The following is a 144179-nucleotide window of genomic DNA, read 5'->3' on the forward strand; positions in this document are numbered from 1 at the left end:
GAGAAGGCTGAGCCAGAGATGACAGAAGGAGAGCAAATATATTGGCACAGGGGCTTTGCAGTGGGTGCATTATCCTCCTGTGACAGCAGATTGCCCTCTCAAGGTATTTGTTCAAAGACATTACTGAAGATAAGTCTTGCTGAAACATGAAGTTTTAGATAATGTTGGTTAAATGTGATTTTTATCTGTGTGCAATGAAATAAGTTATGATTAGGTCATTTAGATTTTTTTTTTTAATGAAAACATCCTTGGGATCTTACATATGCAATCTATAGGACATGTTATTTATCTGTAAATAAATTGAAGATAGACAAAACTATGTGGAAACCATGGGGGACAGAGGTACTTTTCTTGTACAGGTGCTTGGGTGACTGCTACAGTTAATGTAGTAGCCATTATAATTACTTGTTCTTATGACCTTTTCATCATGAAGCCCTAAGTTCTGATCAGAAGACGGACAGTACCATGATCCTTGTGGAACATTCATGGGAAAAGATGGGCAGAAATGTGTGACTCTGTGATTCAGAGTGTTGAGGCTGTTCGTGGCTATAGGAATTGGGTCTTGATTTTTCAGAAGGATATCATGTTCCCCATGCAGAGCAGCTGCTGTTACTGATGACTCCTACTGTTTGAACACATGGAACAGAGCAGCAGTGGCTACACATGATTATATGTGTATGTATATAAGGGAAAGAGTAGGTCGGAAATAAGTTTGGAAATTCCTTTGCCTTCTGAACAAGGATACATTAGCTTCAGAAATAATCCACTCTTTAACAAGTTGGAAAAATGATTCAGTTACAGCTGGTGGGAGGCTGAAGAGTAGTGAGAATCAGTTGCAGAGACATATTGTATGCCTGCTAACTCACATTCCTGTTTTCGGTCTTTTTTATTCCTAAGTCTACAACTATTTTATTTTAGTATAGTAGGTTTGGGGAAAAAAAAAAATCATTGAACATAATACTTTGCTTGCTAAGCTAATCTTTGAATAATTTCTGTCCAGAGATAATTTATTTTTGTTATTCAAATTTACTCCAATGGCTTGTTTGAGGGGGTCTTAACACTCTTCTGCAGCATATGTGAGCTGATCTTAATAAACGGGCTATTGTAGAGTTTATATCTCAACATGAAATTGAGTTTTTACTTGTAATTTATTTATATTAAAACTTTCCTGGATTGTCAAAAAACACCAGTATTTTTGCATGAATTCCTGCTGACCTGAGAAATTGTTTATGCCCTTGCTTAAGTCCATCCTGTTTGTCTTAAAAGTGAAAGAAGTCTTGGCTGATTCAGGGCAGTAGCTTTTTTGAAGAGTGTGTAGTACATTTTCATTGCCTTTTAGCCTAGATGCAGCTACCACAGGATGCAAATGCTCTCCATGAAATTCCCTAGGTACGTGGTGAGTTAACCTGCTCTGAGTTCCTGTTGTGTTTCTCTCAGTACTCCAGCTAGTAGCAGCCATTGCTGTTGCAGACATGCACAGCAGACCAGAATTCGTTTCCTTTAGCCATGTTCCGCTTGGTGGCAAGATGCTGTTTCTAGCAGTCCAAGTGGCATTCACTTCCTTTCAAGAGAGGTCCTTTTGGCAGCACTCTCACCAGGTCACAAGCAAGTTTCAATGGAATTTCTTGTTGCACAGGTTGTTCAATGTGCCTCCCATACTCCCCAGACAATGGCTATATTTTGCTGGTTTTTAACCAAGTAAGTTTCCTGTTAAACAAGATCATGGCTTAATTAAGATGCAAAGAATTTGATCCAGTATTCACTTTGTTAATGTATTCTTTGTTTCATTTTCCTCCCAATTTTCCTATGCTATCAACCTCTATTTGGAAAAAAATAGTTTGGGAGTGTAAACAAAGCAAAGGATTTAGATGAGTTTGTGCCCTAGTAACCAACTAAAACCTCCTATTTTCATTGAGATTAAAACTGTGCTTGAACTCTCCACTAATGGTAAATCCATGGTTATCAAACTGTTCCACAATACCGTGGGAGTGAATAAGGCAACTATTTTTTGGAGACATTGCTTGTGATTGCTGGAAAAGAGAGGCATATTAGTAAAACATTCAGAAGATTTATAGCTTGTTTGCTGCTGCATAGGAGAGTAAGTGCAGATTACTGAGGGTTCTCAGTTATGAGGGCTATGAATTAAAGTTGTTATCCATAATTTATTATTCTCCATGTGCTTCCAGTCTACATTTAGTTAGAGAGAAAACATACACAGGCAGAGTAGGGAGGAGTGACCTTGAAAGAGTAAGACTTGCTTCATATAATTACCATCTTCCTAGTGTCCCTGAAAACAAATACAGAATCTTACAGTTATTTAAATACTTGATTTCTATCTTGCTTTAAGAATTGGAGATACATTCATCAAAACAGAAAAACTGCAGCAGCCCTCTTGCACAACTTCTGTGCCTTAACCATGGGCTTCTGTGGAAACTTTGGAAGACTAGAAAAAGCAACAATGAGCCCTGGAAAAACTACCAGCATAGTAGAATCAACTTCTTCTATTCTTGCAAGTATTTATATACATTTTTCATAACTGGTGCTCCTTGGATCTAGTGCACAGGTCAGACCCAGTACACTTCAATGTGTTTTTCTGAAGTTGGATAAGAAGAAAAACCAGGAGTTTGATAGATGTACTTTTGTTTGTTACATCCTAGGACATTTTTCACACTGATGTAGATGTATGTATTTAGAGAGAGAAAGTTGTACAACATTGCTTAAAAGAGGAAAAAGAAAATGCCTATAATTTCTTTTAAACTCAGTTAAGGTGAACTTTATTATTAAAATACATTGTTTAATGGTCTACCCTTTAGGCTGTATAAAAGAAGCATATCCGCTTCTCTTCAGTATTTCATTATTTTCGTTCCCCAAAATTTTAAATATTTAATAATTTAAAGGAATTGTTTCCTGTGCATCTTCTTTTTTTCAGTGTCTTCAAATTAGCCTCTCAACTCCTGCCCGTGTAACGCATGGTGCAAATTCTGCAAAAAATGAGTAACTTCATCCACATATAGATGTGTAAGGTGGCTGACTTTGTAGGTAATCATGATGTAATTAGGTAACTGAATTATGTTAGAGTCTGCCTAGGCAGATTGAACTTCACCATTTTTTAAATTGTCATTAATGTTCATAAAATGAGGATATAACATTTTATTACTTGGAAATAATTTACATTTATTTCCTAGTTATTAATTTTTAAATTTATAGCACAAAAGTAACAGGAAGAGATCTGTCTGAACATTCTAGATTCTTCTGACACATATCTGAGAATGGAATAAATTCCCACCAAAAGCAACATCCTTGTCAAATGCAAGAAAATCATTGGGTAGATCAAAAAATAAACCAAAATGCTTTTTTTTAATTTGAAGAAGATTCCCAATGCTGCTATAGCAACAGTTCTAATAATTTGAACCTTGTGATGCACAAAGGAAAGGGGTGGATTTCAGCAGTATTGAGGAACTCATTGAAAAGTGAACCTTAGAGCCATTGCTAATGTATTGCCAGAGGACAGAGTTCATCTCCTGAACTCCAGACAAACTGAAGAACTCAGATTCAGTTCTCATGGATGGATTAAGACTCCTCCAGAGCAATTTACCTTGTATATTTTTTTAACACAGTGCAGTCACAGAAGTGTTGACATTGCTCCTTGATTTAGTTGAGATTTAGAAATGAAGTTTCTCACCACCACAGTAGTGAGATTTGTTTGGCAACTTGTTAACACATTAAAAAAGAAAATAACTGGGTTTATCATAAAAATGTACTCCTGAGCATCACATACATACCCTTTGCCCCTGTATTTGTTGCCTTCCTTTTTTTTTCTTGCACTCCCTTTCTTTAGCTAATAGTCTGAAAACATTTATGCATGTGCTCCTTGTAGGTTTGAAAGTATTCCAGATGTGGCTGCTCAAATGCTTAAGTTCCTGTGTTTGCTGAACCTTTAAGGACTCCAGTTGTGGTGACGGTAGTGTTTTCTTACAGTGTTTTAAGGCCGAATATCTGAAGCTGTCTAGATATTTGGCTTCCCCCAAATCTAATAGAAATCAGTTTCCTTAAATACCTTTGAAAATCTGCACTCTCAATCATTTGGGGCAGGAACATTCTTTTCCCTTTTTAAAAACAGAACAGTATGCCAACTTTTGGTTGTGTTTTAGCAGCAATAATAATACTAAATGCAATCACTGCTGCTTTTTTCATATGTGTATGTATCTTTTTGCTTTTACATTATTACTGGAGGACTTGTTCCATCTGGAGAAGAGAGGGTCTGGGAAAACATAATAGCAGCTTTATATGGAGAGGTGAGGAGGTGATCAAGAAGCTGGAGACAGGTTCCAAATGGTGGAGCATGGTGGGAGGGCAAGAGGTAGTGGACAGGAGTTCAAGAGAGGTTCAAACTGGATACAAGAAAAAAACTTTTTCCCCAAGAGGACAGTAAGGCAGTGGAACAGGTTGCTCAACAAGGCTGTTCTGTCTCTGTCTTTGAAGGATTTCAAGACCTGGTTGGACTAATTTGTGAGCAACCTGATCTGCCCTCAATAGAGATCCTGTGTTTGACTTCCTGAGGTCACTTAAAACTGAACATTGTTATAATCCTATGAGCATACTATTTTAATTACAGTGGTTTTAAAATAACACTACTGGAACAGATAAAAATGGCTACTGCACTCAGATTGTGAATGAATTAGTCTAATCAAGCAGTTCTGTGTGAACTGCAGGGTCAAACTCTTCCTTGATACTGTAAGTATGTTTCTCTATAGCTTCTGAATCATTGTAGTGGTGCCACATCTAACGAGATGCAGGTGCTTGGATATATTTACTGGAAAGACAGGTTGATTTTGTTTTTGATGTCTAGCTGTTGAGATAAAGAGGTTGGCAATACCTTCATAGACCGTAAGAGAGGCAAGCTCAGTATTGCTAGGATTTTAGCTGTTAATAAATTCTTCAGTTTCTGACAACCAGCAAATTTTTTTTGAAAAGCAGAACTTAGTCAATGTCATTTTCAAATGAGACTTCTAACACCTAAGACGTATTGTACTATAACATTTTTTTCTACATAAGATTTTCTTTAAATCATCTCTCGTGGTTAAAGACAGATGTACCTTTATTCCATACTCTAAAGCAGTGTGTTTTTATATTATACCATGAAAAAAATCTGCTTCCATCTTTCAATTCAGAAAGCCCCATCAAGATGTGCTTGTTTTTGCCTCAGATAAAAATAAAGAAAGAGAGGGAGAGGGAGAGAAGCTACAGTTTTTAAGTTCCTTTTTTAGAGATTCTGATTTCAACAGCTGTGGAGAGTAATTACTATAAAGACTGTAGTCCCAATTGTTTTGAGTTGATGTTGTAGCCCTACCATAGCAGACACTCCGCAGATGCAGACTGAAGCACACAACTTGAAACATATGGCAAGATAAAATCTGAAAGCTATACTAGCTAGCTACCATAAAGATTTTGTGAGGGAAAAGAACTTTAAATCAACATAGACTTTTAAGGGAGGACAGCAAAAACATTTTAGGACAGAAATGAGGATACCTCTCTAACACTTCTGCATCTGTAGCTGAAATCTCTGGAAGAAGAAGTAATTATATTTTATTCTAATTGAGAGAAGTTAACAGTTTTTTTGAGACTTCAATATAACACTTATAATCTCAAAGTTCAATTATTGCACATTCTATTATTCCAAAGTCTTTGGTACTGTATCGGTATTCCAAAGAAGGCAGAATAAAATTCCAGATATTACCAATAAGAAAACAGATTTTAACTCAAATTAGTATTATTAGCGAGTAAGTCACTGAGACAATTTCTGTCATTTGGAAATCATTTAGCTGATTTCCACTGGAGGCATGATAGAAATAATGTAGCACCTGCCTTTTCCCCTGATAGGCAAGTTTAGTTTTAATTTCTCTGGTAGAATGCATTACTGAAGTGCAATTGCCATTCATTTAATTTTAAGCATTCCAGGGTAGAAACAATTATATGCATCTTAGAAGGCTCATAGAAGGCTTATAAATGTGAATATCTACATCTATATTTATACAAATAAAGAATATATATATTGGCATTGATGCTTACGATGCCTAAAATCTGAGATTATTCCTTTCACCTGTAGATATATACCTCCACCACACATGGACATTAAATACATGAACAGAAAGTAAGAGTTTGTTATCTGTGCTGGTCTTCCTACTGTCTTGGTTTTCCATTGTCAGCTGCTTCATACTCTGCCCTGCTAGCCATCATTATCACCCTGATTTTCCATCTTTCACCCTTCTACCACTCGTCTTATGTAAAAAACTTCCCTGAGGTGCCTAGTCATGTTGAAGTAGGTCTGACAAGCAGCAGCAGGCATCCCAGAAATACCTTAACATGTGGATGACACTTAACTGTAAACTATACATTTCTGTTTTCTTCCATATATTTTGATATATGTATTTCTTGTTTTTATAAAACATTTACATGTATAACATCCTGGGAAAACAGATCCTCCTGAATACAGTACAATATTTTTTTTCTGTTTCAATACTGTTTGTGTATCACACTGATGCTTCTAGAACTGTCTGGGTGTCTAGTGTGTGGTTTACAGCAACATCTTCCTTTTGCATCTAAGCCTTTAATATCTTATGCTTCTGGTTAATGTTAATGGCACATGAGTGGGAAAGGTCTCGTAATGCAATGTACTGTTCCTATCTGTGTATATTAAGTGCCTGAATGCATCTTGTCTTTACTAGAACAGTTTTTTTCTTGTGAGAAAAAAAAAAAAATTGCTATTCATTGACCTGTTATCCATTGCACTTTTCAGAAACTTGCCCTTAAGAGATAGCAGGGTATGGGGCTGTGTACATCTGAAACACACGTTCACATCTTCAGAGATAAGAAATGGCATGCATCATGACCAGCAGATATTTCATATTGGCAAAGAATGATTTTAAGTCAGATTGGAAGCTGCTAGATGCGATGAATGACAACGACGACTCCAGATATCCCTGGGAAAAAAAAAGAAAAAAGGAAATACATACACATCATGTCAGAAACTCTTACAGCATTCTGAGTATGCCTGTAAATTCATGTGGAATGCATCTCACACCTGGTGTTTGGTTGAAAGATGTACCACCGGATAACTGTGGAAGAACAGAATAGTGTGTGGAAAGTCTTTACTTAAAATGCCATGGTCCATTACTGTTTCCTCGGTAGACCCTAGAAGCATTACATAGTCTTTGACTTAGGTGAAATACCTGGCTTTTTAGGAATCTATAGTCAAGGATTTGAATGAATCCCTCGGACATTCTACTAAAACTTTTTTTTAACCTGAGCAGGAAAAAAACAATGTTTCCAAAAACTCTGTGATGAAGTACAGTGAAATGGTCTTTGCAAATATATGTAGGAAAAGAGGTGAAGACTCTGCTCTGTGCTTGACTGAGTCCAGAGATGCCAGTTGGTTAAATAAATGTATATGCATTGTCATTATTATTAATATTATTGTAACTATTAGCACATTAATTATAATAATTTTTAAGGTTCCTAGTAGATATATTACTCTACTATTTTTACCAAGACATCCTGTTTGTTAAGAATTTAACTACTGTACAATTTTATGGAGGGAATAAATCTTGTAAAACAGATGAAAAAGGAGCTGGGGAAAAGAAAAATTAATATGGATTTTTTCCTTCATAGTTTGACCTAGATGACATCATCCACGTAATTTACAGAGTCTGCAGATATCCTGACTGAGAGCTCAGTTCAAACTGCTGCAGAAGGCTGGAGCAAGCCTTTCATGAAAACACAGTCCTGTGTGTTGTGCTTGCTGTGGTTGGGAGTTTACTACATGGTGTTCCAGGGCAGAAAGCTGAATGCAGCACTTCCTATTTTTCATTGCTTGTAATTTGCATCTGCCTTTGAATTTGAGAAGTGAGTCCATGTGTTTCTGGATTGTGCTTTTCTGTGCTCTCTTGCAATTCTACTTTTGATGTAGCTGCAGTATGAAAGAAAGGGCTTTGGAGTAAGGATTAGTGCCCTATCCTGCACAATTAATGTAATGCACATATCTGGACCTGGTTCTTGTTCTGTGGAAGTGGGCACGTAGAGTCCTGGTCACTCAGGCTTAGGGAAGTAATGGTAACTGTGTTTGCAGGATTGAAAGGAATGTGCCACACTCAGTGAACTCCTGTTTGTTAACATATGCACACAGAAGGTGTACAAGAGCAGTGTTCCCTTTCCCCTTCCTGAAAGTCTTGCTTTCCTGGTATCTTAGAGGGAAAAACAAAGGATTTAAAAATTAATGTCTTTTTGGAGAAGTAATTTTAAGCAACACACGGATTTTACACGTATTTTTAAGTGAGCAAGTTTTTTTTCATTGACATAAATAGGTAATAGCTGTGTTATTTGTGTCCTTGTTTTCGCTCATGGTGAGGACAATAGATCCTTGTAGCTCAGACCTCATTTTCAGAAAGAAGTTCAGGCATAGTCACACCCAATCTAGTCATGTAATCAGCATGCTCTGCAATATTGCTAGTTTAGGGGCAGTGAAGTTTATAAATCAGCAAAACAGTAGTATAAAGCAATGTATTTTTAAAAGGAAAGCACTGTTTAGACAAATAATGATTAGGTGAGATGAAAATGATGTTACTCTTAACAAAACAATTTACTGGAACATTTTGAAGATGGAATTACCAGCAGGCAATTTATTTTGCTTTAAAATAAGCTTCAAAATTGCCTTCTGCCTCCGTGATGGCAGGATGAGGGAGGCATGTATACAAAACCAGGAATATATGCAGATAAATATATGTACATGCACTTACACATCAACACATATCCCCATGCATGCATACATTTGTGCATAGAGATAATGCTTTCCTTTATAACATTTATGTTCAGCTCTTTAAACCTGATACCTGTTGTAGTAACAACTCTGTCTTGGAATCTCACGGCAATTGCATATGGGAAGCAAGTCTCTTCTAACAAAAATAATAAAAAGTTCTAAAACATTTTATTAAGACAGGTTGAATCTAACTGAAGTCAGATTGACAGAGCCTTTTCCAATCTCTATTTCTACATATGGAGCATTTCATGTATATGGAAAAAGAAACAAACCCTTTTGGTTTGCAAGTTGTACTGTAGGGGCTATTCCACACTGTAGTCAATAAATTTGGTAAATTCATTGTTGAGGTGAGAAGAGTAAAGATGTAGAACGGACAGTAGAGGACATGGAGCACAAAATTGTGAAAATTTCAGAGGAAAATTGCTAAGAGTCAGGTTTTCCAGCTTAGAGCTTAGGCTCTTATATGTTCACCATTGCATGCTATTCCCCTTCTTATTTTAGAGACATGCACTTCTTGCACAATGTTAGTACTGAAAACTGAAATCCTTTAATATCAGTTTATCCAGTTTCCTATGTTATGTCCATGGTCTTCACACATGCTGAATTTGGCACAGACCTGGGACTTAAAAGAAGTTTTGAATATTTTAGAAAGAAACTATAACACATATGAAAGTGCACATATATGCAAAATCCCATGAAAAGGTTCCCTGAGTGTACTGAGGATGGGTGGGGAGGCCCCTGACAGAGGAAACGGGGCAATGGGATTGGTTGAGGATGGCAGGGGCATTTGGCAACTTTTTTCTCTAGCTGTTGTTGAAACCATTATTCCTGCTTTTCCTCCCAAAGCTGATATTTAGGTGCTCTCTGAGCATCTCTCACTGATTTTTGAGTTTGTGTGAGGGATCGCGGGGTTTTGTTCATGACCATCTGATCTAACATGTCAAAGGGCTTATCCCCACATGTGGATATCTGAAAATACTGTTTCAGAAGCACACAAGCTAGGTGGAATCAGGCTGGCCAAATGTACATTATAGGGAAGAAGAAACACTGTTGTCTTGCATGTATGCATCATCCCGAGCACAGAATGTTGCTCCAGAAAGGCTACACTGCCTCAGGTATTCAGGAGAGTCATTGCAGTTTAAGTGATGTTATTCAAATCCCCTAAAATCTGCATCTTTTTCTTATTGCTTGAGATACAGTAGTACATTAGTGAGGTAAAGGCAGAGGTGGTGGTCCAAGTGCAGGGTTGTTTGAATGAGACATACCAAAGTAGTGGGACCAGTACAAAGAGGAAGATGAGAGCCTATCTAGAAAAATATCTGTCTTGGCTTATGATCTACCAGATATAGAAGTACCCAAAATATTTCCACCATGTTTCCTCCTCCAACACTCAGTTATACAAGATAAGCTACACCTTGTTAAGAAAAACTACATTAAGATGAGGTAATAGATCACCTTGCAGAATATCTCTGATTATCATGCTGCCTTTATGGCATATAAGCAACTTACCAAAAATACTTGATTTCAGTGTCAATCTTTACATCTTCAAAGAACTGGAAAAACATGAAATCTCCTAACCCAACTGGGAGCAGGAAGGATATATATTATTCTTATAATATTTTGCTTTTATGAGTGAAAACATTAAAGCAAGTTGCAACCCTTCTATATTTGCAGAAAAGGACTTCTGTGTCATGAATCCAGGTGGTCTAACCTGGTACTGCTAATTGTCTCACCAAGGGCAAAAAGGGAATCAATGTCAGAACCAAAATGGGAATGCAGACATTCCAGGTGACAGTTGCAGAAGTATTGACGTGGTAGGTTTATTTAGCACTTCCAAAAGTTTTATGTAAGTCAATTCACAGAGAGATATGCAGATATCTTGGGGTGCATATCAACCTATGCACCTTGCCTGTTCCTGTCTGAGCTCCTCACCTTTATACCCTACTCCATTTAATACTAAGTGTTTGTATTTGTGGTTCAAATGCTGCCTACAGAGCCTGTAAGACCTGTCAGCACTGGCAGTTCTGTTGCTGTGCTGTGCCACTGCCATATTTCATCCTTTGTCAGCAGCAACTCTAAGGGTCAGTCCTCCCTATTTCCAGCAGTTAGTGCCATCAAAGATTAGAAGATTAGGTACAAAATCAGGACACCAGGAAAGGATCCCTCTGACACTAACTCCTCTGGAGTTTTCCTACATGACACACGCGCTCATGCTGGTTGCTTGGATTTACCGACACCTTCAGCAGCTTAAGCACTCTTCTGGGCTAGAAGATTCCAGAGCCACATTGTGGGGAAGTGGCTGCTTATGGCATAATTCCCCTGAAATTAGGACATAAATTTTGGTTAGGATGCCCAGGATTCTCCCTGATACGTCTGCACAAAGCATCTGTGCAAGCTGAGGGTTCTGCCTGCAGCATTTTAGTGATAGGAACAAATGTAGCTCACCAAGAAATGACCCTTGGGACAACAGGAATTTGTCAGAACCTCCTAACACAGCTGTTTCTGGTGTGGACATCACATTTAGCCTCAGAAAGTGAAGTTCTTTATCAGTTCTTAGGCAGCCTACAGCAGCTTTATGAACTTAGGGGAAAAATCAGAGAGTTCTTCGAAGACATGAGAAATACTGATACTGCACTCAAGGCAATAATTGAGCTCTGTACCAACTTTCTCTTTTATATTGTTTTGGAACAATGAAACACCCTATATGCTAGACTTTGGAGATATTTCTTGATTTATTTTTCTCCTATTGTTTTATCAATACTTTTAGCATGGCTTTTTGTCAAAGTATAGAAAAGACCCTCATCTTTCAATTCTTTCTGTAGGTCTCTGACTTAAAGTAGAAATAATGCTGGGCTGAGGGACATTTTTTGGTAAATCCTATTGCTTTTAAAATACCCAAGTTATCTGTTGCCAGCACAGAACAGATACTAAGAAGAGGTGGAGTGGATTTGTAGCAAACCAGTAAAAGAAGTCTTTCTTATAACATCCAATTAGAAGTCTTTGTTGTAACATAAGATTATGTTTACATTGTAATTAAGCTTACATATCGTCCTGATAAAAGGGGCTTAATGTAAATATTTTTTGTCAGAGAGGGAACAGCTTCACTGCATAGTATACAAAGCACACAGAAATCTGAGCTACTTTTAAACACTCTTGACTGGGTAGATGCCTGTACTACTGCGGTTGGATTGCTTCTATACTGATTCACATATCTCTACAGTATAGAGAATTATTCTATAATGCCCCTGAGTTATAGACTGCATGCATGGACACCCCATACCAGATGTACTACATACAGATGTACTGTAATAGTTTTCCCATCTGGTCACAAAGGTTATTGTGCAGATTTTGATTTTTTCCCCAAAATAATGACCAAAATTGTAGTGTGACTCAGGAAATTAATACCAGGCGAGTTTCATCAAAATACTTGGGAGTTTTTGCCATCAGCGTCAGTAGAGCTGGAATTCCATCCACTGTGCTTTTTAGCAAAGATACCCTTGGATAAACTGCATGGGCATGTCCAGTGGGAATGCTGAGCAAATCATGCTGCTAAGAAATAAGAGAATAAATCTTCTTAGTCCCCTCAGAAGCACACATCTCGCTCCATTCTAGGAGGCTAGTGGAAAGATCTTTGCCCCAAGTTACAAACAGATCCTAAAAACCTGGGAAGCCCCCTGGGAAGTCTTACACTGGGCCAGCCACAGAGATTGTCCTCATTATTAAATTGCCTCCCTTGAAGTAATTTTGAGGATTAATAGAAAAAGTTTAATATTTTTCATAGATAAAATGATGTCAAGTATCAAACCACTGTCAATGTTGAATGCTTTATTCAACATTGCAGCTACTGCAGGTACATGTTTGAGTATCAGCTTTCATTCTAAATAGAAGTTTGCATTTTGCGTCGTTTTCATGTTTTTCTTTGCAAATATCATCTGATGCCCTTTTTAAACGGTAAGGCCAAAGCATGAAATGTTTCTCTTGTAGTGAAGCCCTTGTAGGGCTCTTAAGGCTTACAGAGCCCTTTTAGGTGGTGTTTCAGCAGCTCTGCACATTTTCTGGTGCTTAACTCACTTTTTGAAATCTGAAGAGATAACAATGAATAACATAAAAGGAGAAAGAGAAACAGGCTGGAGAAATTCTTCAAAGCACAACTCTAAACAAAAGAAATATGGGGCCCTTGTCCTGTCTGCTTCACATTCCTGTTGTAACGATTTCAGTTCCTTCTGGTTTCCTTATCTCAGGAAAGAGATAGCATTGCTTGCTTACCACACACAAGGGCTGCGGGAAGTAATTGATTTAGACATACAGGCTGCTTTTGAAAGCCTGGAACATTATTAATATGAACCACTGCCTGCCAAAGACATGACCATCTAACCACTGCACCCTCTGTGATTGAGCTTTATGGAATCACTGCAATTACTCCCAACCTGCGAGGATTAAGGAGGCCAAGCAGAGCTTTCTATTCAGCAAATTCATTTTCTGCTTTATCCCCAAACTATATCCCTCTTCTTGGTTTTGCTCATCAGCATTCAGCTTCTAGCCAAGGAGCCTGTGGGATCTGCCTGGCTGGCCCGGAGTGAGACTTTAAGGGGCTTCCCAGGTTTTTAATATCAGTTTGTAACTAACTTGGGGCCAAGGAGCTGTCTGCTAGCCGTGGTGTCAGAGCAGGAATTCACACTGCTATTTTTAATGTCCTTAGAGCAGTTGCATGTCCCTGGGGCTCCTGCAGACATTTATCCATCTTAGGCTTCCTTCCACAAACCACTGTTGGAGCAGCACTTTCGAAATGGCAGCTGGCTGTGGCAGGCGCCGATTCACTGTGCTTTAGTCATGACTGTTGCTTCATGCTTGTAAGTAGCACTGAGGGGTTGTTCTTTCCTAATTGCTTCCAGCTCACCCCTGCACCACAAGAAAATATTTCTCTGCCTTGTTGATCCTCTAGATTGTGCAGATATTGTGCCATTGGCTTTAGTACCATATTTTCTGTGCTTTCAAGGTATTTTAGTATTTTTCGCTCCTCTCTTTCCTTCTGCTTCAAAGCTCTGCTGTTATGCTGTGCTGGACAAGTCACATTCCAGAAAGAGTTAGAGTAATAAATAAGTTGCTGGCAAAGATGCTTCCTTTTATAAAAAATAAGTATAGCAAGCCAGCATGTTCCTTTAGCTTTCAAATGTACATTTACTGTTAGCAGTAGTTAAAACAGTTTGAGATGGACTATTTCAAATACTTATGTGAATGAATAAAAATATTTTGCAGGAAAAAACATTTTAATCAATGTTCAGATGAAAAACACATTTTGTGCTTTTTCTTTGGAAATATTTTTGCTGTATTTTCTCTTAATGTTAACATTTTGATTCTGCATTGTTTTATTCACACTTCTATATTATGTTGTGTGCGTGTGTTTAATAAAGATTTGAATAAATTAAGTGTTTTGGTAAGCTTGTGCTACAGTTCCATTAATGTATTATTCATCTTTTACAATTTTTTTTGGTTGGGGAAAAAAGCCCAAATTGTTATTCTTCAGTCTGAAGGTACGACAAAATAAGGAACCATGGTGCAGTTTCTCATGGACTAGAAGTGCACCAGCACATCCTGACACACAGCTCTTGGAGAGTATTTTAGATTTACCTCATTCCATTGAAGTTTCCATAAAATTCCTGCCCTTTTCTCCACTTGCCAACACTTTACAATTGCAAACCAGCACTATGTTGTAAAAAGGTATAACAATATAAAAACGTGACAATATTTTATCTAATAGTAAAGTGACTTGGGAATTGACTGATGTAACTTGGCCATCTCTAGTCTAGTGCTTTCATACTCTGTGATGTTTAAGCTCTGATAATTTATATTTTTTCCCATAGTCCAAACAGGAGGTGTTTTAGGGATTCAGTCATACTCTGTTGTAGTCCACAGTTTTGTATTTTTACCTGAAGCTCTTTATTTTCACCCAGTAAAGGCTGGAAAATGGACTTTGAAATTATGAAACACAGTCCGAGCTTTTCTGGGGAAAATATTTCCATCTATTTTTTATTCTTGAATATATAATATTAAAACTCACACAAAAATCTGAAGGAATAGGAATCAGGCAACAATCTTCCAGCAAAATTCTTGCTTTCCTGATTGCCAGCACATTTTTTGGTATGTGAGCGAATGTGAAATGTGATGAACTTCAGTTTTGCTTTATCCCCCAAAAGCCTATCTTAGGCTAGCCCCTTATACGAATCTGGATGAGTTTAATCAGAGCTGAATTTTGCAAGGTGTTAACTCAACAGGCACACTTCTATTCTGTCACTCTAAACATGAACTGCCTTAATTTAAATTTTCATGCATAAAAATCAATTATCTTCAATTTTGTCTGCAATTCCCCATAACAATTCAATCCCTTTCAGAAGAATTTTAGGGATTTTATTCAAAATCAAATTATCTGGGTAGATTTTTTAATAGGAACGAAAGGATGGAAGTGTGAGTTTTTGACTCTCCACAGAGCCATAGGAAGAACTCAAACATTTTGCAATCAAGATATTATGTTGAAATATTGCAGAGTCTTACACTATTTGGCAAGACCTTTATTAAAATGTGCAGTGGCTTTTAAACTCTACTTAGATATTTGACTATATTTCAACGTATCAATTCACTTGGAGCTTTTAATAAAATGTTAGAAAAGTTATTTTACTATTTTCTATATGTTTCGGAATTTTAAATTAAATATTTCTTCAAATTACTTCTTTGACATTGTTAACAGCTCTTGTTCTGTCAATAATAATAATAGTAGATAAGTAAAAGGTAGTATTAGTATACTGATAGTAAATGCTTTGTAGGTTTTTATTTCAATCCTTGATGTCTAGGAAGAACATCTAGTTAAGTCTGACACACACATATAGTAAATTTTTTGGGGTGTTATATTGAAATGTTATATTGAAATACTGCATGTAGCCATTGAATTCTTTTGAAAATGAAGATGCAATTTTTAGGCATTTTGCCTAGGAGTTCAGGATCTGGTAATTGTTTGTAACTGTTATTGTTTGCATATTTTGTAATAAGAAATTAAATATAGCAGCTTTCACTTGGGAATTTAGAAATGATTCAGGAATTCTTAGTTCTATTCACATTGTTTGCTGAAAGTTAATATTATCTCTTTTTCAGCAGAGGGACTCCAAACAGCAGAACACAATGCAGTGGTAGATGCTGCTTCCACACGTTTTTTTTTCAGGTGCTGTCGTCCCTAAATATTCCTTCTCCCCCTACAGTTTTCACTTCAGACAACAAAAGCGTTTGGCACGTGGCTCTGGTGATTGCGACCGTGCCCACTTGTGAAGGCAGCAGGAGCCACTTGAGTGGCTGATTTCATTGCTGCTGCTGCACTCGCTGTGGCTCACATTGGGGCACTGAGGGCCAGGGGCCAGGCTCTGTGCCCAAGGTGTTGGAGGCTCAGCTGGCCATTGTGCATGAGAGCTTGTGGGGCTCAGCCTGTAAATTGCAGGCATCTCTGTCTGCACTTTTCTTCCCCTCCTGGATCTGTGGGCTGGACAGAGGTCAGGTGTTCTTAAACTGATAAAGGGGCTCTTGAGAGAGAAATGACTTGACCATCCGTATGATGAATGGCTGAAGAGAAATCAAGAAAAGCTAAGCTTCAGCTTGGCATCCAGTACAAACACAAATGTACATTTTGTGCCAGACATCTCTGTTTGATCCAAGAAAAGCCCTAGGAAAGAGGCTCTGGCCTTTGTCCACCTGTAAGTTCAGAAAAAGGCATGAGAGCTCAGTTTGCTTTTCCTTAGTGTGTACTGTGTTATGTCCTAGGATACTGGAAGCTCTTAAAAGTGGAACAGTGTATTTCCATTCAGACCCTGAGCTTTAGTGATCACCAGGTGCACCGTGTGGTTTCCAAAACGCTATCCCAAAGTGTGCTCTGGCCAGTATTTCCTGCCTTCTGGCTGGACATACAGAAGGGATGCCCTCATGGCAATGCACTTCAGAACATTTACATATGCAATTACAGTGTTCTCAAGCAATGTGCAATGCTCTCAGTATATCCAATTAAGGAATTCTATAATTCCTTTAAAAATATACAGTCTTTTGATGCGACAGGTTGTGTTCCATGTTCATTGGAATACAGGTATTTGCTTCCAATCCCTTTGTCCTTTGTTCTTCTCTTCAGAATGAACATCACTTTCTTCTCCTTGTATGAAGGACTCTGGGTTCGTTGCTTTGTTTGTTTGCTTGCTTGTTTTACATTTAAAAAATCCAGATCTTGCCTATTCTGAAGGACATTCTGATTGCATGAGAACACAATGAAACATCACAGGTTTGAAGCATACTTGAGTTTGTTTTTGCCAGCCTCTTATAAAGAAACAGAAGAAAAATTGCCTTTGATACAGCATTCCTTTCTTAAATTATCTCTTGTAGGAATTCCCAGTTCACATCTCTTTATCATCCAAATGATTGTTCTACTAGAAAGGTTTCAAGCTCATCTTTTTGCCTTTGTTAAATCTCATTTTATTTCCCATTGATATGAACGGAACCTTGAGACCTGGCTCATGTTTTGGCAGTCTGAGATGTTACAATGCTTCAGGACAAATCATGAAAATACTCTAAAAATTATTTATTTAACCGTTTTTAGAACATCTGCAACAGTTTGCTTAATCTTGAACACACAGAACCTAAAGTAAAAACATGCTTACATTAATCAGGTTGCTAGGAGAGCAGCAAGATTATGATCAAACAATAACTGCCCTCAGGAAAGAAAAGAAACAACCTGGTATATGAAAAAAATGGTGGGATGAAGGCAGGAGGAAACAAAGCAGATGATATCCCTAGGTTTTGGTGGATTGGGGTTTTGTTTGGTTTTGTTTTGGTTTGGTGTTGATGATGATGTTTTCTTTGGTTAGTTGGTTGGTTGTTTTGTTGGTTTTTATATGGCACCTCAGTAGTTTCTGCTTAGCTCTACCAAAAATGATAAATTTGAATAGTGAGGTTTCCCCAGATTCTGGCTGGGCTCTTGAAGTCCCCCAAAGGACTTCCAAATCAGGTTCTGGCTGATGAGAAGACAGCTTAGCAACAGAAACAAAGCTGTAGCTGAGTGAGCCTTATTTTCCAGTTTTAATGTATCCTGTGTAAAACCACCAAGCTATTTCCCCAAACATTCTTAATAAAGCAAAAAGTGGAATTTTTCAGAAATCATTACACCAGCCCAGATCCTGCTGAGTATATGTGTTTGGTTTGTCACATAAGAAATCAATAGCAATACTGCAGTCATGGGACTGCACAACCTATAAATGTGTGCATTTGTTTTCCGAAATGAAATCTTAAAAATAGGAGATGGAGAGTGAGATGAAACATGCTAGTGAGTAATGGGGCTGCACTAGAGTTTCATAAAATTGTAACATGCTTTGATGGACATGTCCAGTGTTAATTTGGAGGGAAGTTAGATGTGCGAGTTCAAGTGAGTTTCTAATATTGAAGAAAACTCATGCACTGTACTCAGCGTGGAATTACACATCTGCCACCAGGAAGCTGCTGCAGTATGAGTCTTTGGTATGGAAGTACAAACTTCGATGGAGAATTCTGAAGGCCAGCCCAGGATAGCCGTAACCATGCTCGTGGATGGTTTTTGGCTTCTGTATGTCTCCATGTAAAGCAGTGTCCAAGATTTCAGTCTCCTCCGAGTAAGAGTGTAATACTTCTCTACTATATCCATTAATGAATGAAAAGCAGTGCAAAACAAGCGGATGCAACTTCAGAGTGTTTTATTTGAATGAAAGCTGACATTTCTTAGAAAAAAATAAGGTTTTATCTTAAACAAAATTATTATTAGAAATAGTAATGTCAGAAAAATTACCTTTGCCTGCATAGGGGCAAGTCTATATATTTTAATAATAAGTTGAAATTTTGTCAGAAAGCATATTTTTGTAATGGTTTTTAGGGGGTTACATGACAGTAGTTATCTCATTATTCATCTTCAATATTAACAATTTATTAAACTGTAATAAAAGTATTCAGCTTCATCCATTGAAGACTGGAAGTTAGGTCTGTGAAATTTTATCCTTAACACCTATTAAAAGTGCAGAGTTAGAAGAATGTAAAAAAGAAAAGAAACTTAGGATGATATTTCTGACAATCTAATAATGACAACAGAAGACTATTCATTTGACAATATTTAGTTTTATCTTCCTTCTGATTCATTAAAGGTGTCTAACTGGTCTTTATATTAGGCTTGATTTTGTGGTAAAATGAATAAATATGTGTATATGGGAGAGTAATTGGTCTTTCCATGATCTTGCTAGAACAAAAATGTTGACTCCATTTTTTTTAATGTGGGTAATAGGGCCTAACTTCTCTGTAGCAATTTGGAGGGGGCAATTTGGGGTGGTAATTTCGTTCCTTCACAAGGGAATTTTTTAGCTTTACCTGAATTTTGCAGCTGGTGACCACAGGATGCAGAAGGAAAGTGATACACCTGTAGAATGACACTAGAATGGGGAAAATAGGGTAAAAATCACCTGGGTCCCAGCCCATTGCACTGTCCTTTAGACCAGAAAAGAGACATGACTTGAGGGTCAGTCTTTTGTCAAAAACACTGTGCACCGAAAAAATTGAATTATTTGTCATGCTGAAAATCTCCACAGCTGGCTTTTTTGAACGAAAGCTAAAAATCTGCCATGTTATAAAGTCCCTTTTGTAGCAAGTAGCCAAAATTTAGTGGTTGCTTTTGCTTGTTTTTATTTTATGAGATTGTGCAACAATGAGGAATTCAAAAAGTGAAATTAATTAATATCTATTCCTGGAATTAGTATTACAATTACCTCACAAGGGCATAGACCAGGGCAGGGATAAGCCAGGAAGGCTAACAGTGCTCAATATCAAAACTTAGTTGTGCTTGTGCCCAGGATGTTGCCATGACCTATGGTACATCTGCTCTTCAGTAGGAAAAGGGAGGAAAAACACCTCTGTCATTTCTGAAAGTCCTGTGGCTAGGAAAATTAGACATGTTTCATTTCCATCTCCATTAAACTATGTTGACAAACCAGACTATTAGCCATATTTGAAGAGGATTAGTAATTAACTAGGTGGCCTAATTATCAGAACTCCTTTGTCCTCCCAGAAGAAAACAATTAGAAATCTATTTCCACATATTATTTAAAATAAAAATACTTCACAACGACAGATTTTATTGCTTGGCCAATGGTTTGCAAATGAATCATAGAATACAACGCATTGCTTTTTGAAGCTGCATTTGGTGGCTTTTAATAAAAATCACACTATTTATGCATCAGATGGAACATAATCTGCTTATTTACTTTTTCCTGTGCAAAGCATCACTTTAATGCCAGTCTGCTGAGACTGGCAGAGACTGACAGAGACACAGTTGCATCATTAGAGTAAAGGTGCCAAAAGGGATATTTGGCTCTTTCAGATCTCCAGCTCTTCAATTCCTTTTATGCCAGCAGGGAATATTTATTAAATACTCTGAAAACCAATTCAGACCATTTAAATAACACTGGCAGCATAAACTTGCATGTGATTAGCAGAGAGAGCTGCTGGTCTGGGCACAGGATAAGTTACAGGAGTCCTTAAAGCTGATTCCCCAGCTGACTGTAGCTCAGTGCATTTCTTTAGCCATGCCTGCATGAATGGGCACAGGCAGATGAGAGCTTGTGTTCCTTTGCATTGTCCAGATCAAAGCCAGCTCTGGTCAGGACCTTGTGGAGATTTCTTGCCAGGCTGTATGAGGCTGAAGGGCAGAGCTGCTCACTTTATTGTGGGGGTGCTCCAGGGTAGCTGTGGGGGGTGTGGGGTTCTCCTGTAAGTCTCTGTTCAGGTGCTGGATAGCACCTTTATTTACCATGGTGCAGAGATTATGTTCCTGTCCCTCCTGTGGTGGTGCTGATGGGGCTTTGTACCTCCTGGAATTCTGGCTGCCACTCGGTGCTTTTGTACTGATGGGAAGAATCATGCTGGAAATACTTCTCAAGGGCTCTGAAGAGAAATGGCTCTCTGTGTTCTTCATGTCCTTTAAAACTGTTGCCTTTCACTTTTAAGGATGAAAATGCAGCTTGGTGCTGCTCTTGAGGGCATCATTAATCAGGTCTGACTGAATGCTCATCAGTTTAGTAGATTTATGTGTATTTATTGTCATTGTAACATTTCATGTGCAGTTAGATCCATTACATGGAGACTGTGCAAACATAGGCAGATGCAGATTCAAGGCTTGTCAGGTGTATTTTTTCTTTGCAGAATCAGGGGCACATTTTACACAGCCAAGTCAGAGAGTTTGGGCTAGTTTTATAAATTCAGATATATTTAATATTGATAGTGTTTGGAATAACAGGTGAGAGCGCAAACTGAGCTTAGAATCTGTTTCTGCTCAGCATTGTGTGACTGCATAGTAGGAGGAGTTTTACAGTCTAAGCAGGTATCTAAAGGTGAAGATTTGTTTGGGAAAATGTTTAGAATTACAAAGTGATATGTGCAAGATAGCACAGCAGATTGGATGCAGATCTTGGCTTGAAACCATAGCTCCTGCTTTCTGGGACTTGTTTCTCTCCAGCTCTCCCTGCCAATATAGAGATATTATCCATACATGGACACACAAATGCCACAGTGGACTGCAAAGCCAGATCTTCAGCTCATTAAAAAATCAATGCTTTTTCATTATGCCAATAGGGCTATGCTGATTTACCATATATGAAGATTTGACGCCATGTTTCTGTTAAAGTTTTCAAGTATTTTTAAGATTCAGAACTCAAGACTTCCAAAATTTCCTTCCTAATTTAGGCATTAAATCTATATGTAGGCTGAGAAGTGTATGACCTGATTTTTGATGAGTGATTCCAGTATAAGCAGTGGTTGCCTGAATCCTTCATATCTCAAATCACTCACATCACTGCCTACATATGAATGCGGGTGCTTAACTTCAGGCCACCTAATTTGAAAAACTTGTCTCAAGTATTGCCTTTGGCTGCTGGAGATTTTAGTGCAGACAAACATTCCCATTGCCTTTGTTCAGTTCAGCCATCTATCCTTCTGAGTCTTCTTTGTTATGGTGTGTGTAGCTCTTGCGTTAGTTTGGTCTTGTGTAAATAGATAACCTTTGCAAAATTCTGCTTTATCTTTCCATAGGTTCAGAATAGGAATGGATGAGGTTCTATATGTGGGTACTGTTGCTAACTTAAATAGTACAGGACAAATGTAAAAGTAAATTGGCAAAAATGCCCTCACTGGATGAAACGTAATGTCCTCAGGTTGGTTCTTCTCAAGTGCGCTTGGTTCTAAAATGGGTGCAGTTCTGAGGGTGCTTGCTTTCAGCTTGGCTACCAACATTCTTTAATTTTCAGCAGTACTTTGAAATGACCTCACAAGGTTATATAAGAACCCTTTACAAGGCGATCTGGAGACTGGATGAACAGGTCGGGCTGGTATTTCACTTACATCCAGGTGTACTGTGTGACATATTAACACTGCAGACAAATCTGCTATTCCTAAGGGGCTGGGGAAGCGTCAGTCTCAGGCAGATGCAATACGAGGGCTTGACAGAGCAGACAAAGAATCACTGCAAGTTACTGTAGCAGGTGAGAGATGGATGCAGGGGAATTGAGCAGGGCTTAGTGTGATGCTGCGTGATGTGCAAAGTAACATAAAGCATGTGGCTGTGTTTCGTGACTTAGAAAGAAGGCATAGATGGTGATTCACTAACATATATTCTGAATGTAAAGGAGTGACTGTTTATGGCTTAACTTCTGTCACTCTCCCAATAGCTTGAAGTCTGGTTCACAGTGACTGTACCTCCATAAGTACTTCCATAATTCTGAGCTTAATCTCACCCACGAGACCAAAAAGGTAATTAAAAAGATGAGCAGTGCCTAGACAAGTCATCGTTTTATCTAGAAGTTCTGAAACATTAAATCCACATAATCTGTAACATCCTGTGGGGTTTTCCATTTGCTTAATTTTAAAACTCCTAAACAGTTGTTTGTTGGGGAAGATGAAACAGGAAAGCCTTATAAATATGATTGCCTGACAAAAGATTTTGGGAATATGAAAACTGTAAGCGACATCGAAATGAAAGCCACCTTTTGAGATACCAAGTCTTAGTTACTGAACAACTAGAAAACAATGGTATGGCCGACTGAAGGTGATCCCCTCTTGATTGAACAATACCCTCTGCTTGCAGGCAGGTCCAAGGGTCAGAGCAGACCCTACTAGCTCAGCAGAAGGGGTCCAAAGAGTAGTTTTTAGAAGTTAAGATGTAACACTCTATGGTAATATAAGAACTCTTATAGGCTGTATGTAAATGCTGTAGGATTTGTATCTTGTATTAGATTGGTTAGTGACAATTAGAATATTCAGTACAGAAGATGATTTATTGTATTGTAACCAGGACTTCTACACTCTTACTCTCTCTTCGCACTCTTACTCACACTCTTACTACACTCTCTTATTCCTCTCTCTCTCTCTCTCTTTACTTACCCGCTTACTCTCTTGCTCTCCTGGGCCTGCTCCGAGCTGAGTCTGGCAGCTCTAAGCAGTGCCCCTATACCCACGCCCTTTGCAATAAACCGCATGTTCCAAGATCTGACTATAGAGATCTCTCGTCTCCGTCCGTCCCGACTGTCCAACCACCAAGGCTCCCGCAGTTGTTACATGCAGCTGACAGATATGGCAAGGTTTTGAACTCTGTAAACAACTTTGGATGCCCATCTTTTATAGTCATGCAAGTATTTAGTGTCACCTGCATTATTTTCTAAATAGGGAACTTGCTTCTCCTTTTTGAAAACCTCTTTAGGGTTTTCAGTTCAGTTTGAAATGTAAGCTATCTGAGGTGTAGACTAATCTTTCTGTCCTCTGCCTGTGTCATGGCTTCAGGTACTCTTAATAAGCATTACAAAAAGAACCTTTACTCCCTTGTTCTCCTCTTTCTTGGTTTTTATGTAAAACTCTTATTTTGTACCCTATGATTGCAATTTGATTTGACTATTTACTTACTTTATGCCAATCATTATCTTCCTACTGTGTTCTGTCTTCATTTTTATTTTGCTTCAAAGCTGCCTAGAGTTGAATTAAAAAAATAAGACCAGTTAAGAACCGCAAGGTAGTTCATTATCACATACAGCAAATTAAGTTGTTCATTCCAGTGGTTTTGGTGGCCACCAGTTTGGCATTTCTGTATTTGGAAACCTTTTCTCACTAACATGTGAATGCTGGAGTGTCTGTAGGTATAGGCAAAAAGACTTGCCTGAAATAGCAGATTGCTCTGCGCAGTCCTGTGGTGATGACCTCCTGATAGCTTTGCCTGTGCCAGAGCACTGCAAAATCAGGCCAGCTGCAGATTTAAATGAAGCTGAAGGTGGGTGGTTGATAGGCTGGGGCAGCACCTGTTGTTGGAGGTGAGCACAAGGCTTCTTCTCCCTGTTCCCTGGATACCAAAAAGAGCACCAGAAGCAAATCTGCAGAGCTGTAGCACCGGGTCTCTGACCTAGTTCTGTCTTCATCTCTTTTCCTTCCAACAGCTTGGGAATTATGGCTTTGTCTTGACCCAGACACTCATTCTTTTGACGAGGCTTTCCTTATACTGCATAGAAGTCCCAAATTATAGGAGAAAACTTTTTAAAGCTCCTCAAAACTCAAGAATATAAAAATTGCAGCTATTTGCAGTATAATGAGGCTGTAAATCTTTCGGTCTTTTTAAATCCCTCTAATATTTAAGTTCAGTTGAACTACAGTAGCACAGCTTTGTGGGTTTGACAGTTTGCTTTTAAAGCTCACCCCTCCTTGAAAATTTTCTTACAGGAGCAGTCCAAAACATGACTGTGTCAGCAGGGCTTCATGGGAGGAAGCACTTTCTTTGGGTGCCGTCACATCTGTTATGACTTACTATACCAGAAATCCCTTCTCATGTTGGTATTCTCCAGGGGTATCAATCTTTCTTCAGAGGTGAAAGCCTCAATGGCTTCATTCTTACTAGTGGTCCAGGGCCTGTTTTCTGTCTCCTAGTCCACCTGACATAGCACATGAAATAACTCTATCTCTCTGGATGCAATAAATTAGGCAATATTTTCAGGGCTGCAGCTGTGCTGCTTCTGCATGTACCTTATCTGCACTTAATTATGGATTAATTTTTGATATGTGCCAATCTGGCACTGGCAAAATATGGGTGGTTTCTGAGTTATGCAAAGTACAAAAATTTTGGTAGCAAAGGAGAGAAAACAAGGAATTGGGGCTGGTTTTAAGATCAGCAGGGTAACATTTAATTTCCTAAATTATATTGATTCAGCTTCCTGAAAATAAGTCAAGAAAGGGATAATTTTCACATTTCATTTAAATTATAGGAGGACCTTGTAAGTTAATTTATTGGTAGGCAGGTAAAGTTGAATTACACTAAGAAAAGAGAAGGTGGCATCTTTCTCAGTACAGCTCCTCTGTGGGTAACTTTCAGAAAGAGGTTCAGAACATCATTAAATTACAGACTCTAGAGACTGAATTGGCTCTGTCACCATTTATAATCCAATTAAGAGGAAATAAATAAACAAACAAATCCCAAGACCCATCCAAATTGTCAACACAGACAAAAAATGCATTAAAGTTTAACTCCCATAAAGTTTTCTTTAATGAAAAGGGTGCACTAAAGTAAATGCCACAAAAATGCTGCTTTTAGCAAACTGTAGGTATTAGCATATTTAGGATTTGTAATTTTTTTCTGAAGCCCCTGATAGTCCCCAATATCTTTCCAATCAACTTCCTGTTATTGTTCTCCTGATTTTTTGCAGTACACAAACAAGAAAATAAAAAGTATTGAAAAATTTCATCATCTGCAGCAAGATTTAAAGCTGCTTTGGAGAAATTGTGCCTCATTATCTGGAAATACAGCTACCCAGACTGAAAACAGCCCATGATGACAGAATGCAGCAACTTGTCTACTTAGAAACACAGGCAAATCTATTTCCCTAGTGCTCTGTTCTCCATTGGTTCCCCACTGAATACAGAATGAACTTAAAATTTCTGCCTTATGCTCAAAAGCCTACAGAGGATTTGCCTTTTTTTCCTTTCCTTAGCTGTAATAGGGACTCACTCTATTAGGTAGTTTGCAAAGTCGTGTGTGAACAGTCCCAACCCTGGCACCACTGAGGAAACAAAACAAGAGGACTAGATTGAGCGATAATTTTTGGGCAAATTCACAAAAGAGCTGGGAATGGAGCCAAATCCGTGACATTCACACTAGTTTCATAGCAGCCAAAGCACACTGGCTGCCAAAGCTACTCAAGTAAGCACATCTTTCTTTACAAGCATCATCTTTTATAAGAATTTCTGTCATAATAGTGAAGTTTCTAATCTCAGGACGTATAATGGGATACTCTTTTATGTCATGTGCAAAACTTACTTTAGCAAGCAATTAGAATATCAGCCCAGGGAGATCTGTCAGACACATTTGTTCCTTTGATTTAGCTTTCCAACATCGTCACGTCTTTCCGAATCTCAAAACCAAGAAGCAGAAGAAAGAAGAAAAGATGTAGGGGAAATCTTTATTTCCTTAAAAGTCATCCAGCATCTGAACAGTGCAGGGCTGAAGGTAATAAGCACAACTCGGTTAATAGAAGGGAGCAGGCTGGACAAAATTTTGTTAAATATTAGTTTTTGTTCCTACAATGTCTCATTTGGTCATCTTGAAACTCTTTCACATTCCATCTTCTCCAGATTGAAACTTCAACCTGAAAAGATTCCTGTTCACCTCTTGGTTTTGTGTTTATACTTGCTGGGCACATCCACATCTGCACCTGAATGCCCACGTAGGCTGAAGGCTGCTCAGAGGCCTCCTTTTGCACAAAGATTCCCAGCTAAATGGGTATGTACTCAAACTTGTTTTGCTTCAAGGAGACCTGGGAGATCAGCCTCTTAGCTGCCATAAACTTGGACATCAAATCTTTACTGAACAGGCACTGAGTATACTTCCCATGTGCCCTGGACAGCACACAGAACCCGAATCTTGAGATGCAGCCTTCACCATTGTTGTAGGGGCTGCCTCTATCTTAGTGAGTGCAGAAAAGCATAAATATTTGTCTTCCATAAACTACATTAGGGAGGTAAAAGCTTACCTTAATTATGAATGAAGTGCAGCATTTGCACAACTAGGCAGAGTTACTTTTAATGGGGTATATATTTAAACGTGTCTTTCTTTGAAACTTCAAGCTCATTGCTACTTATCTTTTTTTATTAAGCAGCAACCTGTGTTGGCTAGGTGTATTGATGAGCTTGTACTTCAAAAGAACTGTGATTATAATCCATGTTGTTATGAATAAAACCCACAAAGCTTGGATCACATGAATATGTAACTGTATTTTAACAGATCTGCAAAGAGGTTTGCAGGATTGTAGACAGAAGATGAAGCAATTAATTAAGGAATTACACCCACAAGGTGAAAAGTCCCTAAAGATAAGTATGCCAAGAGCTATTTTAGGGAAAAGATCTAGGGTTTCTACACCTGAATAATTTTATGCAAATCTTCAAAGGCAGTGCTTGTGTGTGTATGTGTGTGTGGCTGTATTTTCTCTCTTACACGAGTGCTCTCAGCTCTGGAGTCTCAAACTCTTTGTAGCCTCATACACATCAACAGTAGGCCAGAAGTCAGTGTGCCTAAAGGTTACAGGAGAGGACCTTCCAGGTGGGGAAGGTCATGGTGACTGTTTGATCAGGAAAAGAAGCATTGAAGGGGATAAGAGAGTGTAGGACATGGAGCTGGCTAATGCTGAGGAAGCTCATCTCTTCCCTGAGCTCTGCTTAAAGACCCTTTTAACTCACTAAAGCAGTTGACATAAAATATCTAACCCAAGGTCACAGAGAGTACCAGACTGTGGCTTTCTGGACCTGTGAAATAACCAGTTACCATATCATAATGTCAATTTGACACAGGTGGCTCCCATTCTGTGTATGCTTTCCATTCTTCAGTTGTGAGGAAAAAGAGATTCAAAAACATTTCTTCAGTATGTAGGTGTCCTCTCTTCCTAGATGTTATTTTGAAACATGCTGTTTGTACTTTTCGTATGATTAAATGCTTGGCTTAAGATACCTGAAATATCCTGTAATCTGCACACACACACAGATTGTAATCTCATGTAATACTTATAGAAGTGTTCTTATTATTGTTTCTATTTTTAATCTCTTCCATTGTGTTACTAGGAAAGTTCCAGATTTTTACTAACACTTGTGTGCTTAGTGTATTTATTTTTTAAATGTGTGGATTTGCTTATTTATTTTGATTTTTAGATGAAAAATAGATTTCTTTTAGTTTGATGATCTCCTTATTATATTCAGTATGTGTCTTTCCACTCTTTTTTCACAGTAGATAATACATTTTAGCCACCAAATTAGAATAATTCTACATACTCCTCTATTTTAAATGACCTTAATAGTGGCTGTGGTTTGTTTTAGATAATAAGCAGGTTGACAAGATGATTTTTAGAGGATTTTTTTCAACTTGTAAAGCACAAAAGTAAATAAATAAATAAATAAATATAAACAGGAGCAATTTCCTGTTTTCCTTTCAGTAATTTCTGGCAAGCTGAAATATTTTATGCTTTTTTGTGTATTTCAGTGAGGGTTTCTGCTCGTTTAGGAAATAGGTTTCTCCTGATTCTTAGGTGGAAGAAGTAAGCTAAGAGGGGCAGTGTATATTGCTTAAATGAAAGAACAAACAGTAGTAACCAAGCATTCCAATACTAGAAAGCAGAAAAAATACATTTGAAGTTCTTAAAATTATATCTTTTGAAGACCGGGGACATTAAAAAATTTATGTGTCTTAAGCACTGCTTGTATCAGATGTGTTTTGAGCACTGCTGCTGTTGAAATTTTTTTATGTTTAGAAGTTTGCAGCACATCCAGGTCTGAACTAGGAAGCACTGCTGGGTAATGTGTCCCACACCATCAGGGAAACTCCTCCGTGGTGTGTCCTCAGTGATCCCATACCTGTGACCAAACCCAAGCAAAATGGTGCTATTACCAGAAAATTACTATTGATTATAATCTTTATTTTCACACATTTTTAATGGAAGTTCCTGACATCATCGAGGGTACTTTTTTCACCTGAAATAGTAAAAACCCACTCTTGGGCTTATGGCCAGGAGTGGGCTGTGAATGTGTCATCTCCCTGTATCCAAACCTGCCATGCTCCCTGCATCCTGAACTGCCAAGTTCCCTGCAGACCTTCGCTCCAACTGTACCTAATTCCCTCATAAGTTCTGGCACTTTTCCCACTCACAAGGGTGAATCAAACCACTCTTAAATCTCATCTATGCAGCTTGGACAGCAAAAGGTGAATATTCAAATTGACAGCCACAGTCTGGAATTTTAAGCTGTGTTCTACAAACAAAATGCATAGGTACAAAAATACTCAGGCAGGCCTTTTTCAACAATCCAAGTAGCCACCATTGTATAACAAGGGCATGAATTTCTGCAGACAGTGGCCCAGGTGTGTTTTATACAGCAGAGTGTCCTACCTAAACTGTGTCAGCTTGGTACACAAAACTGAGCTCTGCTACCTCCTAACACTAATTGTAAATGGAGCTATTACAGAGCCAGGGAAGTCATTATGATGGCTCTTTGTCTAAGTCATCTGGCAGCCTGTAAAACATGGTGTTTGTGCTGGTATTAGATGGCTCTGAGAGCTGTATATCACGCCTGTCGCTCTGGAGAGGCACCTGCTGACTGTTCATATGCCAGCTTGTAAAAAAAGGTATGCAGACAACTTGGCTACAAAATCTTCCTTTTATGTTTAATGAAAGCAATTTGAACTTTGGTCTGTGACCCTGAAAAGAATGGTTAAAGAATTCTTTTAAGGATGTATGCAAGGAAAAGAAAACCTTTGCTCAATGCGTAATTGGTCCAAGGACAGAAATTTTTAGTCGAATATTCTTGATAAGGTCATTCTGTATTTATAGGTAAACTGCCTTTTGGTGCTTTGACCCCAAAAAACCCTGCTGAACAGAAACACTCCTCCAAGTGTCTGTCTAGTGAGAACAGGCCATGCAGAAAGCCAAAGATATGCATTCCTTGGCATATCAGCATTGGTAGCTGTTCCCAGCCCCCTGCACAACATTCTTGCCTTTCATCTCTGAGGTAAATTAGTGCATGGGCCACAGCCTGGCTGCTCTGTACCTCCCACCCCTTGCCTGCAATTGTCTGGCACAAAGAAAGGGTTGCTTCACCTTTGCTCTGTGCAAGTGTGCTGCTGGTCTTTTCCGTGTTCTTGCCCACTTGGCTTCTGGGGTCATGGCAGGATTCAGATCCAAGAGAGCCAACACTTTCCATGTGCAGAAGTGCTTTTCCATGCTACAGAAGTCTTTCAGGAAGTGTAATAATTGTCCTTGTTCCTGCATTTCATGCAGAGGTGCTTGAGGACACATATAAATATCTGCAAGGAGTGTTTATGGGATGCATAAAGCTCTGTCCCTGGCTTTCATGCTCACTCATCCTTAACCCCTCTAGAATTAAGAGATATACATAATAAACGATTCATTATGAGCGATTATCTCTGGAGATTTTTTTAATCTAATCAAAGCACAGACTATGTCAATCATATGCAAAGTCTCAAATGGAATTATTTCTTGTAATCAACCACTCTTAAGTTTGTATGTAATTTTTACTGTGTCATTTTAAAAGGAGATCTGATTGTCTGTGCCTCTTTTGCAAATTGAAATAAAGAAATAATGTATTTTAAAATCCATATTCAGGACTCAGAGCCATCAGCCGAACATCCTCTGGAGTCTCAGGATTTCCAGTAAATTTGCATCAACAGAAAATCAATCACTTCAGGGAAAGATATGTATCCCAGTGGTTGCATGCAAACAGAAGAGTGGTAACATGTGTTAAATTAGATGCCTTATCAAGTGGCACAGTAAGAATGGTGCTAATTTACAGAAACCATTGCAACAATAGCCTCTGACACAGCAAAGCGGGCTTTTAACTGTAAAAAATAATATTTCTGAATGTACAACATATTACCAGATCTCCTTTGAGAAAAAGTAAGTAAAAAGAAAAAAAGTCAAACTTTTTAGTCTAATAATGGAAAAGACATCCCATAATTATCAAGGTTCATAGAATGTGAATGGAAAGTTTTAATTGTGAATTTCTAATATGTATGTGGGGACCCTATGGTTGAAAACGTAATGAAAGGTAGACAAAAAGGATTTTCTAAAACAACATGAGGGAGTAAGTATGCAGCCTGAATCTGTGGAGCATTGATTAAAAGTAAAGGGTATTTCACTGTGTATTTCTGGCATTGAAAATTTGCCCCTGATAGGCTCATTTGATCTCACCGAAAGAGATTTCAAACTTTAGACAGGAAGTACTAAATACTATGCTGTACAAGAACAACAAGGCACAGACATAATTTTGTTCTTCTGCTCAATGTGTAAGGCTAACGGGAAGCACAGCCCCGCAGCTGCTCTCCTCTGGACTGCAAGCTGCCTCCTTGCTGATCCACATGGCCATGATTTCTTGCCTTCCCACCACATAATGACACATAACTGCGGCCCAGGAAACATTCTGGGAGCTTTAGCTAAAGGTAAGAAGGGAAGAGGCAGAGTAAGTGACCCAGGTGGCTGGGGCTGGGTGTCGGACAGTTGCAGAACCAGGTCAGTCCTGCTCTAGGCAACACGGGGGCTGCTGGCTCTGGAAGAAACTGGGAAAGACCCTGGTGAGAATTTGTAAAGGAGCAACCTTGTATGGTGTAAAAGCACCCTGGGGCCTTGGTAGGATGCTGAGGAGGTCTGTGAGACTGCATGCTGCAGTGAGTCACCAGTTGGACACTTATCCCCATTCAAGCCAGCAACTTCTAAACCTTCCTTTTCATGAAACAAGAAGTGTAGAAAGCAGGTACATTAGAAGCTAAAACAAGGGTTCCCCGTCTCTTCTGGTGATCCAGCTGGAGTTTTCTTTTCCCACTGTGTAGGTGTGTCAAATGGTAGCACAAGAGATGCGTTCAAGGCCAACACTGCATTTTGGAGGCATGGAGCAGATCCAGAGGTTCTGTGGAAGGAGAAATTGTATGGAGGGGCAGCTCCCTGTGGTCCCTGAAGAATGGAAACCTTTTTCTTTGGCAAAACTCAGATATCCTTATGATTTAATATATATTTCTGTCTAACCTAAACCCTTTATCATGATTGAAAAGACTGTTACTGATTTGGCAGGATTTTGAACCAAATGTGTTGAAGATGTTACTCCTATGTAACACTTTATTTATTCTATGTGTGTTCATATACAGCCAGGTCCCGCATACATCAAAATGTATGTTTTCATTCACAAAAACACACAATGAAGACACTTGCAATTTTTCTACCTTTATGTCTTCCTGGTGCCAGAACTCATAAAATGGAACACTTTTTTTTGATAAGCCATGGGAGTTAATTTGCTCCTTATGCCCACTCTCTCTGTAATAAAGCAATGCTGAAATACTCCTGTTCATGTTGCCAAAAACCAAAACGAGCGTGTGAAAGGGCACCAAATCTGAAAAAAGCCCAGTTCAAAACTTGTTTCCTTGGAAATTTATGAACGCATGAAAACAAGGTGTCAGAATGACAATGTGTGTGGGCTATTAAGTTTCAGTATAATAATGGCGCTCTAGCTAGAATTATATGTCACTTTTCAATAGTTCATTTAAACTTTGGCACTTTAAATAGTTAAATCACCAAATGAAGAAACTGAGGCAGGTGTGATTTTGACCTATATTTTTAAAAAATATTTCTTTTACACTGCATGAGCACATCAGTGAGCAACGAGCTAAGCACAGCTCAGCCTGTTCTCAGTGCAGACTCAGTTCATGCATGCAATGAGAGCAACACCAAGATCTGTGTCTTTTCAGCAGATATGGCCTGGAGCCAAGATCCTGAACAATGCAGGTGCGACTGGAGTATCCAGTAATGATTTGGCCCCACGTATGCAAACTGCCAGAACCTAATATTGGCAAGAGGAGAGGAAAGGTCCCATCTGCATTTTGTGTGTGACAGGTGTGGCTCAGTCTGTTGACTCACAGTAGCAAGAGTAGTGTCATTATAAACCCTGCCATGATCTTTGTTAAGTCTTCGTGCTCTGCTGCAGGGGTGCAATGCACAGGCTGCTGCCATTTGCCTTTGTACTAAACACCTTCGATTCTATTCCAGCAAAGACAGAATGCAAAGGTGAAAGTATGCAGCAAGGCCTTAAATCCCAAAGTCCTGCATGTGGATACGTGTTCTGAAGTCACAGAATGACCAACTTCCATTTCCAGGCATGTAAGACGATTTCCAGGGGTCACAGCCTGGACATTTTAGGAATTAGATTCAAGGGATTTTAGGATTCCTTTGAAAGGACAGTGTATAACTAACTGCAGGTGTTAGATGATAGGTGGAGCATGAATGAAATGGAATGATATTAAAAAGACACTGTCTTGATAACTGTTGTTCATTAAAGGTCAGACTGTGTGGAGAAGCCTCTAATTTATGGATTATATCGAGGTAATTCACAAGAGTGAAGTGAGACAGGTCCTTACAAATCCTTCTTCTTATATGATAGAGAACAGGCATCCCAGAGCCTGGTCACTTTTCCACTTTTTCCAGAAGCACTGGCAGGGTATGGAGAAAGAGAAAGACTCATTTCAAAGAAAATAATGTACTTCCCAGAGCCTGGTAAGCTGCACATCATTCTCCATAGAGACCATTGCCTCAGACAGGTATGTTAACTTGCTGTGTTCTGTTTATGTTATTATTATTATTAATCTTGAAACTTTGGTTTCATCTCTGGTAGATGATTATGTTTTGACCTGTGATTCATCTATTGACTTCTAGTTTTCTGTGTGATTAGGATGTTGAGCAGTTGCCAAATTTCCTACCAGAGATGTCTGAACAGTAGTGGTAGATTAAATAATCTCTACAAACCACATTTCTATACAGGCTCTTAAAGCACATTAGGATTTTTTGGCATGAAAAGCAATTGTAAACTGCAGTTATGATTGTCATCCAGCACTTAGGTGTTATTGTAACAGAATGAAGAAAGAAAGGTTATATAATGATTACTGACATGATTATGTGATGTGTTGACCTTTGCTAACTAGCACAGTTTCTTTTTCAAGTATGAAGGTACAGAAATAATATCTGACTCAAGATTTAGAAGATTTCATTTTCATCCTCTAGAGGTACTAGCTTGTATTACTTATTTACATTTATCATTAATAAGGACCCAGAAGCATAGCAAGTGAGAAAGTAGTATCCCACAAGATATTCTGGAATTGCAAAGAGTGCTTTTTTCCTCAATTACAATGAAAATCTCAGTTAGACTAGAAATGCTAATCTAATTTATTTTGGAATGCTAAACAATTTTATTTTAATAATACTGAAGCAGAATATTATATTGAATCAAATGTCTGAAGAACATTATGTAAAGAACATGAAACCTTGTAAATTAAAGATAATAATAACAAAATTGATAAATTAAAAAAATTATATTGAATGCTTCCAACTTTTCAAAACATAAGGTTTTAATATGACAGAATCAAAGCAAAAGGTGAAACAAGAATCAATTTTATACTTTTCTCTCAAGGGGATGAAAACTGGCCCCATCTTATTTTAATGCAGCATTTCTGAATGTGAAACAGCTTTTGACCACGTATTAATTCTTAAGAAAACAGGTACATCAGAATCAGTCTTTGCTTGGTTCCTTCAGTCTAAGTAACAGTGAATGACTGTCTGCAAAGCATTTCTGTTGGCCGGTCTTAATTGCAGTAGAAGAGACACCTCTCCATCAAATTCCTGCAGGCTGTGTGCCAGGGACAGAAGCTCTGCTTGGCTTAGATGCAGGTCTAAAGGGATGTAGCAATTAAGCTGTTTTCTTATCCTTAGGTCTTCACTTATACAGAGTTACTGCTATGCAAAACCGGAGTGTGAAATTACAATTGGTGTGGTGCTGCACAGAACTCTACACTAAGGAAGAAAAAGGAGATGTTTGTGTGGCCTTGTCTGGTCCTGTGTTTTGGAAACATGAGCACCACAGAGAGTGCTATTAGTAGAATGAGAGTATGGAATAATGAGTAAGAGTGCAGATACATTTCCTTGTCAGTAAACCCAGCCTTCAGCTGGGTACTCCAAACTACCTCCTTGTGTAGACATTTTTATGAGCAATCAGAAAGGTAGCTTACTTAGAAATGTGCTTTCTAAGCTGTTTGGCTCTCAAAGCTATTTTGAAAGCTTAATGTCTTTGAAGATAGGTTGAAGTGCTTCAGTCATATTTGTGGCATTAATAAACTTCTCACAGAGAGTGATTGTAGAATGGCATGTGTACAAACCCATAATAACTTCCTAACTTGTGCAGCCCTCTTCTTAGACCTAATTCCCTCAGCTCAGGGTTGACACAGGGCCACTGGCAATGTTATCGTTTGGTTTAACATGCCATCCCTCTGCCAATCTCAAGAAAGACTAGCATCAAGCAGCTGCCACCAGCAGCTGTGGACATTCAGCACCTCTGAAAATTAGCTGCAGGGTATCTTAAGTCTGGTATTCCAAAAGCAGTGAATCATAAATTAGAAGCTGCAGTTGCAAACACAACTGTGGTTCTTGAATTTTTCATAAGAACTACTAGAATTAAAGCCTTACAGAGGATAAAAATAAGTGAGAAAAATCAAAAGACTTGCTGTACCTACTTGAAAAGGAGCATCTATATGAATGATACTCACTCTAATTGTTTCAAGCAACATCTTAAAAGCAATGTTGATAATTTTGAAATAATAAAAAAGATTAGTAAATTATCCATTAAAGTGAAGGCACACTGCAAGGTTGACAGCTAGTGTGGTACCACACTAAACAACAAAATGAACAAATTTGTTGGTTAAAACAATGAACAGTTGGTTGATAAACCTGCTGGGGACTTGGCAAGAAAAGCTGAACATCAGTAGAAGTTAAATTGGGATGGAAATACCTGAAGAAAAAAAAAAGAATGCAGGAAACTAAGATTTGAAATGCCTCATTTACTATATTTCATTTTACAATTTCTTACCTGATATCCTACATGCTTATCACATTTTACAGCAAAGATATCTGATTCTACTCAATAACACAAAACACTTCAGTTTAAACAAAGAATGAAACATAGCCCCATTTCTGAATTTATATTGGTTCTATAATGTGGTGTCAGATATCACAAAGAGTATTGCTAGAGTCATATCACCTATCACAAACTATGCCATACAAGTTGTAAAACAACATATCCAGGTCTAGGAAACCCTCTTGCCTCTAATCAAGCTTGATAAATAGGAAGTCCTTAAGCTGCTGGTGTCAGTGAGATAATACCCAGATCAGTTCATGTCACAGAGCTGTCTGAAAGATCCCTGACTCTTCTGCTAAAGATTTCATGGATGGAACCACATTTCTGGTTTACTTTGGACTGGTTTTGGATTTAATCTCCTCATTCCCTACACCCAGCAAACTTTTACGTCATGAACGAGTCTGAGAGTATTCAAAGGGGATTTCTTTTGGAGGAAACTAAACCATTACACATGCTCCAGTCATGCTTCAGATGCGATGGGCTCAGTGCATGAGGCCAGACCAGAAGTAATTTGAAGCTCTCTGAAGTGCAGTTCATGCAGATACCAGTTCCTAAGCACCAGCTGTTTGTGTCTAAAAATCTTCTTTTTCTGGCCTGCATTACTTGGTAAAGCAGACATAGCTTGTCTGTGCATCTGCATTGCTGCCTGGACACTGCCCCTGGGCCAGGCTGCCTACAATTCCTGTACTCTGGAGGTAACATCAAGACCCTTCTAAGACTTGTTTGCTTCTATGGGCTTTGCAGAGGATAAAGTGAGTTTATAACAGCCTTCCCCTGAGCAAGGAAATCTGGGGTCCAAAAAGGCAGTAGACTTGAGACTGAGAGTCTTTATCTGGCTTCACGTGGTCTTGCAGTGAGTTTTTAGGACCCACATGTCCACTGGAGTTGTAGCAAGAGAGTAACAGTGATTGCTGTTTGGCTGGTGCATAGTCCAAAAGAGGTAAAAACATAATATGATGTTAATCGCGTGTGCCTTTTACAGGATGCGCAACAACATGGACTTTGGGGTGGGAGGACTTTTTGGAGTGAATTATTTGGGTTAAAATGGACCTTCCCAGAATTATTCTCTCAGCTTCTTCCTTTTCTGTCTTTTTCTCAGAAAAAGAGTTCTCCATTGACTCGTGGAGCTCTGTTGTCCCAAAAAGGCTAGAGAACTCTATTTTCTTTTAATGTATTTGTCAAACCTCACCAGTGCTAATAAATATCCATATGGGGTTTTAAAAAAATCCATATGGTATTCCTATAACAGAATCAGCATGTGTAATCCACAGAAAGCATCCACCCAGTGGCTTAAAAAGGCAGCCAGTTCTCAAAAAAGATAATATAATTGGCTCTATGGTCCTATGGAGGGAAATACTGGTGATTTCTCCTCTCTGGGTTCTGTCTGAAGGCACTTCTCATGCCTGACACAAGGAAGAAGGAGCTTCACACTTCCCACTCCGGTGTTAGCGGTGTGCAAAGCCTCTACAGGTGCCTGGCCAGTGGAAATGATGATTGTGGCAATTGTGTGCAGAGTCACTGCATCTGCTGAACTGCCTTGAATGTGCTCTGTTCATTTTGTGATTCCTGCTAGCAAAGAGACTTCTCTAGAGGTTTTTCTTATATGCTGTTATTGCATCTTTCTGGGATCTACTCTACCTACGAACCATTGCTGACCAGTGCAGAAGTTGTGAGGGCTGGATGAGAAAAGTGCCTTTTAAGAATTGACTGTTGCACTATTTGTGTTCCTACAGCCCATACATCAGTAGTGCATATTTAAAACATGGTGATGGTCTCTTCCTGGTGCCTGTGAATTCTGAGGAATGTGAATTACTGATCTATTTTGGTTATTTTATTTCTTTTAGAACATTAGGTCTTGTTTTCCTTGTTTTTTTCTTGGTTGCGTTAACAGATTACACCTCCTCCTTAGCAGCCCATTAATATCGATATTTTCATGTTTATTCTCATATCTCACTTACTGTCAAAAAATAGTAGTTAGCAGTACACTTCATTTAGTGCAATGTATGAAACTAATACTATCTCAGAATAAATAAATTATGCCGCTCATGCATGATATAAAATTTAGAAAGGAATCAGATGCTAGAAAGAAATGAAAGAAAGGAAAGAAAGGAAAGGGAAAAAAAAGAAAAAAGAGAAGAAAGAATTGCCATGGACACCCAGAAGCCAGATTGATGCAAATTGTTGTAAGCTTCATTGGAACAAAAGGGGAAAAAAATCAGTTCTCATAAATAATACTCCTTCTCCTTGCATGTTGATATTGTTTAGATGAGTGTTTATATTACTATTTGACTGGATGCTGGCGTCTTTCATTGCTTTAGAAAGAGAAGTTTGTACACACGCTGAAGAAGAACAGAAGACAAAAAAAATATATATTCCTTATAGGAATATGAGGGCCTCTGCTAGTACTCTCTCTGCCCAAGGAAAATGTAACCAAATGTGTGAGAAAAAATGTCCAGTGTTTGCAGGCCTTTTTTCTCCATTTCCCACAGAATTAGAGAACAGTGGGTTAGGAAGGAACTAAAAAGGTCAGACTGTAAAATTTGCAGGCAAAAATATTTGTTGGACCCTTCAAAAGGGAACTAAAAATAAGGGAATAGCTTAAAAACAAAACTACTCATGAATGATTTGGAAAAAAATTAAATATTCCTCCAGTTGTAAGTGTTCTCTGTGCTTTGCACTGGTAACTCAGGGCAGGATGCACCAAAGCCCTGACCACTGCAAATCAGTCCTACACCAGTGCTTGTCCCTTTCTTTTTTTTGCAGAGGAGGGTAGCTCAGTAAAGCAAGAAATATGTGTGGACAACATATTTCATTGTGTTTAACTAATTCAGTTATTTCCAAGACAGTACAGTGCAGTACTTACTGATACATGACAGGCAGAAATTCCTTTCACTTTCAGCCATCACAAAACTAAATATTCTTTTTTCGCTTTTTGGCATCATAACAGAAAATGACACGATACTAATATTATTCTCCTAATTTTGCATTGAGTATGCATGAACAGGTAGAGTGAGCTGTAAATCCTCTTCAACCTAAAAAGATCTTTTTCAAATTTCTTATTGGGAACTTCTACTTGTAACATTTTTTTGCTCATAAAAAATGGTAGCAAAACCATCACATCATACATATATGTTTGATATTGTTTTATTTTGGAATTCACAATAAGTGGGACTCTCAAAAGCAATCTGTGATGATCTCATTCATGTCTTACTGGCATTGCGTGTCTGCAAGGACATGCCACTTTGGAAAAAATCCACCACAGAATCACTTAAGCTGTATTTCTACACGACAGTAAATCTAATTTTAAGGAGCACTGTAGAGAAACAAAACACCACAGCCACATGAAATAAAGCACTGAAGCTGTACAATATCTCCCTGTCAGTTCAAGTTGTTAAAAAATACTAAAGGAGAACCTTTGTTTTAGCAGGATTTAGGTCAGAAAGGCATCATTTGTTTGTTTATAGCTGGGATAAAGATGAAATGCAGCTCAAGATATAAGTGTTGGTGGTTCTGTATGGCAATAGGAACATGTCAGAGTCCTTGGATTTAGTCCTATGAGAATATGGGCTCATAGCTGGATGTGTATGTGCGGTAGGGGTCTGTAGGAGCAATGGAGAGCTTTACCTCTCTGCAGCAAGAACAAAGACATCCCTGTATTCAAAGGAGTGTATCAGGTTCACCTATTATTTCACCTGTCAAAAAGAGGGAACTCTCAGTAGGTTTATGGTAGCGTGACATGGGTGAAGGAGTGCCTTTTTTCTGATTTAATTTTGGGTCAAAACAGAAGAATCACACTGTGACTCCAGTGCTGTGTTACTGTCGATGCTCAGGGCATCTTTATAATTTAATCTACTTTACTGGCTGCAAAAAGATCACCTAATGCAGTAGAATCATGCCAGCTATCAAAAAATAACCTGAGTAGTCAGTGAGCTGGAGTATGATCTGCTCCGTTTGTCAAATTTGTGGAGTTAGGGCACTTGCTTGCATTCCCTCTGCCTAGATCCATTGTCATAAATTTGGATTGCGTGTCAATTACTGCAATTTATGACTACCCATCTCTCCATTCTGAATATGTATGTGATTTTAATTTAAGGCTTCCTTACTGTACAATATTTATTATCAGTTCTCTATTTTAGCCAGCATGGAGATAACTGCTATTTTACACTCTTCTAATGTCTTCTCTTTTCAAGGTCATCAGTTTTGCGACATCGCTGAAAATGAACTAAGACGTATGGTTCAGTTTAATCAAATTTCATGCTCTGTTGCCTCCTTCTTATGGCCTCTGTGCTAATTGATCAAGTTTTCAATTAAAGTCCTCCATCTTTGTTTTAATTCTTTGTTAAGGTTTTTATTCCATTACATGGTTTCATGAGATCTAACTTGTTACAAGTGCAAACTGTCTCTGCTTTTCCAACTGTCTAGTTACAATAATTCAGCCATATAGTTACAATTTAGCTATATAGTTCATCTCATTTCCCCTTTCTTATTATTAAAACCCTCAGTGGACTAGCTTAATCTGTTGGATTTAGACTTAAAATCCAAAAATTTGATTCACTTGTCAAGGCGAGATTAGTTTACCTCATGAATTCTCATGGCTAAAAATCGCTCTGTATCTCAGCAGTTTCAAGCCATCTTTCTTAGCCACAATTAAGAAAATTGCTGTTCCTAAAGAAATATTGAAATGACTCTCACTAATAAATGGGGGCATGTCAGGCATGTGCAGAAAACACTCCCTTATAGAGAGGTTTTCTAAACAAGCAGTGATTCTGGTTTCATTCCTTTATTGTTTTTGTATGGATCAAGAAAATGTTGATACTGTAAATGTATATTGCTACACGAGGTTGTTTACTCATTCTTTAGTTCATAACTCTTTGTTTCAGCCCCTGAGTACTACTACATCAGATGTTTTTTGAAATCCACTAACAGGTTCATTTTTAAAAATCAAATAATCTTTTGAATCAAATGTTTTTTGAAAGGCCAAAGAAAATGTGCTTGCAGAATCCATATAAGTACAACCTTTTTTCAGGGAAACTTTGTTCAATTAGGGACAGTTCAATTTAAGTTATGGACTTCTAACTTAAGTTCTGATGCTTTCAATTCTGATGAAAATATAGACCAGATCATTCTCTGAAAAGACTATGATAACTGTCAGCAGTCTTAAAAGGTTTATGGTTTATGCTCTTTGTGGTATGAAAAAATCTCACTTTACAATAATCTTCAAATAAAGTGTGAAAGTCTATAAAACATTTTACATGCTTCTGTTTAAGATGCAAAATCAGGTTTGCTTTCAACCTCAGCTATCTGAATGTTAAAACAGAGCTAATGTGTTGATAAGACTGAGTGTAGCAGACCAATTCCAGAGTCACTGTGCTCGTACATTTTTGTATGCTGTTTTAGTATAAAGTCCTGTAGTTCTTGAACACTTCCTCTCATGTTATTTTGAAGAGATGTGTTGTGGTTTAACCCATCCAACAACCAAGTACCACACCACCCCTCACTCACTCCCCTACTCACAGGGTCAGGAGAGAACTGGAAGAGTAAAAGTGGAAAAACCCATGGGTTGGGATAAAGACAGCTTCATAGGGAAAGCAAAAGCTGTTCACAAGCAAAGCAAGGCAAGGAATTCATTCACCACTTCCCATGGGCAGGCAGGTGTGCAGCCATCCCCAGGGAAGCTGGGCTCCATCAGTGTAACGGTGAGCAAACGCTATGGCTCCAAACGTCTCCCTTCCTATCTTCCCCCAGCTTTCTATGTTGATCATGATGCCATTTGGTGTGGGATATCCCTTGGGTCAGCTGGGATCTGCTGTCCTGGCTGTGTGCCTCTTGTGCAGCCCCAGCCCACTCACTGGTGAGGTGGTGTGAGCAGCAGAAGAGGCCTTCACTCTGTGCAAGCAGCAGTAACAACAACATCTGCATTACCAACAGTGTTTTCGGCACAAATCCAAAACACAGCCCCATACCAGTTATTGTGAAGCAAATTAACCCTACCCCAGCCAAAACCAGCACAGCATGCTGCAAAGTTCTGTGGTTTGGAAATCTTCTTGTCCTTTCATGTTGACTATTCAGGCAGTCACCAAGAGAAAACCTGATGTGTCGGGAGTACTTGAGTCTTGGGAGTCAGGTAGAATTAGGTAAAACCCTGCTTCTACTGCAGGGGGTGCCAACATTTCTGCTGATTCAACATAGTCAGTATAGTCTTTCCACCCAAGAGGAAATAATTCATAGATGTTGGTATCATCTGTGGCATCAAATTCTCCTTGGGATCCACTGGGTTTCTTTGGGCAAGCCCACTGACCACAATGAATAACAGAAGTATCAATATCAGCAGAAATACTTCTGTTTGTAGAGGTTCTCCTCAGCCCTCTTCAGAGGCATTTTTTTAAAGGATGGTAAGATTCTTCTAGTGTGTAGCTGGTTTTCAACAGTAGTCAACTATTGAATGCTTGAGGAAGACAAGGCAAGTATGCAGTGATGCCTCCCTGGCATATTGTCCTTGCTTCCAGCAATCTGTAGTTTAACAAATTCCTTGGTTATAAACATAACTTTTGGGTTTACCATCCCTGGTGGAATAATTTCCATGAATTGGCCCTGTTGCTTTTTGAACTGGTAATAATAAACATTATTTAGAACAATCTTGGGCAAGAAATTTCTCAGTTTAATTGTGCTGCTTGAAAAAGTGTCTTGTTTTGTTTGTTTTCAGCCTGTCACCTGATAATGTTATTTTTTGCCCCTATTTCTTGCACTGTGAAAAATCAAATAATCTCCTAATGATCTTCTCAATGTTATTGACATTTCTATTAATTTGTGTCACATCTACCCTTGGTTCTCTGTTTTCTCTTCAAAAGAGTCTTAATCTAGTTATTTCTACTTTGTACATTATTCTTGTCTATGTGATACCTTCATCTGAATGTTTTCTCACCCTCATATAGCCTTTCCGACCAGAAAGTCAGAACTGCAGGTAGTGTTGAGCTATGGGCACACCATGGGTTTGTAAAAAGAAATAATTACATTTGCAGCCTGATTCTCTATTTCTTTCCAAGCATCCCCAGTGTTTTTCTTGGGCCAACTGAGGTTTTTATGGAATCAGCTGCTGTAACTGGGAGTTCTCATTCTGGACACAGGGCAGACAGTTTAGAGCCTGTCCTTGAACACATCAGGTGAAATTGTGTCTCCTGGTGCATCACTGCATATTTACTGACACTGCATTTTGGCTTCCATGTTATTCTCCACTATTGTGCTTTATTTCTGTGTGTTTTTACAGCATCCTTTCCTTTCCACTCTTCTGAATAATTGAGCATTAAAAAATTTGTCCTCTCACTCTTCCCTCCTTTTCTTTTTTCAGCATTTTTGTAAATATTTTTTAAAAGCCCTTTAAGAGGAAGCTTGTCGAAAGCTTTTTGAAAGTCCTTTCACTATGTGGTGAAAAGCCTTTGAAAAGGCTTTGTACTGTCCATGCACAATTCCTACAAGTGGAATTACCTCAAATGGGCAAATGCTTTTGCCTGAATGTCTCTGCCCTTCACTTCTCCTCCTCAGAACAACAGGTCAATAATGCCCCTCTTTTGCAAGTTATTTTAGGGGTTTGGGGAGTAAAGATCATACAAGTGTTAGCCATTAGTATTTTCTAATCTAGCTATTTCAGTAATGACTTACATGCTGAATGCTTGAAGGGAGCCATAGGAAGAACACAAGCTGTTCTTTAATTGCATCTGGCAGCCATAATAACTAATAATTGTAAAGCAAACGTTGTCTACATTTGAAGTATGCAACTACTACAGCGAAAGAAGATTATAACGTCTCTTTGCTTTTAAAAATCCCTCAAAGCCGTTATGTTCTTTAATAAGCATGTTCTGGAGTGTATTTTCTTATGCAAGTGGGCAATTCAAGAACTGCAGAGATGAATACACAGAATTATACATTTAAATCAAGATTAAAATAAATTCAAAGAAAATTGAAATTATTACTAAACTTAATAAAGCAAATTCCTGTATCCTTCCCATGGTTATTCAACACTGCTTAGCTTGCAAGAAGAAGAGTAAAAAAATCCATTCCCCATCCTAACAAATAAAGATGGCAGCAATAAACCTCTTTAATTGAATGTTTGATTATTTTAAGAAAACCTGCTTGTTTTTTAAAATGTATGCTCTGCTCTCTCTTGACATGGTGAGCCACAACACGTAATAAATTTTAAACCACTCTTGTCTGCGAATGCACAGAATCAATTTAAATAGCATTTGCTTGCATTGGATTGTTTTAAGAGGACAGTAGCTCAGCAAGTAGGAAACTTTCTGAGCCTCCACTTGCTCTCTGCTGAATGCTAGGCCAAACTGAGCTGAAACTGATCTGGTTTTCTCATCCCAACCCAAGTAAAATAGGAAGTTCAGGTATTTCAGCAGGAGATTTGGAACCAGCCTGACATGTGAGTTGTAACCTGGAGGGTGCTCCCCAGCACCCCTTATCTACCAGACAGAGTAGAGACAGTGTGGGTTGTTTTCAGACCCACCTTATTTCTTCACCCAGTCACATGTAAGCTGGAAAGTGCTCTATGAGAGCCATCCACCCTACAAATCATAAACAAGTCTCTCTTTGAGTCTTCTTTGGCAACCATTAGCATCAATATCACTTCTTCTGCAGACAGAGCTTGGACAAACTCCTATTTCCTTCTTAGTTTCACCTTTAACTCTGCTATCACTCTGCATTCTGTGTATTCTAGAACAGTAGGCACTGTTCTCTGATCATGGTAAACCCAACATGCACAGATGAATTGACCTTTTGCTAGAAAACTGGAATTTATTTATTCCTTCCCCTTTTCATTGTGCGTGCTTCTCTTACCCCCCGAGATTCCTACCTTCCTTGCAAAAGAATAACAGAGAGATAATGATTAACCTTTCAGTGCCCTGGTGGTCTTTAAGAGTTTGATTGACCATGGCCAGAGTGCAGTGCCTGCAAGTCTTAGATGACACAGAATGCAGAGTTGTAACAGCAAGTACCTTTCACACTAGTGACTTTGTATGTGGACAGGAAATCACATTGGGTTTAGGGTTAATACTCTTATTTAACCTAATAAACACATTTGCCACAGGCTACCCTATGTTATCTATTTATGGTGACTCTTTTAAGCCAATTTGTCACTAGTAAACTAGCAGAAGAAACCATGATTCTTCTCAACAGCTGAAGAATGCACTTGTCATCTCTATTTCAGAAGCTGCTGTGGGAAACAGCCTCATAGCTGTTTCTTCTTCAATCCAGCTGGCTTCTGCTAAGCTGATGGTTGCTGTATTAAAAGACAAAAAATGCTATTCTTAAATTTAGGTTTTATTGAATTTAATCATTCTATTTTTAAAGCTGCACTTCAGTTAATGGTCCAAACAGATCAATATTTATAACCGGAGTTGTGCAAATGAAATATATTAATAAGTAAAACATATACACTTGTACTTTCACATAAAACTTAATTAATCTGATGTGATTTGTAGACATTTTAATTGGAATTATTAGCTAAGGAAAATAAAGTGTTTTCCTCTCCCTGAAAACAAGGAGAAATTCTGGTTATTTCCAAAGAACAGATACCAGATTCTGATTTAGTAGTGTTTTTTCATAAATTAATTAAGCTCAATTTCTTCAGGCAGTGCCTTCAATTTAAAGAAATGAAAGACCAGTGGCATACCTTTAGGACACAGTAGCAGTGAAGCTGGTCCTTCTGCTAAGGGTTGCAGAGAGTCAGCTGAAGGTACAGTAACTCACTTTCAAAAGCAACATCTTGTGCTGTGCCTGAGAAAATAAGCCTAACCACTCAATAGACAGAATTAGCTGACACTTGGCTCTGGAGTTAGCTGAGTCAACACCAGCTCTGCATCCTTTGCATGGTGCTCTTCCAAGATGTGTGAAAACTAATCTAGAGCAAAATTTCCCTTGATGTGTTTGTGTAGTTACCCTCTCCATTATGTCAAGGTCTTCCATAGACTTGATAAAACTGTCAGTAGACTTTGCAGTCTAAAATAAATGCATATGTCATAGGCATTTCCTTTTTCACGTGTAAGTGAAGACTGTTCTTACTCTTTTGGTTAGGCAGACAAGAGTAGATTTCTGTCACCTTTCTATTCCTTCTTTATTTTGACTCCTGGAACAAATCTGTCTGATCTGTGGGCTGCTTTATTTAGAACAGTGATATCTGGATCCCAGATGCATTCCTTGCTGTCCCAGACTGTCAGAGTTCTCTCTGTATCTTGGGAAAGAGAATTCAGGGACACACAGTGTCAGGTCATCAACCCTGGCTTTATACAGTCAGAAAATCTCCTATCAAGTGTAAAGTGTGCCAGGGATGAGGATCTGATCCCATAAAAAGGATAGGAATAAAATATCTCTATTCTATAGAACCGGAATTGTTAGATCAAGAATGTGATAGTAGTAGCTGCCATGTTGTACCTGTCTTTATATACTAGGTGGTCAAAACAGATATTTTTCTAAATCACAAGTAGAGGTGTTTTGATGGAGAGATGTAATTTCTTCCTAAACATTTCACATGCTGTTTGGTCCGTGTTAAGTTGCTTACACACACACACAAAATAAAATTAATTCTCAACAATAGTTGTCAGCAAGACAATCCCTCCCTTTTCACCTGTGCTCAAAACTTGTTATTAAAAATGGTTGAACTGCTAATGAAGATGAAACAAACCTCTGAGACATTTTTGAGAATACATTTGTCAAGTAGAATTTTATGAATTTCATTTCATGAAGGAGTATGCAGGGACTTGCTGCTGTAACAAAAAATGAAAAGTACCCATTCTTGTCTCATGTCCGTAGATTATTAATGCCCCCTATGCAAAAAGGAGTATGGACACCACTCCTTCCCCCCTTGTTTTCCTATAGCAATAAAGCAGTGAAATCTGAGTAACTAATTAAGTTTTAGATTTCCCATGCAGGAAAAATCCCTTCTCAAATTCACTCTCAACTCAAATTCATTTCTGAAAAAGCCATGTCTGGGATGCTGGTAGAAAGCTGGACACTTTAAGGCTTTTTGCAGTTTTGAATGGTGTAGCTGGTGTTGTCAATTCAGTTTAGACAGTTTTAAAATACCTGAGAATCCCTGGGGGAAGTTGTTTTGCAGTTCAGTAGGCTTGGCAGGGGTGGTAGTCCTGTCCAGGTTGCCGAATTCGTTTTGCTTACTCATGGGAAAAGTGATGCCCATGTGTTAAGAGTAGCACTTGATTTAAACTTAAAGAGGGTAGATTTAGATTAGATAATAGGAAGAAATTCTTTACTGTGAGGGTGGTGAGGCACTGGCACAGGTTGTCCAGAGAAGCTCTAGATGCCCTATCCCTGGGAATGCTCAAGGTTGGCTGGCATTTTGAGCAACCTGCTTTAGTGAAACCTGTCCCTGCTCATTGGAAGGGCATTGGAACTAAGTAGCCTTTAAAGCCCCTTTAAATCCAAATCATTCTATGATTTTTCTCATCAATGGCTAGATAAATAATAGTTACAGACCAAACTCTGCAAAGAACTTCTCCTCATGTCAAGCTTTGTCTCTAGGACCATCAGCCCTATGCATTCTGCTCTGTGATTTGTATCCATTTCTCAGTCTGAACACAGGAACCAAAATGTCTGTTCTTGAAATCTTGCAGTTTTCAAGATTTCATTTTTAGCTCTTATGTTCACTTCAGGAAAGCCTGACTCTGCTGTCTCTACTTTTAATTCTTTCTTTCCATTGTACTTAGGTCCAGAGAGAAATTGGTGGCATCTGTGGATTTTGGTGTGACTGACTCAGATGGCAAACGGGACAGAGAGGAATCGCATCTGTGTGGTTGGTCCTTCATGACTGTAACTACTTGTTCCTAGAAATGAGGAACAGGTGCAAGAAATCAAGAGGCGTCCAAGAGTCAAAGTCTCCCTGTTCAGTGCAGATTTCTGTGGGAAGTTTGCAGAGACCTGCAATGAACTGCTCTGTGCCTGGCTGTCTGTCTTCTGGGATTTTTCAGCTACCCAACGACTTGGGAATCTGACTGTGTGGCAAAATTTAGCTTCAGAAATTGAGCTTTTGTAGTTTTGCTTAAGTTTCCACCTTTTCTGGTTGCATAGTACCTGATCTTAGTGTAACCCAGTGCTGTATTATCTTTCCCAGCCTACACTCTGACAGCTTTTAAAAGAGGCGTGAATTTTCTCTGTTATCTCTGTGGGATGTGTAATGCCCTACACCTAAAATTCAGCTTACTAACTATTATGCTCCTGCTCACTTCAGCTAATGGAGACAGCTAATAAGGTTCTTTTACTGTATGTTCCCAGAATATGTTACATAGCCTGTGTTAAAGTCTTTGCATAATTGTTTGGTGCATTAACAGGTCCTGGAAGAGTGGGAGTGAAAGAACAGGTTAGGAATTTCAGCTTATTTAACAAGCTGTTTTTACCTTGCCTGACAAAGGAGGTAGAAGAAGAGCCTATATCACAACTCTTTCCTGAAGATCAAGCCACCTACCTTGTTCTGGTTTGATTAGTCTGATCCAATGTTTCCATTTCTGGCTCCCAAAATTGATTTACTTATTTTCCATGTGATTTTGCAGCACAGTGGTGACAGAAAATAGATTGTGCTGAAATCCTGAAGTAAACACTCAATTTCTAAGTAAAATCAAGATAAGAGAAGGCAACTAATTAGAGACACTTTCTAAGAACCTTTGTTGAAGACACCACAGATGTCACTGTTGCACAGGATCTTCTCACAGAATTTAAGTCCAAAGACAGGGAGACCCCAACTACATTTCCCATATTGTAAAAACCTGCAGGTTTGTGTTGCCATATGAGACACTGGTCTTCACTTGGACACCCTCAGGTGTGGTAATAAATAATACCATGAAACTATACAATAATGAAATCATGGTTACTGCTGCCCAGGAGTGTGTGCACTCTTGTTGCTACAACCAACACAAATCACAGCAAAATTTATGCCTCTCTAATCTAGTTATACTTGGTGTTAACACTGGGAAAATCTCAGGACCCCACAGACATTTTACGAGAGGAGGAAGGCCCAGTTTTCTCTTTTCATATCTGTTTTTCCTAGAGATACTCCACCCAAGAATCAATTGGGTTTTAAGTGACATAGGTTACAATGTTACCACATAAGTTGCAGTACAGTTTTCTGAGATGTGAAGATGTGTACTTTCTTTTTATTTCGAACAGATTTCCTTTTTATGCAAGGAATTCTCAGACACCCAGACTGAGAAAAAAAGGTTGGAGTATATTATCTACACCTACCAGGAATTCGTTACTTCCAGTCAGTGTTAAGAGCTGAAAAAATAAGTCTTCAGACCTCGCCTGACTCTGCTGCAGCTGACTGGTAGCCTAAGTAAATGAAGTGATTTCACTTCAGGAGATCTTAGAAGATTTGGTTTCATCACCAATGTAAAGGTTTCTGAGGGTATGTAGAACTCATATTCTTTTTACATCACCTCTGATCATAACTGCTTTCCAGGAGAATGAGATTTTGTATTTTACTGTGTTACTTAAATCATTATTTGGATGACTGAGAAGGCAAAGGATGACTTTGCTGCTGTCTTTTCTTGCTCAGAAATTCCCTTTGTAATCGGCTGCTTGCTCTCATTGACTGTAATGGAAGGAAAACAGCCCTTGACACAGAAAGGATTAATGGGAAAGGTCAGGTGAATGAATAGATCTCTGGAGCAGAAGCTGGGTTTGAGGAACAGGATAAAGCAAGCTACAAAGCCAGGAGAAGGTGAGCATCCCAAGTGGGATTTGGCATCAGCCTGGAGGCTGATGTTGCCCTGTTTCAGTGTTCCAGGCAATGCATGGTTATTTGGGCAAAGGAAAGAGACCCCACCAAATCCTGCTGTTGGTAGAGAGACCTTTTGAGTCAAAGGTCTGAGAGATGGTTCTCTATCTTAAAGGGAAGGACTCAGAGCACTGTGGCTTCATCTCGTTCCTATAGTTCTTTCCAGATCCTAAAAAGCAAGTGAACATTTTCTACCCAGACTGAGCATCCTCAGGGTAGGGAACTGAGCGACTCAGCCATGTATCAACTTGCAATGTGTATATCCCTGCAATACAAGTCAAGAGGCATTTGTTTCCTGTGCCATAAAAGACCAAGGAAACATATCATTATTATTACTATTAGTTTTATTGTTTTAGGCTTGTATTGGGGCACTGTGAATTTTGGTTTGTTTTTTTTTTTTTTTTTGAAGAAGGAACTGGCAAAGATTAAGTGATCTAATAATTTGTAATAATAGCACTGCATTTGTGGGTACTGCAGGGTGTTATGTTATGGCTTTTGGGACCATGCATGCATTTTATAGGGGAATAAGTAAATAATCATTTGTGACTTCAAAGTGTAACAGTCTGCAGCAGGGAAGGACAGAGAAATGAATGTTGATTCAGAAGGGAACTGCTGTTCCAATTTGCCATAATTTTAACAAGAAGAGATCTGTTGAGTGCTTATAGGAGAGCAATGTGTAGTTAGTACTTCAAGTTAAGTACTGGCTTGACTTTTTTCCTCTTTATTCTTGCATCCATTTATGAGCAATCTGCAGAAATAATGAGAAATTATTGAAAGTTTTCCAAATTTCAGACCTTTTTTAAGGTGATAAGAAGGAGCTGTACATTTTAATACCTTTATATCTTTCTTCACTTTTCAAATCTGTGTGAACTTCCCTATACAATTCACCTCTGAACTTACACTGTAAAATCTGATTTATTACTAAAAATTATGGCCAGCTGGATATTGATTTACTCACACCAAATGATAATATATGCTAAGAGCAGTCCCTTAGGGCATACTTGTACAGTCAAATGCAACTTAGATTTTCAAAGTCTGGACTTATAGCAATAAAATGGGTTAATTTGAAAGGCTTTCTAGAACTTAGTAATTATTCATATCCCCTATTTTTATGAAAACTAGCTTGAATTATTCCTAATGAAAATAATGTAACTTTTGTTGGATATGAGAACTTGCTATTTACTTTGGATGTTAAAAAAGATTGTAAATATTCTACCTCTCTTTCTGAGACATAGTAATTCACAAGAATAGTCAGTGATACTGCTCACAAAGGGGAGCTGAAGTCTCTTCTGGCCTTTAATAATTATAGGTCATATTGTGGCCCTAGCTGTAAAACAGATCTTCTCACTTCAGGAGGTACACTGCTGACCGCTGGTGTGAAATTCAGCCTCCAGCTGGCATAGTTAGCTGTGTAAGAAGTGAGTACAGTTATAAAATTCTTCTAAGCGATTTTTGTGGCTTTTTCTAGGCATGGAAGGCCCAACCTTCCCTGTCATGCAGGGAATTTCTGGAGTTCCAGGATGAGTGCCAGTCTAGATTCTTTGGCCCCAAAATTGTTCCCAAGGCAGCCAGAAAATCACAGCTTAATCTACAAAAATTATATCATCATGTTTCTAGTTCACACTAACAAGTCCGTCAGTGAAGTTAATAACACAGATTGAGTAGCAAAATCAGTACTCAGCTGTAGCAAGTTTTCTTCTCAGGAAAGAACCAAATTATATTGAGGTGTGGTAGAAAACACATTGCACCACTTCCCATTGTTACAGCCATGCTGCGTCACCTGCGGTGCAGCCGGGGGAGTTCTGCACATGGAATGTACAGCAAGACCACCCCTCAACCACATCCTACCTTTCAGGGTAAAAACACAGTCATAGAATGGTTGGGTCATCCAGTTCCAACTGGATCATCCAGTTCCAACCCCCCTACCATGGGCAGGGACACATTCCACTCCACCAGGGCTGCCTTCCACTAGACCAGGTCTCTTCCATCAGAGACCCATCCAGCCTGGCCTTGAACACTTCCAGGGATGGGGCATTCACAGCTTCTCTGGGCAGCCTCGCCACCCTCACAGCAAAGAATTTCTTCTGAATACATGAGCTGGTGGAAAACCAGCACAGCAAAGATCCTCTCATGTCAAGGTAAAGACTGGGGAGGGTGAGGTGCTCTCAGAGTATGCCTGCCTTTGAGACCTAGAGAAAACTGCTGTCCTTCTGAACACTTGTAGGCTGAGTGCTCTGAAGAACATGTGCAGTCAGCCTGCCCTAGAGAGACAGGCCATCTAGAGAGGGATGTGGGCCAGTCTGCATTACTTGGCTGGGGATCCATGCACTGCTGTCTGAGGGGGTACTTTTAGCAGTGTGGGTGCAGCCTTTGGCAGTCCCCTGATGCTAGATTCCATGTGTATGGAAGGTGTGCTAGCAAAAGTTCTTATCAGCACCATGGAAAACCACTCTAGTTTGGAGAAAAACTATTAACAATTGAGCAGATACCAGGACTGTCTAGCACTGGTGGCCCTGTGTGGTTTATATTTAGTTGCTTTACTGGTGCCTCACTGTAGAGTTTATCTGCATTTTCAAGAGTACGTTGGCATTTTGTGGACAAAGATTAGTGCACTGCATGGTTGCACTTGCACATGTCCTTCCCTCTTGAGAATTCCTTGTGGGATGTTAATTTTCCACTTCTAAAATGTTATGTCACCTTTTAAGAGAGAAGTATTATACAGGAACTGGTGGATACAGCTTCCAGGTGATGCATTTATCATTTTAGAGTGTAGAGAGCGAGGGCAATATTGTTGAAAGGGCCAGATACAAGCCACTGAACAAGAAAATAGCAGTGGCACTTCCAGGGGGGTAGATATACCAGAAATAAAAAGATTTTGTGGCATCTCATACACAGAACTGAGAGTCCTAGACATTAGCTAACTCCAGAGCCCATGGCTCTATCTAGATGTCCAAAGCACAAGGGAGTCAGTGGAAATGGATATCACAAAGCAAGAGGCAAATGGCCAAACTCGATGCTTCTGTATACTCTGACTCAATAATTTCACTCACAGTAGGGGAAATATTCCTGTCAGTATTATTAGTAGCAATATTTAACTCAAACTTTGGAAAGCAATGATAGTCTTTGACACAGTAAACATTCTGTTTTCTGTTTACCTTCTTCATGTTAATGCTTTAAAGTTTATACTGTAATAAATAATACAATAGCATATTTTTATTAGATTGAGGAGACACTTTTACATTCAGTTATTATCTGTTTAGACATTGGTAAATGGGCTGTTCTCAGAGATGCTGATCTTTGGATATCTTTTTTCTCTCCAAATGCACATTCCAAACCACGTAACAATTCCCTTCTTTGAATCTTGGTTTTTCAGCCTTTTTCACCCCTTTTTTTTTAACAGAAGATTTTATTTGTATCCTCAGTTTTCCAGTGTGTTTTTGTTGGGCATGGTATGCATGGATATTTTATTAATGTTCAGAAGCAGCATTTTTTATGATTCCTTATGATTCTTTCTCCCTCCCCTCATAACACAGATCTGATTTAGTGGAAGGTAATATGTAGGAAAATTTTTAGTGGCTTATGTGATCAGTAGAGAGCTAGCACAGAGCCTTCCAGAAACTCTTGGCAGGACCCTGAGATGATCATCACAGACGAGTGGCTGATTGCAGAGCTGAATCAATCTGTGATTACATTACAATATAAGGGCCAGTTTCTGCAACCCCTTATTCATGCAGGCAATTCTAATGGAAGCAAAGCTAAGAAGGAGAAGAAAGCTGAAATCATCAAAATCCTTTCAAGCAGAAAAAACATCCTGTGGAGTGAAGGGGTTAATGCCTTGAAGACTGCCTTTTCCCCACACTTTCCATCAGATGCATACAATGTGAAATGAAGAGAATAAATTTAATAGTTGCTAATGGCTTAAGCAAAAGAAACCTCTATAAGGCCTGGCCCCAAAAATACTGAAGGTGTTGCTGACTCATTCTACAATTCAGGGGATGTTTCTTCAAGTAATCTATTTAACTTTGAAAGACAAGTGAAAAGTTCCTTAACCGGAAGTTGCTGGTACAGAGAGATATTTTAAGGCATATTGATCTGAAGCACTTATTTGAAAAAAATTTGTATTCTGATGTATTTTTAATGCCATAGAAAGTATAACTGCAATTAACACATTTCTATCATTACCTCTAGCGCAGCTTAAAACTATGGAAATGTGACATGATGGGTATAAAAGGCGGAGGAATACATGATTAAAATGTAGTCACAAGAAAACACAGTGGGTTGGGTAACATGCCTCCAACATTGCTTATTTTGTTTTTGAGAAAAACATTTAAAAATCCACACTTAAACTGTGTTTTTAATAAAGCCTGTCCCTATGTAAATCATTTAAGCTTATGCATATCTTGAAAGCTCTGGTCAAGTCACACTGATATAAATAGAAAAGGTGTATCCAAACCCATCAGAAAGAAAACAAATATGGACTGATGTAAAGTCCACTGATACCTGGAGGGGTGTATTTAGAGCATTTGCTAAAATGGGATCATTCATTTGTTCATTCCACAGCTCTCTAATGTATTCCTAAACAAGGGCAGGGCAGTATTCAGGTGAGAAAAAAAATACAGGGGATGCAGTCTATGCCCTACCTGATATTTCACAGGGATTGGAAAAAGTTTTTGAAGTACCTTCCAGCAGGAGAAGTATCTGTCATTTTCCCCCAGTTTCTTGGTCCTATATTTTGAACAGTCTTATTTCCCTCCAGGATGTCTACATTTCTGGAGACTGTCTCCAGGCGCCTCTAACTGCTACCACCAACCAGCTCCACACGGGGGTTTAAAGGAGAAATTTCAGGATCGTCTTTGGGACCCATGACAAGTACTGAATAATCATGAGATGGAAGGAGGGTGTAGGAAGAGCAAGTTAGTTTTAAATTTCTACTTTTTTTTTTTTTATGTATAGAATCTGCATATACAAGTGTGGAAACGTTAAATTTCAGCTGTTAATGATGTTTTTTCACTTATCCAGCACATTGCAGAGTTGCCCTGAGTGCGCTGAAGAGTGTGGCTCTCAGTCTTTCCAATGACCTTTCATTTGAGAAGCAGGTAAGAATTCCCACTGGACACTGGTCCAAGGGTGCAGAAGGGATGTGTGTATTCAGGGATTTGTGCAATAAACATACCTAAGCCTGCATGTGTTCTCAGTATTGGTCCTGTGAACTCTTTTTGAAAACAATATGAACCTTCCAGTCTGCTTTTAGAAGAGGCTTTAAAGCAGACTTTTGAACATGCACGTACTGAAGGAGCACAACAACAGGAAATTCAGGGGTTCAGAGCTACGGTATAGATAACAGGTTTTTTGGACCAGAGTACAAGGAGTTAAACAGCAGTGGCACACTTGAAGTAGTTTCACACTGGAATGTTGCAAATCCTGTTGTTTGTCTCAAGGTCTTGCATACAGAGAAGTTATGAGCTGCAGTCTGATTCAAAGCTATACAAGTTAGCTATGGTTTGGCAGCCTCAGGACTATGTTTACACACTATTTTGCATTTCTGTTCAAATAAGTTCTCCTGAAGTTTTAGGCTTTCCTGCAAAGCTACAGCAAAAGTGGTGATATATTTTCCATAGGCTTCATCGCTCTATGGGAGAACCAGCTATGCAACCTGTCTAGTGTGACGGGAATTCTGTCATGAATTGGAAAGGAAGAACAGAAAAATGTCACAGAAACAGTCTGTCCTTTGGGCTAGTAGAATTTTATGTCACTGGCCAGAAATAGGGGGATATTCAAGCTAAGATGACTTAGTGCTGTGCTTGATAAAATGTAATAATCCTGACTGAGGAAACTCACACAAATATTAATAAAAACGGAAAACTCTGAAATCAAGGCATTTGCAGGTGAGTGGGGAGGCTTCTTCTTCCTTCCCACAATTTTACCGTCCTTCATTGCTGAGGCCCAAATGACCACAGATGGATACATGGATATGTGGATAAATGACTATTATCACAGCAATTGGCTTTATCTGTCCTGTGCAAATGGTAGGAGGAAAATTAATACAGAAGCAACAACTGGGTGAAAGCCACTTTAACAACAGCCATTCTTCATGACGTGCTGCATCCTAAGCTGCTTTTTACTAAATGTTTACACTCGTGTATCACTTGTGTATCACTGAGAGACATTCATGTCTACTGTATGATTTAGTCAACTCCTGCAGCTGAAGCACCACAAAGCACCCTGAACTCTGCCATGCAAAAGCTGATGGATTCTCGGTGCAGGTTCATTGCTCAAGACCCCTTCCATTCTCCAAAAGACACCCACCCTGAAGCCCCTCAGAGCACCTGGAGCTCCTGATGTTTCTTGATTTCACCTTTGGGGAAAAAACAAAAAGGATGTACAGTTGAATACTGCACTGGAAAGAGAGAGTTGTGTGAGAAAAGTATGCTCCTAAATGTTTGGAAAGATAGAAATTACCTCCTTTTTTTTTTGTGAGCTCTGTGCAACAAATTCAGTCCAGGAATTAGTTACCTGAATCACCTCTTCCTTCTATCTAACGTAAAAAACACTGTCACATTAACTAATGTTTCATTTTTGTTTGTAAATGTCATATTGGATACTTAATTAGGCCAATAATTATCCACACATTAGTGTGAACTTTTTGAAGTATAATGGTAACTTGTTAAATGTATAATTATTACTGCTGATAATTAGTAACCTTTTTTTAATGTGCATCAGTAGTCCTGCAGAAAATATGTTTGCAGTGCTGAATGGTGAAATTCAGGGGAATTTACATCTCACAAAACCTTGACCTTCTTCAGTTAGAATTTTCCATATCTTGGATATACAGTTATACTCTACACTTCTAAGAAGCTGCAATTTTGAATTTCCTGCTAACTCAATACCTTTCTGTTGTTTTTGAAACAGGAAAATTGCATCCTTTGTGTCATTATTATGAAATAATTTAACTCTCTTTTGATGCAACTAGTTCTGTGTGAAATCCTTGCTTTTTTTTTTTCCTTTGGAAGTTCAAATAGCAGGCATTTGATTCCACAGCTGAAATTCTCTGTGAGGATGTTTATTTTTAAGGATCTGAGCTTGATGCATATTTTCCATTTCACTCTAGAACTTTGAATGGCAAAATACTAAAGAAAACTTGAAGATTAAATATTAATTCCTGCTGAACACTTTAGAAGCACTTCCCTAGCCTGACCTATTCATTTTATTACTGTACAAGACTGTGTTGCACATAAATTTTTATGTGTGTGTGTGTCCATATATATAGGAGGGTACCCATCTACATATGCTCCCTATATATACAATTTATATGCCCATTAAGTACAGAACCATATGTTTTACAATACTATGGCTTCACTAGTATTCAGTAGAAGTTAAATGTTTCAGAAGCTGAGGTACATCATGCAATTGTAACTGCGGTCCTTCACCTATTGCAGTCTTTAACAGGGTGATCATGCATTACTTCTCAAATAATGTATCCACGTGTTTTAAGCCTAGAAAATTTTCCAGTCTCTCTGTGAGGAGCTTATCTTACATGATTCGAAGTCAGTGAAAGCATTCTTACCAACAGGATGCAGAACTCCACTCCTTAAGCCAGTCCATCCTCTGCGCAAAGACAACTTTAAGGCAGTACTTCAAACCCCAAATAGACAAACTTTCCCTTCATTACTTCACAGGAATAGTAGTATTTACCTGAGTTTTATTTTGAACCATTTATTTTTTTTTTAATAAAAATTATTTATGAAATCTTTTCCTCAGACTCCTGCTAAATTCCTTTCTGATGATACAGAAGACTCCTATATCTACTCATCTTTAGTCATACTAGGGGGTCATAGTAAAAAAAATTACTATCCAATTTATAGAGGAAACTAAGTTTTTTTGATTTTTTTTGGACATAAACTTTCTAAGGACAGTTTTGATTTTAATTTTTCAAAAAGCACAACTGCAAGTTTTTCTAAATAGAAATATTTTATTGGGTTGACTTACCTTAGTCCTTAGTAGAAGTTATAATTGAACCCTTTTACATACATAATTCTCTTTTCTGGGATTATCTTCACAGATGTAATCTTACTCATATTGTATTTTCGTATTGTCTTCCATTTCACCTAAGGACAACATCTAGTGTGCCAAAACCTGAGTATCCAGCTAGAGAGGTCCCGAAACTTGAAGTTACCTAGATTCAAGAAATAGTTTGGACCCTTAGAAAATTTTAAACAGCGATTATAAATTTTGGATAAAGCTTCAAATTTGGATTGCTTATTTGAATGAAATATAAAGGACCTTAGAGGTGGCATCTAGATACAGTTGTTCCCTAACCAAGTTGCGAAGCAGATGAAAGGAAATAAAACCAAAAGAGAATGATTAAGAAGAGCAATGAAAAGCTAAATAGTTCCCTGCTGTATTAGAGTGGCAATAACTTTTGTCACTTTGATTTGCAGCTTTGTAAATTGGGAATATCATGGCTGTTTCTGATGTTTACACACACTGAAAAGATAATTAAAATTGTCTACATGCTAAGTATTTCAGCTATACGTGGTATTTTAATGGCAATATCTATGCATATCAAAGCAGCGTAAAAACACAACTTTTTCATACTTCATCTGGGCAAAGAAAGGATGTTTTCTTCAGTCTTCCATAACCCATTCTCTTTCCTCTGCTTTGAGCGTATGAACTTGGAAGAGCTGTACCTGGAGCCATGATGGAATAATAAATACTCTATGCAACCTTTGGGCTGTATTTCCCTCCTGGTTTTTTTGCTTTTCATAAGGGTGTCATGGTTTGACACTGGCCCAACTCCAGGCACCCATGAAAGCTGCTCACTCACCCTCCCCTGCCACAGCTGGGCAGAGGAGAGAAAAATGAATGAAAGCTTCATGAGTTGAGATAAGGACTGGGAGAAAACATGCCAAGGGCAAAACAGGCTCAGCTTAAAGGTACAAACTGAATTTATTACTAACAGAATAATGAGAAGTAAAATAAGCCCTTAAAACACCTTTTTCCTCCCAGCCTCTCCCTCCTTCCCACCAACAGCTCAGGGAGACAGGACATGGGGGCTTGGGCAGTTCATCACCGAGATTTCCTTCCACTGCTCCGGGAGAGGAGTCTTCCCGTGTGAGGCCGTGGGGTCCCTCCCAGGGGAGGCAGCTCTCTGTGAACTTCCCCTGCATGGGTCCACTCTCACGAGCAGCAGTCTTCCCAAAACTGCTCGAACGTGGCTTCTCCCCAGAGGCACACAGCCCTCCCAAAACTGCTGCGCTGTGGCTCTCTTTCCACGGGGTGCAGTCCTCCACGGACAGGCTGCTCCAGCCTGGAAGCAGGGGCCCCCTCTCTCCAGCGGGTGTTCCACTGGATCACAGCCTCCTCCAGGCATCCACCCGCTCCGGCACGGGCACCTCCCCCACGGGCTGTGGGTGGATCTTCTGCATCCCCCGTGGATCCCCATGGGCTGGCAGGGGCACAGCTGCTTCACCATGGTCATTACCACGGCCTGCAGAGGAATCTCGGCTCTGGCGCCTGGAGCACCTCCTGCCCCTCCTTCTCCACTGACCTTGGTGTCGCCATGTTGTTTCCCTCACATGTTCTCACCTCCTCCTCTTCTCTGGCTAGGAAAAAACTGTGCCCACTTTGTTTTGATTTTTTTCTTCAATCTGTCATCACAGAGGCATTACCAACCTCTCTCATTGGCCCAGCTTTGGCCAGTGGCATGTCCATCTTCAGAGCCATCAAGGATTGGCTCTGCTGGACATGGTGGAAGCTTCTGCCAGCTTCTCACAGAAGGCACCCCTGTGCCCCCACCACTACAAAAAAACCAGGCCATGCAAAACCAGCACAAAGGGTGATACATAAGGAAAGCGATAGTAGAACTTCTTTTTAAGTCTTTCAGCCTTGCCTGTTCTTTGGCTGGCTGGCTCCTCTGGAAGGTATTGTGCTTTAGGAGATTACTGCTTATGCAAACTTGGCTGGAAGCAGAGCGCTCTATCACCATGCTGAGCTCAAGTAATATGCTGCCTCTTAGTAAACCTTGCTAATTTGAGTTCAGCACTGTGCTAACTTTAATTAAATGGCTTCTAATTCAGAGCTGGTTCATACCTTGGCTTCTATCCCCATTCATGGGAAGAGTCAAATTTGTCTGCCCATAGTGATATGACAAATCCCCGCAGTTATTACTGAGTTCTTTACTGAGTTGGTTCAACTTGGCACTGTGACTGTAGTGGCCTGCTTGCTAGGATCAGTGTGAATGTTTATTTTCCATCAGATGTTCAGGGAGTCAGGGAGTCAGGAGTACATTAAAATAGCTCATCCTTTATTCAGAAACATAAAGGGAAATATTTTATCTGTTCCACTTTCTACCTCCAGAAGTTACCAAAACAGCAAGACAAACTTTCTGATTAAATAATATAAACATAGGAGAAGAACAGCCAACAGTGTCATAAAGTTAATATGAATATATTTTTATTTGGGCTGGAAATGAAATAATTTTCCTTTTTTTTCCCTTCAATTATAATTTCTGCTTTGAAAAAATGATGAGAGCAATCGACATCTGCCAAAAGCAAATGATGTGTCAGTTTACCATAAATTCCTTGTCAATTCTGGGCAAGTGTAAAAATGCTAAATGTAACATTAATTGATCATTTTAACATACCAGAATTGCTAAATTGCTCCATACAATGAAAATTCTCATTTTTGCCATGTTTGAGTATCCTTTTCTAGTGCAACTACTTTACCACTGTTCAATGACCATGCAAGGAAATTAATTTCATATTCTTTCTCCATCACTGCAAATTATTTTAATTATTTCTGCAAAAGGTAACTGACACAATCATCAGAGGTTAGCAGATAATTTGGGAATGTTTATTTTGCCAATTTATCCATTCTTGAAACATCAATATTAAATTATTTTATTTTTTGTTACAAATACATATAGAACAGCTGTAGTGAATGTGAGTGTTTTCTAGGAGAACCTGTGACCTCAGGGTTCATGAGTTAATACATTTGTTCTGGCTACCAAAGCTTAACTGAATATTAGTGCAACCTTTCAAATACTATAATCTGTAGGCTTTTGTAAAAACAATATTTTTGTATTGTACCACAGAACTGCATTTATGTAATGAGAAAGCATAATGTGCTCAAAATATTGAAGTTCTTGGCCTCCTGCTGAGCATTTGATATTGAAATATACTTAGTTATAGACTTTGAAATTGATGCCCCTTTTCATTCTGGGTTGAATTTGCACCTTTACTACAGTATTTTCACTTTGCATCTCTGCACATAATTATTGTGAGACTGATTCAACAGGGGAAAAATAAAGAGAGACAGAGTTCTGCCTGAACATCAGATAGTGTTACTTTAATAAAACTTGAAAGTTTGAAGGACTAAAACAATAAACACTGCAAAATGCCCAAACCAGGAATTCAGGCAGTCATTTTTTGGATTCTTTATTACCCTTGCAGTATTTGGAGCAGAATTTCTGTAAAGTGAGGTGTAAGTGTAAAAGACAGCAAACTTTTGGCCTCTGTGATCTGTCCTGCAGCAGAGTAAGGAATCCTGTACTAAGCATCCATCACCTGTAGCCTCCAAGCACTTAAGTGCTGACATGGACACTTGAATAAGGAAATGCAGCAAGGGTGTAAGAAAGACTTATATCTTCCTAATCCTAAACTCAGTATCAATTTCTCCCTATGTATTCACTCTGCTGAGGACTCTTAATTAGCTCCCAAGGCAAATGGACTCAGGAAGGTGACTGTCTCTTTTCATTCTGTGCTGAATCATCACTGTCATAAGCAGCTACAATCTTTTTGCTCTGTGAATGTGAGTATATTTTTAATGCTCATGTCAGTGCTGAAGTGCCCTCAAAACATTATTATATTGCTTTGGCATAATGAGCATCTCAAGGAGACATTCACAAGCTGAGCAGATCCTTAGTCCATTGGAAAGTGTTGCAGTATAAGCATGTTGAGGACATAGCATTTTAGCAACACTGATATTTGAGAGGGTGGAGGTGGTGGTCTCCCAGGAGGTATTTCACTTTTGGCTTTCTCAGAGAACAGTTTGCATAGACTGTGCCCACAGGACAGTCAGACCCCAGGCATAGTCCTGCTGAGAGATTCATTGGCATGAGGCAAGTTCTTTCAATCAAGTTAAGAGCCATGCATTTCTCATTCAAGAAATTTTGCCCCCTTTGAAGCCAATAGGTGTTCTGCTGTCATCTTGCAGTGTGAAAGGTGTTTAAGCTCTGAATCTGCAATAACCTAAGTGGTTGAATCAGAAAGAAGCCTGTCAAGTTACTATTCACAGCAATTGGTGGTCATATGGGATTAGTCTGGGTTTTTTTGGGAGGGAGATTTTCTCAAGATATTTAGGAAGTTACCCCCATTTCAGTTCAATCTAGCTACAGATTTTCTTCTTTGTATAAGGGCAGATCTCTCCCAATGTCCTTATAATGGTTCCTTTAAAACAAGAACAAGGAAAGTGTACACAGAGGTCCAGCTACTTGGGCACTGTCAATCCATTGACTTCAAGATCTGCTGAGAAATCAAACCCAAAAGCATGCACAGAGGGGTCCTTCAAACTTGATGTTTAATTAACATTAAAAATTTTTTAAAAAGCCTGTGCCAGTTCAAATCCTCATGCTGCAAATTGACATCAGTAAACTTACATGCCAGCACTGATGTTGCCAGACTTTCATCAGTCACCAACCTGATTACCTCATGCATTTGCCCACTGATCCCAGAGATATAAAATGAAATTCCAGACAGTGGAGTTTTCAGTCTCGTGAAACCAGAGCCTTTCCAATTCTCATCAGATAATTTCTTAGGACATATCACCTTCTAAAATTTAACTTTGATTTTATAACTTGGCTCAATGAGGGAGCAGAGCGGCCAGTGTGATGATGATGGATTTTTATACGAAGTCACTACCACTTAGGGTTACCATTAACTCTCTCTCTCTCCCATCACTTTAGACATTCAGGTTTCCTACAAACATTTCTCTGTGATATAGCTTCTTTACATGTTAACACTCCCAATGATCTTTCAAAAAAAATGTTTCCAATTTCTTTTTCCTTAGCTTCAGAAATGTCATAATCAACTTTCTATGGAAAAATGTTACCGGCCACATTTATTTCAGGTACATCCCAGCAACAACAGGGGTGACATGTTGTGAAGGAGAGAATGGGTTGTTCCACTCACAGCTTGTTGGCCTTTGTTTGGCCCTCTGACTCATAAGGAGCTTTAGATACGGTTGTTTTCAAATTGTAGTCCTCTTCTTTCCCTTCTTTTCCCAATGCAATTTCTGTACATTTGCCTATTGATTTGCTTCTCTTCAATACTTTCCTTCTGCATGAATATAAGGGTTTTTATACCTGTTGTATTTTCCCTGACTTTTCATTGCTGTCTCCACTGCCCTTCACTTTGTTGAACCCATTTACATCTCTGTAAGGAGTGAGAGAGAAATAGCACCCTTCAGTTCCCCATTTGCTCATCTCATTGCACAGGTGTAAAAGACAAGATATGAGATTTTCAGGAATTAGGTCTGGCTCAAGCTATTCAGGCATTGAATTATGCCTGCAATTTGAGGTTTAGAAAACACTGGAAACCGTCAATTTTCATGTTATGCAATTGTGCAATGGAATTCAATAGCACAAAATCTTACTTTGATCCACAGTCACTACTTATTTCTGTGCTATAGCAAACTCTGAGCAAACATGAATTTAAATGCAAGTTTGTAACCCCTGAATTGGGCAGTATATGGTCTTTGAGATACCAGGTTTTGCTGCAAACAATTCATGCTACTCTGTAAATATTCTTTTGCTTGTAAACAATTCAGTCTTCTGTAGGTTCCCAGGCATAGGTTAGTACTGTTGGTATGAAAAAGTTTTCAGCTCAGCTGGCCATTCTTCCCTCATTAACAGGGCATTCATTTGCTCCCCTACCAATCTCTGAGCTATGCAAATCACAGCCTGATAGAAAAGCGGGAGCCTGTTACTGTGATGGTTTAGAAACAGAGGTCACCCAGCAACTGCTTTGATAGCTCCTGAGGTTTGTGTGGATGGACATGGAGGATTGGGACCTGAGAGAGAAGATGGACAGCTGAGAAAGGCAATCACCCTGACTGTTTGCTGGTAACCCATCTTGCCTGTGCTTATGTGTGTGTATATTTTGAGATCATTAGTTATTTTGAGTTCATAAGTTATTCTGTCCATTTATCCAAGCTTCTATTCCCAAATCCAGTGCATCTCAAAGTTTTGGTTTGATACTGGTTTACTAGTAAAGTTATTACACTGAATCACTTAAAAAGCTTGAGAACTTTGCTCTCAGACTGAGCTTGTACAGTTACCTGAATGACATGCAATGTTTTGTCCTGGTTTTAAATTTATCTGCATTGTCTTTGGAGACACATTCAGACCTGGGTCCTGTGGAGTTCATGGCATCACATAATGGTTGTGGTTGGAAAGGGCCCTGGAGCTCCTCAACTTCAACCTCCCTGCTCGAGCAGGGCAGTCCAGAGGCTGCTGCCCAGGGCTATTGTTTCCCTTCCAAGGAGGGAGACTCCACCCCGCCTCTGGGTGACCTGTGCCAGTGCTCAGTCACTCTTACAGGAAAAAAGTATTTCCTGACGTTCATAGAGAATCTTGAGTGTTTCCATTTGTGCCCATCACCTCTTGTCCTGTCTCTGGGAACCACAGAGAATATTCTGGCTCTGTTTCTTTGCACCTTCCCTTCAGGTGTTTGTAGACATTGATGAGATTCCCCTGAACCTTCTTTTTTCAGGGCTAGACAGTCCTGGTTCTCTCAACCTTTCCTCATAGCAGAGGTGCTCCAGTCCTTTAACCCTCTTTATGGCATTTCACTAGATTGTCTCCAGTAGCTCCAAATTCACAGTCACCTACACATTTTTAGGGTAAAATTTAGCCCTGTGCCTATTTTTTTTCTTTTTTCTTTTTTTTTTTTAATAATTCTGGCTATTTCAGGAACACTTAAAGTGGAAAAGTAATGAGAAAATAAGAATATCTAATTTACTTTCAATTTCTTTTTTCCTGCTAGAGCTGCTTAAGAGGCTGTGGTCTTGTTCTAAGTCATTTAAGAAATGAACAGAGGAACAACTTATATGGGAGATTAATGAGTGTGAGGGACTTTGGTAATATGGGGGTAAGTACAATAGAAATGTTATAAATACCTGAAAAATCAGCACAAAGGAGTATGGGCAAAACTCCAAATGGTTGTCTCTGCTGTAAGATGGAAAATAAAACCCTTAATGGGCAAAACCTCTGCCTGTTATTGGTAAGAAGCACTAAAAGTAGCCATTTGTAGGAGCACTTGTGGTTGACTAGCACTTGTTATGCTACAGGATAGGAGTAGTAGTCCTGAGGAAGAGGTTTTTCTTTGTCATATCAGCAGCTTTAAGTAGAGCACAGATGCTTTATGCTTCTAGGCTTGGTTACGTTAGAAGATGCACTGAGCACAGTGCAGAGGACTTTTTTATTTTTAAGTAAGAGATGTGCTGGGAATGAATAGTGTGACTAGTGAAATTCTGCTTCTTTCATTTGTAAAAAAATACTGCCACTTTTCACTTTTGCATGTGTTTCCAGTCGAGATAGGTGCAAAGTCAGATATTTTCCCAGAAGTCAAACAGGCCAGAGTGTACAATAGCAATTAAGTATTGAAGTGTGCATATGACTAATTAATTAGTGCCATAGGGAAACACGTGTTTTGGCTTCTTCCTGGAGCCAATTACCACATGCCTGTGTTCTAAGGCAGAATGAGAAGCAGCCCCATGCTGAAATAGGACTGTGTTGCAACACAACATAACAAAGAAGGAAGGAAGGATGTGCTGACCAAGCCAATGGGTACAGATACAACAAAGGAAAAAAATATCTAGGAAACTCCCGCACAGAAAAAAAAGCTCAAGCTGCTTTCAAGGGACAGCTTCAAATCATAGGTGCATAACTTTTTTAAAATTAATGTGCAATGCTTAAACATATTCAGCCCATGGTGGGAAAAAGCATATAACTTACTTTTAATAACCCCATCAAAGTGGGAATGCAGATAAGTTTTGATACTTCCATTTTTGCTTTGAGTTCATATTCCTATATTTATAGTTTCACTTTAATTCACTCCATGTTCAGTCCTGAACTGTGGTTTACATGGTTGCCTTTGCAGCCTCAAAACACCCATTCCTCCTGAGATGGAATCTCAGCAAAACTGAGCAAATATTTTATTCAGTATCAGTATTAAGACAGGCTTTTGGCCAGGATGCTTTCAAAGAGTCAGTAAGGATGCAAATCTAGGCTCATCAGCTGACCCAGGGGCTGGGGTTTACTCCCTTCTGCACTTCCAGAGACAGCAGAGACTTCCCAATTCTTCCTCACTTTTAGAGGATGCAGAGACAGTCCCTTCGCCAGTCTTTATTCTGCTGGTGTTTCGTCATCCTTGGAATCTTGTCTCCTTGAAAGATGCTTCTTAAAAAAGAAGCTCAGTTGCAGGAGTCAGGTACAGTTATATGTCTTGGTTACATCTGCCATGTAAATTATTGTTCAAGCAGCATTAAAAGTAGCATTCTCTCAGTCACTGAGAATGTGGACAGAGTTCAGCTGAAGCTTGGTGAATGAATGTTGGCAGAAACTTTGGCCACATTCATTGAATATTTGCACAAACTGGGATTATGTCAGTAACAATAGCACAAATTTGTAAGTTAAATACAGGAATGCCTCCTAGCAAATGACAGTGACTGGTAATGCCTTCTGACTCTGTGATTTGCTTCAAACTTAGGTATTATCTTACCCAACTCCTGACATGAAGAAATGTCAAGCGCAAGTATGTTTAAAATGAATAAATCTCTTCAGAATTCTTTATGCTTCCATTTCCACCTTGCATGAATACACCTCACCAAATACATTGCTACTCTATAATACTTTTTTCAGACCTAACTGAACAGGATTTAAAGAACTTTAGCACGGCTTTATGGCAAGAATATTCATGAATACAAATCTATAGTTTGCTCACACTTAGCATAATCCAGGTACACACTTTTCCTGTGCATTCATTCATGGGAAACGTAACACAGATGAAAATCCCATAGAGAATCAAGGTTTTTATATTTGACCATCTGTGCTTCTTGCTGCCAAGAAAATGTCCTTTGCCTTTGCTCCTATCATTTTATTGACTCTCTTGGCAGGTGGGGCTTTTACGACCATTTTATTATTTTACCTACTTTTAGTCCTTGTCTCCCCTCTTTAGGCCCTCTTAGATGGAAGTATTTAAAGAATATGCCCCCCTATTTCCTGCTGCTTTCTTGAAACAGAGTATTCTGTTCACTCATTTTGTTTCTCAGCACGACAGGTGCCATCCCCTCTGGCTTTTCTGCTTCCACCTTGAGGCTTGGTAAGATTGCTGCTTTAAACATGAGCACTCCTCATTTCTCCCCCACCTCCTGTGCATTAACTTTGGGGATCTGTTTATCCAGCAGCTGGCCTGCTGAAGCCGTGGATCTCCAGGTATCACCCCGCTGCATTAGCAGTCATCTTCATGTCTGCACATGGCAACTGTGTTGGTTTTAGCCAGAATGGAGCTCTTCCCCATCTCCCTGCCAAAAAGGGCGGCAACCTAGTCACAGCTGAAAGACCCAGCGCAAAGAAGGAAAGAAGGACTGGCCATTAGTGTCTAGAATTGACCCCTTGCTTCTGTTTCTGGGTTTGTGGAGGGTCTTTCTGTGGTTTTGTGAGCACAACCTACCTGGATAACCCAGAGGAAACCCAGCTCAGGCAGTGACCAGTCCTTCCCAGCAAAGACACTCATCATCTTCCTGGTGGGAACCTCTCCTCTCCTCTCCTCTCCTCTCCTCTCCTCTCTCTCCTCTCTCTCCTCTCCTCTTCTCTCCTCTCCTCTCCTCTCCTCTTCTCCTTCTCTCTCTCCCTCTCCTCTCCTCTCCTCTCCTCTCCTCTCCTCTCCTCTCCTCTCCTCCTCTCTCTCTCCTCTCCTCCTCCTCTCTCTCTCTCTCTCTCTCTCCTCCTCTCTCTCTCTCTCTCCTCTCTTCCTCTCCTCTCCTCTCCTCTCCTCTCCTCCTCTCCTCTCCTCTCCTCTTCCTCTTCTCTCCTCTCCTCTCCTCTCCTCTCTCTCTCTTTCCTTCTTCTCTCCTCTCTCTCTCTCTCTCTCTCCTCTTCTCTCTCCCTCTCTCTCTCCTCTCTCTCCTCTCTCTCTCTCTCTCTCTCCTCTCCTCTCCTCTCCTCTCTCCTCTCCTCTTCCTCTCCTCTCCTCTCCTCTCCTCCTTCCTCTCCTCTCTCTCCTTTCTCCTTTTCTCAATGGGTCTCTGGATGTGTCCTGAGCAGCATGTCACTGTCTAATTCCCACATTGCCCTTCCAAGGACAGACAAGGATGCCTGATGGCTTCTGAGGGCTGCCTTTGCTGCTGCTCTGCCAGGGCTCAGCCTCGGTGTGGTGCTGGGCAGAGATGAGTCTGACCAAGCTGCACTGGGTAGGGCCAGTGCCCACGCTGAAGTCTGGTCCTTAAGGTCAAGCTCTGAGCCACCCCCACCTCTTGGCTTTTCATGTGCAAAGTGCTGCTAATTGTGCTCTTCAGCTTTCATTTCTGCTTCCAAACTCTGCTGGCAGGGCACTGCCTTGTGCATTTTAAGATGAGCCTCAAGAAGGTATTAATAATACTACATGAAGGTGCTGGACATAATCAGGACAGGCCTTGGCTTTCTTTCAAAGAATTAAAATTCAGTTTTGATCCAAACCCACAGCTGGTACTTACAAAATCATCATGAATAAAGCTGCCCAAACTCTGATCCATATACATTCCTGTACTGTTTCTTGGTACATCTGTAATCAGAGGGATGTAACAAATGGGTAAACAATTTGTTACATCTTTAATAAACTGGACAAAGGAAAAATCAAGATCATGTTCCAAACCCATTTAAGAAAAACTCATCAAATTATTTAGTGTAATTGTGGTCCCCTGGATTTTGATTTGTTGCCAGACTATATTATTTAATGCACTCAGAAATGAAGAATTGGTATTCCAGTGGCACAATATATCAGAGTAACATCAAAGATATTTATAGTTTGTGTGACTGAGTTGCACATGAGTTTTAGGAAAATATTCTGTTTAAACACACTTAGTTGTGGGGGTTTTTTATATTGAGCATTATCAGAGATAACAGTATTTCATTGGAGGCAGATGACTATCCAGAAAAATAATTAATCATGATTATTTTTGCCATACCTAATTATCAGGAAATAGCCCCAGGGATACACTTCAGTTATATTTCAGAACCTTCAGAGTATAATTACTTTGCTTTGTATTAAATATTCTTTCCATACTCGTGAAGAAGTTTAAAATGTATTTTTTTAAAAAATAAGGTCACAAGGATAGAAATAAATAATGTGCAAGCAAATAATGAAAATATGTGCATTTGGGGGAGTTCTGAGTTATTATGAGGAAGTGCAATAATTTAATTCTCTTCATAATTAGGTAAAAGAAATAGCTTTCTACTGTATTTTTTAATATGTAAGCACACTAGTATAACAGCAAGGACTTTAAACCATAAACCTTTAAAATTCTGTTAATGTAGTACAGCATGGATTAAAAGTTGGAAAAAAATACAATGCTACCTAAGGGTTTGAATTCTCAAAGGCTTTTCATTTGTAAATTTTGAAAGCTATTTTTCAGTGAGGACCTTTCATATTATAAGGAGTTTTATAGCTCCTGGTGTTCCTGGAAAAATATTTAGATGTATTTCTGTCTTATTATTTATAACCCATTGTGTGTAATTAAAGCATTTAATAGGAGTTGTAAAATTAGGTAGGCAATGTACATGAGTACATGTCTGTAATTTACATTCCTGGTTGTTAACAATATTGAATACCTTTAAAATGAAGAAAGGATAAAACTCAGTATAAGACCTCAAAACATGCACACACTTGTGGACCTAAGCTATAATTTTATTGAACCACACAACAAAGTCACATACCACAACATACCACACAACAAAGTCATTCCTGTATAAATGAAAACCTGGAAATTTATTTTTACAAAAATAAGGCTTTTTCCCCTTGTTTTTTTTTTTTTTTTTTTTTTTTTTGATAAAAAGGACAACAACATATTTTCAGCACCGCTATAACCAGAGGCTGTTTTTGGGAACATGGTTCTTGCGTAACAGATTTGCAGAACTATGCTGGAATGCATGTCATTATACTGTCTGGGTAAGGAGGCTGGGGGAGCGGGTTGGCTTTGGGGATTTTATTTTTTTGCTTGGGTCATGCTTAGGAAAGTTATGTATGTCCAGGCAGTATATTTAGTTATTTTATTAGCTGGCAGAAGATGAGCTTGGAGGTACTCATTCAGTACAGCCTCTTAGTGCGTGTGCTTAATGTTGAAGTTGGAGCTCCTGCCCTCAGTTCAGGGGGTTACACTGGTGTCTTTAGCCAAACGTGGCCTCAGCTCTTGCTGCACAGACTCACCCTACCTTCAGTGAGCTGCCCGGGAGCTGTCATGGAGCAAGTGCTGACCTCTGGGGTCTGGCAGGAGTGCTGTAGGATCTCTGTAGTTTCACTCCTCAGGCCTAACCTTACCCGGGTCCCATCGACGCTGGGATCGCGTTTCAGTAACGCTCCTGCCGTGTCTGTGATTTGGTTAACCAGAGGTGAGGTGCCTTGGCAGCTGCATCATTGCTGTGCTTAATGCCCATACCCTGGTTTTAATGTCCATGTGGTTTGTGGCACAGTTTTGAAACCTCTGCAGGGTTTGTCTTTACAAAACCCTCATTACAGTGAATTTAAAGGATTATTCTCTTCGTTAAATTATTCAACCTGCTTAAATATTAAGAAGAAAAATAAAAGTGGGTATTATTTTAAAATGCTAAGAAGGAATGCCACATGTTAAAGTTCAAAGACAGGAATCTCCTTTTAACACTGGGCAGACAAATACAGAGATTTGCTAGAATTTAAAGTAGAGACAGCCCTCAGATAAATTCCATTATGGTTTAATGACAGCACAATGTTTATCTAAGACAGTGATGAAAAACAATGTGTACACTTGAACTGCCACCGTATGCCTTCTTTGAATAATCATATGTGAAATTAAATGTTACCTGGTGAAGTATTTCCTCAACAAATGTCTGATTTTTCCCTATCTCCTATCCCAAATTTTTATTCTCTGCTTTCTTCCTAGCCTCCAATGGACTATCTGTTTTTGTTTTTTTGTTATCTATTATTTGAAACAGCATTAGCATAGAAGGCAAAGTGTTTTGGTAATTGAACATTCAGTTAATTAAACCAACTAACACTGAATGCCAGTGTTATGAACTGACCGCTTTCCCTTGGCATTTTCTTCTTGTAAATGTAGTCACTTCCCTGAGATTTCTGAGCATTACTGTCTAAGTTTGCTCTGCTTCTTGATGCTGATGGACAGAAGAAACCTTCCTTTAATAAGGCACTAAGGTGGAAACAGTAATCTAGTGACTTTTTAGAGAATATTAAATGTTTCATTTTAATTTTTTCCTCCCAATATACCAGGCCCCAAAGGCAAACCCTAGATGCAGCGAAACTTACTTATCTGATGTTGATTCAGTTTACACTGAGGTGAGCTCTGGTACTTCCCTGAGCAAATTCTCTGAAGTGGTGAATGGTTGAGGTGAGAAGCTATCCATCTCCAAAAGACTTAGTGGAGTTCAACTGCCAGCAGAATGTGGGAAATGAAAGGAGAAAAAAAAAAAAGGAAGACAATTCTAGGAAAGAGAAAGTGATCTAATCTTAACATCCTACTTTTTCCAGAAGGAGCCATCTTGTGTTTGAGTCTAAACACCTTCCCTACCACCCCATGGCTGGTTTCATCCAGAGCTTCTGCATAAATTTCTGGGCCAGGCCAGACACCTCAGCTTTTCACCACATCTACTTTCTCCAGGTTGAAAGGTATTCCTTTCCTAAGCAGCCTCCTCTGATTTGAAATGTGTGCCGTAGCCACCAGAAAGCCTCAGCTCAGTTCTGGCTAGAGAGGAATGGTGGGCAGGACAGCTGTGAGGGAGAGAAGTCTGCCAAGCTGGAAAAAAGCGGAAATTGGAGATCTGAATTTTCTGAAGTTTTGATCTGGCATGCTGAGAAAAATGGGAGAGGTCAGGGCTGCTTTTCCCAAGGACACAATGGAAGAAGGGGGATTATTATTTTATGCATGGTGCACATGAAACAATCCACAATAGATATTTTTGATGAGGTAGACATAGAATGCTTTAGATAAATCTTTTCCTCAAAGAGAAATTCTCAGTCTTCTTGTAGCGTTGCTGGTAGGAGCCTATGGCACATCCTCTAGTGTAAACAAATACACACTGCCTTCCACTGAAGGTTTTGGAAGAAATTAGGCATTTTTCCCCCTAGAAACCCTGTTTGCCTTTATGTGGAATTGTGAAGGCAGCTTCTGCACTGTTAAAAGAAATTATACCTTGATCATTTATTTTTCTCCCCTTGTATTTACTGTTTTACACCTTCTCTATCTCCCAAGGTTTTTTCGGCAGGAGGAGAGATTTGGCTTATGGCATCCATCATGTGTAATTGATCTCTGTGGTTGTAGACCCTGGAGTGTGACTTCAATGAGAAATCCACTCCAAACATAAGCTGGAAAAATAATCTCCTTTCTTTCAAAAAACTGCAAGCGCAGTAGGAAAAGAATGACAAAGTTCTGGCAAATACTCTGCTGTTTGTATACATATTGTTTCCTGGTGTTTTAGTTCAAATTTTTCCAGAGTGGAAACCCATCTTTTATCAGACAGTTCTCTCCTCCATTCTTGCCAAGCCACAGCAGAATAGAGGAACTATTTTTAAATTACTGTCTATTCAAATAGTTTGAAACCCTATTAAAACACTACATATACAATTTGGAGATAATTTTAAATTCTTTCTGGAACCTATTTGCAATTGCTGAGGCTCAGAAACAATCCAAGGGAAAAATACTTTTATATGGTACCAAGCTGAATATTTTTTACAGCCATATTAACCACTATAGATAATCTCATATTTGAATATTCAGTGCTCAGTAGAGACATCTGTACAGGTATTCACTGTACATCCATCCCAAAGAAAAGAAATAGGGAAGCTTATAGAAATGAGTACCTTTGTACCATTGTTCTCTTTTTCTGCCTTGTCTTATATTCAATAATGACCTTGGTTTATTTGCACCCTTGCATGGCAGTAACGACCTTGACCTGCAGAGTCATCCCAGTTACCTCAGGTCATTTGGAACATTTTTCTGATTTATGTAGGAGGAATAACAGTCTTTTATAAAGTTCTCAGATTGGAATTTAAAAATCCTGGTTTGGGTAAAATGAAACATTATATTAAGTGATTTCTTTTCTTTTTGAACTGTTTGATTCTCTGCAAATTGTCATCAAAACGTCAAGAACAGTAGCAGCAAGAACGTCAAAGACAAGCAGCTAGAAGAGTTATCTGCCAAAAGCTGTTTAGACAGGAAAGTGTCTTTATTTCTATGGTGTCTAGACTAGGTTTTCAGTCTCCTTTTTCTTACCTTTTATGCACTCATTAACAGTTGCGTATTTTGCTAAAGAACTCTAAATGCTGGTTTTTCTTTTTATTATTTGTTTGCATTGTTAAATGCAAAACAAAACCAATCAATAATTCTGTCTGCTGTTAAATAGATCTAGACTCTGGGTGCTCTTAACAGTAGACAAAATGAACAATACAGGATTACAAGTATTTTGGTCACATTGCTTGTTAAATTCAGCTAAAGTACGATAGCATTTTGTAGATTTAAACAGGAATCTTTTTTTTAAGAAAAATAAACATCAAAGAGCTAGTTTTTGCTTTCGGCTTCTGTCTTTTTAATTTCATATCTTTGCAAGTGTCACACTCTTATTTTCACAAAGCCACTGCATTCATCCATTTTCTGTATTTATTCAGCATTAGATACAGGGAGTACTCAGGTAGTCAGTGCAATAATTTTGAAGAGCCTCACCAAAACCTGATGTCAAGAGAACATCCTGCACTGACCTCAGCAAACATGTTGTTTAGAAAGAAGTTAGAGATGTCAATTGAGCATTTCGATGAAGTCTTTCAAGTGTAAATTCAGTAGCTGTGTGTCCCCTTCTCTTCATGTCACTTCATTACGTCTCATTACAAAAGGTCCAAGCAATAGCAAGTGATACATTTCCTTTTATTAGGGAGCAGTGGCAAGGAACTGTTGCTTATGTCTGTTTTGTCCTGACTGTTACTGTCAAAGTCACTAAAATACAGCATGGAAATTAAAATATCGAAAAGAAAATAAAGTAATTGTGAGTGGCTGTTCTTACCTACTGAATAGTGAAATATTCCTAGAGACTCTGTTCCCTGGGGCTGGTGACAAGCTCTGGCTGAACATTAGAAATGTCTTTTTTTTTTTTTTTCTTCAATGTGAATCTTTATATCTGAGTAATTATGAAACCTCCAGAGCAGGGAACTCTTCCAATCAAATATATGCATCAGAGAAAAATATTAATCCCACAAACATGACATGAGATAGCACATCAATCCGTTAGTAACCGGCTCCTTTATAACTCTGCAATAGTCTTTTCCTGACTCATAAATGTCACCCAAGAACACAAAGTATTTTCTACTTCCTAAAACATAGAAATTTTACATCCCTATATCTGAAAGATTTAATTTTTTATAATTCTATTACAAGCTGCAGTAAAGAGAAGAAATTCAAAATCCCCAGTGAAAAGGGGCACTTACACAAAGTTTATTGTTAAGCTAAGCATGACACTACTCTTTTTTCTAAAACTGAAGCGCTGTGCAGGAATTTGGACCCTTTTACTTTATCTCATGTTACACTTTTATAGCATATGGGGTTATGTAAAATATTTTGAAATATGAACTTATTTCGAAACCGAGCCTCAAAGCATTTATTTCTGGAAAAAATTAAACCCTCTAATTTTACTGTGCAAAAAATGATTTTTTTTTCCAAACTCAAAGCTCTTCTTCAGAACAAGTTTGTGTTCCCCCAGGTTACTTTCTAGTAGGTCTAGTATTTTGACTGCAAAAGTCTTGCACAGAAGTTGCCTCTACCCTGATCTGGATTTTAGATGCTGCCAGAGTATAAATAAGGAATAGTAAAAAAGAATAACCACAAGCAGGAAAAGAAACAAGGAAAGTATGAGTTTGCTTTAGTGTAGGCAGCAGCATGCCTCCACACTTTCAATTCCCCTGTGGCCAGGTTCCATTTAGCACTTAGACTGCTTTCATACATATATATGTTTTTCCTGAGCTAACAAATATTTCTTCTTCTCCTTAAGGATTAATTTTAGGCATAAATGAACGTGAAGATAGGGCACGTGAAAGGTCTGACTGTGGGGATTGCTGAGCCCTTCAAAACATTCTGAGAAGTAGCTTAGGTAAGTAGAGGTGAAAAGCTGGAACAGTAATGTGACACTGGTAGCAGAGAAGGCTTTGAGGGCCTCATCTCAAAAGGAAGAGTCAGATAAAATTCCCTATTGAACTAGTGGGGAAAGAATGCTAACGAGAAAGAACCAACGAATCCTGCCTGGTTTGCCAGTGTCCTGATTTATGTACTGCATCAGGACTTTCTTTTTGTTTCCCCTCATCTTTCCAGATCTATTGCTGTAGATGAAGAAGATTTCTATAGAGGAAGTGAGTGGCCGGAATTAACCTTGTGCCCATGAATTAAGCAAAAAAAAAAAAAAGAAAAAAAAAAAAGATAAAAGAGAGAGACAGAATGCAAGAAAGACAAATGAAGCAACATACTAAGTCAGCTGGTTGACTCAGGCCCTTATTAGCCAGAAACCATGGTGATCACTTAGCTGTTGGTATTTGAAGTGAAACAAACTAGTCTTCTGCAGAGCAAAGCACCAAGGAGAGAAAAGCAGCAAGGAAAGCAAATGTTGGTATTATCTAGGCAGTTAAAATGCCTGCCTTATCTGAACATCTACCCCAAACTTGAAACTAGCAACATTACAAAAGTGGGAATAGGATTATTTTCACATTTAAAATAGACATAGGTCTTTCTGATTGCATGTGACTGTTCCTGCAGCCAGCTGGCAGGGAGCAGCCACCACCCAAAAATGTAGTGTGAGACCTCAGTGTGACCATGTGGTGCACCCAGGCACCGCACCTCACATGGTTCCATGATGCTTGTCATCGTCCCAACTCCATGAGTATTTCTGAACTCTAAATTGATTTAAAAACACTCATAATGACCTGCTTGCATCAAATCAATCAAAATTCATTACCGAGGTAATAAAGGTGTGTTAGAAACTGTCATAGATTTTCTTAATCACTCCCTTGGATTTTCAGGTCTTTGGTATTCAGACACATTTCCAGCAGCTGGGCATTTCCCAATATCCGCGTAAAGTAAGTGAGTGGAGGTGGGTCATGAAAAAACACAAAAATATTGCACACTGACTGTTCAAAAGGCTGCTTCTAGGTTACAAAACAGCTGGCTGAAAACAGACTCCATGGTGCTGTGCTACATATTAATGTATATTTAAGTGGTGTAGAAAGCCATGCTTAAAAGAACATGTATACAGGTCCCTCTGAGAGCATGCTGGTGCCAGGGAGTGCTGACCTGACTTCAGCTCAGGGTGCCTGCCCACGTAGCATTTACTAATATTGACTCAGGGATGCTCCTATCTTCCTTGTATTTCTCCTGCACCAGGTGATATTGCTGCTTTCAGCCCTACCCAAGTCAGCAGGAAAAAAACAAAAACCAAACCCCCTTCACATTCATGACTCTGTTCCACTTCTTCCTTTGAATCCAGTCTGGTCACCTTTCCTTGTTAGTGGCAATTGCCAGCAAGCTGCCCAATTTTACTGAGGTGACAATGCTCACAGGATTAGGAGAAGCTATGGTTTTCTTTTTGGCCCGACACTGAACTTCCTTTGCTAGGCAGAGCTGTTTCTAGATGCTAGAGTTAGTACAAGAAACCTGGAGGTGCAAAAAGGAGTCTAGAAATGGTGAGTGAGTTTGGGATGGCACTCAAAAATGTGGAGGAATATGAATGCAGAAAAGGACAAGAGGTAGGGAAGAGTTACTGTGAGAAAGGGGTGTACAGGAACAAGCAAAGAAGTCAGTGTGTGTTTGAGGAGTGTAGAGCTGCATGTCTTTCTGAGAAAAGCAGGAAACTGATTACATGTGTTCAAAGGTCAGGAGTGCATGGTGAGAGCTGGGGAAGGCTTGCATGGCCTAGGATGGGAGGCTGAGAAAAGATAGCAGGGCAAAGCAGCAGAGAGAAACTGAGTTCCTGGCTCTCTTACAGGCTCTGTATAGACCAATACACATTGTTTAGTCTTCTCATTACTTTCCCACTTCTGATGTCCCTATTTTGTGGAATTGTTGGGCCAAGACATATTCATCAAAAATCATGAGGCCTTCAAAGGGCTTGGATGGTAAGACTCATACACACAGCATCATAGGTAAGACCTGTCTACCCACAGCTCCTGTGGCATCAGGTCAGTATCTGTCTCTGAGAAGGAGCCAGAGGTCCATGGCCCTCCTGTCCTGGCTAGCAGATCTGGAGCTTGTAGCCCAGGCAGCAGATGCTAAGATGATCGGAATGAAAATCTTCAATTCTGAGGACCTAACCCGGCTCTGGAATTCTGGAATTAAAATAGTAGAAGATAGGGCATTTAATACCTTTTTCTATCTCTAGACAGCAGCAAAAAGCACATGATTCTGAGCATGAGTGAATTTGGTGGAAAGGGACCTTGCAATTGTGAGTAGGTTCTGGGACAAAGCAGTAATGCCTTGGAGAGAGTTTTACATGTTTAGAGAAGAAAAGACTGCAAAGAAAGGAGAATGTGTCTGAGCGGAGGCAGTAATCATAATTTCTGTGGCTATGGAAAGGGATTATGTGAGAGTTTTGGTAATAAAGGAGATAGGGTGAAAAAGAGAGTGTAGTGGGGTAGAGAGGGAGTGAGCACAGGGAGCCACAAAATGGGAACATGAAAGCAGAAAAAGAGCTCTCTAAAAGGAGGGCAAAGTGTTGAAAAACACTGGGGAAAAAAGAGAAAGGAAAAAGGTAAGATAGGAAAAGAAAAAGAGAACAAATGGCAATTACTTCTGCATTGGGTAGGAAAAAAAAATGACCTTAAGGAAAAAATTAATTAGAAGGTATCTGCAAAGATAAAAGATGATGAGAAAAAAAGAAACAGAACAGAAAATGAAGTTACAAAGAGAAAGAGGGAGACAAAGTACATGTAAACGAAGTTTTTAATTAGCACAAAGGATAAAGATATCTAGAGAAAAAAAGCATTCGGATGAAATATCAGGCACTCATTTATGTAGGTCCCTTCAGAGTCAGATTTTTATGCCTCTTTTTCACTACTGACATTTTAAAGTTGAACCCAATTCTCCCCTCTTGGTCGTTCTGACCATTTTATTCCCCTTGTGACTACACCATTACTTCAGTAACACAGAATGATGTAATTCACATTTTCCACATTTGTGTTTATGTTTTTGCTCCTTTTTTATCATTGTTTTCTACTGACACTGATTTCCTCATTAAAGCAATTTTTTTCATCTATACTGACTCTGTGTTTCTGGATGACAACTTCTCTTTTATCTGGGGAATATATTTTGATAGAGCTGTTGGTACCCAGTCACTCTGCATTTGCACTGCAACTCTCAGCATCACTTACCACGTGTACCTCTCAAGGAATGATGCATGTTTCCAAGCAAACAGCAGTGGTGAAAACTTATTCAGGCTACATTTGCCATGAGTTTCTTAATGGACAATGTGGTTTATGAATACTATTGCAGTTATTTTTCCACACAGATGACTCCTATGAATTAGCTTTTGTCAGACACAGAGTCATAAGTTCCCATTCCAGTCCCTGACACTAGCAGAGTCTGTGAATTTGAACTCTTCATTAAAGAAATTGGATTATAAAATACATCTGTCTCGGAAAGAGGTTTAGTTAATGATGGTAAAATATAATGAAAATCTGAAAGCCCTGGTAACTTTTTTTTCTGTTTTGAAAAGCTTGACAGGCTGTTTTGTATTTCAGCTTCCTTTGATTCCCTGCTCTTGCTAGGGAAGCTAGTGTAATGAGGGAGGCAGAAGGCTGGATAATAATCCTGCCTTTAGCATCTGGATGGCAGAGTAGATTTAAACACAGTTTTAAAAGGCTACCACAAGTTTGCTGTGTGGTTGGTTGTTATGCTTTTTCAGGCTCTGAATGAATTTTATATGCACTATGAAAAATTTCTGAAGTAAACTTTGCATGGAAGGGGTATAATGAAGGGACCATTTGTCCCATCTCATTAAACCAAATGGGAAACCTGGGATCATAATTCTGTGAATTTTATATGTTGTAACTTAAGGAATGACCCCAGAATGGACAGATGCACTTGCACAGACTTTGGTCTAGCTGGCACAGGAGGAAATGCAGTGGAGATGGGATAGTCCAGATGTCAGCACTAAATGGGTCCTGGAAACTTTTTCCAGCTCGTAGCAAAGCTTGTGCCACCTTGCCTTCACTGCTTGGGTCCTGCAGGTAACTACACATGGAGGAGAAGCTGTAACTAGCCATGAATAGAAAAGAGGATTTCCAAATGGCCAGGCCATTCCCACTGTTCTTTTCCCCCCATGCTCAGAGGCAGTGAATGATGCTATCCTGAAGTGCATGTCATGCAGAGCAGGCTCTGCTTCTGCCCAGGCAGGTTTTAACAAAAACAAGGCACCTTAGATTTCAGCTGTGAAAAGTGCTGAGCATGCATGCTCATGCAATTCCATGCTTTTTACTTGGGGCAGAAGGTTCTGCTCCCTTGGCAGGGTCACCCAAGATCATGGAAAGACCTTGGCTGTAAAACCTTCTGCCGCCACCAGCAACCTTCTTATGTGATGTTCCTGGAGTTTTCTTCCATACATGTTCAATATCTAAACTATGCCCTCCAAACCAAGGGGAAGGAGACCCAGGACTTCAGTGAACTTGGACAAAGCTCACAAGGAGTTTTCTATTCTGAATAAGAGGACCATGGAGTGGAGAGTAGATGGGAAGGAAAGTGAAAGCTCCAACCAGCCAGCTCATGTTTCAGGTTTTGAAGCATTTTCATCCGAAAGAAAAGCCTGGGGATACAATCTTCCATCAAAGATCTCCCACAACAACATGGTTTCAGGCCTCCTTGCCAAACCACAGTAGATGGTTGGCATGTTTGAAAGTGTATAATTTCTTTCTCCACTTGTAGGCTTGCTCTGTGTGGGACTGGTGAGAGGGGCAAATATATTAGAGGGCTAAAATGAGTGTTCAGCCCTGAAGGAGATGGATGCTCCTTCTTTCTAGGGTTTAACTACTGACAGTAGTAAATACTGTTAGACTTGCAAAGAAATATAGACTTGCTTATCATCACCACAGATAAGATGACACATGAAAGCTATTTGAAGACTGAAGTAGGTCTGGAGAAGTAGTTCTGCATGTCACACAGACAACAGCCTTATACATACACACATAATACATTCCATTAAGCTAAAGGAAAGAAATTACTGTTTTCCCATTTCCACTCTTCTGTGTAATTATATTTCTGTATAAAGTGAACAGCAGGTAGAGTGAAAAATAAGCGTAGTTTGTTTTACATGTGCGCACACATATATACTCTGTGTATGTGTATACATACAAAGGGTTTTTCTACAATAGAGCCAGTCTGGCAAAACTGTTTGTCTTCTCTGGGAGATTTTGTATTAAAGCTTGTGTTCTTACCAGCCTCACAATGATCTCAGATAAGGAAACTGCACCTTTGTGAACAGAACAGAAGAAAATCTATTGCTCCGATGTTTATCTATTTGCATATTTGGAAAGAAGCGTGACCTCATTCTTCATTCATTGCCCCATTTTATTCTTCAGTTTATCTCTGAATATATTTTCTTTGACCATCTCTCTGATGCCGATTACTTAATCTTAATGAGTGGAAACTTACTAGTTATTATTAAAACTGTTTAAACAATGTAAGGTTTCATTTTCTTGTGTAAGCTCTTCTTATTCTTAATTGTAGTGATCTCATTCCCTAAAGTGTCTGTGCTTCCATTATTAACTCCTATTAATAAATTGTATTAATAATATACCATACAAGCTCCAGTCTGAGCTGAAACACTGCAACACAAACCCAGAGAGGGAGGAAACAGTCCTCATGTTTTGTTTAAAAAGGAAGAAGAAATATTTAATTTAAAAGTGAAGCCAAAGACAATATTGCACCGGATTCTCCATTTTGCTGACACCTTACTCTTCTGGTCCTACCAAAAAGCTCTAATCTTTTTGCCCCAAATTAACACCAGAGAGACTCTGCTTTGAAAGGCTGACACACTTGTGGCATGAATTGAGTTAAGGTCAGACTGCCCTTGTGCAGTGCAATGCCAAACCTGGAATCTTGACTGTGGGATCTTCAGTTGAAAAAAATTAAGTCTGACCCAAATTTCTTAAAGTTCACTACAGAGGAGCACAGACTCATAGAGTAGCAAAACATAAACAGCAATTCCATTGTAAGGGTCTGAATCAAGCTGTCACTGCCACGCTGTTGTAGACAAGCAGTGCTGCAGCAAGAGGCATCACCGAGCTGGCATCACCTCGCTGCAGCTGATGCAAAAGTATTACTGCATACAGGAACCACACTGTGGAGCTGCTTGTGGAGTCCTCATGCCTGGTGAGGAAAAGAGAGGAGGGGAAAGGGGAAAGCAGCCTGGAAGCAGCTACAAGCTCACTGCCATCCAGCCATGCCTTAAGCCTCCATCCAGATGTAGATGACTGGACACAGAGGCAGGCAGAGCTTGCACCATGGGCAAGGAAAGGAGTTCTGGGCTTTGTTCTGTAGCCCCTTGGGCTCTCCAGCCCCTCTAGGGCAGCCTGGCTGGGGGTGCAGACTGTGGCAGGAAAGAGGCACTGAAGTGTCCAAGTGACACAGTAGCAGAAGGAAAGCTGTGCATGAATCCTCATGAAGTGTGGACTAAGTCTTTTGATTCACTAGGACATAAATAATTCTGCAAATAATTGTTCCTAAAATTAATGTTTCAGGGTTTTTTCCTATCTTAGCTTTCCAGTTCTAAATATGTCCATTGACGACTTCAGCATGCTGTCTTTTGTATAGGGCATTTGGTAGTGCCTATTTGTCCCATGCTTCTTGTGAGGACATGAACCTGCATTTCAATTTTAAGCAGCATTTTCTCAACATCTGACCCTTTCAGCATTGCTGTGGGTGATGCTGGGCAGAGAGAAGCAGGGACTGATCCCATGCAGAGTTACTGTGGGGCAGCTGAAAGAGCCCTTGTTGAGCTCAAAGCTAAGCTGATGCCTCTTGCCAGGGAAGGGCCTCCCTGCCATGTGTCGGGGAGCCTGGCTGGACATGTCCTGCAGGATGTGTTATCAGCACAGTGCCTCTGCTTCCACTTCTGGCAGAGCTCAGCGAGGACAGGGATGAGCAAAATGCCAGAATCTGTGCCTGGTGCAGAGATGATCCTCTTGGCTCTCCTACTAAATATTTCATTTGAACCAAGTTCAGGGCTCAGCCAGACAGGCTCCAGAGCCCTTGAATATAGCCTGCATGAGTGAGATGACAAGGTCAGCTTAGCTTAGTTTGGCTCAGCTCATGCTTTCCAGATCAGCCCAGCTCAGCTCAGCTCATGCCTCCAGGACAGCATTTGGCACCCCAGCTCATTGGGAGTGAGGAATATGCAAGAAAGGTACTGCTTGCTAGCTTTAGTGGTGTCCCTAATAAGGCATTTCCTTCTTTTGTGTCAGCTGTTGCTTCTCCCGCTAGGTCTTTTTCCCCTCCCCTACAGCTTTTCTAGTTTGCTTCCTCCTGAGGCTTTAATAAGAAATGAGGTTGAGGGAGGCAGAAGCAAGAACAATTGCACAGAAAGGATACCAGGTATCTGAATTCCTCCTGTGTAGATAAGTATTTCTTAGCAAATATGGTCAAAAACGTTTGGTGGAAGCAGCTTTATGTTAGATAGTATCAGCTTGTTATAACTGGGACATTTTGCAGGAAATATTGATTATAATGATATTTCACTTTGAACAAAATGGATAGTAATGAAGCCACCTTCTCACTTTCTGTAAGGCAATGTTTTGAAATGACAAGCTGATCAGACTGGAACCCCTTGGCTCCATTTTGGAGTGGTTTTCACTGCAAATTTTCATTTGAAATGAAAAATTATAACTGACAAATGTCAAAACAGAAAGTAGCATTTTAATTGAAAACATTTGTAGGGAAAATTCTGAAAATAAACATTCTGTTCTGATCTAATATGGAGAGATTCAAAATCCTGGACTGTCTCTGAGACAGAAATTCTGGCTCCTGCATAGCTCTGATAATATCCAGAGCTCAAGCAAAGCATTGATCCCGGATTCCTTGACCAGTAAAACTGCTTTTGTCTGTGTGTGTGTGTTTTCTGCAGATGGCTTCCATCCCTCTTTATTGTAGCAGTTCCTAATATCAGCCAAAAATATCTGCACAAAAGCCTCTGTTATGTCTCTGGGCTTGAATTCTGGCCAATGTTACATATATGGAGAATAGAAACCCAGTATCTTGAATGGCTATCTTTTGCATTATACTGACAGAGCCGAAGCTGGATAAAATGCAGTGTGCAAACTGAAATTGAATGAGCCATAAAGACTGAAATTACTCATTTGGGAAGTATGTTCTGAGTGTCACCGACACCTTAGAGATCAGGGAAAAATAAATAAAAGCATTTTCTCTTTTGTTATTAGTTTGTATCTTTGCTTACTGAACTGTGTGCTGGGAAGACAGAAAGGTCCTGCAAGGGGCAGAGAACGTAAAATTTCCATTATGCTGTTGCACTGTGGCAGCATTTGGTATAGGTGAAGTGCCTTCTAAAAGCAGCTTCTGCACAGGGCATGCAAAATATGAAGCAGCTCACAAATTACATGGCTTTGCCTCTCATTACTGCAGAAATAAAACTTCCTTTTAGACATTGCCACAAAAGCAGGGGTTCCAGATGCAGTTTTGTGTTACAGACTGGCAACAACAAAGATATGTATTTTCTAGAAGTGCCATTTTCCATTCCAATAACCCTATTAAATTCTATAGCTATATGTGTTCCTTATTTTAGGATTAATATATCTGATAAGAGGACTGTTTGTCTGAATCCTCTACAGTGCAAGGGGAGAAAGGGTGCAGGTTTTTAGAGTAAGATGTCAATTGAAGTACTTAGGCTTTTCTAAGCTATATGCATTTTTAAAAACTTCCACCCAGTAGTCACCGATTACTTTCCACTGCCTGTAGTTCATAGGGCAGGAGAATATACAGCTTGAGAAAACAAAGCTGAAACCATATATTCATTATTCTACAGATTTTTGCTGCCTTTCCTTACAACACAAAGAGGTTTCCCATGGCATATATCTCAATAACCTCTGCTAAGCCATGCAGGACTGTTCCTGGCTATTCAGCAATAGTGCAGCCTGGTCAGCACACAGCTTCCCCAAATGGCTGGGTCCCCCAGCACCACAGGATGTGGCTATTTATTGGTGGTCCCCAGACCTCAAAGGCTGTCCCTGTAGTGCAAACAGGTGCTTCTTGCTGCAGCTCAGGCAGTGGGATGTGGCTGAAGGGTTGTCAGGGCTCAGGCATTGCATTGGTGTGCTAGTGATGGTTACAAATTACAGCAAACCCTGCGTGGTATTTGGAGCATGTGCAAGCTCCAGTTGGGAGATTCTCATCACTTTTGTTCAGCTAAGCCCAGGGGATCCTGGATCATGCAAAGGACTGCAGAGTTTAAAGTATTTTCATATCTCTGGATTATGTTTGGAAGAGAATGGTCTCATGCTGAAAGCTTCAAACCTGCACTGAGGAGGGTGGTTTGGGCCAGGCAGCAGGAGGAGATTTGGCCTTAGAAACACATTCACAAGCCCTAGAGAGAGCCCCGTTCTCTGTCCAAATTGCAGTGCTGCCCTAGTGGGAGCCCACCTCCCCCCATCTGGGAGAGGCTGCAGGAAGGGATGGAACAAGACAGGTTCTCAGACATAACGTTTCCAGCACACTGTAGTGACAGGGAATTTTTCTCTGTCATAGGATCATTCGAGCAGCCCCTGTTCCACCCACCTTTATCATTACCAAAACAATGGATGGCATATCTTGCCTGCTATTGTCTGGGTGGCAAATACACTTCAGGACGGGAACGAAAGGTGGGTGTGAAAAAGCTTGACTGCTATAATTGTCTCCTATTAGCTTAAACATTTCTCCTTTTCTGCACGTTGATGCAGACTAAAGACAAGGGAATGAGTAAAGATGTTATCTGGGGTTGGTTCACTTCCTTGTTTTGTGTCTTGTTTGTTGTTTAAATTTCTATTTTTAATTTGGAAATGAATATTTATACTATCCAGTATCAATTGTACTTTTAATGAAAGAAAATCCTTCAATGCTTTTATCCTTGTTTTAATTTCTACCAGTCCCTAGGAAGCTCCCCTCAACAGGCTAAGTGGTTAGATTTAAATGACATTTCCTTGTTCACAAAAGCAATGATTTCTTATGTGATTCGTGTCACTGGGAAAAGTGACATAATTCTTGGGAGGGATGGGATCTTGTAGGTTAGGTTATATTAGTCTTGAGTTATCACATGAATCTTATTATTCTGTGTAGGTTCCTCATGGTTTTTTTATGTTTTCATCATATTCCACTGAAAACTTTGATGTACATTCAGAAGCAGATTGAACTGCAGTGGCAGGCAGTTTCCCTCTCTAGCTGCTGCCTTCCCCTTTTCTAGGAAATGTCTGCCCCCATAATATGGAGTGGGGCTTCTCCTAAATCCATGCAGTTAGCTGCCAGGCTAATTAAAGGAGATTTTAATCTCTTTTAATTCATGGCAACATGCTGCCCTGCAAAATGTTATGGTGAAGAGGTAGCTCAAAAGCCACCCAGCCACCTCAGCTACAGAAACAGCAGCTTTCAAGAGGTGACAGAGTGGACAATGAGGGAGTAGAGATCACTCCAGCAGCAGGACTTCAATCTGACAGGAAATGTGTGGCAAGATCTTTAAAGCCTCCCAGGGACGAAAAGTTACAGCAAAATACTAATATACTTGTTTCCCCATCAATGTAATGTTTCTTTCCCCTATGTGCCTGCACAAGTTCTTGGTCTGATGACAAGGCTGGTGTTGAAAGCTTAAACCATCTTCAGCACTTTCTGAATTTTCCAATAACATTCCAGTATAAAATCCAAAGGAGGGATAGCAGCATTGTCTGTCATATTTAGCTGCTGTGAAATTGTGTGACACTAAAGCACAGGAAGGAAAACAAAATCTTGAAAGCTGATAATCCCTGCACTTTGTTGGTTGCAGAAAAGCCAGGTTAATCCCAAAAAATTGCTGCTGTTTCTGGTGCTGACATACCATCTGCTCTTCTTCATGCTAGATTTGACCGGGTATGAACTTTAAAGCCCTTCTTGTAGATGACACTTATTTGTGTCTTCAGACATTTTACCTTCATGTAAACATACTTTTGCTTTCCCTTGTAAAAACCCATTTGCTTTAATGATGTGGTAATTACCAGCAGCAGCAGCAGCAGGAGACACCAGGGGTTGGTTTTTGAATTCTTTCTGGAAGGGTTTTGGTGGAGCCTGATGCTAGTTCTCAGGTGCAGCAGTGTGCTCTCCTGCTGGTTTGGCAGTGTGTTTGCCTTGTTCCCAAGTGGTAGACAGAACAAAGACTACTTAATTTTGGCAGCTATGAATAGGAATGGGTAAAAAGTCTTGCTGCAAACTGTCTAAAGTGCTTAGAGAAGCTGCCCCAAGAACTGATGTGTAAATCCCCCACAGTGGGTTTTCTTTTAACAGAAAGTTGTATGAGGATGGCACAGTGTCATTTCAAACAAAAGATAATATTAAGCCTAGCCAGACTGCAAGTAGCCCAAAAATTACTCTATTTCTATAGTAGGACACGTTTTGAATGCAGGTGCCTGATCAAACTGGAATGGAATTTTAAAAAAATTCTTTGGGCTTAAAGGAAGTAAAATTACTTTCTGAGATCAGTACTGCACCTTGCTTTAGAAAGCATCTTAGTTTTGAAATTTTCTATAACAATAAAGCAATTTATTTAAACTCCTTCTAGCAACCCACAACCCAATTTTCCTTTCTCGTTACAAGTGTTTATGACAAACACATTACCCAGGATTTTACTGTGTATGCAGACATGAATATAGCGTCCCCAAGTAATGGAATTGCCTGTTTTATGCCAGATACACATTTAACACATACATTTATAATGCAATTATTGATGCAATGGATTAAATATGGAAACTACTAAACCCCAGAAGAAACTAATTTTCAGTCACTGATAGGTTAGAAGGATTCATGTACACCAGGAGGAACTAGTGCAACAAATAGAAAATGTAAACTGTGACAGTATTCCTTGATTTATCAAAATTATGGGAGTAAGTCTGTATGACAAAAATAGACTGGTTTGAATCTGTATTAAACAACAATATTTTAAATAAACATAAATACAAGTGTGTGCAGAAATTATGTTAAAAGAACAGTTTTAAGTTTTCAGAGTCACTTTACTAAAAAATCAGGAAAAGTCAGAATTACAGTGATTATCAGGAGATAAATGTCCACTCCACCATGTCTATGTATCATGACACAGTTTTTAATGACACAGTTGCATATAGGTTTTTTCCAAAGGACCATACCTCATTCATCATGCAGGATAGATGTTGCTCACTTAACCAGCAGTTATTCTGTCTCTTGTTTACTCCGTATTACATAGATGAGAGGACTCAAGCCTTGTTTGCTGCACACTATTCAAACCCTTCTCTAAAGACAGAATTTTCAGTTGCCTCCTGGGCTTTTCTACTGAGCTCATCCCTGTGGTATCTGAGCACTTTGCAATGAATGCATTTATTTATACAAGACCCTTGTGAGAATGAGAGATATTATTAGCCCTATTTTACAGATTCACAGACAAAATTCTGGTTTTCCAGTCTAAGGCACCTATGGCCAGATTTTTCCAGTGTGCTCAACTTTATCTGTTTAAAGCAGAGTTCAGGTCCTATTGAGCTCAGTTGCAGCTGGAATACTCAGCATTTCAGGAAATCAGGCTCCAGAGTATGAAGTCAGATACCCAGAATATAAAACACAGAGAATTTCTTTCTGCTCAGAGGAAGTTTGCTTTTTGCTGTTCCTGATTTCATGACCGATCCACTCCTTCTCCCTGATCCCTTCCCCTATCCCTGACTGCTGCCCTGTCTCCTCTCAGGCACAATGAGGGGAAACAGGGTCAGGCACAGCCATTAGATAACTGGACAATGCAAAAGGCAGAATTCACAGGGTGGACAGCAAGAAGGGGTTCAAAGGAGGGATTAAGAAACTTTGTCTGGGAGGATAGGCATGGTGCTAGAAAAGCCAGTGCTCAGCTGGAGTTGATACTTGTGAGGGATATCAAGGAAAACAATAGAAGCTTCTGTGCTACTTAGCAGTAAAAGGATGAACAAGAAAAATGTGGACCCATTGGTGAATGGGGCAGGTGATTTAGTGAAAGGAGACAGAAATCAGCCTGGATATAAGAAAAAGTATTTCCCAGTGAGAACAGTCAGGCTGTGGAGCTGGTTGCTGAGAGAGGCTGAGCAGGCTCCATCTTTGGAAGTTTTGAAGGAGGTTAAATGGATACAGCCCTGATAAGCTTGATCTGACTTCTTGACTGACATTGCTTTCAGGAGGAGTTTGGACTAAGGAAATTCCTAGTGTCTTTCCCAGAGAATTACACTGCAGTTCCTTATCCACTCTATTTTACAAGCATGTTTTTCCCAAAAAACAACAACTCACCTAAGATTTTACTGTGGTCTTTTTAACATTTGAGCTATAGTACTTTTTCAGAGACTTAATTGGAAGAATCATACTTTAGTCCTGGGCTGACTCATGTCCAGTGGGGCAGACATTTAGCATTGACTTAAATTTTCCCTGCACATATGAACTGAGAGATTCTCTTTTTCTCTTGCAATGGGCTACAATGAGGTGAAATTTGGGAATTTTATTTGTGGGAAGAGGAAAATTACATTTCTGACACGAGGACCACAGTTTCTTTAAAATAGGAGGATGCAGGTATTTTTCAAATTGAGGTTGGGAGAAGGTGCCAAAAAAAAAGTGAAAAAAGTGTTTTCCCCTAACCTCAGATAAATAGTAATCATATGTACCACAAATAGAGAAAACCACTAACCACCACCACCATAAGGAACACTTCCACTAAATAGCTGTAGTCGCAAAAAGCTGTAAGCAATCCAGCTTACAATACTCCCTGGTGTTGAGAAAAGTCTTAAAATACATAATGATCTCCAAGTCACCTAGGACAACGGGTTCTGTAGGAATCTTTCTTCACATTACTTTCCCATGATAAAGATACAGCATGCAGGAAACACACTGCCAGAAAAGAATGACAAATCCAAACCAGCCTCAGCTGTGGTTCTCTTGGGTGCACAGCCTGAAGTATCCCCTTGTTCTCCCAGAAACATTTCTGCATATTCTCCTTTTGTGTGCAGTACTGTGGATCAAATCAAAATAAGAAAGGTCCTTAAGAATTTTTCCATCTATAAATGGATTCCAGAAATTTCAAAGTGCATTGCCAATAAAGATGCAGTTTAAAGGTTTGAAAATACAAAATATTGCATAAATGTAAAGCTGTACCTTATCAATTCCTTGCTCATTTTATTTCAGCCAACAGAATGGTTTTAAGCTTCTGTGAGGGCAGAGAATATGTTTTTTCTGTATGAGTGCAATTTACTTTAGTTATGTATACATAAACATACACACACACAAACACATATGAAGAAGCAGTTACACTAAACTAAGAGAAGGCACATTTAGCTGAGGAACACATTAGTGCAGACGTTTCTATCATTAACTAAGTCAGTTTTAAACCCATGAAGGTTTTTCACCCTTCACTAGATGCAGTGACTAAATATTATTTCCTTATTTCCTTACGCTTATTGAGGTCCATGCTGAAATCCATACTAGGCAGTTACCTCGCTTCCAGAATGGAGGTCTCTGCAGAACCAGTATCAGAGCTGGGAAGCTGAAATCCTCCTGTAGTGTCAAGAACCTGTACAACCTCTCTCCACCCCTCTCTCAACATTAACAATTTTCAACATGAGCAGTTGGGGGGCAAGGATCCTGAAGTGGATGCACATGTGAGTCCAGTGAGATTGTTGGGATCTAGATGGGGCTGCTAAACCTCAGTTGCTCATCAAACAACAAAAGCATTCAAGTTGTGGGCAATATAATCTTCACCAACATCCTCAGGTTTTAACATTTACAGCTCTGGTCACCATGAGCAGTGATGGTGCCCTTGCTATCCCCATGCTAGGGAAATAAGTTGGGAGACCACTTTGTCCCTTTCTCAGAGGGGTTCACAATTTCATGCTGAGCCTTGCCCTGCAAAACGACTGAAGTTCAGCCAGGAGATGAATGAATGAATGCCAAGATGTCACAGCAGGCTTAATCCTTGTAACTTTAATTTCCTTTACCTTTATAGACTGGCAAAAGGAAGATGTAAATTCTTAATTTTTTTTAAGTGAATGAATCCTGTGGCTGTAGGGGATGGCCTTCATTGAAGCAACTTTCTATTTACTATCAAAAAAAAGAAAGCTTTAGGTTTATTGGAATCATTCAGTGAAAAAGCACAGAAAAACCAGGTCATCCTTCTATCTCTCATTTCCTCTGCTTCTTTTTTGCCCCCTCATATGGTTTGAAGGGGACTTTTTGACATCCGCTCTTCAATTTGGGGCTGGTTTCAGCACTAATTTTTAGTTTCACTGGGAGCATTTGAACTCCTGAATAGCATTTCTCTTATCTTCACCACACCAACTAGTTACTGCTACAAAAGGGGTGAGAGATAGAGAGAGGCACCTGGTACTTCCCAACTGAGGCAACTGCTGCTACTAACCTGCTTTTTGTACTGAGCACTGAGTCATGCATTAGGGTCACAACAAGATTTATTTATCTGAGTTAGAAGAAATAAGTAAAAATTGAGAACAAGCGGACAGTAGTCATTGACAGTCAGTTGGTACCTCGTGAATTATATTCTTGAGTTAGCAGGGATTCACATGTTCACTGAGTAACTTTTTTCCCAAGTACAGTTGCTCTTGGAGACATCTGTGATGGTACTAATTCTATGATTATAACCCTCTCTATCTCTTAAGCCTCTTCACTTCCTGCTTGATAATTGTGCATCTTTAGAGAAGTCCAAGAAAAAGATCTCTTTTTCACAAGAAGGAAGCATCATGTGCATTGTGAGAGTCTCACTGACATGTGGCTCTTTAAACCTGTGGCCTCATAGTTTATGATTTTGGGGGGGATATGCTTATAGTTTGTCAGACCTTGCTGGTGACTTGGTATGGACATTTTTCAGGATTTTTGGTTGCCAAAATGCAATAAAAAAATGAAAGCATTTAATTACGTGAACAATTATCTGTTATGATGCTGCTTGCTGTTTGTGGCTCCACTTGGCCCAAGGCCATCAAACCAGGGACAGGGCTGGTGTGGGATGTCGCTGCAAAGACGAAGGTGCTGGAAAGTCATGTGGCTCTGTGCTCCCACAGAGCTGAAGTTGGGGAAGAGAAAGGAAAATAGCCAGGCTAGGAAGGTTTCTTTAAACGGGAGGTAAAAAGCTGAGGAAAGTTTATAGGTGGAGGCTGTGCAGTGAAGGGAAGAAAAATTCACAGTTTTCAGTGGTAATCTTGTTCTTCGTTTTTTTTAACAAACTTCTTTGTTCAGTTCAGAAGAAAAGATGAATAAGAAGGGGCAGCATGGTAGTATAGAAAGCAGTGAGTGCTAGAGAAAAGGTAAATCACTTATGCCTACTTACTGTAGTACAAACATACAAGATAATAGGATATTGGAAACGTGTCTGTCAAAGCAAAGAAGCCAGGGAGAAAGGCCAAATACAAGTGAGGTACAATACATGGTGAAATACAATACTATTTTCTGAGTTCAATATCCATAACGCATTCATGAACAAGCCTAGACTGTTACTTATAAGGTCTGCAATACAGTTATTGCACATCACATTGATGCCAGGGCAGAGGTGACTGGGATTTGTAAAGGGACGGAAGTGCACCAACTTAAAGTGACAACTCAATTGTCTAGATCCATTCAAACGGGCTACAAAGGCAAAGGAGATATGAGTGACATCTTTGTAATGTGGTAATCCAAGGCCCCTCTACCAGCTCTTGCAAGTAGTGGGAGGCCCTTGGGTCTTGGCTTTGTGAGAAGTGTCTGCTTCAAGGAGGGGCTGCTGTGGAAGCTGGAAACCACCCTGTGCAGTCAGCAATCCCACAGGTCCCCAGGAAAGGCTGTTCTTGGGCAGAGAAGAAAAAATGTCCTAACCATGCGACAGGGAGGGAAGAAAGCTTGCTTAGGCTTGGGCTCTATCTCCATTCTGCCTCATGCATCAATACAGCTCTTATGGGATGCATCCTGCAGCTTCCCCAAAGTCCTTGTCCAGTTTGGCAACAGCAGCTGACAAAGTGCAGAGGGATGTTGGGGAGTTATAGCTTCTGCAGACGCTTGAGCCGAAGGGAAGTGAGTGAGATGCTGCCCAGAGGGCCTAAAAGGGAGTAGAAGTTTATAGAGATGACATTTCACTTTATGGGAAGCAAAAGGAAGGACATGATGTAATCACTTCTGGATATTATCTTAAAGGCTCCTGGACTCCAGTGGAATGTAGAAAAACATAGACTGTCAGAAGCAAGGTAGTGGCATTGAAAGTATATCACTGCTGAATCTGCCTGGGGAGCAGACCAGTACAGGCACTATTTTCTGAAAACCTTCATCCAAGCTTTAGGATATTCTTGAAATGGACACTCAGCGAAATAAAGAGCTCAGAAATTATGTTACTTGGGAGCTTTGATTGGAATAAATTACAATCAGAAACATCTTTCGTAAAACAAGCTCTTTTTGGTTTAAACCCCTTCTGCTGCGTGTGAAGCATCAGAAGACAGTAGAATTACTTTGGTGTAAAGTTATTTATTTCCAGACTTCTGGTAGGCTCCAGTGAATTATAGTTACTGAACCAGCTTTTATCTAAGGTTCCTGCAACTGAGCAATTAACTTTCTGACTTTTACACTAAAGCAATTCATGTAAACAGATTGTGGTTATGAAGCAAAATGTTTAGCAAGTCATAAATTGTGAATCAGTTGTTGATTTGTCCCTTCTTTTTTTCTTTTATTTTCTGAACAAACATAAATTTTCTGTCTGTAGTGGGATTTTTTTTTTCTAATCTACTGAAATGTGAATATCTTTGGGATGTAGAAGAACTCCCAGAAAGAGTCTCAGCCCCTGGCAGTTTACTATGAGGGGTGAGAGGATTCCTCTAAGGAACAGGCATTTGGGGAATCATTACAAACAAGATTCCATTGGTTATGATGTAATATAAATTTATAAGCAGGAAAAGATTACCTTGCATTTACCACAAATAAGAAAATGTGGCTATGCAGTTAATGTAAGGTAGGTCAGGCTATATAAATTAATCTCCTTTCTTATCCTTCCTACTTCAGTGAGTAGCCAAGCCTACAGGATAAGTAATGTATCTCCTTTGCATGATGATACTTCCAATCCTTTGTCCTTGCTTTGCAGAGCTCAACAGTATTGCCACATAAAGTATCATCAATATCACAGAAGCTTGCCCCTTTTGAATAGATGGGACACCTTCAGAGTCCCTGCAGATACAGGCCTTGTTTAATTTAGACTTTGGCTCACAGCTGCAAGAGCTACCTCGATGGTAACTTCTAGAGAATAGTAATATGCCTATTGACTTCCTCTAAGACTAGTCCTTGCACCTTCCCCAGAAGATATTGCACTCTGTAGATTATGGAGCAGAACATGATAAAAAGGACTTCTCTGACTCCTTTGACTGCTTAATAACTAACTATATGACCTCTGTTTAGAAGAAAAGCCAAGCTAATTAAAGCACACTTCAACAGATTGTATTGCCTATTATATGACTACAATGTATAATGTAAATGTAGGAAATATGAAGATTGAGTGTGGATAAAATGTTCCACTGTACACCATCATAAGGATTATAAGAGCACTTTGCAAATGTCTTCACTGATTCATTTTATGACACTTTGCATCACCATGTAATCATGCATAATTGCTTGAAAAAACACTTAGACTTCTGGTCCCTTGGGGTGCAACTTGGAGTCAGAGAGAGACAAAAAAGGGTCAGTGTTTGAGTAAGGACTGAAATGTTCTGCAGTAGTACAGCATGTTCCCTGGAACTGGAAGTATTTCCGCAATAGCTCCCTCAGGAAGGCTCATCTCAGTGATCTACATCCTACATACTTTTATTCCAAATTATGTAGTTTTAATCCAAACCTGAAACCTTTTCTGCCACCTATTGCTTTTTCATCATTGTTGTCCTGTTACCCAAAAACCAGTGCTTGTGATCAATTAAAACTCAGAAATGTCTTCTATCAAGATCCTGAAAGTAATTTTTTAAAAAAATCACAATGTTGAAGGGAGCAAAACAAATGCTGTTATCTGCATTTTCAAGATAGAAATGTGGAGGAAAAAATGGAATTAGTTTTCTCTGGGTGCAGGGTTGTTACAGGACTGAGGATGGTCTGGTGTTGTTGGATCCTACTTTGGCTTAGAACAACAGCCATGCTCTTAAACTCTCTCGTGAGTTTAGACCTTGTCTTCATGGCAGGTTGGGCTTCTTTTGCTTTAAGTACTCCTACACGCCCAGAATTGACTTTCTGTGATGGTCAGCTGGAGCCTTTTGGTAATTAACTGAAAGTTTAGTGGAGGAAAAGAAGATAGAGTCCTTTTTCTTTACGAATCTTTTCACAGGTGTGGGCTATCTCATTAGTTAACTCTGTTATTTGACAGTTTTGAAAAGCGTCATGAGGTCTGAATGACTGCGATTATTACTCACCTTGTTCTCTGTGCCTTGACTCAAATGCCTTTAGATAATTTGCAAAATCCCGAGATAAAGGCTGATATGCAAACATCATTCCCGAGATAAATGGCAACAAATGTTCTGTATGACATGCTTTATTTGTGAGATAACACAGTGATTGGTGTCTGGTTAGACAGATGGGGTTTTATTATTTTTTTCTGATCCTTTAAAGTTGGATCCTCTATTTTGAAAACTGATTTGACACCTGGTCAGATTGCTCAAACCAGAGGCTTGAGAGAGGTTGTACTGTTTCAGTGTTACAAAGGCAGGCAAAATGCACAAGAGTGGTGAGGGCTAACTTGCACTTGCCTGGAGGAGTGAGAAATGGTATACAAAGCCTAAACCATACAAAGTCTAGGCTCAATATGTCCTGTGTGGGTGAGTGAGTAGTTAGAGGTGTCTGTCTCTCGGCTGCAGGTCCCACCAGGCAGTGGTGATCAGAGCTTGGTGTCAGATTTGGGCTACTGGCTTTTGCCTTCATCAGGAGCCTCTGTGTCTGCATCCCTGCAATGCTACAGTGCTGACCACGACCCTGAGACTGTGCACAGGAGCCACACTGGTGACTGCAGACAAGGAAGAGCAAATCAACACTCACACTGTTCAGCCTGACATCTGGCCAAGCTGTGCATCTGCAGTCCCAAATCAGAGCATTCCATGCAAATATGAAAATTGTTTCAAGGTCAAATCTCACAATTGCTCACAATCATATCATTCAAGTCAGAGGAGTGGTGAGAATTAGCTGGATCTCAGATGTAACTTTGTCTTCCTTCTTCATCCAGCTTTGGAAGACATTTCTCAAGTAGTGTTCCTGTTGTGAATTTGGATTCACCTTTGGAGTGACATCCCAAAATGAGGAAACCACCTCTTATTCCTGGTTAATGCTTGGTTTTCTCTCTAGATTAAAAATAACCCCATATTTATCCTACTTTTTCCTTTCCCTGTTCCCACAGAAGAAGAGTCTCTAACTTTGTAGTTGCAAATCCAAATCTGAAATCTATGACAAGATCCTTTCCCCACCAGACAGTGGTTGGCCCTGTAGTGAAGTTCCATGCTGCATGATTTGAACAAGAAAATATTCTTTCATCCACAAGTTTCAATGGCCTGAAGATATCCATGGTAGGCCAACAGTGATCAAAATGTTGGAGCCATCATCTGGTTTAGTTTTGGTAAAACATTCAGTGGTGTCAACCAAGACGTGGGTGGGAAAAAAAAATGTTTCGAATGTTGAATTTACAATAGAATACTAGGACTATGCTATAAGTACGTTCTTTCTTTCTTTCTTTCTTTTTCTTTCTTTCTTTCTTTCTTTCTCTCTTTCTTTCTTTCTTTTTCTTTCTTTCTTTCTTTCTTTCTCTCTTTCTTTCTTTCTTTCTTTCTTTCTTTCTTTTCTTTCTTTCTTTCTTTCTTTCTCTCTTTCTTTCTCTTTCTCTTTCTTTCTTTCTTTCTTTCTTTTTTCTTTCTCTCTTTCTTTCTTTCTTTTTCTTTTTCTTTCTTTCTTTCTCTTTCTTTCTTTCTTTCTTTTTCTTTTTCTTTCTCTCTTTCTCTTTCTTTCTTTCTTTCTTTCTTTCTTTCTTTCTTTCTTTCTTTCTTTCTTTCTTTCTTTCTTTTTCTTTTGTGTCAAAAAAAGAAGAGTTGAACAGAGATACTTTTTCAATTTCAGAGACAGCTCCCCCCCTTTTTTTTTTCTATTAGCCTACAATAATTAATTTAAGCAAAGTGACACGGTTTTAGAGGTCACACCATTGAATTTCAGACAGCTGAGACATGTCTAATTTAGCTGCCCTGTCTACATAGGCCTGCTGAACAATCAGTGGAATCAGAGATGCTTTTGCAGAGGCACCTAAAATTTGAGTCACCTCCTGGAGGAGTTGTCTTTCTGGGTTAGTTATGTTGAGGCTTATGAACACTCAGTGCTGGCGAACACCCTAATTTCACCTGAATGTGAAAATGCTTCTATGTTTTTCATGCCAGTTATTTACCCTTTTCTCATCCTTTTCTAACATTTTGATCAAATGAAAAAGCAAACTCTGATAGCTTAGAAACATTGATATACAATATTTCCATTTCGCTGCATTTCCCTCCATGTTTCCAGCTAAAATTATTTACTGTATCTGATAAAATTTGTGAAGGGCTTTTTGTTGCCTTGGAACACTGTTTTCCAGCAACGTTACCGGTCTGCTGTCAAAAAATTCAAGGTTAAGCCAGCTTTAGAATAGAGCAGATAGCTTCTGTTTTTCCCATAGTCTTTGGATAAACACAAATTCCAGTTTCTCAGGCTGTTGACTTGGCTTCTTTTACCAGAGAGGAATTCAGAGAGCATATGAATAAAATGTCAGATAAACAGAGGAGTATCTTCTCCCTTTTAAGATGCCAACCACACCTTCGTCAATCTCCTGTGAGGGAAAAGAGTTGAGTACACTAATGACAAAATGGCAAATGTGCAAACTCCCTCAAGCAGCACTTAAAAAGCTGCTTCATCACAGCAGTGTGACAGGGACATGAATAGAGGATTGTTCTCTTACTTCAGATTCCAAGCAGCCATCAACTTTACTGCACATTTTCACCTATGTGAATTACAAATTAGTGACAAATACATTTGAAAGCTAGTCATTACCTCAATCAGTCAATTCTTCAAAAGATGTATCAGTGAGATTAGTTGCTCTCAGTTAATTACAGGAACAATAATTAGCTAATAAAGGAGTATCATCATTCATATAATATTGATTTTCATTGTTTTGGAGATACTAATTTTAAAAGTCCTTTGAATCTATATATTGAGAAAACACCCCAAATTACTTTTAAAATAACTTTTTTTCAGGTTATAGGCAGTGTTTTACTCTCTTCTAGTTCTTTCAGACAAACTTATGCTTCTGCCATCTTCTCAGCACTGGGTTCTGTTGAAAAATAATGAAATGATCTTCAAATGCAGCCTCAGTAGTGAATTGCCTTAAGAAAGTTAAGTGAAGGATGATTAGACCAGTTGCTGCTTTTAATCACTTCACTCCTGTCCAAATCTAAACTGATGCCAAAAACTGGCAAAGATGGGTATGTCAAAGACATTGTATCTTATCCCTATAAAAACAAAATTTGCTCTGAAATTACAGATGCAATACTGTAGGATATCATACTTCTCCTCCCTAAAATTAGTACCTGAGGGAGAATGCATGGTGAAGGCATTTTTAAAACAAGATTGTGCCAGTTGGTTCCTTATATTTTTTATACCTTGTACTTTCTTCTCAGGACCTTCAGCCCAACTTGTTAAATCTTTATAGCTCAGTCACATTCCCAAGTCTGAAAAACTATGAGAAGAGATGCAGATCCTCATGGGTAAGAAATAGCCATCGTGACACCCCAAGAGGCATTTGCAAGTCCAGCCCAGTGTGTCTGGCTTCCCCCTGCAGAGTCAAGCTAAGGACAATAATCCAGCACTGGATGATGGACACACTAGAGATGATCTTTTAGAAGACCTTCCCCTTCTCCCCAACTCTCCTGATATTTTAAAAACTATATGATTATCTAAGGGTTTTGGTTTTAATATTTTAATTTTCATTTCACCTCTATTTTTACTCTGAAAGCCTCTCTTGATTCCTGCTCCAGTTCTAGCTGCCCTGGGCAACAATTCCATTAACATATCACTAACACCCTCCACTATTTATTTAAAAAAAATTGATAAAGCCCAGTTAGATCTCAGTAGGCTATGATCATCTTTAACTTAGCATAGTCTAGTGGTTAAAGCAATATAATAGAAGGCAGGAATATCTGCATCTGACAAAAATTCTCTCAGAAAATCATATAACTCTGTATCACAGCTTCTTTACATGTAATGTAAGATTTATACCTGACAAGGTGGTGTGAGACATCCATATACGGTATGCATTATTTTGCCCCTCTTCATTTCCTTATTATGGCTGCTGAGTACTAATTACATTACTTGAACTCATGGTTTTGGGGAGTTCCCTTGGATGATTTCCGAACAAAATCAACCTTCATTAACTGTTTTTCTTTCTCCGTTGTATCTGATAAATAAGAAATGTTAGAGAACACAGAACTCCTGCTGTATTGAACTAGTGGTACCTAGTCCCATTAATGCTTTAATCATCAAAACCATAGTGGATATAGAGTTTTCAGACTGATTTTAAACAGCTCTTCTCCAAATAATGAGGGGAGTAAGAACCCTTGTACATTCAAACTGATGTTCTTCAGTGCATAGATCAAACCACAGCATTGCTCTGGATTCTTTACAAAAATGTGTAAAGGTCTTCAAGTTTCATCTGCATAAAACACTGTATAAAAGTGAAAATTGTAGGACTGATTTGAGCATTTCTGATCATTTTGTCTGGGTGTATGTGACATGTCGCAGCATCCACATGTGACACTCTAGCAAAATTGCACCACCGCTGATTTCACATTACTGCTGTTGTTTCTTTGTTCTTCCTCTATTTTTTTCTTTTTTTCATTTCATGAGGCAGGTATGGAAGGACTCTGATGGGAGGCATTACTGCTGTGGAGAAGGTGAAATACGTGTCACTGCTGAAGAGAGGGACTGATAGATGTGAGTGGATACATCACCATCTCTGATACTTGGTAGATGGAGGGTTGAAGAATAAGATGATAAACTGTTGTAGACACAACAACTACATCATTCCTCTCATATATCAATTCAAGGGAAAAGGACTAAATTAATTCTTCTGGAAGATGATGTACTAGGGATATGGACAAATTGGGGTAGTCACAACCAAATGACACCCCTACTGCCATTCCCTTTATACAGCACTTCAGGAATCACTACACTAATGAGACTCAACATCTTCCTCGTGTCTTTACAAAAGCCACTTTTCAGGCCATATTTATTATCTCCTCACACTTCTTCCTGTTGGCACACTCCTGAGGCAGAAGTAGATCATTGAGTAAACACTAAGCTCAGTCAGTGCCCTTGCTGCAAATGCTCATATTTGTCATGACAGTGATTCAGTTGGATTTGGAATGATGGCATACTCTGAGCTCCCTGAGCATTTCTCTTTCACAAGTTCTGTGGCCTGACTGAGGCCAGTCTTACTCACTAATCTTACTGCTCTTTGCCCAGAGGGTTTTACACCTGTATGACTAAATGAAATATTCATTTATTTTTCTGGAAATGCATACTTTCTTATGCTGGAAAACAGAAGCAATGCAAAAGTGATTGGATCAATTTGTCTCAATTATTTTGTGTAATATTGAATTTAATGTCATTTAGAGAAACTTAAATGGAATTCTGAATTACTTTTCCTTTTCCTTATTTTTCCTTTTTCTTTCTTCCTATGCTCAGTTTTGACACTGGCAAGCACTAATTTTGTCCCTTTCTCCAAACAACCATAGCAAAAATACTTAACCTGTTTTAAATGCACTTGCATTTTATCAGAAGTTACTCTTCTTCCCCATGCATTCACAAATACATACAAAACTCCATCCATTCAGTATGGACTAGACAAATACTCAGAACATAATCTTCATGTATAAAAGATTCCCTATAAATCAAATCCTTCTTGGATATTAGAACAGGCACTCCAATGAAGAGAAAAGAAAATTAAGAGAGTGTGTGACATAAGAACCTGAATAAACAGAAACTCTGTGATGCTAAAATACAGAGGATTGAGGAGAAAGCAAGTCAAAGACCTCTCTCTTGAAATCTCTCCTAATTGGCAAATCACTTTTATATCACCATGGTACTGCAGTACCATGAGGAGACAGATGCTCCCTAAAGCAGTCAGCCTCCAAACAATTCAGTGTATTTCAGGCCAAAGCAAATAACCTGGCTTCTGCTAGAAAACTACCCAAACCCCAGAACATTTCATGGTAAGCATGTCATCTGCTTTCTCTTCAAAGCCAGGCAGGAAAAATAGAGAATTTTTACCTTTTTATCAGGGAAAGACTGTATAAAATGTATAAGATAACTATAGAATCTTTTAGATTAAAAAAGACCTTTAAAATCATCAAGTACAACCATTAACCTGACACTGCCAAGTCCACCACTAAACCATGCCTCTGAGCACCACTTCTGCACATCTTTTAAGTATCTATGGGGATGGTGACTCCACCACTTCCCTGGGCAGCCTGTTCCAGTGCTTGGAAACCCTTTCTGCAAAGGAATTTTTCTGAATATCCAATCTAAATCTCCCCTGGTGCAACCTGAGGCTGTTTTCTCTTATGCTGTCCCTTGTTACCCGGGAGAAAAGACGGACCTCCACTCGACTACAACCTCCTTTCAGGGAGTTGCAGATAACAAGGTCTTCCCCAAGCCTCCTTTTCTCCAGGCTAAAGAGCCTGCTGCTTCTCATCAGATTTGTGCTCCAGACCCTTCACCAGCTCCATCATCCTGGTCCTGCTGACCACATTATTTTTTATACAGGGTAGGATGCCACTGGCCTTCTTGGCCACCTGAGCCCATGCTGGCTAGTGTTCAGCTGCTGTTGACCAGCACCCCCAGGTCCTTTTCCTGTAGCACTGCCTGGGGCTGCTGTGACCCAAGTGTAGAACACAGCACTTGGCCTTGTTGCACCAACTGGCCTCAGCCCATGGATCCAGCCTGCCCAGATCCTTCTGCAGAGCCTTCCCGCCCTCCAGCACATGAACATTCCCACCCAGCTTGGTGTAATCTGCAAACTGACTGAGGGTGCACTCAATCCCATAGTCCAGATAATTGATAAAGATATTAAACAAGACTGGCCCCAACACTGATTGCTGGGGGACACTGCTTGTGACTATCTGCCAGCTGAAGGCAGCACCATTCTCCCCCCTCTCTGAGCCCAGACAGTTTTTTACCCAGAGAAGAGCACACCCATCCAAGCCCAGAGCAGCCAGCTTCTCCAGGGGAATGCGGTGTGAAATGGTGTCAAAGGCTTTGCTGAAACTCAGGTACACAACATCTACAGCCTTTCCCTTATCCATTAGGTGGGTCACCCTGTCATAAAAGGAGATCAGGTCAGTCAAGCAGCACCTGCCTTTCATAAACCTGTGCTGGCTGGGCCTGATCCCCTGGTTGTCCTGTACATGTATGCGGTGGCACTCAAGGCGATCTCCATGATATTGTCTAGCACCAAGGTCAGACTGACAGCTCTGTCATTCCCCAGATCTTCCTTCCAGCCCTTCTTGTAGATGATATCACATTTACTAACTTCTGGTGAACTGGGACCTCCCCAGTTAGCTAGGACTGCTGGTAAATGATAGGAAGTGGCTCTTCAACCAGCACCCTCGGTACTCTTGGGGTGGATGACACCTGTTCCCATAGATTTGTGCATGCCTAAGTGGCATATGAAGTTGCTAACCATTTCCTCTTGGATTACGGAGTCTTCAGTTGGCTCTCTGTCCCTCTCTTCCAGCTTGGGGGGCTGGGTACCTGAAGAACAACTGGTCTGTAATAGTAAGACTGAAGCAAAGAAGCCATGAAGCACCCCGGCCTTTTCCTCAGCTTTTATCACTATGTTTCCCCTGCAGCCAATAAAGGATGGAGATTATCCTTAATCCTCCTTTTTTTGTTAATGTATTTATAGAAACTTTAAAAATTGTCTTCTACAATACTAGCCAGATTGAGTTCTACCTGGGGTTTGATCCTTCTAATTTTCTCATAACATCCTTGTAGTCCTCCCATGTTCCCTGTCCCTTCTTTTAAAGTGCGTGAGTCCCTTCTTTTAAAGTTCATTTGTTTCCTGAGTTCCAGCCAAAACTTTCTGTTTAGCCAGGCTGGTCTTCCTTGCTTGCCATTTGGGAGTTGGGGACAGCCTGCTCCTGTGCCCTTAAGATTTCTGTCTCGAAGAGTGTCCCACCTTCCTGGACTCCTTCCCCCTTCAGGACTGCTTCCCAAACTACAGGCTAGTTTTCTAGAGAGGCCAAAGGCTGCCCTTCAGAAATCCAAGGCAGTTTATAACTGCTCTCCTTACTTCTCCAAGAATCAAAATCGTGATTACTATGACCCAAGCACCAGCCCTTCCCCATTCACAAACACAAGTTCCAGTGGGATGCCTTTCATGGTTGGCTCATTCACTGGGTGTGTCAGCTGCATATAGAACATTTTGTGTGCCTCTTCATCCTGGTTAGATGGTCTATAACAGGCTCCCTCCCTGATTTTGCCGCCTTGGCCTTCTCTCTGACTCCTACTCATAAACATTCAGCCCTATGGTCACCATGACTCATCTCTAACCAGTCAAAACACAGGGCTACCCCACTACCTCTCTTTCTTTGCCTGTCACAGAATCACAGATTGGTTAAGGCTGGAAGGGATCACTGAATGTCATCTAGTCCAACCTCCCTGCTCAAGCAGGGTCCCCTAGAGCACCCTACTCAGAAATGTGTCCAGACAACTTCTGAGTACCTCCAGTGAGGGAGACTCCACAGCCTCTATGGGCAACCTGTTCCAATGCTTGGTCACCTGCACAGTGAAGCAGCTCATCCTCCTGTTCAGGTGGCACCTCCTGTGCATCAGGTTCCACCCGTTGCCTCTTGTCCCATTTCTCAACACCACCAGGCAGAGACTGGATCCATCCTTTTGACATCCTCCCTTCAGATATGCATAGACATCAATGAGGCCCTGTCTCAGTCTTCTCCAGGGCAAACAACTGTCCCTCCTGAAGAGTTTATAGCCATTCATTGCAGCACTCCAGGCCTGGTCTCAAAGAAAATTCTCATTTGACAGAGAGAGCAGAGCATGCTGTAAGGGCTCTTGATTCCTGCTGACTGTGACCTACCAGATAGCAGAGGAGGAGAGCTCCTCCACATCATCATGGTGAGCACTTGCACAGCAAAGGACAGCATGGGTCCCTCAGCTGAGGGACTGGCATAACTCTAAGTTTGGTAAAACAAATGTGTATTTTTCAAACACAGGACATTTCCTGTGTTGAAGCTGGTCTAGAAGAATTTCAGCAAACTCTGTGAGTGTGAGACACCTTTAGAGACCATTCAGTAGCACTCACATATCTCTTCAAGCTCTTTAATTTACTGCTTTCATCTAAATGCTTTAGCAAACCTGGAAATATTTCTCTATGTTGATAAATTTTGGCAGCTGTAATAATTAATGCCTGCAGAATAAAAGGTGTGTCTATAAAGTGCTGTATATTTTTGTGTAGGTAGCTGCACATAAATGCAACCACAGGCATTCGATAATCATAAAAAAAGTATGAATGCTGAGTTCAGATCCAATGTGCCTATTGATTAAAATGCCAATAACAGCTATGTATTGTAAAAATTAGGGACAGATTGCAAGACTATACATGGAGAACACAGGGAAAGGACTTGTTTAGATTATGTTATTATCCCTAGTGAAAGTAGTCCACATAATTGTTCTGTCAAGTAAGATTTTTACACTGCAAGTTAGAAAAGTGTGGGGGAACCTGTTAACACCACTTGTCTGACCTGTTCCTGTCAGAACTACCTTTAGTTGGAGCTTCAGAACGAACAAACCACATAAAGTCTATACCCCCTTTCTAACATTATTATCCCCCCTGCTGGTTTAATTTATGTGTTTAATTTTGGTTTGCTGGGTGCAATATGGCTAATTGCTTGAGAGCTGTGCAACCTTACAAGTGAAATTTTGCTTTTATAATTTGTAGCACATCAAGTGTAATAATGTTCATTTAATTTCTGAAAAAGATAATTATGCTAATAGAATTATTTGAATAAAAATTCACACTCTATGCAGGATAATGTCCTCTACCTCTTAATTTATACTAATGTAGGTCTGTAAGGAATTTTTAATAATGTACTTCAACCCAGGGCCAGGAAGTGCTATACAGAAGCAAAGGACTGAGAGGTCTTAAATGGGACAAAAAGGCTTCAGAGGTCTTTGTAGCAAAAGCTGTCAGAAGTGATGCAGGTATTGAATTTGGATGGATGCTACAAGATGCAGTAAGCAGCCCTGGTCACGTGGGGGGATGTGGTCTTGCTATGTTTAGCTAACAAGTTAAAGTAAGGGAGGAAAAAAAGACACTGCAGGTCAGCATTTGCATTACACACAAGCAGGGCTTGCAAGGTGTAACCCTTTGTGCAGATAACCCATTGCCTCCCCAAAATGCCTGGCACCTAGGAAGGGCCAGCACTGTGTGAGACTGACCATGCAGAAACTGGCACCCAAAAGGACATGGCACTCAGCTTCATCCATCACCCTGGAGAGACAGCTGGATGGAAAGCACAGTGGCCGGAGAGGAACAGCACCTCCCTTAGTCCCAGGGAAATCCAATCTATTTTTAGAGCCATCCATTAGGCACCAGTTAGGCATGATGGCTTGGAACTGGCTCATAAGGCACCACACATACCGCTCTCTGATGCCCAGACATCCTCCATGCTGGACAAACTCTGTTTCAGCATTTGGGCGGTGACCTCAAGAGCACTGTTGACCAATAAGGAAGCTTTTAGGGCTGAGAGGGGTCATTCTGAGGCGGGGTTACCCGGGGGGGGCTGCTAATCTGTAGCCCAGCACAAGCCAACATCTCATCTGACCATCAGCCTGAGAGATGCACATTCAGGCCATTCCATGCCCCCAAGCCACAGCTGAAGCATTCTGAGAGATGCCTTAGGACCTTTGCTGTTCAAGGATGGACATCAATTTAATTTTCCTGGAGTCATTAGGATTGTTGCTGCATTGGGTGACTCTGCTTCCAGAGGGGAAGTCATGCCTTCAGCTAAGCTCTCTTTGCATACAGCCTTTAGGATCCCCATGCAAATGAGGTGTTAATGCAGCATAGTTTGCTGTATTTTATTTTGGATGAGATCAATTATCAGTGTGGCCAGGCTTAAAAACATGTGATCCCCATCTCTTCCTGGAGTAAACTTCCATCCCCTGGCTCTTGCATGTGTTGCTCAGTGAAAGGCTGGCCACTGGTGTCTGTCAACATTAAACCACACTAAACTCTCGTGCAGCAGTATGCAGTTCTTGCTTTTAAAATGATGCTATTGGGGGTTTCCAATGTTGATTATTGCATTTGTAACAATTTCCTAGACTTGGAATGAGGAAACTATTGCAAATCCTCTGTGAATGGCTTAAACAGGGAAGCATGATAAATGAAAGTTTCTAAAGGTGGTGACTTTCATACTAGAGTAATATAAAATACTGTGATTAATGCCCAGACTGTCAGTTCATGTTTTCTCCCTGAATTATTTCAGGAGGGGTTTTTTTACATGCCATTAGTATATTTACAGGTGATAAAAGAGCGGGTTTGGCAGTGTAAGGGTTTAAAAAAACTATTTATCTGTGGAAAGGGTGTCATTACAAGTGGCAAGTTTTGCACAACTCCTCTATGTTTCTTCCTCCAGCATTCTTGTCCTCCTTCTGCACCAAGTTAATCATTCACAGAAATGGTGATTTCAAGGTCACAAATAAGGAGGCACTTTTTGCAGCTTCTCCTTTTTGCTGGAAAAGAGGGGGGACTGAGGTCAAGACTATTCATTTCACAAATGCTGGCTGACATTAATATCTGAATGCATTCTTGATTTCCTCTGTTGGGTACGGGAAATAGCTTTAATATCTTGTATACCACAATGTGGTAGCTATTGCCTTTTAATGTTGATCCCTATAGACCATCAATCCCTAACAAGTGTGGCTACTTACTGAAACTGAGATGGTTTCACACTGATTTATAGGTAAAAGATTCCGTGTCTCATGACTAATTCCTCAAGTTTTGTGGTTCCACTTAATTTTTTTAATTCCTTTGGCCATCAACCACCACTGATTTTTAGGTAGAACTCTTCACTGATTTGATTGTGGAGTACTTAAGAACATTACTGGATTTTATGGCATCATGTTTTTATGGAGCTGAGTTACTTAATGATGTCAGAACATTTGTTTTTGAGATTTTCTCTTTTTTTGGTTTTGTTTTCTTCTGATAGCTTTAAATATGAAGTGCCTTATAACTTGGGAAGAACAAGTTTGTATGAAATAAAAACGGCTATGGATCTTCACTGAAAATACATAGTGAGGCTATTTTTACTTTCATTGCTCAGTTTTGCAGAATAAACAGATTACAATAAACAGAATACAGAGAGATGATAACATTATTATTATTATTTATACAGCACCATAAATGTGCATTCTGCTTAACATACAAATAAAAGATATCTCAGGAGATCACTTCAAGTTCAACTCCAGCATAAAGCACAACTTTCTCCTGAACATTTCCTTTTTTTCACAGTTGTTAAGAACAAATGTTTCAGACTGGAGTGCATTAAAGTGAGGAACTGAAATCCTTACCTAGGCTCAAAAAGAAAGTGATTTGATCATACTGCTTAAATGTATAGGCCAAAACTCACCCTGTTATAAAAGTCCTCTTGACTGCAGGGAAGGCCAGAGCTGACCCTACATTCCCACCAAAGCTGCTGGAGTCCAAGAGTGCTCTGAACTTTTGAAAATCAAGATTTTTTATGTTTTCAAAGGTGGTGCCTCACTGTAGGTCATAACATGTCACAAAAATTATTGCAGCATATCAAACTGCATATTAATCACAGTGCTCACTTTCAACCAAAACCTTAGTCATTTAAAAAAATTTATTCTCTTATTTTTTAAAGGGAATAAACACTGAAGTGATTCAGGCCTAGAGATGCTCTGTGAGGAAGGAAATCTTGGAGACTGAAGAGATTGAGAAACCCCAGTTGGAGCACTGATCCAGGTGATGAAAGAGGTGTTGTATAAGCTCACCTCCCAAGGTGTTGAGAGCATGTACATGCACTGTTGTTATCCATAGATATGAGCTGGGACCCACAGGGGTGAAGAGAAAAGCTCACTCCAGAGAAACAAAATATTCCAAATGAACAGTTTTAAAGGAAAGTCACTGAAAATACTAACCAAGTAGCACAACAAATTAATTGAAAATACAGCGTTAAAAATACTAATTAAAATAAGTGCCTATATAGTATAGTGTTTACAGATTTCAGAGGGAGGAAAGAATGTTTGCTGGAAAACTTTGTAATTTTGCAAGGCAATAAGAGACACTGGCAGGTGCCAAGTCCCCTAGGGATAACTTGTGGCCAAGCTTCAGAAGTCAGGAAGGAACATGGATTTCAGTGTATCTGCAACTAGGATCTTTGGCAGGATGCAAAGCTTTGTGTGCCAAAGGGACACCTCTTCAGAACAAATTCTTTCTTTTAGAACTTAATTGTTAATGTAAAACCCCATTAATACAATTGTGGCAAGAAGATTTATCTAACTTTAATGCCTTGACAAACTGGGTAGTACTTCTAAATAGCCTTTTTTAACACTTGTGAAAATTCACCCAGTCAAAAAAAAAACCAAACAACTTCCATCCCTTTGAGCAAATGAATTGTGCTGCTGTTGGGGCACTGAACATTTAAGCAATGAGAAATAGTGTCCCAGTAAGAATACCACTCTAATCATGCAGCTTTTCATCATGACACAAAGATAAACTCAATTCAAAACATTTCCCTCAAATACAAATATTCAGAGCAGTTTCCCAGAGCCATCTTCATCTGTTGTCCCTGTTTTCTCACACAGATCTCACAGGAATGCTGAGGTTGGAATTTTGTAGCTCCCCTAAACATGAGATAATGCTATTCTTTCTAATCATCACTGTCAATTAGCTAAAAATTCCTGAAGTGCCAGCTAAGCAGTGACGCAGAATAGACTTCAATATATTCTAAATCTGTACCAGAGAACAGGAGTACTACATTTTTCTCTGTGCAAGAGTTTGTTTTGAGCATGTGTACCCTCCATGTCCTGAACTCTTCATAAACTGCAGAAGTAAACAGAGAGTGCTGCATTACAGTGTTGAAAATGTCCTCCAGACACTGTGCTTGTCTTTAAGTCATGGACAAAATTGATTTGTGAAGTCTGTATTGAATACTTTATTTTCAGTAAGAACTTGTGGAAGCCTATTTTTTAAGAAATGGAAGGAATAAAAGCAAAGTCCTTGCTTCCAACCAAGTAAGACCTGACACAATTTCAAGTAAATATGAATGGTAAAAAGATGCTCTAGCACTGCGTTATTGCCTCAAGTTGCAAAAGTTAGTAGAGTGGAAATGTGCATCATTCCAAATCTGAATGGATGAAAGGCCTTTGGTTCTCAAGGGTTTATCCATAACAATTCAGACCATGTTAGAGTTTGGGAATTTGTACTTTTCTATTAGTTTGACCCAGGGGTTAGGAAATAACTCTACTGGAAAAAATTCTGGACTCCTGTGAATTTAGTAGAACTTTTGTAGTCAGCCATGTCTGGAGTGGGATTTTCCTGATTGTCCAAAACAACTGGAAGCAAATAGCACAGTGTGAAAGAAAGTTTTGTAAAACCAGGGAGAAAATTTCTCTTCCAAGGATCAGAAAACACAGAAGCCAATTCTGTTGAATTGAAGCCCATCTTTACAGTCCTTCCCAGTGTGATAATTGATTTCAAATACCTTTTGAAACAAGGGATGGCATCCAAACAGAGGCTATCTGGTGTACCTGGATGACATTTATTATTACAATCCAGTTTCTGAGGAAATGTTTTTGGACACAGTCCTTTTTCTGACCTGAAAAATAAGATCAGGAAGATTATAAAGCAATTCCAATGAGGAAATAAATATTTACCTGTATATTTTATTTTAAAAGTCTCAATCAATAAATAGCCTCTAAACAAACAAACAGCCCCTAAAGCTGTTTAAAAGCCTAATACAAAATTTCTGTTTAAGATCTAAAGGAAATTCTCTCTTGTCTATGGAAAGGGGTTCGGCTAGTGTCTCAAGGTCTGTTCCAGATGTTTTTAAATCTGCATGTTTTAAATCTGCTTTACCTTGATAATCCTTCCCAAGACTATCCAAGAAGAGGTCCATCTGGGTGCTCTGAGAATTCAGAAATAAAAAAACTCTCCAAAGTGATCTTAGTGCTATCTTCAGCTACCTCTGGCCCTCATCCAGCAGAGCACTTAAATCTGTTCTTCTCTTTGAAATTGGCTTGGCGATGTCAACAGGGCTTCTCATATATTTGCAGTTAAATACCAGCATAAATGATTATTTAGATCTAACCCCTCTCTATCAAGGCTTGAAACACCCACAGTAGTAACTGTAAGGGAAGGCTTTGTTTCATATTTCTGTTGATGATGTTAACATGTTACTTTTCTCTTTCTACAGATTTGCTGGACTTGCCACACACTGCTCTGGTTCAGGCTCCAAAGCTGCTTTGGCCCAAATTTATCCCTCTCAATCTAAACATCCCCACTCAACCCCTTCCATCACCTTCTCGGTACCCACACGTATTTACTGCAGTGGCCTGTGTCCATTGCTGGGGAGTGCTGACCTTCAGTAAAGCCAGCAATGGCTTTTACTAATTAAAGAGCAACTCACCCTCTCTGGCTTTGCCCTTCGATTTCTCCTAGAAATCCTTTTCTCCTTAATAGAAAAACATCTAGATGATGGAACAAAGCACGGTTGTCTGGTGACCCTTGATTGCCTAGAAATCTAATGGCTGTCTTGCAAGCTGGGGATCCACCTTTCCTTTTTTTTCCCCTTAGAACTTTGTAAAAGCTAATTGGAAAGCAATCACAGCCCAACACTTAATAGACTTTCACATTTCAATAGCAAACATTTTTTTCTGTGTTCAAGAGGCACACTGCGCAATTTGCTCCCTTTCTTAGAAGGTAGGTAGTTTGATCTTGGCTAGGGAAGAAGGCTACAGTATATCACTTTTATTACCTTCTTTATATGAGAATAAATGTTTTATAAAAGTTCTGAAAATAATTTCTTATGTCAGGGAGGGAGAAACTTAGTTCTAGTACTCAAAATGCTTTAATTAGTTTTCCCTGAGTCTGTTTTCTTTGTTATCTCACTACAGCTGAATCAGTTTTATTACCCTGAAGAAATAATTTGCTCTTATTAAGACCAAGTACTCTGTTCAATAATTTAATATGTTACATTCATCTTTAACGTTAAAAGGCCTGAGACTAAGTTCACTGAAATCAATGGAAAGTCTGCTAGGGACACCAAAGGTCTTTGGATCCTTTTAAGGGAGTTTCAGTCTGAAGAAGCATCCATATTGTGGTTATTATGTGCAGCATATCTAGCTTGGATTATCAGAGGTGTAATTATGGTAGTCGAGGCCTCTGTGGGGCCAAATGGCAAGTATTTATGCAAGTCCTTGAGCAGGTGGAGCCTTTTTTAGTCTGAGTTCTTTGCTGCCATGGTTACACTACTACAAATACCTGCCCTTGTTAGCTTTAATTTAGCTTACTTATGGTTACAGAAGTTAAAGGCACTCCAGTATAGCCAAATTTACTCTCCCTAGAGGTTTCTTGTGTTATAGTGATTTCATCCCTTAAATCAGAGGTATATCGCTGTCTGGTTTTCCTTCATCACTGGGTGGATCTCACTACTGCTTGTCAGCAGTCACCCATAACAGACAGTCTTCTCTAGCAGTATTGTCATTTTCACTTACAATCTATTTTCTCCTTTCGTTACTTGAAAAGGTTTTGATACTCCTCCTTTTCTGATAGGTAATTTTTGTTCCCAGCCACCTGTGTTTCCCTTGTGAATCTGTTAATGGCAATAAATTAATCCCTAGATGCATTATAGCATGGTTGAGCACCATTGTATTGACAATTGAGCCAGAAAAGCCCTTCTAGCGCAGTTCCTTAGAGACTGAATATAAAAAGCCATTCTAGAACATCCTACACTCATATTAGGCAGTATAAAAATCATGTTGTGTGCTGGAAATATTATTCTCCTCCAAAGGACTGTGAAGCCTAATGTTTAACAAATGTGTTTTGGAAGTGTCCAGTATGCTTGCTTATCAGTCTGAGAATCATGAGCATCTATTTTAATTTCAGGAGAAAAATGAAAATGTCACAATAAGCATCTTAAACATTTATTTAACAAGAGAGAAAGTCCCTTACCATTGTCATTGATATTCAAGAAGGTAAAATCTGATGTCTGTAAGTAATCTTACGTACTCAACTATAGTCTGTTTTTGTTATGGTCCTGTATGTCCAGTTGAAATTCCTTCACCATAACCTACTGGTACATTATGGACCAGATCCAAAGCTGGGTCAGATCAAGATTAATGGCTGAACTTGATCTTAGAAGCCTTTTCTATCCTAAATGAACCTATGATTCTAAGAAGGGGCAGCTTGATACATACAGTCTCTTCTGCCTTGTACACTATTTCAAAATCCAGTAAAAGTTCCTTAAGACAGGAAATTTTGTGTCCTTATTTTCCATTGCTTTAACTTTTATTTCTTTTTTTTTGAAGCTTGTGAGAACTTAGGGTAGACATAAATAATTTCGTCTAAGTTTTTTCACAAGTGTGAAAACCTTAAATTTTTAAGGTATGTCCTGAATCACGTGAGGGAGGCATAGAATACTCTGGCTACAAGTACTGGTATCTTGAACCCTGTAATTAATTTTCAAGTCATGGTGCTGGAACCCGTCCACCATCTGTGTCCTCGATGCATGGACTTCATGAGAAGTATTGCTACAACCTCTAAATGGGAGGAAAAATGAGGGAACAAATTGAACAGTTATTAAGAATGGAGCTATTTTCCTGATGAAACATGACTCATGCTGACAATGGATATTCAAAGTACTCTGCAGATTTAATAAGTAATGTTTCACTGGTGATAAGTGATGTTTGAGAATGATAAATTTTGAAGGGAAAGAAATTTTGCCCGAGTTTGTTCAGACACTTGTGTATCGTTTTTCTTGGGTACCTTTACCATGACATCTATCAGGAACCAATGCCTAGGCTTTGGGGACAGCTGAGCTTAATTTCTAAGCCTAATGTATGTATGCCCACATACACTGGAGTTTTGTTCCATACTCCTTGTACTTTCTTTTTTACTTCAGAACAAAAAGAATATATTGATATGCCTGAACTGATTAAGTGAATGACCCTGATACAACCAATTAATAATGTATATTCTCACTTATCTTGAAGGGGTTAAGGAAGACAACTCTTGGCAGGCAGATTTATCACACTCAAAATACCTGGTACAAAGACATGAGCTCAGAAGCCAAAGGAGGCACAGGCAGACTTTATGTCTTATTGCCTATTCTTCTTTGGGTGGTTCTGAAATATGATTCAAAAAAGCTCTTATCATGAGTGTATGTAGGTGGAGACAGGACTTACTATGCATTAATTATAATCTACCACAAGCCTATCAGAATGCTATTGCTGGACCAAAGAAAAATACCTCTTTAATGTAATCTTGATGGTGTACGAATCTATATCATAGTTCCTGATATATATGTAAGAACAAGTGTATTACAGTATAACTGTATTAAAGTAGCTTTTGAAAAACTTCTCAGCTTTTCTAGAGAGTTTTAAAAGCTAATATCAGTGCTAATATAATATAAAAGAAAGATTTCATTCTTACTCTTTTTAAATGTGAAGTGCATGTTTGATATTCTTCATACAATACTGGTTTTTAATGAGGTAAAATCAGTACAAGGTGTCTGTTTCTTGACTGATAGAAAATCAGAAGAAGAAATTAGTATTGTGAGAGAATATTATTTGCTTCTCTTGGCACTATCTTTTTGTCTTCATAGCTGAACCCTTTATTATTTTCATCCTTGCTCTATTGAAATCTAGGGGCAGGGAATACTTGTGTAGCAGGATATACCTCCAAGCACACACAGGTGTACTGAAAAGCCTTATGTGTGAGCTCCTGCAGTGATTTTTTAAATCCTTAAGCTAATCTATTGTCCATCTCCTCTATACCCAATGCTCTGTTCTTCTTTTTCTCTGTTTTCAAGTTGGACAATTCTATTTTCCGCTTCACCGAAATGAGAGTCAAAAGCCTTTGATTTATACCCTCAGTTCTCTCATTTACAGATAGTACCATTACAGAGATTTTTCACTATCCATTCTGCTTTCAGGTAAGGTTAGAAGTGCTCTGGATCTTGACAACTATGCAGCAGCAATAGGCTCAGGAGAGCTGCAAGAATGAGTCATGTGTTCTCCAGTGGCAAGTGGGGGGGAAATTTGTATTCTCGAGCTATAAGAGGTGGTTTTCTTCTTTTTTATTTCAAAACAAGACTTATTCCCAGGTGTTCTAGCCAACTAAATTGATCAGCAAAGCCACCAGTTTTAGGTGAAGAAGAAAAGAAATATGTTTTGAAACTCAAACATATTTATCACCTACTTTCCAATACAAAGACAGCCACATTTCTCTCAGTGTTTCTCATAAGTTGCTTCTCTTCCCTTCACTCCCATGGCCTGCTAGAAGAAGGTGCTGTTACCTGGGGTTCCCAGAATAAAGTGGGTGCACCCCTTCGCTCATGTACTCCTGTCCAGCCAACCTCTTTCAATATGTGGTCCCTGGAGGTGTAGAGTGCAAGCTGTCCTCTGACAGCTGTACTTCCACTATAAATATAATTGTACAGGCTTCTTATCCAAAGCCAAGAGCCCTTGGTGAACCAGCCTTTACTAGCAGTGGGCTGCAGAGTGCTTGCAGAAAGGGACAAGTGTCAGGTCACGCATATGTGGAGAAAATTTCAGAGAGGTACCCAAATCCTACTGAAAGTTGATAGGAACTAAGCACTTAACAGACCCTTTCTGCTCCAGCATGCCTTGTCCTGAGATAGAGATGTATTACTCATGCAGGACTCAGTGCTTCTAAGGTGTGTTTTTTTCCTGTTAAAAATGAGAAAAAAGAAAGGAAGAACTCAATGACATTGCTTTCCACTGAGTCTAATCAGGTTCCTAGGCTATATTTTTTCCTAGCTAGAATTTTAAATGTATTTACTTAGAATATAAACTACAACAGAGAAGATCAAGAGGTTTTATTTCAATACTCTGACAACTCCTGATTTAAATTCATTGCACTGGTACATTTAAAAAATTAATTTTCCTGTATTTAAAAGGGTTAAAAAAACCTAGTAAAAGCGGCTTGGCTTTACAGATAATGATAGCATTTAGCAGCTCCACGTGAGTGCCAGCATTAATGCTATGCTGAGGTATATGGTGAGAAGGAAAACAAAGTTTTTACTGCTTTTCTCAGATGTTTTTTACAACCAACACTCAGCCAAACTGGGAATAGGATGGCAATGCTGCAGTCCTTTATGTCCTTCTTGCTGTATGACACCTCTGGTTAATGCAGCCTACCTCCAGCACACTGAATATATCAGCCTCTTTTAGACACAGCTGCCAGAACTAATGTCAGGAAGGCAAGCAGAAGACCAGGCATAGGCGTATCTTTAGGCTGGCAGTCAGAGAAAAGACTCTTTCTGGACTTTTTTTTTTGAGGACAATTTATTTTGTAGCATCACTATAGGGCAACAGGAAGGGTCAGAAGTTAAATGAGCAAGCAATTTGTTGACAACATGGGGAAAATGCTGCTAGTGGACTTTGAAGTGGGATATGTTTCTTAAAAGCAGACACCAGATGGGAGTTGATCATTTTGATGCTAGCAGGACACAGAATAGACATATTGTCAATTACCTAAAAGACTGCACAATTTGTCAAATATGAGTTGGACAAGAAGTGAAAGAGAAGTTATCCATGTAGCGGAGTTCAATGAACAAGTTAGCCCAGCTGAATGAAAATCTCTAGCAAGAGATCTTACTTTAAAGCATATTTTTGATCCCAGATAAAAGATTACACGTAGCAGTGATGTTTTTTCTTAGTCTTGTTTTTAAGCTGGATTTCCCAATGAAACGTTGTTTAAGCACTCAGATTGTCTACTTATTTTTTGGTATCATGCCTTGCCTTTTAAATCAACTGGCAGTTTTTGACAAAGGGACAGACGTCTCAGATCTGCTCGCTTCCTTCACAATTACTGCATACAGACAGTTTGATAGAGAGTCCCCTGCTAGTGTCTTGTTGCAGTATGAGCACAAACCTTATCAGGCACCAGTGAGTCTGTACTGATGCAGTGTGCCCTGAGAAACAAAGCCAGAGAAAGGCAGGTTTCATTCTTTGTGCTTCTTATGAAGTTTTATTTTTCCACAATCTGCTAAATTCAGTAGTCAGTTTATGCAAAAACACTATCATATTTATAAGAGGGCATACATTACAACTAATTCATTTTTATTATTATTATTAAAAATATTTGAAAACTTGTTATGGTACAGACTTGCATAGGCATCTAGGCAGCCAGGGAAGAAATGGTCTGGTTCATTCTCTACTTAAGTCAAACCCAGCATTTTGTTTGCCTAAAATATTGTACCACATCAGGCCATTTTAAATGATAATATATGAGAAGTACATGACAAGTGAGCTTGTAATATTGGCCATGAGCTATCAAAAAACTTGAGTCTATGTGGTTTTGACCAAAAAAAATCAAGGCAAATATCTCAGAAAAGCCTAACAGAAAAGAAATAAAGAGAGGAATCCTTAAACATTCGTGTATTCAGACGTGGAAGTGGGAAGAAATACGTACGAGGGAAAAAGGGGGATCATTTTGTTGTGTCTGACAGCCACACAATTAGAGATGCATAAACCAGCAAGCTGAGATATTAGTCAAAGATGTCAAACAGAACATCGATCTGACCTAGAGCCAGTACAAACAAACTAGTTTAGATAGCAGTAATGCTCAGCAAACAGAGCTCTGTGTCTGTGTGTGTGTCTGTGTGTGAGTGTGATACACTCAAGAAGTGCCAGATTGGGGTTAAACTGCAGGCCAGTTGTTTATAGTTTAGGAAATACTTAGCATAAGACCAACAAGAAGCCTGTGGGATTATCCATACAAGCACAATCCTTGAGGCATCACAAACATCTTTGCATAAAGCAAGACCAGCTGTCAGAAAGGAAGAATAATTTTCTCTAATATTTGAATTTATTAGCCATAAAGAAAGGCTGACAAGAAATGTGAGGCATGACCATGTACAACAGGAGGCAGAGGTCAAACAAATGCTGCATATTCTGAATTCCACAGAAAACACCCCTCCAGAGGACAGCAGTCACAAGCTTCAGGGACTGTACTGATTAAAATGAAAGAAGAAAATACAGAGACAGAAGCAGAAGTAGAGCAGAGAAACCCAACATATTCTGAGCTGGCTGCTATCAATCAAGTCAGTACATTGCCCCTTATCATCTGGAAATTCAGTTTTCCCTCAGCAGAGCTGACTACATATACTTTCCCAGTCTACTGTGATGGAAAGTTCAATCATCTCCAGAAAGCAATTTGCAATCCCAAACAAATTATATAATTAAGAAATCACTTTCAGAGCACTGTTCTAAGTTGTTTGAGACACAGCCCTATTGAAATCTGTCTCTAGGCATCCTTCGGCTCTCAGTGAGGTTTTAAGGGGTTATTTAAAAATACAGATATTAGAGACAATGTGAATATGGCAAATATTCCACAATGTGTGTCCTAAGGCTACAAACCACCATGCTATTCTATCTACCAGAAAATAGTAAAAGAGCCATTAAACTCAGACCTCGCTGAAGTCAAATGAAAGAGAGGGAAAACTCAAACCCTCCAAATGTTGATGTGTTCAATGATGTGTTTCAATGAGTGAAATGACTGAATTTTGTACACTGTATATTTATGCACTAAAGCACACATCTAAAAAGAGAGGGAGGGAAAGAAGGAGAAAAGAACAGACTTGAGGTACAAAAAAAAATAGCTTACTCTGAGGATCTCAAAAGATGCAGTGACAAGATCCCGATATGCAGAGCTGAAGGAGCTCTTCAAAATCAGTGTGAGAAAACCACTTTCTACTCAAGACTATACTGCCCACAACTCTATGATGCATTTTCTCACACGCATAGCCCAGACCCTGCAAACTGAGTTGGATATAGGGGGTGTGGGGCAGGGGCAGACTGACAGCCTGAGCACACCAGTGACTAGCAGGAGTTCACCCACCTGCCACTGGCAATATCCTCTGCCCAGGAGGCACTTCACATGAAAGCAAATGAGGTGTTAGCTGACTCAAGCAGTGCAGAGGTCACTGCTGATGAAAGACTAGTGAGCAGGGATTCAAAGGAGCAGCTTGACAGGAATGCGATGGCATGACAGGAGCCAAAGGAGCTGAGCATGCTGCCTGCATCTATTCCTGAAAAACAGAACAGAAGAAGGTGAAGAGGCTCAGCTGCTTTGCATATAACCTAAGGAAAGAGGACTCGGTGAAGGAGGACTGAAGATATCAAAGGAAGATTGTCCAAAAGTGATGACAGTGGCAATGTGCTTTCTGCTGAGCTTTGTCCCACCAGTTGCTGAGGTCATGCAGTCCAAGGGCTGTGCCCTGCAGCTGTGGGCCCACATAGCACCTCGAGTGCTGGCACAGGGGGCTCCAAGTATGTGCAACCACAACTCATCACATTATTGTGGGAAGGGAAACCACTGCTTGAACACACATGCTTTCTTGAAAGCAGGGGAAGCTGGTAGGTGAGAAAGAAGGGTAAGAACAAACTTTTGGGCACACTTTAAAACAAGGCAGGGCTTAGGTCTGTTCAAAACTTTTCTGTCACTTTACTGACAGAAAACAGGATTTTCAGCTAGTTTATATATTCATGAAAAGAGCTGATTTCTGTAAAAAAGCTTCGTATTTTTAGGACGGGGATTAGGAGAAGACGAAATTTTTCATGCAACTGAAAAGACTACAAACACTTCCTGATTGCACTTAATGTTGTCTCAGTGTAAAGAGCTGCCAAAATTTTCCCTATCACCTCCATGACTGAGTACAGAAATGAACCACAAGCCAATGAAATCTATTTTAAACAAAGCCTTGTAGTCAGCAGTGCCAAAATACATCTTTATCTTTAAAATAATAAATAACATTGACAAAATTTGCAAAAATAGGAAAGATCTTTCTGTTATGGCCCAGTCCCGGGAAAATATGTGTCAAAATACCTGAATGACCTTTTGAAAATATTTTGTGCAAAAAAAATACGAAGCATGAAATTGAAATCATATCCTGATCCTTAGTTAGTGTCACTGAGTACAAATAAGAAACAAACTACTTGTTCTTAGGTCTGGAAAAGAATGAAGGCAATAAATATCAGATCCATTATTTCTCCTTTAACAAGCAGTGCAATATTTCAGCCAAGAAATCTCCAGCCACCCTCAATTGTTGCTAGCAGCCAAATCTAATCTAACGACTGGGGACATGGATGAAAGTGGGATACAATTTCTGTCTTATCCTGAAGTCTATACCAAGAATAGCTTTCACTTGATCCAGAAGAACAGTTTATGGCTCCAGGACTTGAATACCTTCCCTGTTGCTCACTTACATGCTTTGCTTGCAGGAAATCAGGTTCCCGCTGCCAATTATGTTCATCGTCATCACTCATCCACAGAGTCTTACTAATCTGACAGACTTTTATTACTCTGAGTGTCTGTTGCTACCCTGAGCTGGTGTTTAACCTCTTCTCTGCCATGTGGTCAAAGACCATACACATCTCTAAGAATATGGAGGAGCAGAACACTGATGGGAGAATGGGCCAGCTGGAGATGCTTCTTCCCTTTTCCACCACGCTTTATGTCACGCCTGTCACAGTCGGTTCTGTATGTCCAGGTCTTTTTTCTCGAATAGCACCTTTAATTCCCTAAAGGGTATCTAAAAATACCTAAATACAGGATTGGTATAAACAGTCCAGTTCTGAAATGAAAAGGTCTGGTCATTACTTTGTTTCTCAGTTAGAGACAAAGCAGTAGAGTATAACTGCTGTTGCTGTGCTAGGTAGCTCTCATACTGCCCAGCTCACACCTCTGTGCTAGAATAATGTTTTCTGAGTGTCCTGGGTTACAGTGTATTCTATGACCATCCTTGAGCTGTTGAAACCAGGTGGGGCAGTGTTTCCGTGCCTCCTCCCTCCGGACCACCTTCTCTTAATGAGCCCATTAATGCCTTGCCTCACGGCTCATCATCCTATTGTGAGATGCTCCACCCAGAAGCATTCCATCCTGGATATAATCTGAGATTCCGAATACTACAGACACCCTTTCCACTGGATTCCCAGAGGACAGGAGCTACACAGCCACCACTGGACCTTCCGAGGAAGAGCAGACCCTTCTACAGGATCACCGCTCCAACAGAACCACATCCATCACTTCAGGAGGACTGCAGCCACCATCTTATTGGACTGCTACCGCCACCCTGACTAACAGTGCGTCAGGTTGTATCCTGACTGTCAGTTTGAACCAGTGTTTTCTGGCTTTAGTTTTTGATTTCCCTATTAAATTGTCATTCTGACTTGGTGCCTCCCACTGGTTTGTTTTCGAACTAGTACACTGAGGGGTCAAAAATAGCAGGCTTCTATAGGAAGACACTGCATTATGTATGGTTGGAGGCCGGCACTTGAGTCTTGGAGTTTGGCTCCTTTGAACTCCACTGTTGGCATCTCTTTTACTTTTAGACTTCCGTTTCTGATGGAAATGTCCAACATCTTAAATCAAGGTTGTATTTCGTCCTTTGCTGAAAGAAATAAAGTGGGGTTAGGAGGGAAGGCATTGTTCTTCCTTGTTTTGAATCACAGTGGAATAATGCTTCCAAGCAGCTGTTGCTTACTGGGCCTCCCAAATAACACTGTCAGCAGGACAAGGGGGCCCCAGGAAATAAGACACAAATATTCTCAGGTGCATGAAATAATTCTTTCATCTTTCTCAGCAGGTCTCAGAGGTGCTCTCTGTAAAAGACAAATATTGATTTCTATGTAGATGGATATCTGTGTAGACAGGTATCTGTGTAGGCACCCAAACCTTGCAGACAACTTTCATGAGGTATGAAATGTCTGTAATGTGTAAGCCTCTTTCAGTTACTTCCCTTTTCCTATTCAGATTTTCCTAAAGATTTTTAGTTGGTTGATAATTTTTTAATTTGCCTGCCCTTGTGCTTAGATTTGCTAACCCCTTCTCAGGCCTGGCTAAGGTGGCTTTGGTTGTATTGCCATTGAGCATTAACATTCATAAGATTATTCAGATAAAAATTGTCTTCAGAGAAAGAGGCTGTTGCCATCTGATGGCTATGACAATTTACAGGGAGGGAGCTCTTGCATGGGAGACAATTCCTTAAAAGAAAAGAAAAACACAGGAAAAGGGCATTGTAGTAACACAATGAGCAGAGCTGGTCCTTGTTCAGGAAAAAGAGTTAAACCAAAACTCTGTTAAGAATGAAGTTTGGTAGCTTTATTTTGGTATCTCTTCAGCTTTTGCTGCATGCTGGCATTCCTTGCAAAGAGAGAAATTTAAGTGAAAAGTCCTATTTTATCCTTTTCTGTTTGCAAAGGTCCAGGTATTGCCCTGTCCCCACAAAATGATATGAAAAGGAATCCAGCTCTGAGGCTTCCTACGCACAATGAATCCATTTATCTGCCAGAATACAATGTTCGGAGTCCAGGCCCCAATTTCTATCTCTGAAATTTCCAGTTACTGAATTAAAGTGACAAGGTGTGTCTGGGTGATGATGCTTAGCTCATTATCTTAGGATCGTGAGACATCACATACACCCTTTTTTCCCCTTTAAGGCCTTCTGAAATTTTGATTCTCTTTCTTTCAAGTGCTTTGGATTTATTATCTAGAAAGTTAGCTTTTTTGGAAAAAAAAGTCACACTTTTTTGCAGGGGTAGAAGATATATTTTCCTATGGCTATTTCCAGTGTGAAAACTGACAGTGGTTAATGGGGTAGCACCTTGATGGGTCTCATGTTTTGTCCCCCTCACTTTTTGCTGTTACTCTGCCTTCAGGATTTCATTTGCATTGCACCCATTGGTCACAAGTCTATGGTCAATCCTGTGGAAGCCAGGGAAAAATAGCCCTTAAAAATCCAGTCTTGGATTCTTCCCACAGACTGTCCAGCTGTTCCTATCTGGATTTCTGTTCTCTATGTTGTTTTTCTGTACTTTTCATTTAGGGGTTAATATTTGCTTCTGTTTTGCTCTGATTTGCAGCAGATACCTGGATCTGTTCACTTACATTTGAATGAGAGAATCCTTTCTATCTAGAGTTATTCCCATTGCTGAGTGAACTGGAATCTACTCCCTGGGTACTTTCCTTTGCTTTGGTCATATAACAGTTAGTCACTGTATTTTACTCTGGCTGCCTCGTTTCTGGGAGCTTGCTTCAGACTCCATTGAGTTTATTGCCTACACTGTGTCAAACTACAGTCCATTATTGTCGTCATTTTATTAAAATAGTCTCTAAGTGCACCAGATTCTGAACGCTTGACTGCAATATTCCACGGAGATCTGCTTTATTTTTATATTGGTCAAAGCCAACAGTAAAGCTGCCATTAACAGCCAAGCTAATGCTTATGTGGAGTGCTTCCATGCTTTTCCAGTGCCTGGCATTTAGTTGTTGGCTCTTAAATGCTATATCTCGGCCCTGGGTACATATTGCTTTTGCATACCAGAGGTAAAACACACTTCTATTGCACAGGAAGCAGCATTAAACTAGCTGAAATCTAGTTCTATATTTAGAGCTTCATGCATTCTTTATAAGTTTTGTGTTATCTCTTCTGATCTGAAAAGGAAAGCAATGCATTTGGCCTTTATGCCATATATTAAACTCTAGAGTGTTAAATAGAAAGGGGAAATGTGTATGAGTCGATAAGTGATCTTTAATATGTAAAACACGCTGCTTACCTTCTTCAGATCTATGGGAGAGATACTGTCTGGTTTGTGTGTAGCACAACAATTCAAAAGTGCGTGTATTTTAATGCCAAGCTCATAGGGATGCGATAATGAAATGCAGACTCCTTAGAACTTTACAGCAAAGTAGGAGAAAGTCAAAGAGAAACAACATTTGTGAAGTGGAGGCAAAGTACAGAGCATTCTTTTAGCATTTTAGCATTTGTGTTCTGTTGATATTTTATTGTGTCATACAGACTGAGTAATAAAACTGTGGAGCATTTGAGACCCTGTCATGCTTTTAAGTTGAGCTTTTCCAGGGCAAGTGGGAAAACATGTGTACAGAAATGTTTATCTTGTGTGTGAATAACTGTTCATGAAGTATAGTCATACTGAGAATCTCATTTTAGTGCAAGTGAAGCTCTTTAGATAATAATGCCCGGATATTTTTAATAGCTCTTGGTAATATCTTATCCCCTTCCACTCTAAGTGCCTTTGAAAACCCTCCAAGTGCTCCAGGAAAATGCTTCAGAGCAGAGCTATATGTGTAACAACCTCAGGTATTATCAAGAAAAACTTAGATAAGAAAAGATGTTCAAACCTTGTACTTTCCAGTCTTCTACAATTAAACCCACTGGTTTAACTGCAAAACGTATATGGAGGACTAAAAATATGCAACCTCCTTACCAAACCCACTATAAAGGAATTAATTTCCATTACATTTTTGAGACAAAGTACAACAGCTTAATCATTGGGTAGGGCTGGTGAGCTGAGTGTGAGGAAACAAAATCATGACCTCAATCATGCTAGCACCATCCAAGTGAAAAAACTGGCAAAATCTAGTGTTTGAGGCCCTGGCTTAAACAAACACAATCAAACTCCTAATGTAAACAGAAAAAAGTTAAATTTCTTAATAGGTCAGCAATGAGTTTAATCAAAGAACCTTGTAAGCATAATTTTGCTTCCATATCTTGTAAAAAAATTACAGTCATAATAATAGATTCCTTTCCCTGAGACAGATTTTACAGCAACTCTGAGTAATTACATACATCTGGTGATAACTTTAAAAACTGCAGTTATAAAAGGAGCTAAACTAAAGAATACAGATTCCATGACCTATAATAGATCAGGTTTTGGAGCCATATCCATTGTGACACCCTTTAAAGGACAAATGCTGCTGCAAATTTGGAAAGACTCAACTTTAAACTTATTTATAACATTGTTATTATTAACACCTGTATGACAGAGATCTTAATTTCCAAAATGGTGGAAAAGCAGCACGAAAGATTTTGCTGCACATCTCTAATTAAGTTCAACCCAAGTGCAACCAGTGTTGTATGGTAGAAATTTCACATCACAGTGAACTTGACTGGACTAGTAGTTGACCATCACAGATTAATATTTACAGAGGTTTTCAAAAGCCCCCTCCCCATATATATTTGTATAAAAAGCTAATCTGAAAAATGTGGAAAGTACACATTTTTCATCATACAGTTCAGAAATCTGTCAAACACTCTTAGCTGGCTCATCAAACCCTGACCAATAATCCATCTTCCCTGCTCGACTCAAACATCCCAGACATCTTGGTAGTGTCATACAGCTGTCACTATTCAAGCTATCCACCAAAGAAAAGCTTCCTTCCTTTCCCAAAACTTTCCCTTCCCATCCCCTCTCTCTCTACCCCCCCTAAACTTCAAGACAGTGTTTGGTACTGGATTAGTGTTTGATAAAGAAATGGGCTTCCACCATATGATGAGGGTTTGGCAGTGCTTGTGTTAATTCCTAGTTATTTATCTTGCCATTGTGCTCTTATCTGAATACCTCACAATCTTTTGGGTACTCAGAACAACTCTGTGAGATAAAGGACAATTCCTCTGTCACTCCTTTAGCAACTAGAGCCAAAATTTGGAAGGCATTTAGTACATTTTATCCAGGGTCAGAGGTGACCAGGGAGAAATGGAAGGAGGAGGGACGTTACCAATTTTGAGTTCTCTAACAGATCAAATGCAACTCTAGGTCTGACCTCATTATATTATCAAGTCACAGGACTTGTAGAATCATAATAGATTCATTAAGGCTGGAAAAGACCTCTAAGATTGAGTTCAACTGTTAACCTGGCACTGCCAGGTCCATTCCTAACAGTGGATGCTGCTTAATCTATATACCAGGCGGGGAGAGTGAAGGAGTTATCAGAGGCTCCCAAGGGAGCCATCATTGGCTTGCCCAGGCACTCAGTGCCCCAGGCTTGAATTATTTCCATCCTCTGTTGGAAAGGTGGGATACAACATCAGTGTACTGCTGGACCTCCTCCTCTCTTGGCTCACCCAAGTGTGTTGTACATGTCTTGTGCCTCTCAGCTGTAGGAGCTGTAAGAGCTGACATCTCATGGCTAATTAGTCAGTTCCCTCACCCAGGAGAGATGAAATCTAGGGTGAGAACCAAGGGCTCCCAGATGAATATTTCTGTTGTGCTTCAGTCTCTTGTACAACGTAGTCCTTTGCTGTCAATGCCCATGGTATTAGACTTCCCGTGCCACACCCTGCATGTTTAGGAAAAGGAGAGGAGGATGGCAGGGGAAGACAGCACCACAGAGCTTAATTTCAGCCCTTGGTACTCTTGAGGTATAGGTAGCTTCATGCAAAGCCACATTTGGGATCTCCAGCAGCAGAAGAGCAAGCTGTCCCTCAGAAGTATCATCTGCAGCTGTTGGGAAGAATGGAAGTTCATCATGATGATTTTGGGGAAAAATGACTATGCATGCTTTGTTTGGGGAAAATACTTCCTGTGGCTCATAGGTGTAGGGTCACACAAAAATATAATACTATAGAAGAGTGCCTGGGAGCCCAGGCTAGACAGGCCTCCATTTTCTGGGCTTATTTATATTTTTCTCCCTTGAGTACAGAGGTGACTGGTTATTTTATATAACTACTTACAAGGTAATTTTTTGTATTTCTAAAAGGTGCCAGAAATCATTTGAGGAGGGAAACAGAAGGAAAATCTATATGCCTTTGGGTCTGTCCACTGAATTTGATGGGAAGCACTGGGTTTTACATGTAGAGACAGATTAGCTGGGCAGAATATCTGCCTTAAGATGCACATACACACTCATATGGTATGTGCAGTATAGAAAATAAACTTGTTTATGTTTCTCTGTTTGTGTATGTTTGGTGATCTGGCATTCAAAAGATCTGCATAAAAATTCTGTCTTTGCCTTTCACCTGACAAGTAATAAACCCATTGTCAAGTCAGGACAAAATTCTTTTGCCATACAGTCAACCCCTGCTTCATGGGGTCATGGTGGTGGGTAATAAAACAGAATATAATTAAAGACACATTCTAAAATTATTGTTAGGATTTTTCTTTTAAAGTACCTTCCTGAAAAGCTAGACACCTTACTAACGTCAGTCCAATTACAGGAGCCAGAGGGAAGGGAAATTATAAGTAATAATTTTAGAAATAGCCCCAGGATGCACTTTGTGTGCCTCTGAGCCAGGAAAACTCCAAAGGGCATAAGTCTGGAACATAATAGCTGGCTCGTGCCCAGGCAGATCTGAAGTCTTACTGAAAGCCTGACAGACACACTGCAATGCATATATCACAAAAGCATCACCAGTAGCACTTAGCCATTCACATCTGGTTCTCAAAAATAATTTGAGTCCAGGTGAGAAAAACTGGCAGATATTTTTGGGGATAAATACTAAGTGTCATTGAGGCTCTGGTTCCATATCCCACTGGAATGATTTCTTTGTTGTTATTGTTCAATATAATGACCTTAACCCTGTTCCTTCAATGGCCTAAAGAGAAATGTAAGTTCACAGAATGAGTAGTCCTGCACACAACCAGACTTGCAGAGGCCACAAGACCACAACTATACACACATTTTTGTAGCTGTGACCCCAGGAACAGCACGCATTAGTAAGGACTGTAGTGACTTTCATCATGAAAGGGGATATTGTTTAGTGAATGTTTTTTCTGATGCTACCAGGCAGGGCAAATCATGCTTGTCTGCTTATGCTTATGCTTTCAGCTCTATTTGACAAATCAATGCTGGAAGAGTTTTCTTCCTCCATTTTAGTTCTTAACTTTCCTTGCTCCAGTGTGAAGTAGGATGGAGAAGAGAGAAAGAGGCACTTAGTATTTGAGTTTTGGAACCAGCTCTAGTAAATCTCAGCAGCCAGCAGCAGCTGACATCTCCTAATGAGAATGATCCTTTTCTGCAAACAGCCAAGTTCCTTCTTCTGGGTTCTGCCACTGCCAGCATTCTGCTACAGAAAGACTCTCAGTGGCAAAAAATATGTTAGAAAATAGTAGCGGGAAGGGAAATAGTATTGGCTGCAAACCTGTCGACCCAAATCAGATGTTAACTTCCCTCCTTGCTTCCAATTTAGTGGAAATAAGCTAAGGATTTGAAAATGTGACTTTTCATCAAATATGATCCTATTTTTCACTCCCTGTGTTAAAATGTGCCATTTTATTAGTGCTGTCTTGCTTTTAAGTTTCTAAAGTAAAAGGAAAATATATTATTTTTAATAGACTGGAAATGTAACAGCATGGGAGTCATTTGCACCTGAAACTTCCTTCCTCTCACTTCCCTCGACACACCCCATTCAAATCCACAAAGGCCTTTTTAACATTTAGCACATGAGAGCTTTTTGTGTGGTCAAATTGTTTTTTCCATGGCACTAATAATGCTGTAAACCTTTCAACATACAAAAGTAGGATATATTCTTTATATGCTTTTTTTCTTGTTTTTTGGTTTTTTTTTTTGGTTGGTTGGGTTTTTCTTAATTTTAGATTAAAGAACAAAAGTCAGAGCTCCACAAGAGACAAGGAGAGAAGTTGTCTGTATAGATACAGGCCTCTTGCTTCTTCCATGAAATCCTCTGTATTTGGCTTCCCTGCAGATCTGGAAGCACGTAGCATGACTTCCAGACTTTCCATGAGGTTTGGAGTTCTCCTTAGGCTTCAGCTGTAGGAAGCAGGCATCTTTCCTTGGAAATTCAGCTCACTTCCCTTTTTCCTCAAAGCAAATTACAAGTTCTGCAGGTCTCTGAGAGCAGCTTCTGACATGGGTGCACATCTCTCGGCTGGAGACTGAAGGCTGATAGAAAGTATAATTTATAAACCCTTGTGATCTTTAACCTAATATCTTGGTTGTCTTTATGGGGAGTGTGTGAACAAAAAAGAGACCACAAATTATATTTAAGTGCTTGGGTTTGGCAGTCCTGAGCAGACAGGTAGGCAGACATCTGATGTTTAAAAGAGATGATACACAAGAGACAGCCTCAGCTCTGTACACACAGCATAGAGGGGGAAGCTGGCTGGAGGCCCTGCATTCTCTCTATAAATTGCCAAAGAGAATGAAATTCAGAGTAAATGCTCAGTCTTTGTGATTACATCAGTCCATTGCCACTACCCAACGCATCTTGTGTTCTCTTTTATTGTAGCATGATACCCAGCAGTAGCTGGTACCATAAATGATCTCTATAATCTTCTGGAACTCTAGGTGAAGTAAGGACAGGCTGGCCTCATTATCTTCGAATTTTCCTACTTTTTTTTACTTCAATCAGGCCTTTAACATCTTCTCATATGTCTTGTATTTTCTATTTGTTGTATGAGAAGGTACAGGAACTCATTCTGGAGATGCTTATATATTTGTGAGTGATGTAGGTGTAGAGTCAAGCTGAAGTGGATGCCTTGTTAAAATGAAAATGCGGTACAGGGAGCCTACCTGTGACAGAAGAAATAGCAAAGAGTAGAGAGCAAGATTCCTATGTACTTCTACTCTTCTGTGCCCTTTTTTCTATTCATCAATCTTCCTGCCGGGGAACAGGCCATTGTTTAATTTAGTGATGCAGTCTACTAGGCCTGTTGTCAGGACCTGTGGACAACATTATAAATTAATATCTCCATTTGGGGAAATGGTACAACAGGCCATGGGGTTGCTTCAGGCTCTTCAGGCACGGAAGGAAAATTGAGAAACTAAGTGATACTCAGTCTTTCCCCCTATCAAAAGAACATAGAAATGTTCATTAAATTGCCCTTGTAAGTTTTTCACATTGCTTTAATTCAGTAAAAACCAGTAATAAATCCTATATATATGTGGCCTGTAAGATAGCACATACAGGCACACAGAGCTGCCCAAGTCATCACTCCACTTCTTTGGAGGTCTCTGGAGTTGCACAGCCTTTCCATTTTCCTGACCCCCAAAGCATCAGTGAAAAATGCTTCATAAAGTTATAAGCTCATTTAGGTTGGAGGCAGACAGTTATCCTGGCCTAGTGCCCATCACAAAAGTAAATGAGAAACACTGCAGAAAATTTCTGGCCATAAAATACACACACACACACACACACACACACACTCTTGGAAGAGACAGATAGACCTTTCAGCCTGTCTTTTTAAGTTCAGTAGTTCTAAAGAAAATCAGGCAAGACTCAGCATCAATAGATGAATGCCCAACTCTGAGACCTTGTGCTGCAATTGCACTGGGTACTGTTTGTGGATGGTATGCTGGGCAAAAAATATCTGCATGCGTATCAGATGCCCACAGCCTGGCCTTTCCTGGAGGCACTTCCTCAATGTCCAGCCAGTCACAGTGGTACACAAATTCCACTGCTAATTATCAACAGTTAAGATTTGCATCAAACCAGCTGCGAATTCTTCCCTTCCTCTTAAGGTGGGCTTGGTTTTGCCAAGAGGAGCACTGTGCCATGGCTGCCCAGCTGGGGCACAGTTCCCAGCTGAGCACATCTGGATGTGGCTGTGAGCACAGCTCCTTGAGGAGAAGTTCAGGGTAGCTGCAATGGGACAGCTCAGGCCAGCATTACCTAAAGTGACAGCCAAATGGGATTGTGGCAGCAGTGTAGACCAAATCCTAAACAATGTTTACAAAAACTAAATAACATGGTTGGGCCCAAAGGCAATGTGTAAGACAGCATTTGGCAATTGCTCTTTTTAAAGCGGTATATTTTTAAAGGTATTTTTATATCATGCAGATATTGCAAATATGAATTGCTCACCAGTGAACACTCATCTTGCAAAGATTCCAGCACTAAGTGGATCTTACTTTCTCACATAAAAGGAATATATCACAGAAAAAATAAGACCATCTCCTACATGGTCAGGTTTTAGCAGAAATTAAAATCTTAAATATCTCCCATTTATTGCTCTGTTAACTGGTGAAGTTAGAAAGCCTGGAAATATGCCAGTTAGCAACTGGTGTGCAGGAGAGTCAATGTCTTTTCTAGCTGGTTTTAAAGACAGATCTCTTTAGCTAGGTAACTATGCTCATGCAGGATTATCTTGAACAGGACAGAAAAAAAAGACATTATGTCTTTATCGTATTATCACTTAAAATTTGTGAATGTTTTGGGGTCTCAGCCAGACTGTAGCTCTATTGCATAAGGCCTGGTGCAGACAGGGAGTCTATGAGCAGTCACAGGCTTTGCACTTTTAGTCTGAACATTTTTTTCTGAAAACTATAGCTGCTGCACAGAGATTACTGCCTGAAAATCTCACTTTATTTTTAAAGGAGTATGTTTCTCACCCACAGTGCCTGGAAATGAAAGTTCTAAATGCTCCAGCACCAGAACACACATAAAAAGACTGTAAAATGAAATTGTCTGCTTTCTTGGTGTTAAGTCAGTCCTGTGATTGATTGAGAAAGGAGAGGGTGTCAGGAAGGGAAGGTGTCATTCAAGGTTTCTGAATGCTGGAGTTGGACAGAATGGCAGGTTGTTGTGCTTCCTCCTCATTATAAAACTTAGCATTTTTAAGCAGACACCATTTTAATCAGATCATCTGTGGCCAAAGTACTGGCCAGTTCTCCAACACCAGCATCTGTGGTCTGCTCTGTCACGACATAACAGAACACTGGAACCCAAGGATGTTCAGGGATGTTCAGGGATGTTCCATACGCTAAAAAATGCAATTCACATACCCACATAATTGTGCATTTCTGCTTCTGGGCTTTGGGAGGGCTCTTTCTTCAATGTCCATCCTATTTTACTTTGGCTTTTGATGCAGTTTTGAGTTGCCATCCTCTCAGAACTCACAATAGATCCAGGCAAAACTATTGCAGTTCACCATGAGGAACACTAACCCCTATTTCTATCATAATCGAGACAAATTAGCTTTCATTCACCCATATTCACCTTCATTTCAGCAGCTTGGTCTTCTGAGTGTAGACACCAGCCTGATACCAATGAATCACAAAGTTCGTGATGCTTATTGTCTGTGTAATTGCTACCACAGCATTTCTTGGGCATGATGAGACACTATTCCTTTCCTGCTTTGAAGATGAGCCATATTACTGTTTGCTGGACCTCTTCAATATTCAGGCCCCACAGTTCAGAGAAAAACAGCTTCCATATGTTTTGCTTTCTGACAGACTCCTTTGGCCACTGCTCAGAAACATGTGAGTTATAGCCAGGCACCAAGCCAGGATGGCCTTCAGGTCAGCTGGTATGGACTCTCTGTGACTAAGTCAGAGCTGGAGGAGGCTCTGGAGGTTGAAAAGTTATTTTGCACATAAATCCCCTCGTGAGGCTTATCTTGGAGTTAAAATTTGCTATCTGAGCAACAAGGTTAATCCAGTAAATTGGGCTTGAAAAGACAAGACTTAGGTAAATGAAAGGACATAGAAAGCTACAGCTAACAAATGACATGAAAAAACAGAGAAAACTCATGATGTGTTCGACTGGAATTTATGGGTAAATTTTTGGAAGGAGAGAAGTTTTTGAAAGACTTTAAGATTTTGCTTAGTTTTTCTTTCAAAGAAAACAGAATCATAGTTTATATCTATAACAAGATCACTTTTGGAGCCTTTCAGATTTCAGACACCTTCTTCTGTTCTTTTTTTGTTTGCTTCCTTGTTTGTTTGTTGTGTGGGTGGTTTGTTTGGGTTTTTTTCCCCTCTTTATGTCTTTGTGCTGTATTTATCTGATTTTTCATTCATCTTTCTACATTTCCTTCTGGGCTAGAAAGCTAGCACTGCCTGTTGACATTGTCAGCCAATTTCTCAAAAGTTGGCCTCAGACTCTGTTTTTCAGGGTTCTTTTCGGGTTCTTCATGGGACCAAGACACTGCAAAGAGCATGAGGCAATTGTGGAGCTGGAGGTGAGAACTCTTCTGTTTGCATATCAGGATTAAAACTGGGAACACCCAACATCTGCAGAGACAAAGATGGACTGGAAAATTTTCTATTTATGTCCATTTGTCCTAAGTTTCTGTTTGTTCTTCACCTTTACATTAGCCATGTTTTTCCTTATTGTCTTTTTGGATCAGCAAACCACGTTAAACATTGATCAGTGGACCTGATTTTTCACTGTCTCCACTCTGGTAGAACCACAGTGGCCAAGACTACCTATAATTCTGTCACCTGATTCATGTAGTTTGGATTAATGAGTTATAGGAATGGCATACTAGATCCTGCCTTGCATCATGTTGCTGATGTGAGATCAGTTTAATGAAAACCCATGAGAGGTGGGGCACAACAGAGCATTCCTTCCTCTGGTATTCACTTCTCTTTCCTGTCATTGAGCAGTTTAAGAACTTCCTGGCATGGAGACTGTGGTCAGTTTAATAGCCACTGATGAAAGGAGGCTAGATCAGTGCTGGGATCTAAGCAGAAGCCCCCTGGGTTTCAGCACACTTAGGTGCATGCTTAGCTCACACCAAGGGCGGAACCTGCTCTGCTTGTTTGTGAAACTACCTAGGGATCTACAAAGGACTGCTCTCTCAAATCCATCACCTGGTGTCAAAGTGGGATTACATCCCCTCTGCCACAGCAGACCCAGGCCAGCTGGTGAGTCATTCCTGTTTGCTCTCACATGGCTGTGGGCTGCTTGAACAGCCTTTTCCCCTTTCATGGGGCAAGGAGTGGCTGTTTGGTTTCTTAGCAGCATGGTCGGGTAAAAAGGGGTGCTGCTTGCAAAGAAAGGCACTTATTGTAGCTCGTGTTTGCACTGAAAATTTGGAAAGCAATGCAAACAGGGACATCAAATATGAGCAATATCTCAAATATGGTCTCAAGTCTGACAAGTGTGAGAGAGAGATGACCTCTACCTTGCTGGACGTTCGTGTTGCTAACGGGACTAACATAAGATCTGCAGTTGTGCACAGACATCATGAGGGATGGTAAATTTCCCAGTCACAAAGTTCTTTTTTGTTTTTCCATTTTAAAACACTGCGTCATTTAATCCCTGATTATACCCAGTGTTTGTCCACAGCATGCCAAACTGTGCATCATGGATGCTTTTTCTTTTTCCTAAAGAAACCACAAAAGACATGAGAAGCAAGCAAGAATTTTATAAATAATCCAAAATTTAGAAGGCAAAGTCCTTCACTCTGAAGATATGCCTGGTAAATATTAGAAATAGGCTGTGTAGCTATGTACCATGTAACTTCCACAGAAGCAGAACAACACAAGGGCTGAATCATAGCGAAGCTAGAGTGGGACAGGACAAATAATCAAGAAAAGTCAGCAGAAAAATTAATCTCTGTAAAACTCCAGGTGTAAACTAAGAATCAAAGAAAATATCAGGAGACAGACCATCTGTAAAAGATTTAAGAAATGAAAAATAACATAATCTCAAAGGGATGGTGGTCTAAGTTTCCGTGATTTGTACTTAGTTGCTTTAGTGACTGTAACACTGGACACAGGTCTCTTCAGTCATGTAGTGGGAGTAAACAGGTGCTTTCAAGCACACAGGAAATATACATGAAGACCTGCTGCTGTGCTTGTCCTAAATAAGTGAAAGACTTGAGGAAGCAGTCTTTGGCTAAGTTTGCTCTGTCCCTTATATGTCTCTGCCGAGCAAAGCCTCTGGTTCCTTGTGTCAGGACCCTTAAATGATGCTGCTCATTCCTTTAGCAGGAATTAGGTGCTGAGCATCCCCTGGCACTGTTTTCGTCAGAGGACTAAGATCCTACAAATTTTACATCTAATGATTTTGAAGAAGGAGCATCTGAAATGAGTGATTAGTTGGGTATGGGTCTCAGACCTCTTCACTCACAACACCATGTTCTATGTCAGCAAAGTAATTAAGTTTAAAAAGAGAGTGAGCTAAGTAGTAAGAGGACTAAAAGCAATAAAGAGAATCTGTTAGATTGAAGATAAACAGATCCAAGACAAGGGTCCTTTTTGAACTAGAGAGACTTTTGAAAAGAATATAGATACTCAATTCTTCTGATATTTCTGAAATTCTTGTTGTAGAACTGTTCTGCTTCAGACAACACTGAAATGCCACAAACATCCCTTTTTGCACTTGGTGCAAATCTTTATTTTGCAACTTCTGTGTTTAGGTGACCAGATGTAAAGAGGAATGAAGAGCAGCATCCTTTGAAAGTTTCTCAGTTTTACCTAAGATAAACAGATACAGCTGTGTCTGAGTTTTCAGTATAATTTGTACTTTTCTCTACTTACTACAGGAAATTCCTTGAATATTATAAACACTGAAGTTATCTAACTGCAAAGAGCAACTCTCATTGGCTACTGGCAGGATTTTAAGAGCCTGTGCTGTTTGTTTCCAAACCTCAACCAGACCACCTCTCATTCAAATCATGGTCAATGGGCAAGGTCAGTTCTTTAAAGCAGACAAGTAAAGGTTTCTCATCCTAGTCTTCCTTTACCTCTTGAGAGGACCCTTGGTCAGCTGTTCCTGAGTCACAAGAAATTTGCCTTGGCAAATTGGACATGCTGTCACAGACTATTAGGAAATTCTGACATATGCAGGCTGCCATTTAAACGCAGAAGAAAGCTGCATCATTGCTGACATTGCATGGAAAAGCTGAGGGTAAATCTGCAAGCCACCATTCTCTTTTGGGAAGTTCTGGGAGCACTCCCACATATCTCAAAATGCAGAGATAAGCACAGCAGCCATAGGGGCTGCTCACAACCTGCAAGCAATGCACATCCGCCAGGCACACACAGGACTGCAGCAAATGCAGCAGATGTACCTGCTGTTTGTTGATTGTTTCAGCCAAGTCCTGTGGGGTCAAAGAAGGGGTTGACAAACTGCAGAGACATTTAAATCTGTTTTGGGCCTTGTGTTTGTTTGTGTTTTATTTGGGCATGCTCAGAGAGTTCTCCCCTCTTTCTGCATGAAGGGCCTCGATTTATAACAACATGGAAAGGCAATCATCTAGACCTGCCCCAGTTGGATTACACACTATGGAAAATGTGTTTAATTATGAAAAACTAAAGACAAGGAGGATGTGTTTAGACTAAGAATGTAGACAGTTTCTTGGCTAGAAGCAAAGCTGACAAAAAGGGTAAGAATTCTAGAACAATTGTGAAGGATTTATTTGCATTTTTTAAGAATCTACACATGTTTTCACTTAAAGCTCTTGGGAGGGTCATTTCAAAGACTAGGACTCCTGGCTGTTTGCCTTCATCTCTGCCTCTATTCCCCCTGCTTGCAACTTGAACATTAATATAGAGACCGAGGCAAAAGAAAATGCTTGTCAGGTGTGACATATCAAGTGACACAAAAGTTCAGTCACAAGAAACAAATTTTAAATTGATCAAGTACTGTGAGGCCTTTTAGTAACCCTTTTTGGTGTATTTTGCACAGTTCAGGCTACAGGCATCTTCCAGATGGTTTCCAGCCTTGCTGCCAATGAGAAGTAAAATGTATAATCGTAAGATGTATTCTTTCTAAGCATTCTTGAACTACAAAATGAAAAGAAATAATCCAACCTTTTTTTCACAATAATTTTTCTTTAAGGTTTTTGGTTTTGTTTGTTTGGTGGGATTTTTTTTTGTTTTATTTTTTTTGTTTTTTTTTTTTTTCTCTTTTGCTTCTGCTTTCTTTACTATACCTTCTATGTGGGTTACACTTAATCTCCTCTGCAAAGCCTCAATAATCCTTACCCTACCTTCCTAGAACACCAAAACCCAGCAATATAGTTGATCTGCAGGGCCATTAGAGCCATTCATCACAAACGACTCAGCACAGTTTAAACAAGGAGAGAGTGCACCTATACGTGCCATCCTCAGTCAAATTAAATGCCAGCTGCCCTAACGTTCTGTCGCAGTAATGTAGGCCCCATGACCAATTTTCATGGTAACACGGAAAAAAAAATCGGCAGAGGAGAAAAGCAAGCGAAGGGGATGCTCTGGATTTCTTCAACCAGATCTTCCTCCTTTAGGAGGGGTGATGCTCATGTCACAGAGCTCTCTCTCAGGCTGCAGCTTACCCGTGGAGCAGAGGCAGGGATCACCCTACCTATAGCTTACCTTCCCTAAAGAGCTGTTATTACTGCAGAGACACCTTAGATTCTGAATATAAAGGTCAGAGCTCTTATCCATAGCAGGTCAAGGTAGCTGGAAGCTGATGACTGTCTGAGAGCTCGGCGACAGACAGAGGAAGAATGACCAGGGGGAGGGGGAAGGGGGTGGAGCTCTGCCTAGTACGTGATTTTGGCACTGTGAACTTCAGAAAAAAAAGGGCAGAACACTCAAGAAGGGCTTTAAACTTCTTTTGTTTTGAAATTTCTGGGCTAGGATAGTGCTGTACGTCAAAAGTAAATTCCAGCTTTCCTGAGGACCCCTTGCTGCTTGGCATATGATGTGTGCAGACTCAAGACGGCCAAAGAGAATTTCACTTGAATTTCAAATACAGGAGCAGGATTCTCAAAGACATGGTAAAACCAGACAGCCTGAGCTTGTAGTCATTATGAGATCTCAGAAGATTTGGGGCATCTTTTTAAGTAACAGACCTTCACCTCCATGCTTATGCACCTGTAGCATGGGCAGGAAACAGTAGGGAGCAGAGCCGTGGCTTTTCTGATGATCATAGTGGATACAGGATATCTTTGATAACTAAATTCCAGACTTCAGGCCCCATGGAGTCAGGTAGCTCAGCCACCCTCAGCTCCAGGATGACTTTTACCATGAGTGGATTTAGTACTGCAACTGTACCAGTTAGTGCTGTTGGAGTTTTCCCTTTAAGAATACAGGGAGGGTCACACCTTTAATTGCTAAGGAGAAATAATGGCAGCATGAAGTGCCATCACAGTGTTGCTTTTGTCAGCCACCTAGATAATCCCAGCCTGTGAACTTTCTGTCCCAGCTCCAGGAATGTATGACTCTGAGACAGCAAACAGGCAAGTAATGAATGCCAAAACAGGCAGGTAATCGCTTGGCAGGGACTTCTTTGGCTTAAGCTTTGAGCCAGAAAATGGACATTTTCATGATAATGGCATAGAGACAGAGGACTCCTTGAGGGAAATAAAACTTGTTCTCAATCTCTTCACAGGTGACAACCCCATCTGCTTTTTGCTTTGTGCACCACATGCTTATGTCAGTTGTATCTTCAGAAACTAAAAATTTAATGTAAAAAGGGTTTCCTAGATATGACTGGAGGAAAAAGCAATAAGTCCACCATTAAATAATGAATAAACTGATTATAAACTGCATCACAGCAAACATTAACACTCATGATATGATGCCGCACCGAAAATGGAAATATAAAGAACATATTTAATTTTGGGAACTGAAGAAAAGAAGCAGGAATGATTCCACTGGAAAAATGTAGTATTATTGTTTTCATCCTTGCTTGCTTTGTGCTAGACAGGAATCCATTAACATCAAGTAAGGCCTATTTCTAATCCCCTTGCTAAGCCTCAACCCTCGACCCAGGAGAATTTGTATTGAAGCAGAAACATGTCAATCATTTTGGCCAATTAAGCACAATAATAAACATGAAGCAAGGAAAAAAATGTGGGTGGTATTGCCAGGATAAGGAGAGCAGTGTCTACACATTTTGAAAGCTTGTCTAGATTATGAGGTTAGCACAACGAAAAATCATCTACAGCTTGTCTCCTAGGTCCAGGGGATATTCCTGACCTATAGCTTATTCATTTCCTGTGCTGATGACACATGCGTTCAGTATGTGGCAAACGGTAACAGGATTACATTTCACACATATTTCCCTGAGTTTTTGTTTCCTGAGTACTCCCCATGCTTCTGTAGCATGCTTCAGGCTAACAGCAATTCAAATGATCACTGGGTTTATCTGGGAGCTTGTGAAATAAATCAAGTGCTATTTGCATGCAGCAAGCTTACTAGATATGCTGGTAACAACGGTCTTGGTGATGCTCTCAGCTGACAAGGAGGTAGCTAAGAAATTTCTGTTTGATTTTTAGCTGTTCTCTAAGCTTATCTTGTAAATGGTAACACATTTTTGTTTGACATCTAAAAGAACAATGTCACTGATTTGCAGAGGGCATCAAAAGTTCTACTGAATTTTTATTGTTTTTATTGATGGCCTACTTTTCCTGCCTCTGCCTGCTCAGTGACCCTTCCACATTAATTGAGTGGACCTGCAGCAGGGATTTATACTGAGCTCTACAGGTAAAGCAAATGACAGGAAACAGAAGCTGTGCAAATCACCTCTGAAGGTGATGTACATAACCCCCTGAAATGTACGGGCTTATGTTGGCATGCAATTAGGAAAGGAAAGGTGAATTCTGAATAAATTTATTGGCCATAAAATGTAAAACCATCAGCTGAAAACCTGGGCTCTCTCTAGCCCAGCTCTGAGATGATCAGAATTCTGGGCTGAAAGGCCCATGTGCAGTATATACACATCCATGGTGTCTCTCAGGGGTCAGAAAGAAAGAAGGAGATAATGGGGGAAGTCTGGCTTGCTGCCAGCTCACATTTTCATTTTGAACAAATGTGTGTAAAGAGTGTAGATAGAATCCCTGAAGACAGTGTTTATCTGCTCAACTTCAAAGAAGGCCGCCACAGGAGGACTGTGATGAAATCTGGTGCAATGATCCCTTTCAAAAACAAACAAACAAAAAGTATATATGTGTATATATGTATATATATAACTTTTTCCTGCTGGAAAAGACTGACAGATAGGTGAGTATGGGCCTGAACACTCTTTTTATTGAGGCATAATAAGGCATTTATCATTTCCATTTAGGGGAACTCTGATCTCTCCTTTGCTTTCTAACCATGATTGGTAGGTGGAGGAGCCATTCTGTTTGAGAAGTTGATCTGCACTTCCCCAGCCACAGGTCCTGACGTATGCTTGTGCAGGCTGGTTGTAGACTACCTCTCATCCATGAATTATGCTTTTGTTTTCCTTTTATCATTCCCTTTGGTTGAAACAGTGTCTGTAAATATCATATCACCCAAACACTGAGATGGTGGAAAACAGGTTAGGAAAACTATGCAGACAAATCCCTCCCGCTCTCTCCCTGTCTGCTCAGAAAAATAGCCCATTTCTGGTTATTCATCCTAAAGTTACCAATGTTTAAGCTAGTGGCTGGCAAGTACTAAATAATCAGAGGAATGCAAAAGACTTTTGGGGATACCAAGTCCCTCCTGCAGGCTGAAAAGTACTGTTGTGCTTTGTGATGGTCACAAGCATGTCCAAGGTTTTTTGAGCTCTCCAAAAGGCAATCTTCATAGCTCACACCATACCCAAATGAAATAGACTATACTCAGAAAGGATTTATTTATTTTTAACCTTTCTAGTTTAACCTTTCTGTACCACAAATGATGCTGACATTATGCCATTAACTTACTCTTCACATTTTAATATTGACTATATATGCATCCTTTGCATAGCTGTTCAATCTAATCTACATTTGCTTCTAGCCTTTTTCCCCCCTCTATCTTGATCTAGCTGGCAAATCAATGAGACTGCTCTTTAGATTCAGAGTCTTTGGAGATTTGCATGACTGAAGAAAAGATTGTATTAAAAGGGAGGGGAGAACTTTTACAGTGAAGTACTGCCAAGGAGCGAGCACAAATAATACAGGAAACTTTGGGATTTGCCTACACTGCAACTGGCAGTAATACTGACTTTTGAGTAATATTGACTTTTGAGCAGGTTTAACCTGATAATGCTGAAGGTTTTGCACCAGGCACTTAACCTGGGTTGCACAAGCTAAGCAAGGATGCTAAGGATGTTTACACCAGCTGAGGTAACCATCAGGAAGGCCAGTTTGAGTTACTTGGCATGCACCAGCATAGAGAGTTCCCATAGGCAGACAGGGGTACAGCCAGCACTTACTTGCTGAAGAAAAACAGCACAACCCCCCCACAAGGCTGCGTACATTTCAGCCTGGGGAGAGGAGTTGTGCTCTGCAGCCAGACTCTCCAGAGCCAGAGTTAAAATCTACCAGCACTGCCTGACGAAGCAAAGTCTTTCCTTTCGATTCAGACACAAGCAAGAGCTTCAGCTTTCCAAGTTATGAGCCCCTTAACCTTTGGCTGTACAAATGTGTACTTAACACGCATGTGTTAACGTAAAATTCACTCAGGGCCTTAAACAAAGGCCACTGTAATCAACGTAAAGAATAGGAGAAAAGTAAGCAGGTCTTCATCTTCTAAGGATTTTTCAGTGGAAGTTGGGTTCCTGTTTATTTAAGGTTAACATGAACTATGTTTTACTTAAGTTGGACCAACTCCTCTAGCTAGGAAATAACAAAGTTGTCATCAAAACCAGTCAATTTTGACTCACCACCTAAAATGATCAGTCATCTGCCTAGAGCCTTGTCAACTGGATGAAGCTGCCTTTTGGCTGAGGCTACAGATGGCCTTAAAAAGATGTCTAATCTTGGAGTCAAAATTCTTAATTAGATATCTACCTTCTAGTGGTACAGCCACAGAAGAGTCCTGATACACACACAGCATCCATGTGGAAAAGGTTTCCTCATGTATCAGGAAAATGCCTAGCACGACGACCACTGATGCTGACTGAGGCCTCACCCCTGAGCTCTCACTCAGTGCTGGTGGATGCATCCCGGTGCAGATCCGCAGAATTACAGTGAATGGGAGCGGACACGTGGAAGTACAGTCCCTGCACCCTTAGGAGACATGACTCTGCCTGACAGTCAAGGTTGGTGAGCTTGGGAGCACTATCAGTCTGTCTTCACTGGGCATCCAGATTTGGAAACGTGTGCATCATGGCTTTCCGACTGCCTGCCGACCAAAGCTCCCCTCCACAGGAAACCAGAAGTTGCGAGCTATATGACACACACCAATCTGACACCCAAACACCTGCGGGCAGCATATGCAAAGATGCATGATATTGGTAGGAAGTGAGGAGATCTTCATGTCCCTCAGCCTTGACACATGCATGAAGTCTGGCTGGGACCACCAAGCCCCAAAAAGTAGGGAAATTTAACTCTGCTTCTGATGCTTTATACCTTTTTTTTAATTCCAAACTTTCATCATGAGTAAAGATCCTTTTGCCTGCTCATTCTATAGCTCTTCTCTTATGCTGCGCTGTTGGACAGAGTTTGGTGGTATGAGTTACAAAGAGTTTCAATGGCAAAGGGAAGAAAATGGTTACCTCACTGTGATGCAACAGCTCAGAAGCAGGGATGCTTTCTTGTGTTGCACTGGCAAGAACTTCTTTTATACAACTGTCCACGATTTTGCTTTTGAGAGATGTGCCCTGAACATGTATGGACTAAAAAGCTAGTGAAAATGGCTCTGAAATTAGATAATGCAAGCTTTGGGGAAAAGGTGTAGAGGATAATTAACTGAGGATGTATTCTTAGCATTATCTCTCATAATTTAAACAAGATAAAAATGCCTGTGATAGATGTTTTGTTTTATACACTGATGCCATCCACTGTCACCCAGTACCATTATCTGAGTATCCAAGATAGTGTCACCCAGTACCCATGTCCTCTCCAGGGGCTAGATTTATGAAAACATGGTAAAATGGTTCTTATCTGAGAACAGGATACCAGTTATGCTCCTGCTGATATACAGCATTTTTCTGGAGGCTGTACTCATTAGATTGACAAATTTGAGTTTTTCTGTCTTAGCTCCCCGATATTTTGCCTACAGCACCAGATTCACCCATCCTATTCTCCTTTTGTTGTAGAGTGGAGCAGAGGGGATCTAGAGAAACTGAAGCTGGGAATGCCTAGTTCTGGCATTCACAGCTCAACATTTAGTGCTGCTCTTGATGGCTCTGGGCCACCTGTATTCCACTAAACACAGCATAAACAACCATAAACACAGACTGGATTTCCTTAAAGGATAATCCTTTTTTGAGTAGAACATCATGAACTGGTACTTGTTGACACAAGCTCTCCTAGCTTCCCAGACCATACCACTAAGTCATGCCCATTTCCCACTGCACAGGGCCCAACCTTTTCCCCTCCTCCAATACTCTCACCTCCCTCCTGTACAGTAAAATTAAGATGTCCCAATCACCAGAATATAGCCATGTTTTTGTTGATGCACTACCTCTCTCTGTTACTCCATCATGAGCCAGAAGAGCAGCCACTTAGTCATCCAGTGTAACTTTTCAGCATTCCTGAGCTCAAGAAGAGCCAGCTGCCTTCTTCCACCCCATTACAGGAGTCTCAAATACAAGCAATAATTACCCTCTGGAAGCACCCACATTTTTTGCCTTGATAAGACCTGGCTATGTGACATGTTTCTGGATTCCTGAAGCTTGAGGAAGTAGACCTCATCATTTTATATTATGATTTAAAGATTAAATGTAAGGGCTGACTATTGTTAGTCTGTGAAAATGTCCAAGAAACCTGCAGTTTGTTTTTAAGGTACCTTTTCACATCTGAAAGCTCAATGTTATTTTGCTCTTTTATATCCAGTTATGCATAAATCAATGTCATTGGTGCCTTAGCACATAACTTTTCCCTAGTAGATGAACATGGGTTTCTTTTAATCATTGAAAAATATTTAATTTAATGAGTACTTCATTTGCAGTGATAACTTCCTTTATCTATTCTGTAAGTGATCCAAACAAGCTCTTTTGTTATAGGGCTATTTTTTTAAAAATAAGATTCATATGAATTTTGATTTGTGCCCCATATGCCTCTGGAAGTAATCCACAGACAGATATTTATATTTGGAAACTATCTTGAGCTGTCTAGTGAATATTTCATGGTACCCACAAGACGACAGCTTCTGAAAGTCATTGGCATTGGTAGGCACCGGCTGTATGATTTTTTTTGGTGAGATACAGATGAGTAAATGGTTCTTGAGAGAGCTCAGAGAAACTTAAAAACAAAACCTGGAAGAAAATTAGTTTCTAGAAGGATCAATCTGGGACAGTATTAATGGATATATTATCTTGGCAGAACGTTTTTTATCATATATTCCAGCTGGGGGTCCTCTAATATTTTTGAAGTAATTTTTTTTTTTTCTAAGAATGTCATACTTCAGAGGAATGAGCAAATGCTACAGCTGAGGGTGTGTCTTTCAAAAAAACACTTGCAGAACAGGACATGCTGACAGTGCATGGAAACCATGGCTGGACGTCAACCAATTAAAGGGACAACTCTTTCCTACACCTCTAGAAATGAAGTGCAAGCTAAATAGACCTTTTTCAGACACATGATACTGATAATGCTCTTCTAGCAGCATTCAGATAAATTTGTACAGAGCAAGAAACTCATTGAGCTTCTTCCAGCTGACACCCATGTTCCACCAGAATCACTGTTCCACGTAATATCCACATTAAGTGTGACTGATATTTGCCTTTACAGCAACGAAAAATAAATATTTTTAAATGGGCATTTGTTAGACCTTTCAGCCATGCAGGTAGGAACATACAAAATACTGAATGCTTCTACAAAGATCATAAGCTCCCTTTTTTTGTTTATCTTGTAATAGAAGAACTAGGAGGAAATAAAAAAGGTAATAACTGCCAGACTGATAAAAGGGAAAATTCCTATATTTGCTGACCTCAGCAAAACTGAGGCAAAAAAAAAAAAAGAAAAAAAAAGAAAAAAAAAGAAAAAAAAAAGGCTACAGAAAGGATTTAGTCATATCTAAGAATAATAAAAAGATCCACTGTCATATAACTCATGGGGTGACTTCCTAAAGACAATCCTTGTTCCTGTATTAGGCCCTAAGCAACTTCCAGCTTGCCTGGGTTACAGACAAACTTCCCTCAAAGCCAAATTGTGTATTTATTTATAAGTGTCGTAACTTTCAGTGAACACTCTCATGCTGGCTGCTATTGAGCACCCCAAAAGGATACTGATTGCTTTGGAACAAATATGAAAATATTTGGAGTGGAGTCTTTGCCATGCTTACTCTGTAGACCTTTATGTCTGAGGCAGATCTGTAATCATCCTTGACAAAATGTTCACTGGAAAAAAAAGTGCCTGATTTGCTGCATGTTTATTGAACACATTTACACGTGACCAGGCACCCATTCTGGATTCTGCAGTAGATGGGATATTGGTAGGTGATAATTGTAGGTGTTAATAAGCCAACATGCAAGAAACATTTTCTTCAGCTCTTTGGATCCAGAATCATAATTGCCACTACTGTCAGAAATGGTAGGAAAGGGCCTTGATGGGCTAACAGGATTTTCAGCTCCATGTCTTTTTAGTTTTTTACAGCTGGTGAAGACAGCCTGAAAGAAAAATCCGGGGGAGGTTTATTTTGTCACTGACTGTGTTGTGTCTATTCCTTCCAAAAAATGGAAAACTTCAGTCTGCAGCATCTTTTGCTAGAAGTAAGTTCATGCCAGAGTTTAAACAACATGGAAACACTTTACTGGGATCCTTATTCATATTCTTATCTATGACTCTCGGCTTGCAGTTCCTAGCTACATGGATACTTGCATTTTTCATGTATTACTCAGACTTCATACCTTATGAATATGAACAAGAAATTGGCAAAACCTCACATCTCCTAAGACAAAATTCAAGTGCTCCCTTAAAGAAAAAAACCCCTGCATTCCAACTTTTAAGTCTAAAATTTCTTTGTGTACTTCCAATGAACTATTTATTTTACTGTCATATGGATAACAAGTGAAGCAGAAAAGATCCCTCAGCTAGGAAATGATGACAAAATTTTGAAGGTAATAAAGTATACCAAAACACACATTATTGTGGTAAGACTGAAAAACTAGTCTATGCCTTCAATCCCAGAGCAGTACAGGCTTGTAGAGGCTCATGCTACACACAAGGATATATAGTATTAATGCCACAATGAATGCTTTGTGTTGGGAAACTTGGAAAAGCAGCACGCATGTCGTTAATCACATCCAGACACCTCCAGTCCCCTCCAGAGCCTACAGGTTCTGTGGTGTCCAAACTAGGGACCTTGTACATGCACAGGGAGAATTCTACACCTCAGAATAGGGTCTGAGATGCACAGAAGATTGAGCAGGAAACGTTTTAAGAAAGATAACAAGGGAAAGCTAAGGTGCATCTTAAATCCTG

General features: G+C 39.7%; 1 long non-coding RNA gene across 2 annotated transcripts; it reads left to right on the forward strand.

Moving 5' to 3' along the window:
• Positions 1-45398: 45398 nt before the first annotated feature.
• On the forward strand, positions 45399-119363 carry LOC104687011. Of its 2 annotated transcripts, none has more exons than XR_002044676.3 (4): positions 45399-49274; positions 54666-54742; positions 107063-107163; positions 109616-119363. It is a non-coding gene; the product is annotated as an uncharacterized LOC104687011 (long non-coding RNA). The 2 variants fall into 2 exon arrangements; XR_005603585.1 differs by lacking the exon at positions 45399-49274 and adding an exon at positions 54016-54559.
• The last annotated feature ends 24816 nt before the right edge of the window (positions 119364-144179 follow it).

This window comes from Corvus cornix, chromosome 1 (assembly GCF_000738735.6).
Source record: "Corvus cornix cornix isolate S_Up_H32 chromosome 1, ASM73873v5, whole genome shotgun sequence".
Taxonomy (NCBI): Eukaryota; Metazoa; Chordata; class Aves; order Passeriformes; family Corvidae; genus Corvus; species Corvus cornix.